The sequence below is a fragment of the Cupressus sempervirens genome, chromosome 8, assembly GCF_028749045.1.
Source record: "Cupressus sempervirens isolate cs-2001-9-10 chromosome 8, ASM2874904v1, whole genome shotgun sequence".
Classification (NCBI taxonomy): domain Eukaryota; kingdom Viridiplantae; phylum Streptophyta; class Pinopsida; order Cupressales; family Cupressaceae; genus Cupressus; species Cupressus sempervirens.
Window position 1 is genome coordinate 127,265,627 of NC_143125.1, and position 144,179 is coordinate 127,409,805.

A 144,179-nucleotide genomic window follows, 5' to 3' on the forward strand; every position below is an offset into this window, starting at 1 on the left:
CTCATTGGGAGCAATCCATCAGGTACATTATCTGATACAACATCAAAAAACTCTCCCAACATATCTGCAACTTTTGTAGGCACCTCCTCTACTTCTTCTTTACTATCTTTAGGCATTATAGAAAAATGCATATGTTCATGCTTCATACCTTTCAAAAACTCTTTTCCATCAACAAGACATATTCTAGTTGCACTACATACCTTTTCTTCTTTATCCTTCAATGGCTTCAACTTATGTTTCACTCCATCCTTAGTTAGAGTGTAGGTATTTACTCATCTATCATGTACAACATGCCTATCATACTGCCATAGCCTACCCAACAACATATGACATATTTCCATAGGTATAATATCACCTAGTACCTCATCTAGGTAGCTTCCTATCTTGAACTTCACTAAGTGCTTCTCATTGATCATGACCTTGTGATCATCTTGCACCCAAGCAATACGGTATGGATGCAAGTGTTCCTGCATCTTCATCTTCAACTTGGTGACCATCATTTCTAACACTAGATTGTTAGTACTTCCACCACCAATGATCATATCACAACACTTATCTCCACATCTATAACTTGTGCAAAACAAGCTCCTTCTTTGCTTAGGTTCATTCTCACCACTCAGCAGGACTCTTCAGTTAACTAGGACTTCTCCTCTTTCACCATCTTCAAAATGTGAGGATTTGGCATCTTAATCAACATGTGCAACTCTTTCTTGGCCTTCTATTTTCTAATCTATCCTTCCTTGGCATTGGGTACATTCAAATCCTCTATGACCTTCTTCTCCGTAGTAAAAACATTTCCCACGAAAGCCTCCTCTTCCAGATCCTTGTCCTCTACCTCATCCTCTTTGATCTCTATTGTTTTTGATAATGTAAAAAATTGGAATTATTTCCCCTCTAGTTTTGACTACTACTTCTAGCCTTATCCTTGTTCTTTTGATCATCATTATGACCACCATATGATCATCCACCAGATCTTCCACCATGACCTCTTCACTATTCTTATTGTCAAATTTCTTACTTAGTTTCTCCTCAACTCTTAGGGAAAATTGGTATGCCTCCTCAATACTACTCATTCAAACCAAACTCAACTCATATTGAATGCTTGGCCTTAACCCATTAAGATAATGGGTGACTTTCTCCTTATCAACTTCTGCATGGCTAGTTCTAATGAGAACTCGATAGAACCCTTTGGTATACTCTTGAATAGATTTTCTTGCTTGCTTCAACCCTTGCATTTTCTTCAATAGATCGAACTCATAATCCATAGGAATGAATTATTTCTTTAGTTTAGTTACCATCTATTCCCATATGGTGATTTTGTCCTTTCCCTTTCTATTTCACTCCAACCGAATCTCCTACCACTAGATCTTTGCATGTCCCTTCAGTTTTGCCTTCATAAACTTGACCCTATCAGGATCTTCAATATCTTCATATTTAAAGTACTCTTCTAGTTGATTAATCTAATTGATCAGCTCCTTTGGGATAATATTTCTCAAAAAATAGTTGGAAAACTCAAAAAACAACAATTAAGGCATGAAAACTGTCAAAATTCTAGAATCTACCTTAAAAAGTGGCATGACCTATGCACATGGTAGTAAAATGTCATTGAATCTTCAAAAAAGAAGGGTGAGTGCATTGGTTGTGCAAAGTCAAGGCCCTTAAATACGTGCAGCCTACCCAAGGTTTCACTAGCGTTGTTTGTTGCAAAAAACCAAAAAATTGGCTTTCAAAGTTCAAAACTACTACTGGTGGTATCAAACAAGAAGTCATTATTTGTTGCAGAAAACCACCATCCCAACTACTGACACTACTATTAGAGATGAGAAAACTGCCAATAAATAGGAAAATTGGTTTTTATCTCAAAAAATAGTTGAAAAACTCAAAAAACACCAAGGCATGAAAACTATCAAAATTCTTCAATCTGACTTTAAAAGTGGCATGACTCTATGTTATATGGTAGTAAGAGTGTCATTGAATCTTCCAAAAAGAAGGGTGTAGGTTCCAAAGGGTGAGTGCATTAGTTGTGCACAACTAAGGCCCTTAAAGTACGGGCAGCCTACCTAAGGTTTGACTAGTGCCAAAGGGGGGTTTGTTACATATGGGCCTACATGTCCCAAAAACCATATGGGCTCTCCTAAAAAAGTGTGTGGTTCCAAAAAAATGCACATGGTGGGGAGAGGACCTGTCACAAGTGCACAACAAAGAGGACAACATGTGATCCAGGGTTGAGAATCAGACAAGGGTCTGATAGAAATAAATGACCATAAATAATGGCATGAGTGAGAAATAAGTGTCAAAAAAGGTAGTGTGAGTGCTAGAAAATTTGGTTGTATAGCAAATCACAGGCTTATGTGAACCTGACCTTCTCAAAAGGACCGCTCAAAATGGCAAGAGTGGGCCCATTCAATGTCAAAAGGTACTGTGAGATGGACCAAATGTGTGTATTCTTTGATAAAGGATAGGTGGCCCGAATTTAATTTCCTTCCAAAAAAGTTACTCACACAAAACCATGAACAAAAAATTATATGTGCATGCACTTGTAAAGCACTCTTCCAAAATTGTCATGCGGTTTTTGTAAAAAAAAAAACCTTTTTGTGATAAATAATTTTGATAAAAAGAATCAAAAACCTCACCACCTCGAAGTATGTACCCATGGTCATATGTCCTCGGGATAAAAAAATATTGTCTCAACTTGCAACTTTGTCCAAATGATATAAATTTTATATGGAAATGAGGATTTTTGGATTCTTTGAGCTCAATGGTGATGTTCATTTGGGATCATAATGACCTAAAACAAAGGTTCCCCCTAAATCCAATATAAAATCTTCTAAAAAATATAGATCTGAAATCTATTACCAAATCTCTCACAAAGAGAATAGGGGCATGGAATTGTGGAGCTCTGATACCATGTTGAAGTTGAGAAAATCTAAACCCACAGCTCCCAAGAATCACTACATGAAAACACATGTAATAGAAAGAGAGGAGAAAATTTATGGAGGATGGAATTCACATATGTTGAGAAGAGAAGACATTCTTAATGATCAAAAAGAGAAATTAATATTGAATCAAAAAAATATATTTACAAAGAGAGATCAATCCTTATAAAGGAGATCAAAACCCTAATATAAAACTAACCTAGGTTGCATGATTATAGTTAATAAAAAAAATTATTATTATATGCCTTAAGTTTAGCATAAGTAAAATAGAGTTAATGATAAAACACTTTATTACTCTAACAAAATCCTTATTAGATGGGGAGGGTGTTAGACCCATATCAGCTTCCATATTAGAATCCTCATCATCTTCAGCCTCTTCCTCAAACCAATAACTCTAAGTATCCTCAACAAAAACAAATTATTCCTCCCTCCCCCATACTCAGAGTCTTCTTACTCTTCTTAAAAATAGAGGAGGAAATGGTCTTATTGCAATTCCTTAATTTCCTCTTACCAGGACTTCCCTTCTTTTTAGTGGTTTTAATTTCCCCTTTGGCCTCCATCTCAAAGCTCTTGTCATCCTCTTCCCTAGGATTATCATCAAAGTCCACCTCTTCAATAATAGGATGCTCAATAGTATGAACTTTGAAATAGTAATATATTAACACCATGAGACCCTCATGGAAAGGCATATTACTAATAGGATTGTCCCTAGCATCAACTACTACCACATTAAGAGTTGTACAAGTGAAAAGGAAAGGATACCTCTTCCATGTGGTGGAAATGGTTGAGAAAAAGATAAAAGTGGTAGTTGTAGACACAAGTAAATTGAACATCCAAAGCAACATATTGCATGATAGTATAAAGAACCCTTCTCAATATTATCTTGATGACCCCTAGAGAGGAATAATTCTTATTAACTTTAACTAAATTTTCTCTCTCATCCTCCTCAGAGGAATGACTTATAGAAGCCTTAGTAGCCTTGCAGTCCTAGAAAAAATTCATGCCCTCAAGAGGAAACCACATTACATTAGCAATGACTCATTCATAAATAATGACATTTCTTCCATAGATTTCATACACCTGTCATATCATTCCTTCTTGAAAACTCTAGTGACTAAGGGATTGCAACCATAGAGTCTCTCCATAGAAATAGTAACATTGTCATTCTTTAAAAAAATTCCAAACCCTCAGCTTCTTCTAATCATCACAAGTCATGGGCTCAACTCTTTACCTGTGACCACCCATATTGCACATAACTAGACTCAAACTCATAGCACCAAAGGAAAAAAAGATGAATCTTTTTAAGTTGAAGGTATTCTTATGACTATCAAGATTAGTAATAAAAATGCCTACAAAGCCTTATACAACTAAAAAGCATATGAAGGCCTCAGATAATGATTATCCAATATGTTATAATCATTGTGATAGACCCCCATTATCATCAAGAATTTATTTCTTCTCAATACCATTAAATCAATAGAATGTAAATCCACCTTTTTGTCATTTTTATTGAGACATAAAATAGCCTTCATGTCATTACTTAATCTCATCTCTCCATGGTTCCCTGGGGGTGACTCATCTTTCATTACTTCATTTGTAAGCCAATCAGCCATCTAATTCATTTTTCAAAAGCCATGGGAAATATGAACTTTATCAAAGGAGTTTATAATTTCCAACGATGAAGAAATTATGTTACTAATGGTCCATGAAGGTTTGCTCAAGCCTTTAAGAAATTTAATGATATTATTAGAATCCATTTCAAACCACACCTTCAAACATTTCAAATCCTTGACAAGGGTTAGAGCTTAGTAAGTCTATTGCCTCAACAAGGTTATTAGGTTGAATTATCAAGAATAGGTTTTTATTATCTCTTAACACTTCCCCACACCTAGTCAGTCTACATTACCCTTAGTCATGACATCAAAATTGATTTTAACCTATATAGTCAAAGGGAATTTCCAACCACACCCATTTCTGGCATTAGTGGAGGTCCCCTTCATCTTATCTAAAAGAAAATCCCACTATTGATTCAAGTTTAGAATTGATCCATCTAGAGAGAATTTATAAGAATCTTAACATTCTCCCTAATGGCTCTATGAATCTTCTCAAAAATAAGAGTACAAAAAAGGGTTATGTTTCTAAAAAGGCAAGTTTTCCTCTTTATAGATATTCCCCAAGGAATATAGGGCAAGATGAGAGAATAAGGAGAATATGTTATCTTATTGGATCCTAGGAAGACCCACTACACAGAGAGATCATGGATAAAATTTGGCAAAACCCAACAAATATTAATTTCCTAGAGGAATTTTCTCTAGATAGAAGTAGTGAAGGAGCAATGAATAGATAAATGGTCCAAAAAATTTCCCTCATTCAAAAAAAGATAACATTTTTTATGGAGAGGGAGACCCATGTGGTACAAGTTGTCAATGGTTAAGATCTTGTTTTGCAAGAGAATCTAGAAAAATAGATTCACCTTGGGTATGAGGCCCACTATCCCGACCTTAGACCAACATGGAGGAGACACCAACATGGAGGAGACACCTAGAGATTGGCTAGAAAAAATAAAATAGAGGCCACATAATAAGAGCTAGGAGTTTCAAATGAAATAATTTTGTCTTCCAAGTTAGAGTGAAGGGCCACCAAAAAGAGAGCTAGGTGAAATGGAAGAAGGGAATGTCTCATCTCCCTGAGATTTACCCAGTGACCATATCTCTAATAATTAGCAACATAGGAAGAAAATATAGTTTTACACTCCTGAATAAAAGGAGCAAAGGAATTTGCATCATCCATGGTGGATCCTCCTAGCCAAATATCTTCCCAAAACTCAATTCCATTTCCATTGCCAACTTGCAAAAATAATCTTGAGGCTAGCAGTGTTCTTAGTATTTAGTACCTGCTTCCATACATTAGATCCCATGGGAATATTTTGGGATTGAAAGAAACTTATTTTTTCTAGGCAAGAAAAAGATACTTACTCCTCCATATAGCATTCCATTTTGAATGTTAACCATAGGCTCTCCAGCTTTGTTTAGTTGGAAGAGCATTTTTCATAGCTCTAATAATTCTTAACCCAAGACTTCTCTACCTCTTTGGTTTACAAACTTTTATCTATGCAATTAATAAAGATAATCTTTCTTCTCCTTAACTCTAGACCAAAGGAATATATTTTCAATCTTTTCAATGGTGTATGTAAACATAGCATGGATTCAAAATAGACTCAAGGAATAGACAGTGAGATTCTATAGGGAGAATTTCAAGAGCTAGACCTTTCTAGCTTGACTCAACAAAGTATCTTTCCAACCCACCAACTTCTTGTTGAATCTGTCCACCAAAGAATGCCAAAAAGAGTCTAGGGGCTTCAAATCTAGAGGAAGACCAAGATAAGAGTTAGGAGGAGACTTAATCTAACATCAAATAATATATGTAATCCTATATTGTCTATTTAGAGGAGAATTAATAATAAATAAATATCTTTTAGACCAATTGATCATCTAACCTAAGGCCAAATTGTGTTGTTTTGTATTTTTTAGAAGTTTAGCCTTCTTGATGGTAGAAGAAACCATAAAAATGGTATCATCTGCAAACTACTAATAAGAATAAACCATATTGGAGGAAGAAAAAATGATGTCTTTAAGTAGTATTTCCCTAACCAATTTATCAATAAATCTCCCAATACAATCTACTACAAAAAAAAAAAGGAAATAGGAGATGGGATCGCCTTACTTGAGGCCTTTGGATTATCTAAAGAAGGGAGAAGCAAAACCATTAGCAGGCATTGAAAAATAAGGGGTTAAGAGAAATTTGTCAATGAGTTGGATAACTCTTCTATTGAAGGCAAAGGTCTTGAGAATTCTAAATAATAAACTCCATTCCAGCCTTTCATAAGCCTTTGAGAGATTTGACTTCATTATGAAACCCTACTTACAATGTCTTCCAAAGAATAATTGTTTTCATGAAAAACAATAATTGAATCCTAGATCTATCTCCCTGGCACAAATCCATTATGATGAGGGGAAATGAGTGAAGGGAGGGTATTAAGAATCCTTAAAGTAAGAACTTTAGGGATGATTTTATAAAAGCAGTTGCATAAGTTGATGGGGGTGAAAATTGTTGAAAGAATCAACATTAATCAATTTGGAAATGAGAACTAATAAATCGTCATTTAATTCCTTCAATAGATTTATACCACTCAAGAATTCCTTCACATCATTAGCAACATCTTTGTCAATAATAACTAAAAAATTTGAAAGAAGAACATCAGATTGCCATAGGTCCAACAACCTTGTTACCCTCAAAAGAAATCACCACCTTCTTAACCTCTTCCTCCAATAGGATAGCAATGTTCAAGTGGGAAAATGGAAGAATTCCATGCTACACACTATGAAGGGGAAGGCGAAGATCCACCCCTTAAATTAGGTTTGATCAATACAAAAAGAGGTATCAATACACAACCTAATGTGAAAGGAGTGAATAACCCAAATTGATTTCCCTCTCACCTCCACCTTAAGAGGGTTTAAGAAAGAAGATAGACAGTATAATGTTGAAATATGAGATGAATAAATATATTGAAATGAAAAGGGGAAAGATGGTCTACCTTATAAATTACCAACCTGAAAAAGGGTTGTCAAATAAGCTTAAAACTACTAAATTTTTAAATCAAGGCTAAAAATTGTGAGACAGACAAAACCCAGAAATTGTTATGTGATTTGATAAGGGTGACTTCAGTCGATAAGGGTGACCTCCATTGATGTTGAATTTAAGGGTGACCTCCTTTGTCCCTTTAAAATTGTACGACATTGATTCTCATTTTGCAGTTTCGAATAAAGCTAAAAAGGTATCCAAATTTGCAACTTGTTCACCAATCCAAGATCCAAAACCTATAAAATAAAGGGTTTTATTTGTTTGTTGTTTGGAGAGGTTTTCCTTAGTCAAACCTTGGTTTAATAATTAACCTTGAATTGAAATAAAGATAGAATGCTAGCAAGTGGTAGTGATAGATATAACATGAAGCAATATAAATCTACAAATATGCTCTTAAATTTGGAATGTAACCAAATAGGTAGACGCAATAATCTTGACTCGCCTTGAAAAACCCTAGGAAAAGTGAAACCAAAACCTTCATGAATGTATGTGCTTGAAATCTACCTTTGGAATGAATGTAGATGAATGTAGATCTTGAGAGGATGAATGTAGAAGATGCAACAAAGGATATTTAATTGTATGAAGGGAAATCTTGAATGTTGAAAATGCAATAAAAGATCTAGCATAAAATCCTTCAAAGAATTGAATAAATCCTTGAACTTCAATGGAGATATTCCTTGAATGCTTGAAGAATTCTTGAGGGCTTTAGTATGTGAATTCTAGAACACTTGATGATGAGATGCAAAATGGAGCAAATCGGATGGTTTATAAAGGGCTTAGAATTGACTAATTCCCACAGACCAACACACATAAGAGTTAACACCCCAAAACTACTTGGACACAAGATTGGGGAAATGGACCCAAAATAGGGCCCATCAAGAGCACATTGTGTCTTTGTAAACCAGGTCCCAAAACCTATGGGATCCATCTGGGATCCCAAAATAGGTCTCAGATCCTAAAAATCAGGCAAAGAATCCAATATATAGTTGTTTCGATGTGGATAAGAGTTTTCAAGTGATTGAATGAAGGAAAGGGAGGACCTAGGTGGTTAGATCCTACCTCAATCTTTATGCTATGAAAATAGGAGATTTAAAGAGGATCAATTAGGTCTTGCACCAATTCCACCTGGGAGAAAGGAGAAGAAAAGGGAAGAAAGGAGGACAGATGTAAATGAAAGATGACCTTGAATTAAATGGATACTAAATCATCATTAAATTGAAGTGTTTGAAATTTAAGATAGTACATTTAGCCCTTACTTTAGGGAGAGTGTGGACTAACCACACTCATAGTAAAGTAGAGAGAAGAAGAAGAAGAGAAGAATCCAATGAATGGCAATGAGATAGGGCATCGCTTAGTAAAAGGGAATAAGGCCCCAAGACCAAGGGTCCCAATCCCACATCCATACACTAGCATGAAAAAGAAAAGAAACAAAAAACAAAAACCAAAAGACAAAGACATAACAAGGGGTTAGTACAAACCCAAATCAATGAGTGAAAGAGACCTCAGTTGAAGAAACATCTCATCCACTAATATCATATTTGAAAATCTATCACAAGAGCGTAAATGATGACAAAATAAATGTAAGAGAAACATCATTAATAACATAGCTTCAAGACCTATCTCTACTAGCATGAAAGAAAAAGTCAAATAAATGAGAGAAATGTTATAACCTCACCCTATATAGTGCCCACCCTACTATGAATCACCAAAAGAGATGTTTGTAAAAGATGACATTGAACTGTCTAACATGGTGATAATCCATTAGTCAACCCATTGAAGTTCCACCCATGGATCAATGTCATTTGTATCACCATGGCATGAACCTATAAAAATGCGTTGCCCATGTATGAGACTTATCATGTCTCATGCTTGAATGTGTTACCTATATATGATATTTAGTGATCTTGTATCCATTACCCATATAGTATATTTAGCATATGTTCCTAGAATGTGTTACCCTTGTATGGGAGACAATTAATGATCTTGTCAGAAGATAATGATAAAAAGAACATTTCTATTTCCAAAAAAAAAAGTCATCATTATTGAGAAAGTGGGAAATCCTCAACCAATAAAGTTATTGAATGTTGCATTAAGTTAATCATTTTGAATACATCCAAAAAAGAAATCATTAAATAGAAATTCATGCAACATGGCTTTTGAACATGTGAAGGTTAACAAGAGGTGATGTGCCATAAATGCCTAATAATCATCCAAAACTTTTTCACGTAAGCACTTTCATTTAAGAAAAACTCGTTCAGTTTCCTTTTTAATTATCATGCAAAAGAATTGAAAGTGTGGAGAAGGAGTTGTTAAGGAAGATAGATAAAATTGTTAATTTCTTAGTGGAATACAGGTGAGAATTTAGCAATCCTTTTTTTTTTCTGCAAATCTCTATATTTTCCAAAGCTTTAGTTGTTTGAGGCCTTGGTTTTTGGTTGAGAATGAGGTCAGTTTTGCATTTCTTCGATAATGTTTCAAAACTAGAATGTAGAAAAATATTCATCTATCATACCAATTTGCATGGGGTGAAGTTGGAAAATTTATAGGCAAATTTTCTTGAATATGATAATTAAGTGAATGGATGTATGGAAGTCTTAACTACTAGTTTGATTGAGGCTATCGCTTTCCCCTCAACTTTTGCGAGTCCTAAACTCCTACAAATCTGTATTGATCACTATGATGCTAAAAGGAAGGGTATTATAAGTAAAAATGATAATGCGATACTCACAATCTCAAGAGACACAATCACCTCTGTGTTGCATTTTCCAGAGAATGCCTTTCCTACATTCTCCCCTATTCAAGCTTAGGCCAAATACCAAGAGACCCCAAATAAATTCTACAATACCATGGCTAGGAAATGGATCAAAACCATGTGCGGTAGAGGTTCTAGGCTACCTAAGGTCATCACCAAAGATCATCTAAAGCCCCATATCCATGACCTAGCGATGTTATTGCATAAGGTAAAGGGTTCATCTGATGTACTTCTTTTTGAAGAATGGATGTATAGGTATGTAGAAATCATTTTAAAAGGTGAACAATGGATGGATTGGGAAGAGATAATTGCCAATTCAATGAGGTCTCAACTCAAACGTGCTAAGGAATTCTGCGAGGATTTTTATATGGCCTCTTATCTAACTTATTGTATTGTCTATACCTGTGATCTTACCCCTCTTCCCCATGGAGTATGGAGTGTGGAAATGATAATTTTTTAGTATTGTCCCTTGCTACAAAAGGATAAGGTCTTAGAGGATTTCAGAAAGGTTCATGACTTGCTAATGGAAAAGGTTTATATGTCTCTAAAGGAAGTGCCCATGCCTAGACTATCCCCTGAAGCTCAAAGGTCAATTCAGCAATTTGGAAGCTACTTTATTCAGTTCTCTAGGTTCACGTATTTGAGAATTGGTGGGTTTGAAGATGAACCTATGAAGTTTCCTTGTTATGCCTTAGATTATTTTGTTTTGGCCAAAATATGTAGACAACTCTTCTCTATTGTAAAAGATAATCTACCACAAGAAGATTGGGAAACCGCCTTCCCTATTAATTTGGGTTCATTGGTTTGCAATAACATGGATAGCGCTTCCATTATCGAAAGTAATTTACTTGGGTTCAACCTTGGCTCCTATCATAGCAGGAGGAACTTTGACAGTAAAGGGTATGCAGCCCAAATCCTTGGCCTTGAAGTCAACCCATCAGCCACTCCACACTTGGAAGACCTTTGGCTGGATTGTAGGGATGAAGGAGAAGTTCTAAGAAGGGATCATTCAAGACTAACCTTGCAACAAAATGACTCTTTCAATTTGAAGTTCAAAATAGAGGGAGTAGTTGATGATGGCTTGGATATAGTTGAACCTGGTTGGGAGGAATCTAGTGAATTGAGGTACCTAGTAGTTGATTGGAGTAAGGATGAAGAGGATGATATCAATTTAAGGGCTAGGCTCATACTAACACTCACAAATGACTGGTTATAAAGAAAGAACACAAAAATCATCAATGACCCTTCTACAAAGGTGATTTCTTTCCTTGAATCACTTTCATCTGACATCCCACTTTCTCCTGTTGCAGGTACTATATTGGGTCAAGATAAACAGAAGAAGTCATCTACTCACTTGCAAAGCATGGCTCCAAAAATAAGTTCTCAATCCAAGTCAGAAGACTTGAAGCAGTATAAAGTTTAGAAAGAGAGAATGTCTACTCAGGGGCAAGATTCGGGTGATGGCCTCAATTTCTCTAATAGTGCAAATGGTAATGTTCAATTCATTAAAGTTCCCAAGGTAGATCAACCTAGGTTTCTTACTCCTACCAAGGATGCCTAGGTGATGTCTATGAGCCCTATTTTTCCTTCTTAGCTAACATACACAATAAGCAAGAAGATAAATTTGCAACGGGTGTCTACACCAATGAAGGACATAGTCACAAAATATGCAGCTAGAGGTTTGAAGGTGAAGAAGCTGAAAACAGATGCCCACCTCACTAAGGATCTAGCAAAAGGAAAAATCACTGCTGAGATAGTTACCTACAAGAAAAAGGAGTCCAAGGATATTGATGACAAAGGGTTTCAGGTAACCTCGATTGAACTGGGAATTATCAATAGAAGCATCAGCAACCATTTCTTCAAATTCTCTATTGATCATATGCTCAAGCAATTTGAAAAAGATAGTAAAGAGAAGAAAGAATTTAAGGGTATGGTAACAAAAATGGTTGCATACATTGATTCATTAATGAACCTTGGAGCTTTTCCAATTTTTTAGGTTCCACAGCCATTTGATCCTGACTCGGTAGGTAGTTAGCAATTGATGAAGCAAATGCAAAAGGGAAATTTGTTAGCCAATATCATGAGGAACTAGGTAGACATCATAATAAAGGAAGGTAGTAAGTTCATCTTTGACTTTACTAGTATTTACGCTGAGGGAGAGACATTGTTGGGAGAAATTCAGACCTTGATCCTAGTTTGGGAAACATAACTAAGTCATTGTCAAGCAATCATTTTTGAGGTGATGGATGTTGAATGGTTTGGGGTCCTCAAGTTCTTAAATGAGAACCCCATGAAAAATGTGGATCCTTGTATGTTGTTTATTCTGAAGAACAATATGGGCTAGAAAGAAGCAGTCTACAAGGAGACCATCAAAGAAGTGCAAGGTATTGAAAGTAAGATCACAAAGATGCACGAGTGGCTCTTAAAGGACATGAAGATTGTGAACCCCACAGAGATCCTACTATTCAAAAAAGGGAACACAGATACCAAAACACTAATCAAAAGCTTCGATAAAGCCATGGAACAAATCATGGATAGTGAATCACCAAGTGCCGACAACTTCTCTTCTTTGGCAAGTGTTGAATCAATGTTGTGTCTCAATAAGAACTTAATGCCATGTCAAAGTTTGAAAGTAAAGGAATACAGGTGGCAGAAAGATGCATGTAGGGCCTGGTTGTTGAGCATAAAGAACCCTCACTCCTAGGCAACGCAAGAGTTTATGAGCACGTTCCAGAGCTAGAAGCTAGTATGTCAAACTGTTGGTGAGGAGGAGAAAAATGGTGAAGATGCTTGAAACTAAACCATTACTTAGTTACTTTTTGGCACTTCTTTTAGATAACTATTTTTTCATTTTGTAATTGTTTCTTGTATCATCCAAAATGGCTGGTTTTTGATGGAGGCCTTTCGGATTTGGAAAAACTATAAATGTTGGGGCATTGAACTAGTTTAAGGTTAGCATAGATAGTTAGAAGATAAGATAGTAGTAGTAAGACTCTGTTAAAGTAGATAGTTTAAAGCAGTGATCAAGGATAATATATGGATTTTTGGCTTTCAAATGACTATGTGCATGGGAAGTTTTAAATTACATATATAAATCATTTCGGATTTTACTTTGAAACTTGGTGTTCAGAGTGTTCAATCATCGTTACTTTGTGAATGCTGATTTGATAATTTGAGATCTTGGTTGTTTCTCACTTTGTAAGTTTATTTTAGTTATAATGTTTAAATGATTTATATCAGTTTGTGGTATAATTCATCCTTTGAAGTAGGTTTTCTGTATGAGTAAGTTTGAATGGATGTTTATTTGGGAAAGTTGTGTTGATATCAACCTCACTGCCTAAGAGTAGACGAGAGATCCTTATGCACTTTTAGATAAAAGTGTAAAGATAACCTTAAATTCATTGCAAATCTGATAAGGGAGCTATACCTTTAGAAATTCAAAGAGAGAGTTAAATAACATGGGACTTTCTCAACTATTGTGAACATTTTTGGTAGTTTCATAATTTTGGGCATAGAGGAAACTTGGTAAGTTAATTGAAAGGACAATCTATTCACCAACAGATTTTTGGTGACTCTACTAGGGAGAGTCCCTTTGAAAAAGAACCTAGCTTTTGGAAAAGCAATGTATAAAAATGGTTCTTCCACATAATGAGGTATTCCTTGTATTACAACCTAACCTTCAATTTGAAGATACTCAAGAAGACATAATCTCAGACCTGGTATCAACTACTTGGGCATTGCATAGAAGTAATCAGCATTATCAAAAAGTGTTAATTGTTTTAGAAAGAAAAGAAGAAAGGGCAGAATTGTTAAGAGGGGTACCAGAAGTTCAAGAAGAAGCAGTTGTAAATAGACTTGCTTAGGCTCCCGCAAGACCTTGAACTTGTAATCAAATTAGAACTGGTTACCCGTAGATACACAAGAGGGGAAAGAGAAAAGGGGATTCTTGATGAAAACTTTGAGCTGTTGAAAATTTTTAAGTTCTTGGCAGATTTTAATGATCTTAAGAAGAGGAGTATTAAATCCCAAAGTAGACCTAGTTCACCACCAAAATAATCTCCTTTTTTCACCTTTAGTGCAATCTTTGCTCCCTTTGAATACTCTTATCCCTACTATTATAAACATCCAACCTCTGCAAGTTAAACCACTAAACATGGTCATAAATCAACCAGGGGGACAAAACATAGGGCCATTGAACTTAGGTGTAAACCTTGTGCCTTTACCTAAAGGAGCTATTGAAATTCTACCCAAATTTAGTAGGGATGGCAAAGTTTCAATAGAGGAACACTTAAATGCCTTTCATTCAGCCTATGTTGTAATAAGTGTTCCCATACAGTAAGTTGTTGTAAGATTGTTTGTGCAAACATTAACTGATGTTGCTGCAAACTAGTTTAATCATTTGCCTCATCATTCTATCACCAGTTGGAATGATATGAAAAATGCTTTTGAAGATAGATTCAAGACTCCCAAAAATGAAAGTTCTTTATTTTTCCAACTTAGTTAGATGAAGAAAGAGATGCATGAACCCATGAGGGAATTTTTAGCTAAATTTAATAGGCTTATTCAAAGAATCCCTACTGTATCTAGGCCTAATGCAGAGAACCAAAAATCATTCTTCATTAATGTCGTTCACCCAGACATAAGTTTTCATCTTATAAAAGATGCATGCGCTAATTTGGTTGCTGCCCAGAGACTGGCTATTCAGTTAGAGGATGCATTTATAAATGCGAGAAAATGGAAGCGAGAGATTCAAACTTTGGGAACACCTTCATCTTCAAACTATACTGATCCTATTTTACAAAAATTAATGAATGATGTAGCAATGATAAAGAGGCAACAAAAAAAAATCCATGGCTCTTACCAAACTCCTTACCAAGATATTCATAGATGGAAACAACCTCAAAACTTTGGTAAGAACCTCACATTGACCCCTCCTCCAATGAGATTGAAATTGAAGAAGCTCCCAAGGAGGCCATGTGTTCATTCCATTTGAATTTTGATCATCACAAATGGGATTATCCTAAATGGCTCAATTGTATTCAATTAGTAAAGAATGCCCTTACGGTAGAGCAAACACCTAAAAGTCAAAATGTGGAAAATGAAAATTTGGGTGCTTATTTTCTTGAATATGAATAAGATTCAGAAAGAGGAGGTACTATGTTCACAACTCTTCAAGACCCTTCTTGTATGGTAATGACTAGAGGATAGAGAAATCAAAAACCTTCTCCAAGAACAAGTTGAAATGTGCCCACTTCTAAAGGTAAAGAACATATACACACTAGTTCAACAAAAGCCAATGAACCAAGGATCTTGTCCAAAATAGAAAGAATGGCCAGTACTTTAGCTTTTGATATTGTTGAATTTTGAAAATCCTCTTCCATATCTATTTCTCTAGCTAAGTACCTAAGGCTAAATCCTAAAGAATTGGATAAACTAGTTCAATATGTAAAAGGAAGTTCTACTAATAATGCGCAATTTGCGAGTGACACATCTGAAAGTTCTAAAGCTCGGGTTGAACCTATTTTTGTTTTTGAAAGAAGTAGATTAGATGTTCCTTATGGTGAAGCAGTTGCTAATTCTATTGAAAAGGAGGTAGAAGAGAAGAAGTCTAATCCATTCTATATTTCACTATTGCTAAATGATCAAAAGCTCAGTAATTGCATTATTGATTTTGGGGCATCAGACAACATCATGCCTTGGGTCGTTGCACAAGCCCTTGGCCTAAAGCTTACCAAAACTTTCTGGTGTTGCTATTCTATGGATGGAAAACAAGTACCTTTAGTTGGTCAAGTAAAGGATGTACAGGCTATCCTCTATGCTTTCCTTGAGAAGAGAGTGATACTCACAATTCTTGTGGCTAATATACCAACTAGTTATGGAATGTTGCTCAGTAGGACTTTTTGTAAAGATATGGGTGGAGAGATCAAGTTGGACTAGTCTAAAGCATACATCCTAGTAGGAAAGAAGTGAGTAAATTTGGAACCTAAACCAAAGAAAAAGTATACAGTGGTGCCTTTAGTAACCCCAAAGTGAAAATACTGTTTGAAGAATGTCAATTTGGGAATTATGTAATATTACTTGAAGAGCAATGTAAAAAGGATGAAGTAATAAGCTATGAAGAAGCTCTCTGGACTCTTGAATTCAATGGAAGTTGTTCAAATTCAAGTTCAGGTGTTGATGTCGTTCTTATCTCACCCTCAGGAGAAGTTTTCCCTTTCTCCTTCAAATTGGATTTCCATAATACAAATAATACTACTGAGTATGATGCATTGCTTCTGGGACTGTAAGAAGCTAAGGCAAAGGAAGTGAAAGAGTTGCAAGTAAGAGGTGATGCTGAGCTTATCATAAAATAGGTAAGAAAACAATTTTCAGTTAAAAATGATAGACAGAAGCATTACAGAAATTTGGTTTGGGATGAAATTGAGTCATTTGAAGCATTTTCTATTGAATTCATTCCTCGCTCTCAAAATACCTAGACTGATTCTTTAGCTATTTTAGCATCATTATTGTTGCCTAATCTAGAGTTCAAAAATAATACTTATAGGATTGAGATGATCTACAAACCTAGGGTTCCAGACAATGTTAATCATTTATAGGTTTTTAATGATGATGCACAATTGAAAGAATTCATAGAATGTGCTAGAAACTTTGCTGAAACCTTCTTTGAAGGGTCTGGATATGATGGTAAATTGATTGGAGAGGATTCAACTAAATCTAGAGAGATTATTCAACTCAAAGGAAATTAGATTCCAAAAGAATTGGTTTCTTTAGAGCATTTATTCGGTAGAAAAGATGATAGTGCCTTGAAGAGAGATGTTGATTCTAAAGAAAAGATAGAAGGACATGACAAAATCAATATTGGAACTAAGGAAAATCCTAAATTGATTTCTATACGAAATACCTATTCTGTAAGAGAAAAGGAAAAAATTTCTAAACATTTCATTCAATATCAAGACGTCTTTGCCTGGGGTTACGAGGATTTGAAGAATTTCAGGAATGGAAAATTTGTACATCATATACCACTAAAGCCCTTAGGCAACTCCTTTCAGACAAAATCTCAGGAATTACAATCCTAAGGTTTTTGAGGCCATTTTCAAAGAGGTGGAAAAGATGTTGAAAACTCGTATAATATATCCCATACACCATTCAACGTGGGTAGCCAACATTGTTTCTGTGAGGAAGAAGAACGGGGAAATAAGGATTTGCATTGATTTCAGGAACCTAAACCAAGAAATTCTTAAAGATAACTATGTGCTCCCCACTATGGATCACATCTTGTAGTTAGTAGCTAGATCTAAAGCAATGTCTATGCTCGATGGTTATTTAGGATACAACCAAATCAGTTTTGTGCTAGAAGATCAGCACAAAACTACCTTTATCACTCCTTGGGGCACCTTTGCTTATAGCCAAATGTCATTTGGTTTGATTAATGCTGGAGCAACCTTTCAGTGGGCTATGAACTCATCTTTCAAGGATCTACGAGATAGGATAATTGTGATATACCTTGATGATTTGACTATCTATTCTAAAAGAAGAAAACATCACTTGAGGGACTTGAAAAAGGTACTAAGTAGATGCAAACAACATGGAATATCCTTGAACCCTAAAAAGTTTGTAGTCTTTGTGGAAAAGGGAAGATTGCTTGGGCACATCATCTCTAAATATGGTATAAAAATTGATCCAGAGAGGGTGAAGGTGATACAAAAACTGACTCTACCTACCAATAGAAGTGATTTGAAATCCTTCTTTCATGAGATCAATTTTCTGAGAAGTTTTGTCACTGAATTCTCTAAAAGGGTGAGATACATGTTGGATATGATGAGCAAAAATCATCCTTTTAGGTGGCAAGAGGAAGGTAAAAAATATTTTGAAGATATTAAAATGGCCATTTCAAATGCCCCAATGCTAGTAAGCCCAAATTTTGAAAAGGATTTCATTATCTATTGCTATGATTCTAAACATTCTCTATCAAGTATTTTAACTCAATAGGACGATGAAGGTAATGAGGCTCCAATTTCTTTTATGAGCATTCCATTAAAGAAACATGAGTTAAATTATACTCCAACAGGAAAGCATGCATTTGTTGTGGTAAAGGCATTAAAACAATTCAAATATTATATATTGTATTCCCATTCTATTGTGTATGTGCTACAAATAGCAGTCAAGAGTATTTTAACTCAACAAGAAGTAGGAATGAATAAAAGAGTAGTATGGGTGGCTAAAGTTCAAGAGTATGAATTGACTATCAAACCTACTTCTTTGGTGAGAAGATGTGGTTTGTGCAAGATGATGGCTAAGAAAAAAGATGTGTCCCTTGATGAATCTGATGAAACCACTATTGTCTTACTGGTTAGCCTTACAAATCCTTGGTTCTTAGATATTACATATTTTTTGACATATGATGAGTGTCCACCAAACATGTGCCCTAAGGAAAGGTGAAACCTCAAATTAAAAGCTGCAAAGTATGTAATTCAAATGGGGTTCTATATAAGAGAGGAATTGATGGAACCTTTTTAAGATGTGTAGACACAAAAGAGCAAGAAAATTTGTTAAAAGCATATCATTTGAAGGCTTTTGGTGGGCATTTCTCATCCACCATTACTACCTTTAAAATTCTTACGAATTTCTTCTATTGGCCCGGCATGTTTAAAGATGCTTATAAATATGTGAAGAACTATGAGAAATGCCAACTTTTTATTGGATGTCCTCAATTAGCGGCACTACCTCTAAGGCCTTTTGTCATTGATGAGCCATTTCAACAATGGGGTATTGATTTCATTAGACCCTTAATTTCTCCATCTAGTGTTGGGCATACATACATATTAACAGCAATAGATTATTTTATTAAATGGGTGGAGGAAGTTCCAACCAAAAAGGCTAACTCTCGGGTGGCATGTGATTTCCTGATGGAGCATATTTTTGTCAGATTTGGGGTGCCTCTGAAGATAGTTTTAGACAATGCCACTTACTTTTCATCTGAAGAAATTTCTCTATTTTGTTATGAGCATGGCATATCACTGGCCCATTCATCATATTACTTTCCATAAGGGAATTGGCAGGCAAAGTCCAGCAATAAAAACTTGGTGGCCATACATAAGAAACTGATGTTTGATAATTCTCAAGATTGGCATAAAAGACATTACAAAGCATTGTGGGCAGATCGAATTACACCTAAAAGAGCTATTGGTTTGGCTCCATTTGGACTGGTATATGGAATGGGAACTCAAGTATCATTGCCTCTAGAGTTATTTCCTACGAAGCTACAATCAGTTATTGAGGATCAATTCTTTAAGGATTCATTGGAGAAGAGAATAATGTACCTTCATATGCTAGAATATGAAAGGAACAAGCTGGTTGATCATATTACTGAGTATCAAATGAGGGTGATACAAATTTTTGATAAGAGATCCAAGCCATGCAGTTTAACTCTTGCAATGTGGTTTGGATAGTTGGGTGAGCCTTTGGCCCTAGTTATTCATCCTCTTGCCTGTGTCAATTGGTATCAAAACTTGAGGTTCATCCTTATGGAGATTGGATTGTATAGAACCCTGATTTGGATTTGGTTGTAGGGTGGAAAATTTGTGGATTTGATCTATAACTTGTAGATGGTTACGATCTTGCAAGAACCTAATTTGTGAAGATGGTTTGTGGTAGAGGAAATAATGTTGATAATGCTATATTGGATCAGTTGAGACAAATTGCAGCCAGATTAGATGTTGTGGAGATAGCCTAGAGGAGAGGAGCGCATCTTGAAGATGTGAGTGATGATGAAGTAGTAGCACCAAACCATAATCCAGAACTTGAAGAAGATCAAGATGAGGAAAGATTATTGCGAGTATTGTCTAGAGAAAATTCAAAACCTGTTGTAGAAGTTGTTCCTTATGATGGAAAATTGGATACCAATGTTGTGCTAGATTGGATCTCTGATATGGAGAAGTTCTTTGAGTATAAAAACACTCCTAATAATAAAAAGGTGAAGATTGTAGTCACTAGGCTGAAAAGTCATGCATCACTATGATGGGAGCACTTGCAAACTGATAGAAAAAGGAGAGGAAAGGCAAAGATCAAAACTTGGCCAAAGATGGTGAACAAGGTAAAAAACAAATTCCTTCCTACTGATTACCAAGTTAGCTTGTTGAGAAAGATGCAAAATTTGAAGCAAAAAGACATGACTGTGAAAGAGTATACTAAGGAATTCTATAGACTGGACATCAGATCTGGACATGTGGATGATGATGTTGAGAAAATTGCAAGGTACATTAATGGATTGAGCTCTGGAATACAAGATGAAATAAGTTTTTTGAAGCTAGAAAGCGTAGAAGAAGCATATCAATATGCCTTGAAAGCTGAGGAGATCTTCACAAAGAAGCAAGAACAAAGACAAAGAGGTAGAGGTGGTAGATTCCAAAGAGGCAGAGGTAGATCTTATGGAGAAAGGGGTAGATCTGATAGTTCTATGCAGGATAAAGGAAAATTTGAATCAAAGAATGATGACAAAGGCAAGACTAAATGGAAAAGTGGTAATTCTTATCGAGGAGGCACTAATTCTGATCGAGGAAGAGGTAATTCTTATTCTAGAGGTGGATTTCATGGTAATTTTTTTAGATGTGGCAAAGAAGGGCATAGATCCTTTGAATGTAGATCTTCTGAAGGTGGGCAGAATAATAGAAATGATGTGATTCAAGAAGACATTGAGAGTTCACCAAGTGGATCTGAGGCTAGAGAAAATTTGATGGTGAGAAGAACTTGTGTAATAAGGGAGGTGATGAGGAACCATTTTTAAGGATAAGTCTTTTCAAGACAAGATGTAAGATGGCTAGAAAATGTTGTAAAGTGATCATTGATAGTGGAAGTTCTACAAATTTGGCATCAGAAGAGCTACTTACAAAGTTGCAGTTGTAGAGGCTAAAACATCCCAAACCTTATCATGTTTCATGGATCCAAGATGAGCATAAGATTTGGTAAGTGAGCAATGCCTTGTGAAGTTCAAAATTGGACATTACTTTGATGAAGTTTTGTGTTATATTATGCCCATGGATTGTTGTCATATTTTGTTGGGTAGACCTTGGCAATATGATAGATATGATGTACATGATGGTAGATTGAATCAATATACTCTTTTGGTAAATGGGAAGAAACAAACATTGTTCCCTTTGATCAAAAGTCTAGATGAGGTTAATTGTACTGCTATAAAAATTTGCATGCTTAATGGGAAACAATTTGAAAAGGAACTCAAGAAGAATCAGGTTTTTTTTGCTATAATTCCAAGAAAATTGAGTTTTATCAATGGAGATTGAGTGCAATAAAATAGTGGTAACCGAGTGCCAATCAATGGTGACTGAGTGACAGATGGTAGTATTCATCAAGTGCTAGAAGAAATTGCAGAGTTGTTGAATGAGTATAAAGAAATTATTGCTGATGATATTCCTGATGGTTTACCTCTAGTAAGAAGTATAAGTCATTGTATGGATCTGATTCCTGGAGCTAGTTTTCCAAACAAAGTACCATCTAGATTGACACCTACAGAGAATGAAGAACTTAATAGACAAGTGCATGAGTTGTTGCAGAAAGGCTTGATCAGAGAAAGCTTGAGTCCATGTGTTGTACCTGCTATATTAGCACCTAAAAAGAATGGAGAATGGAGAATGTGTACTGATTCCAAAGCCATTAACAAGATAACACTGAAATATAGTTTTCCTATGCCAAGGATGGATGACATAATGGATTGTTTGAGTGGAGCAAAGTACTTTACCAAGATTTATTTGAAGAGTGGCTATCATTAGATCAGAATCAGAGAAGGTGATGAATGGAAGACTGCTTTGAAGACAAAAGATGGTTTCTATGAATGGTTGGTTATGCATTTTGGTTTGATTAATGCACCTAGTACTTTCATGAGATTGATGAATGAAGTTCTGAAAATATTCTTGGGTAAATTTGTGATTGTTTATTTGGATGATATTCTAATATTCAACAAGATTAAGGAAGAAAATCTCAAGCATATTAGACAAGTATTGCAGAGGTTGAAAGAGGAAAAGTTGTTGATTAATCTGAAAAAGTGTTCTTTTATGCAAGAGGAGATTGTGTATTTGGGATTTGTGATTTCAGTTGATGGATTGAGGATGGATCCTAAGAAGGTTAAAGAAATTTTGGAATGGCCTACACCTGAGAATGTGGTTGAGGTAAGATCATTTCATGGTTTGGCTAGTTTTTATAGAAAGTTTATAAAGAATTTTAGTGTTGTTTGTAATGCTATGACTGAAACAATGAGGGGAGATAAAAAGGAATTCAAGTGGACACATGGAGCTGATAAGAGTTTTGAGACTTTGAAACAAAAGGTTGTTGAATTACTTGTATTAGCTTTACCTGATTTCAACAAAGTATTTCAAGTTGAATGTGATGCAAGTGGTAATGCAATAGGAGCTATATTAAGTCAAGAAGGTAAGCATGTTGCTTTCTTTAGTCAAAATTTGAATGATGCTAAAAGGAAATATTCTATGTATGATCAAGAATTGTATGCCATTGTTCAAGCATTGAAGAAATGGAGACATTATTTGATGCCTAAGGAGTTTGTGTTGTATACTGATCATAAAGATTTACAATAATTGGTAAGTCAACATAAATTGAATCAAAGAAATATGAAGTGGGTTGAGTATTTGCAGAGTTTTACATTTGTGATCAAGCACAAGAGTGGAGTTACTAACAATGTTGCTGATGTATTGAGTAGAAAACGTTCTTCGTTGACTAAAATGAAGGTTGAAGTTCTTGGTTTTGATGAGATGAAAGAGTTATATGATGTAGATCCTGATTTTTTTGAGGCATGGAGAGAGTGTGGAGCACCAAATCTGATAGATCATATAAGTAAGTATGATGAGTATTTCATTCAAGAAGGTATGTTGTTCAAAGGTATTCAGTTGTGTATTCCTAGAAGTCCTATGAGGTTGAATTTGATTAAGGAAAAGCATAGTGGTGGATTAGCTGGACATTTTGGAATTGATAAGACATTGAGTTTGTTGAAAGAGAAGTATTATTGCCCACAAATGTATAAGGATGTTCAAAAATTTGTAAAGAGTTGTGAATTTTTTCAAGTTGCAAAGGGAGTGAGTCAAAATATTGGTTTGTATACACCTATTACTGTTCCTGAGAAACCTTGGACTAACATTAGTATGGATTTTGTTCTTGGATTGCCTAAAACAATGAAAGGGTATGATTCCATATTAGTTGTAGTGGATAGATTTTCTAAGATGGCTTATTTCATACCATGTAAGAAGACATCAGATGCTGAGCATGTTCCTGAACTTTTTTTTAAAGAGATTGTGAGATTGCATGGATTACCAAGAAGCATTATTTTAGATAGAGATAGTAAGTTTGTTCGTTATTTTTGGAAGACTTTGTAGAGAAGATGGGTACTGAATTGAAGTTTAGTTCTACATTCCATCCACAAAAAGATGGACAAACAGAGGTTGTGAATAGAAGCTTGGGTAATTTACTGAGATGTTTAGTGGGAATAAGCTAAGTAATTGGGAGATGGTATTGGCACAAGTTGAATTTGCATATAACAATTCTATGACTAGGAGTATAGGGAAGACACCTTTTGAGATTGTTACCGCAATGCATCCTAGAGGTATATCAAATTTGAGAGATGTTGTTGGTGAAGAAAAGAAAAATGTTGCAGGAGAAGAATTTTTTGATTTCATGGATTCTTTGCATAATGAAGTGAAGTTGAGGTTCGAACAAAGCAATCAGAAGTATAAGGAGAATGCTGATCAGTCTAGAAGACACCATGATTTTCAAGTTGGTGATGAGGTGATGGTTCATCTAAAGAAATGAAGATTCCCAGTTGGAACATATAGCAAGCTAAAGATTAAAAAATTTGGACCTTATAAGATCTTCAAGAAGTTCGACAGTGGTAATGCTTATGAAGTTGAGTTGCTCGATGACATGGATATATCTCCTATATTTAATATTGTTGATTTGTATAAGTATCAGGAGCTAGAGGATAAAGTTGTTATACCAGATGATTATCCTAAAAAATAGATTGAGGAAGTTGAACAGATATTGGATCAGAGAGTTGGCAAGAGTACAAGAGGAAAAGATTACTATGAATATTTGGTGAAGTGGAAGAACAGACCTATTGAAGATGCTTCATGGATTTCTCAATTTGAGTTGGATTCAGCTCAAGTTGGGACATCTCAATGATTCAGGAGAATCATTTCTTTCAACCCCAATTGTCTGATTCAGGAGCATCCTGGGTTGCCTTGTTATCCTACTCATTTTTGTTCATTCTACAGTTGGTATTGAGTTACTTAGTTGATGCCAAGTGTTTCTTCATGTCCCAAGTGTTTCTTCAGGTGCCAAGTTACTTAGTTGGTGCTGAGTCACTATAGCACTCTTCATGTGCTGAGTATTTATTCTGGTGCCGAGTTACTCAATGCATGCTGAGAGTTTCTTCATGTGTCAAGTTCCTTCAGGTGCCGAGTTACCCAGTTGATGCTGAGTAATGTCAAGTTGCTAGTTTTTAGTTGATACTGAGTGCCAGTTTCCAGTGGATGTCGAGTGATGCTAAGTACCAGTTTCTAGTGGATGCCAAGTGATGTTGAGTCATCCAATCGGTGTCGAGTTTTCTATGTCTGGTTCCTATTTGGGCCAACTTTTCTTGCATTTAATTTTGGTATAGGTAGTTATATTATTTGAGAGCCGAGTTATGGCTTCTCTATGTTCTAGAATGTTTTGTAAGCCATTTTGGAAAGTATAAATAGAGTGCTTAGGCTTAGATTAAAGGCATATTTGGAGAAGCAAGTTTTTGGAAAGAAGATTAGAGAGCAGAACTAAAAGTGTGAATTTGCAATTTGATCTTTGAAGGCAAATGTATTTGTAATTGGTCGTAACCCAAAAGGCCTTACAGCTAGGCATGTATGAAGATATTCTTGATGAATCAATAAAAGTATTTCTCTCTTCTTCCTCCTTTGGTTGTTATTCCTTTTGTTTGCTTCCATTGTGTTAACTCTTGCAGGGTGGTTTGGATAGTTGGGTGAGCCTTTGGCCCTAGTTATTCATCCTCTTGCTTGTGTTATGCCCTTTACTTATAATGGGCAGGACTTGAAATTGATCAAGTTCTGAGTTTAGAAGTCCCCTGTTTATAAATATCCTTTTTGTTGTGTTGTGTTTTCTTTTCCTATCATTTCCCTTGTCCTATTTTAGGCCTTTTGTGTTTCTTGTTTTCTGAGTTCTCTGTGTATTCCACATACATAGTCCCTAGTCAGAGCCCCTGTTAGTTGCATATAGAGTCACCATTTTCCAAAGGTTTTTCCCTTCAAATATTTACCCATTCAATTATTGAAGTCCTTCACTCGTCGCCCATGCATTCATCATCTCCTAAAGTGAATGTTTGAAGTAACTAATACCCACAATCACAGTCCCTTCCCTTAAACCACTTTAACCCACTTCAAACCTCGATTTGAAGTAGTTCAAACTAGTTCGACCAAAGGTTTATACTAACAATCCTTTTGGCAGGTGATGTACATCTTCCCGATGGAGCTTTCTTTTGAATCACTTTGAACCACTTCGAACCTCAGTTTGAAGTAGTTCAAAGTGGTTCAATGACAGAGGTATTTGGCCATTTCAATTCCTAAAGTACAGTGCCCTGTCATCATGCGAGACAATTAATGATCTTGTCAGAAGATAATGATAAAAAGGAAATTTCTATTTCCGAAAAGGAAAGTCATCATTATTGAGAAAGTGGGAAATCTTCAGCTGATAATGTGATTGGATGTCGCATTAAGTTAATCATTTTGAATACATCTGAAAAGGAAATCATTAAATAGAAATTCATGCAACATGGTTTTCGAACATGTGAAGGTTAACAAGAGGTGATGTGTCATAAATGCCTAATAATCATCTTGTACTTTCGCATGTAAGCACTTTCTTTTAAGAAAAACACGTTTAGTTTCCTTTTTAATTATCATGCAAAAGAATTGAAAGTGTGGAGAAGGAGTTGTTAAGGGAGATAGAGAAAATTGTTGATTTCTCAGTGGAATAGAAGTGAGAATTTAGCAATCCTTGTTTTGTTCTGCAAATCTTTGTATTTTCCAAAGCTTTATCTGTTTGAGGCCTTGTTGTTTGGTTCAGAATGAGGTTAGTTTTTCATTTTTTCGGTAATGTTTCAACCCTAGAATGTAGAAAACTAGTCATCTGTGATACCAATTTACATGGGGTGAAGTTGAAAAATTTACAGGAAAATTTTCTTGAATATGCTAATGAAGTGAATGGATGTATGGAAGTCTTAACTAGTGGGTTGATTGAGGCTGCCACTTTCCCCTTAGCTTTTGTGACTCCTGAACTCCTACAAATCTGTATTGATCACTATGATGTTAAAAGGAAGGGTATTATAAGTAAAAATGGTAATGTGATACTCACAATCTCAAGTGTTGTGTTTACTGGAGAATTCCTTCGATGCATTCTCCCCTATTCTATTGGAATATTCAAATATGGAGAGAGTACTTATGAGAGGGGGGGTGAATCATAAGTATCAAACTTTAGCCAATAAAACTTTTAACTGAAAGTAAGTTGCATGCATGTGAATACATCAAATAAACATGTAACAAAACTCATGCATCAATAACTCATAACACTGGAATTTTGGTAACCCAGAAACCCTCCAGGAATAAGAAGGTAAAACTGGGGTGGGGATGATACCCACAAAAATTTACTACAGCAATATTGTTCAACCACTTCTGATGGTTTGCCCTGTTAAAGGCATGCCATGTTAAAGGCTTTACACTATGTTAATAGTGACCTGGTTAGAGGATTTACAAACACTTAACATGAAGTGTCACCCGGTTAAAGGATTTTAATCACCTAATCAAAAGGATCTTACAAAATAGTTGTAAAGCTAACCTATCACCATATGATTCTCATTCTAATACAATTGCTAGAGAGTATTAGATACAATAAACCTAATAGATTACAATCCTTGATTGCTGAATACAAGCTCCTTTTTTGCCTTCTCCTGATCTTGATCCTTTGCGATCTGATAACTCTTACTTCTGAAAATAGATTTTCTCATGCACCCTTGTATGTTCTTCCATATGTATGTTTACAATGAAATTTTGTCTTCCTTATAAAGACTTCAAAGACTTAGGGTTTGATTTAGATCTACGATCCATATTGATTCTCAATTTCCCGCTCAATACTTATCTTTTTCTGATTGGTTGCATGCCTTTATCATTTTTCTTATTGGCTGCATGCGAATTGCACGGGAAAAATAAAAGATTTGATTTTATCATTAAATCCCTCGAAATTTACCTTCTGTCAGCCACAAAAACTGTTTGCATCATAGTTTGTGCAATTTCAAACTTTTATGTTGATCTACTGAGTTGCTTGGCTCCTGAAGTATTTATGATACTCGGCACATGTTGTTTCCTGGATAGCTCGGCACATGAACAAAATTGTATCACTCGGCATATGTTGTACTCGGCACTTGTTAACACTCAGCACCTATTTTTACTCGGCACTTTTTATCACTCGGCACCTGTTACACTCAGCACTTGTTATCACTCGGCACCTGTTACACTCGGCACTTGTTATTACTCGGCACTTGTTATCACTCGGCACCTGTTGCACTCGGCACTTACTCTCGATCTTGGTTAAGTGTATTGACACTCAGTTGTCAAATTTATTCTTTAAGCTAACAATCTCCCCCTTTGACATGAGTGGCAAAAACACTTAATTAAGATCCATGTGACTCAGTAATTTATCCTTCATTCAAAATTTGCTCCCGAAATTCGCTATCTCCCCCTTTTATCATACTTATCATTTCATTTCTATACTTAACTCCCCCTTACTTAATCACTTCTTATTACTCTTACTACTTATTCTCCCCCTTTTTGACACTTATGTCAAAGGTCTTTACAATGAAATGCCATACTTAGCCAAAATGTGCTATTTACTTCAAGGAGTACCTTCAGAGCTGCATCCCAATTTGCTAATGCGACATCCAATGTCTTATGTTGGATGGAAATCTTTGCTACTAGGTGTACAAGTCCATCAGATGAAGAAAGATTGGGGTCTTTCTTGAGGAGTGTCTCTGCATTTATCTGCTCCTTGTGAAGTAATTTCAAATGAGGAGTAATTGACGATTGAATTTGTATCAATTTGGCTTTTGTGGTTGCCTCCTCTGCAGCTAAAATAGCTAACTCTCTTTGTGTGTGAAGCAATTGGACAAAATGCATCTCACTCTGAGTTGGATCTGTGGGGAGTTGCATGCTAGAAATTTTCAAATTGTTTTCCAAGCTCAGTATTTTCTGGCTAGTGTCCTGTGTGAATGTGGAAAAATCACACAACTTGTTGTACAGGGAAAAGATGTTTCCTAGTACAGTTTTAACTGTTATAACTTTCTTTGCCAGTTCTTCTTGTAACAGTGCTATATCACCAGATATTTTACTATTTACTTTTCCTTGGAACTTCTTTTCTGACCATTCAAGCAATCTAGCATTTGTTTCCTGGTCTTCATTAGTCACCTGGTCAACTATATCAGATAGTTGTTCCATAATTGGTCTTGACTCATCTGGAGTTTGTAAGCAAAAAGCTTCTGTAAATATGTCTTTAATTTCATTCAATGTAAGCTTATGCTTGTATTCCTTTCTTAGTGCTTCTTGTTTTCTTCTTTTGTCCAATGCACTCTGAATTTCATTAATCTTTTCTTCAGTAAGAGTGCTAGATTCATAATATGGAATCTTTATTTCTTCATCAAGCTCAAGAACTCCATAGTGAAGTTTCCTGGCTGCCTTTGATGAGCTCGAGCCTGGTGTTCTAATTTTCAACTGTAATCCATCTGTGCTCGGCTGCTGAAGAGTTTGTGTTGCAGTACCAGATTTTGGTAATGCAACCAATGTTTGTATTGCAGTCTCCTCCTTTTTCTTTGTCTTTTTTTCTTTAGCTTGAATATCCCTTTTATGAATGCTAGGTGGGGTTGAACTTGTTGGTTGTTCAAATGTTTCTTTTATTTCTCCTGCTACTGTACTAGGCATTTGGAGTGTATAAGTGACTATACTTGGTGAAGGTGGTGGTGGAAGAAATAGAATGCCAGTACTTTGTATGGTCGAGGATTGCACTAGTGCTTTTACCTTGACTTCTGGATTTTGTAATTCATCAACACTGACCAGTACAGTATTTGAACTTAATTTTTCTACTAGTGATGATTGGTCAAGGATTTTCAAATCCTCTGTAGTTAATGGATTGATGTTTAGATTTCAAGTATCTGTAACATCCTTTATCTTTATGATATCTGCAGGTGTGATGGTGGCATGAGGAGGACTAGGAGGAGATACCTGTATGTCTTGCATACCTTGATCTTGTAGCTCAGCTGTATCTTTCTCTTCCTCTTTCTCCTCATTATGTGCCTCTTCTTCCTTTTCTTCTTTACTATCCTCCACTAGTTCCTTCTCTTTTTCTTTGGTTTCTGATACTTTCTTTTCCTTTGTCTTGGCAATTGCCTCTGCCTTATATTCTTCATTATATACATCTTCAATTTTCTTGTAAACTATTTTCCACAATCTTGTGGATTTAGTAACTACCTCTTCAATTTTATTCTGCAATATGTTGAATGCTCTATACTTGGGAGTGAATCTGTTATTATGCCTTTTTACGGCATTTATTATTTGATCTTTAGTCAAATTAGGCAACAATCTTGCCAATGTTGACTCCCTTGTTTCTTTTTCCATTTGTAAACAAAAAATTTATTTATCCTCTACAATTTTATACAATTCTCTTAGCATAGATTCATCTAATTCTAGAGGTGTGTGCTTATACTCAGCCATCATAGCATACACAGATTCCTCTAATTTATTTTGCTCTTCTTTGGTGAGCTTAGAAAAAATTAGGTTCTTTAGACCTTTTAAATCATTATTTTTAATTTTTGAACATAATTTATCAACAGCAATCTAGGGTTTGTGTTTTACCACTTGAAATTGACTATTTTCCTCTGACTCTATTTTCTCCTCATTTGTTTTAGGCTGGAGAATAAATTTCCTTTTCTTTGACTCAACAGCAGTCTTCTTTTAGTCTTTCTTCTTTCCTTTTGCCTCCTCTTGGGCTCTTTGTGCTGTAGACCTTGTGGTCGGTCTCTTAGGTGCAGGGGCAGCTTCTTTCCTCCCCTTGGATTTAGGAGCAGAAGGAGTTGTGGTCTTTCTCTTAACTGGTGCTTCCTTGGCTTCTTCTACCTCAGCACTTTCCTCTTTGTCTTCTCGTGACCCTTGAGTCTGACCTTGAAGTTTATCTCCTTCTTCTTCAATGTCTTCTCCCTCTTCTTCTGTTGTTCCTTCTTCTTCTTCCACGCCAAATTTTCTTTTGATTTGTCTCACCATTTTCTCTTTCTTCTTTACTGTTGAAGCAATCTTCAAATCTGTTATTACCTTTGATTTGACAACATCATAGGTTCCAAAAAAATTTGCATTTTTATCAGCTTCTTCTGCAAGTAAGGTTGTTATTGCTGCAGAGGCTTGATCAACATCAAGTTCATAACCTAGTGGCCTAAGCCATCTTACTCTAGGTATAACTGCTTGTATGTAGGTATAATCTATATCTACAAGAAAACAGATATCTTTTTCATATTTCTCAGTCAATGAGACTGGAATTCTCATTCTTTGTTTCATGGACTTTTTGAAATCCTCAAAATAACCAATCATTTGGGCATCAAAATTTTCACCCATCTGTTCAATGTATCCATTAATTTATTCAACAATTGTTTTATCTGGATTCCATCTTACCTTACCCTTAGAAGGAAATTCTTTCATCAGATAGAAAAACATACACATTAAAACTGATCCAAATTTGCATTGAGCTCCCTTGCTCTTCCTTATAGCTCCCAAATTTTCATTAATCTGTTGAAACATGAGCTTTGCCAAATCATAAGTATGATCCCTTTTGATTATCTTGTATGCAACATCAACTGCTATACAAGGTACCCTGTTCAGCCTGCTTGATTGATAGAATTTGTGTGAAATGATTCTCACAGCAAAATCTAGTAGGGGATCTGTGACTGTGTCGATAGTCATTCCTCTATTGTTCCATTTGGCACTTGTATTTTTCTCTATAACTTCCCTTTTGTCACTTCACAGGGTCTTTGGCCGATCTAGGGTTGGAATGCCAGTAACCCTATGAACAATTTTCTTGGTGAATTTTACTGTTCCTAACTCTAACCAAAAAGCTTCGTCATGTATTCGGCTCAAAAATATCCGTACCCATTCAGTTTGAAAACAGTCAGAAATGCTAGGGTTTTGGTTAACCCTTTTCTTTCAATTATTGAAAACTCATTTTTTAGTACTTTGTTTTCACATAGTTTATCATATGCATTATGAATTTCTAAGTCTCCTATGGCACCAATTTTGCAATTATAGCATCTACGAACATCTTGGACCATAACAACTTTATCTGGAATAACTGATAATGCACCTGCAGGGTCATTCTTGTATGCTACTTCTAGAATGGGCTTAAATTCAGGTTGTTTAACTTCGTTGCTAACCAACTGAACTTCATGACTCTCTATACCCTTAGTGGTTCCTGACCCAGATGCCATTGTTTGCCAAACTAGGGTTTATGATTTAAACAAGTTTATGAGTCCTACGTAGCTCGGCACTTAAGTAAAATACCTTAGATCGATGAAATTTGTCTTGAATGGCTGTTGAAATCTTCACGAATGGCTTCTGAGCTGATCTTGATCTTCTCCGTCCTTTTTTTTTCTTTTTCTTTTTTCGGCTTTGCTTCTTGTTCGAATGGTGGGAAAATGATCAAAAATTGGATTTATGTACCCTTCAAAACAGAGTAATAAATGCTTAGTACACTGCCAACTATCTACTCGACTTCTAAAGAAATTTTGACCTAACTCGGCTTCCATTATGTTTTACTTTACTCGGCTCCTATTGATATTTCATAGCTCAGCATCAACTATCAACTCAGGCGTTGTTAGCAACTCGGCTCCTAAAGGCAACTTTGACATATCTTCAAAAAGTTCTCAATTTTGACTCAGCATCTTTGTTTATGCTGATTTCATTTTTGCAGTTCTTATATGTCTTGGGAGTGATTTATGATGTGACTAGGTTTATCAATCCCACACACTCATTCTTTGCTTAATTTGATGAAGTGTGATCACTTGACCTATTAGGTGAAGTGATCTCTGTATTTGATGTGCTAGACTCATCTTTCTTCCTCCATGTCTTATTCATTTCACTTCTGATATGTCCAACATCTATCTTTGCCTTTTCATTGCTGAACTCAGAACTTGATGCCTTTGACCTTGTTGGGCAATTCCTACTGACATGACTAGTTTTTAAGCAACTGAAGCATGTGGTTTGACTCAACCATCTTTTGTAGTTCCCTTTAAAATGTGTTCTTATGCAGTTCTATGGGATATGTCCATATTCTTGACAATACTGACAGCTGTACCTGGTGTTGTAATCCCAAAATTCATGGTTTGATGTCTTTGCTAGTTGATTTACTATCCACATAGACTTTGATCTACATTCAAAAGCTCTATGTCCATACTTTTTGCAATTATAACAGTGTCCATCAAATCTTGATGTCTTGATAGTTTGGGTTCTGCATTCATATGCTTGATGACCTTGCTTCTTGCATTTATGACAATGATTTATGTTTTTGGGTTTGTCATGCTGATGGGCATTCTTGCTTCTACAGACATTAGATGTGTGTCCTTTCTTTCCACAGAAATGACATGTAGGTTTAACATCTTTACCTTTTTCACTTCTTTGTTCTGCACTCTTTGATGATTCTCCAACTTCAGTTTTGTTATATCCAAGCCCTATTGTATCATGGGTTGATCTTGGAGATTTCAGTATTTTCTCAAAATATTTGATGGCTTCACTTGATTTGTTGAGATTTTCTGCCACCTCTCTTTCTTTGTTTAATTCATTCTGCATTTGTTCCTTCTGCATCTTCAAAGTAGAGATCTCAATATCTTTCATATTGAGTTCATGATGAAGATTCATCATTTGAGCAAGTGTATCCATCTGCATGTTTGAGATCCTTGTCAATTCAGTACATTTTTCTTCAAGTTTGTTTTCAAGATTCTTTTTGTCATTTTCCATCATGACCTTATCATCAACTGCTCTTTTCTTTTGTTTAGTAATTTCACATATCATTATAGCATGTGATTCATGTTCCATCTTGAGAGATTTTATCTCATCTGCTTGAATTTTATTTTTCTCCATCAGTTCCGTTATTGCTGCATCAAACTCTTTAGTGTCTCCACTGGAAAATATGTTGGTGGTATCAATCTCCTTGTAGTGTATATCATTTTCAGCTATGGCTAGATCCTTCCTCTTTTTTAATGAGCTTCTCAATTTGTTTCTGAATTCTTCCAAGCTATGCAGAGCAAGTTGCACATCTATCACCTGATTTTCAATGATCTTTCCAAGTTTGAAAGCTTCCATCTTTAGATCTTTTCCTCCAAGCTGTTAGGCTTTTCCTTGTGAGAACCTGACCAGCTCTAATACCAATTGTTGGAATATTCAAATATGGAAAGAGTACTTATGAGAGGGGGGGGTGAATCATAAGTATCAAACTTTAGCCAATAAAACTTTTAACTGAAAGTAAGTTGCATGCATGTGAATACATCAAATAAACATGTAACAAAACTCGTGCATCAATAACTCATAACACCGGAATTTTGGTAACCCAAAAACCCTCCAGGAATAAGAAGGTAAAACTGGGGTGGGGATGATACCCACAAAAATTTACTGCAGCAATATTGTTCAACCACTTCTGATGGTTTGCCCTGTTAAAGGCTTTACACTGTGTTAATAGTGACCTGGTTAGAGGATTTACAAACACTTAACATGAAGTGTCACCCAGTTAAATGATTGTAATCACCTAATCAAAAGGATCTTACAAAATAGTTGTAAAGCTAACCTATCACCATAGGATTTTCATTCTAATACAATTGCTAGAGAGTATTAGATACAATAAACCTGATAGATTACAATCCTTGATTGTTGAATACAGGCTCCTTTTTCACCTTCTCCTGATCTTGATCCTTTGCGATCTGATAACTCTTGCTTCTGAAAATAGATTTTCTTATGCACCCTTGTATGTCCTTCCATATGTATGTTTACAATAAAATTTTGTCTTCCTTATAAAGACTTCAAAGACTTAGGGTTTGATTTAGATCTACGATCCATATTGATTCTCAATTTCCCGCTCAATACTTATCTTTTTCTGATTGGTTGCATGCCTTTATCATTTTTCTTATTGGCTGCATGCGAATTGCATGGGAAAAATATAAGATTTGATTTTATCATTAAATCCCTCAAAATTTACTTTCTGTCGGCTGCAAAAACTGTTTGCATCATAGTTTGTGCAATTTCAAACTTTTATGTTGATCTACTGAGTTGCTCGGCTTCTGAAGTATTTTTGATACTCGGTACATGTTGTTTCCTGGATAGCTCGGCACATGAACAAAACTGTATCACTCGGCACATATTGTACTCGGCACTTGTTAACACTCGGCACCTGTTATTACTCGGCACTTGTTATCACTCGGCACCTGTTACACTCGGCACTTGTTATCACTCGGTACCTGTTGCACTCGGCACTTGTTATTACTCGGCACTTGTTATCACTCGGCACCTGTTGCACTCGACACTTACTCTTGATCTTGGTTAAGTGTATTGACACTCAGTTGTCAAATTTATTCTTTAAGCTAACACTGTTCAAGCTCAGGCCGAATACCAAGAGACCCCAAATTAATTCTGCAATACCATGGCCAGGAAATGGACTGAAACCATGTATGGCAGAGGTTCTAGGCTACCTAAGGTCATCACCAAAGATCATCTAAAGCACCATATCCATGACCTAGTGGTGTTATTGCATAGGGTAAAGGGTTCATCTGATGTACTTCTTTTTGAAGAATGGATGTATAAGTATGTAGAAATCATTTTAAAAGGTGAACAATGGATGGATTGGGCAAAGATAATTGCTAGTTCAATGAGGTCTCAACTCATATGCGATAAGGAATTATGTGAGGATTTTTATATGGCCTCTTATCTAACTTACTGTATTGCCTATACTTGTGATCTTACCCCTCTTTCCCATGGAGTATGTAGTGTGAAAATGATATTTTTTTAGTATTGTCCCCTGCTATAAAAGGATAAGGTTTTAGAGGATTTCAAAAAGGTTCATGACTTGCTAATGGAAAAGGTTTATATGTCTCTAAAGGAAGTGCCCATGCCTAGACTATCCCCTAAAACTCAAAGGTTGATTCAAAAATTTGGAAGCTACTTTATTCAGTTCTCCAAGTTCACGTATTTGAGAATTGGTGGGTTTGAAGATGAACCTACGAAGTTTCCTCATTATGCCTTAGATTGTTTTATTTTGGCCAAAATATGCAGACAACTCTTCTCTATTGTAAAAGATAATCTACCACAAGAAGATTGGGAAACAGCCTTCCCTATTAAGTTGGGTTCATTGATTTGCAATAACATGGATAGCGCTTCCATTATCAGAAGTAATTTACTTGGGTTCAACCTTTGCCTCTATCATAGCAGAAGGAACTTTGACAGTAAAGGGTATGCAGCCCAAATCCTTGGCCTTGAAGTCAACCCATTAGCCACTCCACACTTGGAAGACCTTTGGTTGGATTACAGGGATGAAGGAGAATTCTAAGAACAAATCATTCAAGACAAACCTTGCAAAAAATTGACTCTTTCAAATTGAAGTTCAAAATAGAGGGAGTAGTTGATGATGGCTCAGATATAGTTGAACCTGGTTGGGAGGAATCTAGTGAACTGAGGTCCCTAGCAGTCGACTAGAGTAAGGATGAAGAAGATGATATCAATTTAAGGGCTAGGCTCATACTGACACTTACAGATGATTGGTTACAAAGAAAGAACACAAAAACCATCAATGAACCTTCTGCAGAGGTGATTTCTTTCCCTAAATCACTTCCATCTGACATCCTACTTTCTCCTGTTGCAGGTAATATATTGGGTCAAGATAAATAGAAGAAGTCGTCTCCTCACTTGAAAACTATAGCTCCAAAAACAAGGTCTCAATCCAAGTTAGAAGCCTTGAAACAGTGTAGATGGTAATGTTCAATTAATTGAAGTTCCCAAGGTAGATCAACCTAGGTTCCTTACTCCTACCAGGGATGCCCAGGTGATGTCCATGAGCCCTGATGTTCCTTCTTGGCTAACAAACACAATCAGCAAGAAGAGAAATTTACAACAAGTGTCTACATCAGTGAAGGACATAGTCACCAAATATGCAGTTAGAGGTTTGAAGGCGAAGAAGCTAAAAACAGATGCCCACCTCACTAAGGATCGGTCAATAGGAAAAATCACTGCTGAGATAGCTACCTACAAGTAGAAGAAGGAGTCCAGGTATATTGATGACGAAGGGTTTAAGGTAACCTCGGTTGAACTGGGAACTATCAATAGAAGAACTAGCAACCATTTCTTCAAATTCTCTGCTGAACATATGCTCACGCAATCTGAAAAAGATAGTAAAGAGAAGAAAGAATTGAAGGGTATGGTAAAAACAATGGTTGCATACATTGATTCCTTAATGAACCTTGGAGCTTTGCCAATTTTTTAGGTTCCACAGCCATTTGATCTCAATTCGGCAGGTAGTCAGCAATTGATGAAGCAAATGCAGAAGGGAAAGTTGTTAGCTGATGCTGTGAGGAACTGGGTAGACATCATAATAAAGGAAGATAGTAAGTTCATCTCTGACTTTACTAGTGTTTACACTAAGGGAGAGACATTTCTGGGAGAAATTCAGACCTTGATCCTAGTTTGGGAAATAGAACTAAGTTGTTGTCAAGCAATCATTTTTCTTGTGACGGAGGTTGAATGGTTCGGGGTCCTCGAGTTCTTAAACGAGAACCCCATGAAAAATGTGGACCCTTGTATGTTGTTTATTCTAAAGAACAATATGGGTTGGAAATAAGTAGTCTACAAAGAGACCATCAAAGAAGTGCAAGGTATTGAAAGTAAGATCACAAAGATGCACGAGGGGCTCTTAAAGGATATGAAGATTGTGAACCCCACATGGATCCTATTGTTTGATGAAGGGAACATGGATGCCAAGATGCTAATCAAAATTTTCAATGAAGCCATGAAACGAATCAAGGATAGTGAATCACCAAGTGCCAACGAATTCTTTGCATTGGCAAGTGTTGAATCAATGTTGTGTCTCAATAAGAACTTTATGCCACGTCAAAGTTTGAAATTAAAGGAATACAGGTGATAGAAAGATGCATGTAGGGCCCAATTGTTGAGCCTAAAGAACCCTCACTCCCAGGCAACACAAGATTTTATGAGCACGTTCCGGAGCTGGAAGCTGATATGTCAAACTGTTAGTGAGGAGGAGAAAACTGGCGAAGATGCTTGAAACTAAACCGTTACTTAGTTACTTTTTTGTGCTTCTTTTAGATAAGTACTTTTTCATTTTGTAATTATTTCTTGTATCATCCGAAATGGCTAGTTTTTGATGGAGGCCTTTCGGATTTGGAAAAACTATAAATGTTGGGGCATTGAACTAGTTTAAGGTTAGCATAGATAGTTAGAAGATAAGATAGTAGTAGTAAGACTTTGTTAAAGTAGATAGTTTAAAGCAGTGATCAAGGATAATATATGGATTTTTGCTTTTCAAATGACTGTGTGCATGGGAAGTTTTAAATTACATATATAAATTGCTTTGTGTTTTACTTTGAAACTTGGTGTTCAAAGTGTTCAATCATCGTTACTTTGTGAATGCTGATTTGATAATTTGAGATCTTGGTTGCTATTCACTTTGTAAGTTCATTTCAGTTCTAACGTTTAAATGATTTATATCAATTTGTGGTATAATTCATCCTTTGAAGTAGGTTTTCTATATGAGTAAGTTTGAATGGATGTTTATTTGGGAAAGTTGTGTTGATATCAACCTCACTGCCTGAGAGTATATGAGAGATCCTTATGCACTTTCAGGTAAAAGTGTAAAGATAACCTTAAATTCATTGCAAATCTAATCAGGGAGCTATACCTTTAGAAATTCAGAGAGAGAGTTAAATAACATGGGACATTCTCAACTGTTGTGAGCATTTCTGCTACTTTCACAATTTTGGGCATAGAGGAAACTTGGTAAGTTAATTGAAAGGACAATTTGTTCACCAACAGATATCTACATCTTGAAGATGTATGTGATGGAGTTACCTGGTGATGGTATTGGAGTTTCTTTGGCATTGTTTCCAAAGAGGGAGATATATTATGCAGTTACCATATGGGGAAGAAAATAGAAAGAGATGTTGTGTTGTAAAGAGGGAGAGTGCATAAAGAGGAGATAAATCAGTAAAAGGTGTTACCATCAATCAAGAAACTAAGAAGTTCAAGAGTTGTATATCAAAGAGGGATCTGATTGATTTCATGTTATAATATAACAGAGGGAGTCTATGTGTTGTTATACCTAGAGGTGTTGCATATCAAAGTTGCATGAATGAGAATCAAATTGAAACTAAAAAGGGAGATTATTAGACACTAAGATGAGAATCGAAATGAAACAAAGGATATTAATGAAGATTTTATACTAAACACAGAGGGAGCTTCTTGAAGAAAGTAAATGTTTTAGATTGCATGGTAACTAGAGATGTTTCCATCAATTCCAAAGAGGGAGATTGTTGAAACTACAATTGGAACAATTGTTATGTTGTCATTGATGTCAAATCTTATTGGTAAGACAGTTGCTAAGAGTGTCATGTAAAGATGATTGATGAAGAGGATTTGAGAAGAAGAGATAACAAGAAGACCTAGTGGAGAAGAGAGTTGTGTTAAAGCCTAGAAGAGATGATCAATAAAGAACAAATACTTAGCCTTAATCGAGCTTCAATGTAGAAGATTAAGGAGCTTAAATTTAAAGTTGAGAAATGCTAGTGTTGATTGAGCAAATAGTAGAAGCCAAGAATATTCAATGTCAATTGAACACCAATAAAAGGTAGAGTACCAAAGGAGTTAGACTGGTTGAAAATAGTGTAATCCAAGTAAGTCATTAAAGTGATGATCGAGTTATGTAGTGAAGACTAAGGCTGAGGAACACTATGTTGGCCAAGTGTCAGTATTTGATAGTTTGTGAAGGAATCTCATTTCCTAGCCAACATATTTGAATTCTTAGAATATGGAAAGAGTGTTGAATATAAGAATTGATGAGCTAGACATTCAATTCAAAGGAAATTGTGTTTGAGTCTTTCTATGCATGGATTCAAAGAGAAGTTTGGAGAAGTTTCTAGAAGAGGAAGGAGGAAATGAAAATATGGAAGGATTCAATGAATCTAACCTAACCCTAAGATCTACAGTGGTGTTTAAGTGGCAAAAGATCAAGCTATCTATTGAAGGAGGCATAAGGACTAATTTAAAAAAGGTTGGCAAAGTTTTTGGAGACCTTAACAAGGTTGGAGTAGTTGTTGATGCTATTGATTGTTGAATCTGAGTAGAAGGCTAAGAAGAGTTTTGAAGAGGTGAAGTGTGATTTCTTGAAGGGTTGCTAAGAAAATTAGATACAGAGATGATAATTGAGGTCAATTAATGGATCAGTATATGAGCTACATTGTTATCTATATTTTCAAAGTGAATTGTATTTATGAGATCAACCTGTTGTTAATTTCTAACCATTATATGACTTTGAGATCCTTTAATTAAGGTTGACCTAACAGTCATTTTTAAATCCTTTAATCAATGTGACATTCTAATGGAATGTTATTAAGTCCTTTAACAAGGCCACTCCTGACAAGGTGATTAAATCCTTTAACAAGGTCACACCTAATAGTGTGTATTGTAACCTTTGACAGGGTTGGTTGCTCACAAAGCTCACTTCAGAAGAGTGAAATATTGGTAGCATGTTACTGGAGGTTTTTCCCAAATTGGGTTTCCATGTTAAATCCTGGTGTCATACTTGTGTGAATATTATTTGAGATGTTTTACTATTAATCTTTTACATATTGCAAGTTTTCTATTATTGGGACAATAGACTACAAGTTTTATGTTATCAATATATTGCTATAGAGACCGGTTTACTTGTTGATTAGATCTAAGTTGGTTGAAGTGTCTAAAATTTTATTTGGTACATCTAGACCTGAGGATAACAGATTCATCCCACCTCTCAATTATTCTAAATCATTCTAACAATGAGAAGGAAGAGAAAGAGGATACCTACTTTACGCAACAAGGATATGTCCTTAAAGAAACAATGCGGACTACATTCGTAGCAAAGAGCCTTAACCCTTACAACCTAAGAACATACTCAAATGTGAGAAAGATACATCGCTTATGGAAAGAGGATCCTCAAAGGGGAGAAATATTAATGACAAGGTCTACCTAAGAGGAGTGCTTGATCAAGATAACTGTTGTCACAAAATTTTGCACCCTTGTCCAAATTTTTTACCTAAGGACAACCTTGTGCAACATGGAAACAACCTCTAAGCTGTGCGACTTAAACTGTGAGGTTGAGTCTTTGGAGAAGATCGGCTTCCTTTGCTATCAAGATGCACCTAACTACTCTTAGAGAGGAAAAGGGAGAAGGAATACATGAAAGAAAATCTACCTGCTCTAACCTAAGGGGCGATGCACCAAAATAGAATGTTTGACCTTATCTCTGCCCGTAAATGTACAGTTAACCAATTATGACCTCAAGGAATTCAGATTCAAACTTTGCTTAATTCAACAACCACATGTAGATTAGACAACCAAAGAATGTTATAGGAAGAAACTTCACTTAATATCATTCAAATATCAAAAGGTAGATACAATCATGCGAATTGCAGAACATAGACAAAAACATTAACCAGAGGCAAAGAAACCTTGCACAGTGTGTTACTAACTAAAAGAGACTTGGAAGAGGATTACAAAGACTTAGAGGCATGAGAAATTACACTAATATTCATAGAGAAATATTAGAGAATCAATGAAAGATCAACCCTTACAAAGATTACAAAATATGCCTCTATAGCTCAAGCATAACTGAGATTTTCCTAACTGAGTTACTCCACAACTACTATTATAAAAAGATCAAAGAATAATCATACAATTCTAGAGAAAATCTAATCTTGGCACAAATTCAAATACAATGATATCCAATATTTTTGCCAAAATAGAGTCTTGAGAAGACAAAACTGTGCTATTAAGTCACTTTGACTAGGTAGATGGATAAAACTAGAGGTGGAGTGTTTTCTTTCATTTACTAGGCATGGCATTCATTGGAGAGTGGTTGGAATTGATCATGAAGGTCGGATTGTGCAAGAAAGCATCTCTTTCCCATAGTTGGCTCGACAAACCAACAAATTCAATAGGTTAATTGAGTCCTACAACCAAGATGGGCCACGTGGGCCAATAGTTTTATTTCTTTTCACCACCCCACAAAGTCTCCACACATTTGACCATATCATTTAAACTAACCACACCACCATCAAACTTAACTGCGGAAATTAAAAAAAGATGTCCACCCAACTGCCAATGCTAACTGCAGTGTTATCCCCTTAGACTTGCAAAGACACATGTCCTTCAGGCGCTTCCCCACAATGTCTAAAATCCTCACAATTCTATAATGCAAGAAAGCATTGATTGTCGATTTATGGAAGATCGTCGATTAATGAAAATATTTGTCATTACTACGCCTGCCCCATTAATATTTTTGGGCCCACAGGCTACTTAGCATCCACCTCAGCGTGACCTAGCATCCAACTGGCACCACTTTTAAACCTGAAGGCCCACATAGAAGGACGGACCCACCAGTCCATATGTCACAACGTCGCTTCCCAGGATTGTCAAAAAGTTTGACAAAAAATAGAATGCGGGAAAGCAACTGCCAATAGAAACCTAGCCGTATTTCAACTCATACTGGCATGTCAACATAATACCTTCATCTTTGGCTCACGAAAACGAGGCCTATACGCCACATGGCAGCAAGGCGCTTGCCCATTGTATTTAAAGGTCATTCACTTTAAAGAAGTGGGAAAGCGCCCATCATAGATCTTTGCGAGATCCGATGGCGTGGAAAATTGTGGGAGCCCAAAAGTGAACTTAAAAGGATATGGAAATATTATAAGGCTCCTTATTTAATTATTTCATATTTTCATGGTATTTGAATATTTAAAAAGAATGGGAAGTGGTCATTTATCATTTAAATTCGAATGTGGAGATTTTGGTGGGAAGGAAAATTCGGCTAACAATAACATCTCCAAGAAAAGTGAAAGAAGAACAAGAATGTGCCTATTCATCTACTTGTATAGGTGGAATAGGGATTCTTTGATAAAGGATGACAATCTCCAAGCAAGAGAAAATATATATAATGGACATAGTGTTCTTGATAAAGAAGAGGTGATGACTTAGGACATACACCTCTTTGCAAAAGAGAGAATCCATAGTCAAGACACATTTCTTCATAAAGAAAGAACAATGGCATATGATAAACAAGTTCCACTTAAGCCGAAGGAAAGTAGACCCTTAGAGAAAAAAAGATAAAGAATCTACAAATTTTCTTGCCCCCCAAGCGTGAGACAAGAAAAGGAAATCTATGGAGGATTATATAACAAAATCTCAAAAGATATAAGGATGAGTTGTAATCAAAAGCCCATAGCCATGCACAAAATGCAAACACCCCATATCCAACAAGAAGTATTAAAAATAATGTAACACCATAGAGAAAATAAAAGAAAGAAAACTTCACAGGATAAGCAATTCTAAACAACATAAGATGCTAGAGAAGATATCACATGTGAAGTAGATTGTAGATTATTATTAAATGAGAAGCATTAAAATCTAAGATATGAAAAGATATTTGCTAGGCAAAAACACATGATCATGCATGTAGAAAAGCAATAAATACCCATAGATAAGAATGTTGCATAGGACAGTACAAATCTATAGAGAAATGAGATAGAAAGATGAAAGGATACCACAATACGCTTACTTAGTAATCACAATGGGAAACAACAAAGGGATAGCATATCCTAGAAAAGAGAAAGAAAAATCCAATGGAAACCCTAAATGATATATTCCTTATAATAAAGATGCACTTACAAGCATAAGATTACACTCAAGATGTTAATCCTTACATATCACACTAAATGCATGCAAGGGAGAACATCAAATTACAAAAGAATAAAAATTCATAAAGGATATTGGATGCATTGAAGCAAGGAAGGAAACATTATGTCCCCCTAAGTGGTTTCAATTTATATTAGACATGTAATTTCAAGAAAACATAAGATTTCACTTGTGATATTACTCTACAAGTAATTACAATGAATGAATGCAAGAAAAAATGTCATCATATTAAAAGGAAAATAAGTCAACAAAGGGAGATAATGGATCCTATGATATAGATAGAAAGAGAAATTAGGGTCCTTGCCCCTCAAGTGAAGAGACAAGGGAAATAACTATTATGTTACTCACAAAGTAGGATGGTGAGCCCCTGAAAGATAAGCTAACAATGTCACAAACCAAGGAGCAACATAATAGCGATGTAGATGTATCAAGTAAAATGATCACGAAAAAGATAACATTTACCATTACAAGAAATATGAAACATAACATAAGCAATGAATAAAAAATAAGGATAAAGCATAGAAGATCTCTTAGATGTAATAAGATGAAAATCTAAAGAGAAGCAATCAATATGCTATACTCATCAAATGAAGGTGTTTGATTCACAAAGTCAAGAATGTAGGACATTGGTGTGAAATCTAAGGGTATTGAATCTTGAAGAGTGCAGAAGCCAATTATAGGGTCAATATGAATAGGATCCTGAAGATCTAAGATGGAATAATGATTATCTTGTTCAACTAGACCTAAATTGATTTCAAAGGAACAAGAAGAAAAATCAAGGGTATGGTCCTCTATCACTAAAGCCCTCTTAGGACACACAAAACTCATCAAGTCTTCAACTATAAAAGGAATATCAATGAAATGCATAGAAAGAGGTTGATCAATAGGAGCAATAACCATGTTATCATCCAAAGGTTTCTCATGAGGCAGAGAGTAATTCATATCCTTATCTAAGGGTTCAACCCAAATAGTACGATTGTCCAAGGAAGAAAACACACATTAGAGGGGAAACAATCATGACTCAAAGAAGTTTGATGAGGAAGGGAATAGTCAACATTCCTATTCAAGGGCTCATCCAAAATAGTTGCACTATCAAGGTTAGGAAGAATCACTAAAGGTTGATCAACATCATTTTTGAAAAGATTACCCTTTGAAGGGGAATGAGAATCGATGCAAGGAAAAATTAAGTGCTCATCATATCCATGAAAAGGAACATCTTGAATATCATGAATGAAACTTGAAAACAAAGATAGCAACCCCATTGAAAGGAAATGCAATTATTATGAAATGAACTAGATGCAAAAAAAAAATTGTATTTTCAAAATGTAAATATATGAAACACAAGCTATATGAAAAAATGCAAAAGGAGATCTAAATAGGACTAATGCAAATCATAGCATACAAAGTAGATCTAGATACACCAAAATGAAATCTAACTTCAAAATCAAATAAGAGATGCAAGTGTGTCGGGTTCATTAAAATGGAAGCAATCCACCCTGCACACAATGAAGGGAGAAGACCAACATCCACCCCTTAAATTAGGTTTGATCGATACAAAAAGAAGTATCAATATGCAACCTAATGTCAAAGGAGTGAATAACCCAGATTTATTTCCTTCACACCTCCACATTAAGAGGGTTTAGGCAAGAAGACAAACAATATAGTGCTAAAAATATGAGATGTTGAAATGTATTGAAATGAAAAAGAGAAAGATGATATACCTTATAAAACACAAACCTAAAAAAAGGTTGTCAAATAAGATTAAAAAATAATCATTGAATTCTAAAATCAAAGATGAGAAATGTGAAATGGACAAAACTCAGAAATTGTTCGGCAATCTGACTGGTGCGACTTCCATCAATAGGGGTGGCATCCATTGATGTTGAACTCAAGGGTGGTCTTCTTTAGCCCTCTGAAATTGTATGTGACGTTGATTCTAATTTTGCAATTCTAAATAAAGTCGAAAACAGTAACCAAATCTGCAACCTACTTGCCAATTCAAGATCCAAAACCTACAAAATAAAGAGTTTTTTTTGTTTTTTTTGGGAGGGGGTGGGGGGGCGCGGTTGCCTTAGTCAAACCCTAGTTTAAGAATTAACCTTGAATTGAAATAAAGATAGAATGGTACCAAGTAGTAGTGATAGATCTAACGTGACGCAATAGAAGTCTATGAATATGCTCTTGAATTGGGAATGTAATCAAGTATATAGATGCAATAGCCTTGACTCTCCTTCAAAAACCCTAGGAAAAGTGAAACCAAAACCTTCATGAATATATGTGCTTGAAATCTGCCTTAGGAATGAATATAGATGAATGTAGATCTTGAGAGGATGAATGTAGAAGATGCAACAAAGGATCTTGAATTGTATAAAGGGAGATCTTGAATGTTGAAAATGCAATAAAAGATCTAGCATAAATTCCTTTAATGATTTGAATGAATCCTTGATCTTCAATGGAGAGATTGCTTGAATGTCTTGAATGTTTGAAGAACACTTGAGGGTCTAAATGTGTGAATGCTTGAACAACTGATGATAAGATGCAAAATGGAGGAATGGGAGGATTTATAAAGTGCTTATAATTAGTTAACTCTCGTAGGCTAACCCACCTAAGAGTTAACAGCCTGAAACTACCTAAACACAAGATATGAGTAATAGACCCAAAATAGGGCCCAAATAGGGACACATTGCATCCTTGATTGGCCCGTCAGTCGCACACACTGTCCATGATTGGATAGGGGTGCACTGTGTCCCTGTCAACCAAGGTCCAAAACCTCTAGGATCCCAAAACAGGTCCTGAATCTTGAAAATTGGGCACATAATTTGAGATATAGTCATTTCAATGCAAATAAGAGATCTCAAGTGATTAGATGAAGGAAAGGGAGGACCTAGGTGGTTTGATCCTACCTCGAGCTTTACGCCATGAAAATAGGATCTTTAAAGAGGATCAATTGCGTCTTACCACAATTTCACCTAGGAGAAAGTAGAGGAAAAGGGAAGTAGGGAGGAGAGATGCAAATGAATGATGACCTTGCATTCATGATACAAGCAGCAAGACCCTGAGTTTGTTATTCATCCACCACCTCAAAAATGTCTTCAAGGAGCATATCTTGCGCTGAGAGATTCAAAATGACATTAGCCAAGACAAGGGATGACAAATTATTGCACAGTTGTGCATCCATGAACTTGCAAGATTAGCATTCGCTTCAATAGTATTATTCACATAGTTGAAGTCCTCATTTTTAGTAGTACACTTCTCCTGGATCTCCCCTTCCTCAATTAGATCTTACTGAATAGGAAGGGACCATTGCTCTTCAACCTCTCAAATGTTTTCCTTCTCACTCTTGTGAGATGAGTGAAGAGAGGTGTCATAACCACACTCCTCCCTATCATCTTGAGGCAAGGGATTAAGGGAATCAGGGATAACTGCATCAAGATTCACTTAGTGTTCACCAACTCCCTCATCTTTTTGGGTAACCTCTTCCAACTTCAAATTATCCTCTTATCTGCTTCCTACCTTTCCATTTCTTTTTCATCACCTAGGATTTTTTAACCTTCTCCTTAGAGGACAGTTGTTAGCATAACTTCACCCAGTGACCCACTTTTTTAAAATGGAAGCAAGGAAAAGGAAGGCTTTCAAAGTCCACTTACCTAGTTTTGAGACAATCTCAATGGGTGTCAACATATCAGTATCTTGCCTGACCCCATCACTAATTCTCGCATAAGCTAACCTCGTTTTAGATGCAATCATAGGATCAATAGAAAAAATCTCACCAAACGAATTGGTGATACCACTAAAAACATCCTCAAACCAAAACTCCATAGGCAATACTAGCAACCTGACCCACACCAGGCCTTGGACAAAAAATGATAATTGAAGTCCATGTTAGGAGCCCATTTCTAAAGAGAAAGTGACAACTTTCTAATCAACCAAGGCCGCCCAAAGATTACTTTTGAAAGATCTTCACAAAAGAAAATGAAGGAGAAAAGGCATTTTGGCATCACCAAGATCTCCACTTACCCTTTGAGGTTTCATTTTTGCTTAGCATAAGCTTTGACCACATCAATGTTTGGTCTAAGGCTCACAAACTGTCCAACCAACAATAAAGCCATTAGGGCAATGTTGTGGTCTATGACCGTATATGGAACAAAAATAGCAAAGTTCCCTTTGGTTGGATCTAAAATATTACTAACTTGTGGAAAAGAAGGCTTTCCACAAGGTTTAATGGCCAAAAGCGAAAATCTCAAACGTGACTTTGAAAGTTTCTTATTTGTTACTCACATTTGCCAATCTAAGCCCCACACATGAATCTTGCCCTCCACTTGGGTCCTTTGGCTTTCAATTCCCACAATGGGTCCCTAGTATCCAAAGCATAAGCACCAAACTGCTCATTGGGTGGTCAACTTTTGCCAGCAACATCCTGTCAAACCCCCTTCATGCTTAAAACCAACCTCATAGGGCCAGCTCTCGAGTCCCACCTAAAGATGAATTCAAACTCTTCCCTCCCCCACTGATCATGCATCCTCTATTGCTAGATCTTGCATTGTACAATTATTAATGGGTCAAAATTTAAATTTTATTTGTATCATCATACTAGTGTTATATGATGTTCATAAGCTTACAAGTTGAATTTTCATTTTTGTTTATGAAACTCATTCAAATTTTGTCAAATAGCTTCTTCTTCTTTTCAAACTTTTTAGGTGGTGTTAGGTTTTTGTGATTTTGTCTTTCTTCTTCTTTTTTTGCTTCACTATATTTTTTAGTAAGTTTTCACAAGGCCTATTCATAGGATAATTATAAGGAGACATCTTCAATGACTATTAAACACATTAGTGAAACTGCTATATTGATTTATTTAAGGAAGTCTTTGCGAGTCTCGAAGGATGTGTTTTATCAAGAATTTGTTGATATTTTGTGTTTGTGTTAATTGAAATGTTTTCATGCTATTTTCTAGGAAATTTGGCTTCTCTATGCGATTGAAATGTTTGCAAACTCTTTGGGATTGAAATGTTTGAAAAAACAATGAAGTTGTAAATTAGAAATCTTATTTGAACAAGAAGGTGGTGTTTTCAAATGCTTGTAAGCCATTGAGTATTGTTGTGAACATTTGAATTGTGTAGTCTCTTTCCAGTTTCCTTGGTTACATGTAGCATGCAAAAGTATATTTCTATGAAAAGATTAGATGGATTCAGAAGGAAAATCTTTTGACATTAATAAGTACATTTCAAACTTGTAAAATTTTGGACTTCAAGTGCAATCACAATGTTGCAATGCATATTAGTACCTTAGAAGAATTTGATTACATCCATTCAGCAAAATTACTGCTCATATTGGATGCTTCCAACACAAGAAAACATGTGGAGAGAATTAGTACTTGAATTTTTAGATTTTATTACAATCAGCACACTATTTCCTCATTGGCAGTTGCAAGCTTTTCAAGTGGTTGTTGGCATCCCCACTATTTGTAAGTTTGTGCAGTCTGCATTTGCGGATTGTATCCACTTCTATGGAGTCTACAAGTAATGTTGTGGTGTAATTTCATAACCCCAAAGACCTAGTTATTCCACTATTGTATATCTTCTATTGTGTTATATTAGTTCTTAAACTTAAAAAACATCTATATTGCATAGAAAGGGAGCAATCATATACAAGACTTTCTTCTAAAATAACACTTTTTTACAGAATAATACTTAAATACAGTATCTTTTACTATGTAAACCTCCATTTATGCACCTATCAGCTTATCCCTAGCAACTACTTTTAGTGCAAGTGCCAGCAATATTTCTTTCCTCATCAATCAATAACAGGTTAAGAATACTATGCATCAGTTCCCCTCAAATAGTAGATTCAGAAGTTTTACCGGGCAGAGGTAAACGAACAACCAAAAATATAAAAAATCATGCATCCTTCAACACTCATATTATTCTCAAATCCAAAAGGTAGCACAAACCAGGTAGATGCCTATCATAAAGTTCCTGAAAAAATAGTGTTTAGAACGGCCTTTATGGGTCCAACTCCTAGCCCTCCAAGTTAGAGATAGCCTTTACAAATTGAGACTTTCTAGAAGCTCTAGGAGGAACTTAAATACGCTTTGCATAGGAATTACTACATTGTTTTGTCAGAAAATAGAATAGAACAAGCACAAGTTTTAAAAATAATTAATTTTGTAATTACAATCAATCTTGGGAAGAGAATAGAGGTACGATAAAACTATTAATTCAACTCAAGGTGGAGCAAAGAGTATCATAGAAGCGATTCTTGCTTTCTTAGCTTCAATGAAATGTAAAAGCACTCACAATACTTTGTTGCAGAGATGAGCTAAGGTCCTTATAAAGCAGATGCATTCAGTTTTTTTTTTTGTCCAATAAAAGGTTCATAAGATATACAGATTTAGAGTATCTCAAGCAGAGACGAGCTAAGGTCCTTATAAAGAAGATGCATTCTGTTATTATTTTTAGTCCAATAAAAGGTTCATAAGATATACAGATTTAGAGTATCTCAAGCATCCTGTACTTGTGTACGAACACTGTACGACTCAATATATCTGATTGTCATATTAATTGTGTCTGCAATTAATAGATCCACAACCAGCACCAAATTAAAAGATAAAGCACCTATGGTGAAAGAAGCATTAAAAATAAGACTACTCTGTTTCTCTATCTTCTTACATACTCTTCTCGGAAAGAAAACAATCAGATTTAAAATTATTGCAAGTTCATAAGAAAGGAACTGCCAGGCAAGTCAAAAGACTCAAAGCAACGGCAAGTGGGAATCAACATAATGCTGGTGCTTCAGTTAAAATTGTCATTCTGAGCGACTAATATCCAAATCTTAGTACCCACTCATACAAATCATACATCTCATTTTAAAGGTGTCCATGACAATTGCCAGATATTTATGTTTCAGCATATAAATTTTCTTACTTCACATAACTACCTATAGTTTAGATATAATCTACAGGTTGTCCATCACGAATATTACGCTTTGGTAACTTGACTCCTTTCTCTGCTTTCAATTTGTCAGAAATACCATCAATGGCAGAGTTTAACTGTGCTATCTTTTCACTCAAACTCTTCCGAGCAACCTGTTCACAGTCACATGTCAACACAGATATCATTCGTCAGCATAAAAGATAAAAGGAACCATGCCCTTTTTCCGGAAAGAGATTGATCCCAGAGTGTTCAGTCACAAAATTCTAGATAAGCTTCAACATCACTAATCAAAACTATCGCTTTACATGAAATCTAAAGGGAAAAGGAAATTAAGACAATGAAAGCATGAAAAAGTGATGCATTTCTATGTTTATCAAACAGAGTAAAATATATCTGACAACAACACTATACTGGAAAAGTGGAAAATAAGAAAAATGATTATGTTCAAATTTTCCACTTCTTCTGACATATTAATCATGGTAATGTTGAGTTATGAGAACCACCATGGATCCAGCCAGATCTGAGCCTCATGGTAGAAGTGTATCAATTTTAAAACCTTAGTTACCAATTCTCTGCTGAAATAGCCGGATGCTGGTTCTGATGCGTCTGGATGCTTGGGTGCATTAGGATGCTGCACGGATTCTCCCTGAAAGCGCATCCTGGGACTGTGGGTTCTTGGTGGATGCACTGCAGCGCATCTGGCAAGAATCCACAGGTCCAGGATGTGCTTCCTAGGAGAATCCGGAAAGCATCCGGGCCCATCTAGAAAGCATCCGCAGCCAAAACGCCTTTTAGATGTCAATTTTAGCATGTATTTAATTGATGATGATGAGAATGTGGATTTTTTTGAGAATGCTTATGATTCTGAATGACTGAATTTGATTAGTGAATTTGAAGTTGAACTATCAATGGTGAAGCATCATGCTATCGAATGGTTTATTGATATTCTTGTATATTTTTTACATTTCTCACACACAACGCATCCAAAATCAAAAAAAAAAAAAAAAAAATTCCACGCATCAGCACCCGCATCGGCATCAGAATCAGCATCAGTAGCTTAGGTTTAAATAGTTAAAGCAGATGCATATCAATGTTAAGAGAGAGGTGAATTGTAGACTAGACACGCATCTGGTCTGAATGTGCTCTAGGCATCAAAGTATTGCATGTAGTCCAATCCACCAGATATATTCTAAATAATGTCCAGATCAATAAATTGCATTCATAGAAAAAGCTGGGCAATAAGTAACTTAAATAGCTCCGAAAAATTTGTGGAATGAAAGCCTTCAACATTTACCTCCAAGCCTTCTTCACCATCATCTATGAGTTTTAGCACCTTCTTCTTTACCCTCTCTTCGGCCCACATGTTTTTGCTTATCTGTCAAAAAAACAAATCTTAGTTTATAATTGCAATCTAGATATGTAATCAACTAAACCATATATTGTTCAAAGGATAAACTTGAAAAAACATTTTTTGGTAAAAAACTTCTTACATGTGAAAATATATAGCCCAAAGCTCAAACTAATTTACAACCCCAAAGATCACAAATTATGAACAATAAATGTGAGGAGGCAAAATTACACAGTTTTTCCCATAAAATCTTCAGATATAAATTATTGACTATGAAACTAGATGCTAATTAGAATCTAACCTTACCAAATTCTGTCTTGTGCTTGTGCTTTTTTTACTCTCTTCTTAACATTGTGAACTGAACCATTAGTTTGTGATGTAATGTCCCCGTTTTGGTTGGCATCATTTTGCGTGCCAGATCAGTCTATCACGGACTCTCATAGACAGGTGGTTGTGATGAGAGAGTCATTCTGGCATTTATTTGGGGATTGGATGGTTTATTATGCTCTTGGAGATATTATTTATATTTTCATTACTACTTATATTGGGCCTACATGTTATAATTCTAAGTTGAGTTGCACTTTTTATTTTATAAAATTATTTTATTATAAAAGTGCATTATAATGGGATTTTATAATGGATGTTTCTAGAAGTTCTTAGTAACTTCTTAGAAAAGGATGCTTCTAGAAGTCCTTAGTAACTTCTTAAAAAGTAAATAAATAGAGGGCTTGGCCTCTCATTTGGACGGATGGGAATTGATGATTCTACTACCATTCTCTTTGAGCATTTGTGGCACCATCCAAGTCTGCAAATATTCAGCATAATCCTTGAGAACAATACCTCTCAAGAGATTGCATAACTGAGGAAGTGAAAGACCTTCTGAAGGGTTGTACTTTGGAAGTGGTATTCAGCCATTTCAAGTTGAGCTTTATTTGTATACTCAGACTACCTGAGGGTTTGAGTTTTAAAAAGCAAATCTGAAAAAGCAGTCTGAAAAAGCAGAACCGAAAAAGCAGCCCGAAAAAGCAGATCCAAAAGAGCAGTCTAAAAAAGCAGATCCGAAAAAGCAAAGCAGATCTGAAAAAAAGCAAGTGAAAAAGCAGAACAAAAAAAAGCAAGGTAGAAAGACAACATTAGAGATAATTATTACAGCCATCTACAACCAGGTTCCTTTGTTAGCATTGCATTTTAGGTGTTACAAGTTTCAGCTGTAGGTGTGCATTATACCAACACTATCATTTTTGTAATCCATGTAAATGCCAAGAGTCTTGGCCATATTTCATGAGCATTGTATTAGAAATTTCATTGCAATTAAGGAGATAATAGTCGTTGGTGTCATTTGAGCAATTCAATATCATTATTTATCAGCTAGTTAGTTTGCATACCAATTGTTTGTAAAAATGCCAGTTGGCTGTAGGTGTTCATTTCTCAAGCTTATATCATATATATGCATTGAATATTGCCAAAATTAGTTGCACATTCATGTTAGGTCATTGTTTAGTCAATTCAGAGTCTACTTGCAAGCATTCTTATTGATGCTAAGTGAAGGAAAGCGCCATAAAAGAAAACTGAAATTTTATATCAGTCATATGACCCTTGTATGCAAAGTTTTTTCTTGAACCTTTATCAGCATTTTGGGATCAGATTTGAGCAGGGTCATTACAGTGGTATCAGAGCGGTTTCCTGCCAGCCTGATTTGGGTTATTTCAAATTGAATTCAATTATCAGTATGGCTTTAACAGGAGACAAGGATTTGGAAGAAAGAATGCACAATGTAAAGAAGAAATTAGATTGTCCATTTCAACGAACAGAGGATCTTCTAAGAACTTTGGAGGAGTTGGAAACTTATTTAGGCAAGTTTGATCAGTCAAGACCCAATGCTATGCAAACAACTTTATCTCCAGCATTTGGTTCATTGGTTAAGCCCTGATTATTGAGACATCACGATGAGGTAATAAGACTTACAGCTCTCTCTTGCATTAGTGAAATCATGAGGATAATAGCTGGCCTTAATTCTTATGAGGACCAGATTATGAGAGAGGTGCTTCATGCCATGGTAAAAAACTTCAAAAAGTTGGACAACATCCGGGACCCTTATTTCACAAAGAGGGCAAGATTACTTGAAGTATTTGCAATGTGTAGATTTGAAAATATTATGCTGGCAATAGGTTGTATTGGTGACATTCGCAGGATGTTTAATACATTTTGGGATATTATGGACAAGTTTCATCCTAGCAGGGTATTGGCATCGATGCATTCCATCATGTTCACAATCTTGTTTGAGGGGGAGGCTGACATTTCTAAACTTTGGCAGAAGACTTATGGTATGTTTGGACAAAAGAGAGGAATTTGTCACCTATGGCATGTACGTGGTTAAAGATCCTGATTGATAGGCCTAAGGATCGTACCTTCCCTATGACAGGCAGAAACTTGTATGAGAAGTTTAACAGACATGCAGATTCAAAACAAGGAGACATTAGCAAATCTTCAGGTAATGGTTTATCTGCATCATCTTCACAGGCAGAAGGGGTTACAGATGTTGTGCAGGTAGAGACAGTTGCATTAGAAGGTGATATCACAGGCAAACCGGATTGAGTGATTGACACAGATAGTGATTCCAGTACAGTTGGGTTGGATGAAGTTACAACAATTGAGGATACTATCATGTTTGAGGATAGTACAGTTGATCAAAAAGTGAGCATTCAAGACTTTGCAGAAAATGAGTATCAGGCATAGTTGGATGCTTCTTCACATGAGATAGAGGCTAGTAGCTCTTCACTTGGTTTGGCAAGCCAGCTGAAGACAAAGGACAAGGATATTGTCGCGGCTTTATCTCATCATGACAGGATGCATGGATTGATCAAGAATCACATTTGGATGATTCAATTGCAAGAGAGACAGAAAGGAGTCACAACAGGGTCTTCTTGTGACGACTTACAACAGATCAAGGAAGGCATGGAGGCAATGAAGGTAACTTACATACACCTACTTTCAGATTGCGATCATCTCCTTAATCTTTCAGGGATGTATTTAGATGAATTGAAGGAGGAGGAGGTTAATCGGCTTTCTCATGAGCTGGAGGAACTCAAAATTCCTTGGTGTGTACTCAATTGGCTCTCCAGGATTCTGAGAGACATGTGGAGGAGCTTTGTCTTGAGGTGAGTTCAGTTCGGGAGTTAGCGCATATAGCAAGGACTCAGTTTTCTTTTATAGTCGAGTCACATGTTGATGATGATATGAGTATGTCTAGCATTCACACTCCGGATTCAGAGATTGTAGACAGGTGCATGAAGTCAGATGGTATTGTTCACATTACTCAGGTGAGAAGTTTACTTGAATTGCCTGTTGGTTTCCATTCATGGATTAGATGTTGGGATCCTTATCTTAGTACTTGGGATCATTTTGACCGGAGATATCTATCATTCTTTGGTAGTAGTATCTGTTGCACCATCATGAACTTGATTAGTAGTTTGCCAGGTGTAGTTCTCATCCATGCCAGCAGCTTGTTTGATGCTGGAATTAGTTTTTACACACCTGTGTTGGGCATTGTTCATGTATCTAATCGACCATTCTTGTCGGAATGGGTTGATGATCTCTCAAATATGACAGAGTTTATAGAAGAGTCCCAGGATCTGATTATTACAGATGACACCCAAGGGAATGTTGTGGAGAATTTTGAGGACTTAGTTTCCTCAGCAGTTTCTTTTGATATGGAGGTTTTTGATGTTGATGCTTCAGTCGCTCCATTTGATGATACGAGTTCAACAGTTGGTCTGCAAAATTTGGATGGCAGTATTACAGATGATAGCTATTCTGAGGTTACTTCTTTGGACAGTGTACCAGGGATAGAGTATAGGAGTTCGACCAGTCAGCACAATAATGTGTCTAGTCAACTGAGAGTTGGCGAGCGAGACATTTCTATCGCTTGCGAGCATTTCGATGCTGCTCGTCAATTGTTAGCAGTTTATGGATGGGGTTCTCCTACTAGTGATGAGCAAGGAGGCAGTTATCTTTCCTTGACAAAGATCCACTCTTAATGGGAGGCTATCTGGATTCTGAGACAGAATTATATGCAGTTGGTAGCCGACAAAGATTATCGTATGGAGTGGGGCAGTACAGCATATGACGCATTATTGGTCAAGGAAGATGAGGTGAGTGAGCTTACTCAGCAGCTCGAGGTGACTTTTGAGTTTCTTGAGAGTACACAGTTGGCTTTCAAGGAGTCACAATTTCGTTTAGCTGAGGTGACCATAGAGTTAGAACGACTTTAGTCTTTACCAGATTCTATACAGTCACAGATCGTGGTGTCTGGTGATCCGAGGATGTCCATGGTCGAGGTTGATAGAGGCAGTGGAGATGAGGATATATCTGTCCACGACACTAGTATTGGCATATTTGGTCCGTTTCCACTAGAGGCAGGTTCAACTGAGTTGAGCGCTACAGCTGAGCATTGTGGTATGTTTGACTTGGAGGGCACAGAGACTAGTGATGTTGTTGATTCTGCACCCTTGGCCATATCATCCTCTGACTTAGCTAATGATCAGTCACAGTTGGTCGTATCACGTCTGCAGGATGAGTCTTTGACTAAGATTGGTTCTTTTTACCGACATTATACTGCAGGATATGTTCATCGGTTTGCTTTTGATCCATGTGTTGAGGAGTTGATGACAGACAGGTTTGGTCTGGGCTCTCGTTTTTGCTATCTACCATGTAATGACTATTCACCATCAACAGTGCATGGGTGTTATGGTTATGAGACAGTGGTCGGTGATCTACAGAGTTGTGTTAACTGTAGTAGATGTATAGTGTGTGGATTCTCTGTATTTGGTGCAGTTTCATGTGGGAGTGGTCACCATTGTAGCAGAGTTGGAGTATGCATTCCGCATAACACGATGGGTTGTGTGGATGGTGTTTATTATGTTGACAGTTTGGGTGATCTACTCTACTTGGGGTTTGATGTTTTGAGAGTTTGTGTCTCGTGGGTTTTTGACTTTGGCAGTAGTGGATTTGGAGTTCAATTGCGCAGTGGTTCACGATCCATTCATGGTTTCCTCTTGGTTATATTTCAAAGGTTGTCGCAGGAGCATACGTTGACTAACAATAGTATGGTTCATGACTACATTTGGGATCCAGGTGGATTGACTGGTTTGTTGTTTGGCCATAGCTTGGGGACAAGCAATTTCAGGAAGGGCGGACTATAATGTCCCCGTTTTGGTTGGCATCGTTTTGCGTGCCAGATCAGTCTATCACGGACTCTCGTAGATAGATGGTTGTGATGAGAGAGTCATTCTGGCATTTATTTGGGGATTGGATGGTTTATTATGCTCTTGGAGATATTATTTATATTTTCATTACTTCTTATATTGAACCTACATGTTATAATTCTACGTTGAGTTGCACTTTTTATTTTATAAAATTATTTTATTATAAAAGTGCATTATAATAGGATTTTATAATTGATGTTTCTAGAAGTTTTTAGTAACTTCTTAGAAAAGGATGCTTCTAGAAGTCCTTAGTAACTTCTTAGAAAAGTAAATAAATAGAAGGCTTGGCCTCTCATTTGGATGGACGGGAATTGATGATTCTACTACCATTCTCTTTGAGCATTTGTGGCACCATTCAAGTCTGCAAATATTCAGCATAATCCTTGAGAACGATACCTCTCAAGAGATTGCATAACTGAGGAAGTGAAAGACCTTCTAAAGGGTTGCACTTTGGAAGTGGTATTTAGCCATTTCAAGTTGAGCTTTATTTGTATACTCAGACTACCTAAGGGTTTGAGTTTTAAAAAGCAGATCCGAAAAAGCAGTCCGAAAAAGCAGGTCCGAAAAAGCAGCCCGAAAAAGCAGTCCGAAAAAGTAGTTCGAAAAAGCAAAGTAGATCTGAAAAAAGCAAGTGAAAAAGCAGAACAGAAAAAAGCGAAGCAGAAAGACAACATTGGAGAAAATTATTACAGCCATCTACAACCAGGTTCCTTTGTTAGCATTGCATTTTAGGTGTTACAAGTTTCAGCTGTAGGTGTGCATTATACCAACACTATCATTTTTGTAATCCATGTAAATGCCAAGAGTCTTGGCCATATTTCATGAGCATTGTATTAGAAATTTCATTGCAATTAAGGAGATAATAGTTGCTGGTGTCATTTGAGCAATTCAATATCATTATTTATCAGCTAATTAGTTTGCATACCAATTGTTTGTAAAAATGTCAGTTGGCTGTAGGTGTTCATTTCTCATGCTTAGATCATATATATGCATTGAATATTGCCAAAATTAGTTGCACATTCATGTTAGGTCATTATTTAGTCAATTTAGAGTCTACTTGCAAGCATTCTTATTGATGCTAAGTGAAAGAAAGAACCATAAAAGCAAACTGAAATTTTATATCAGTCATATGACCCTTGTATGCAAAGTGTTTTCTTGAACCTTTATCAGCATTTTGGGATCAGATTTGAGCAGGGTCATTACATGTGAACACATATTCTTTTCTGCTTTAAACGAAAAGTTCGCTGTTCTTGTACGTATTCTAATTTCTTGATTGTCATGATTGTAATGTCTAAGTGAGATAAAACTAAAGATTATTCATGCTTCCAAAAGCAGGCTTTCGATGCAATCCTATCCAAAGTTCTAATCTATAATATGACAGTTCCTTACCATTTAAGTAATAGAATACAAGTTTAATAAAACTAATCCAAAACCCACAAGGTATTCAAACTTCTAAATTTATAAGTACATTTCTCAAAGTGTAATTTAGCACCTTGATCAACTGGTCAGAAGATCTGTGACACTTCATCAAGTTACGAAGTGTGTATCCTATTAAAGAAAAAGATGCAATCTCTTTTGTTAAAAGAAAATTACAATCAAAAGGGTGCCAATGTTAACAAATAATAATCAGCAACCACAATTAACAGCAACACCTTGTGGTAAGCAACCTGAAAAGTTCATAACAAAAGGCATATAAGTTTATAACAAAAGGCACTGGTTGATATTGTTCCTAAGAAGCCCTACAAAAAGAAAAGGTGTGATCTTATTATGTTTGGTGATGATTTTCAAAGGGTGTGATTTAGTTTGTAAGTGAAGAGATTCAATTAACAAATAAGAAGATATGACTCTTCAATGAAGAATCTATTCAGAAGGTACATATAGAGATTAGAAATGGAATTTTCATGTGTGATGTGTGATGTGTGTGATGTATGAATAAGAGGAGGGCAAATAGACAAGTGCACTAGATTGGAGAAAAAGGAATAGTATGATTATCATTTTCAGACTTGAGGAGAAGAAGATAATCAGCCGATTGTGGAAGTGACTGTAATCTTTTTTGTGAAAGATTCATAATCAGATAATAGGAAATAGCAAGTTTATAATTTTGCAGACTTTTCATCAGCTTCATTGTCGACTCGAGAAGGAGTTGATGTGCAGATATTGAAGGAGATTGTGATCTCCTTAGGACAACTTGGTGGGCAGATTTATGGCAGATTTAAGTAGAAATTATTACAGATTAAGGAAAGAGTTGTAGACTCTTGTGACTATAATTTTGAACGAGGGGTTGGTGCCTCTAAAATTGTAAAGAAAATATTATAACATATTATCATGGTTTTCTCCCTTTTGCGGTTTCCATATAAAAATTGTGCTCTTTAGTTGCTTATAAATAGGGGTTATAACTCAAGTAACAAAGTTTAAAATTTAAAAAAGAAAATGTTATAATGAACACCCTGCCTCCTCCCACCCCCACTCTCATTATAACTGTGTCCTCAACAAGCTTTAAGCAGAAGAGCCTTCTCTTTATGGACCACCCATCACTTTCATTAGAAACCAAGATCCTCTTCGCTGACTGATGTACAAACTCTAAGCACTCTCCCTATTTCACAGTTATCTCATTTACTCTCCCGTAATTATTGCTCATGTACTTAGCAGTTTCAGTAATCCTTTTGGGATTGCTAGATAGAAAATTTATTCCTTCAGGATATAACCAAGAAGAGTGCCCTGCTAGATTTTTTATTTTTTTAACTCTCACACAACTCCTAAGTAAATGTGACACTAAGCAATGAAAGTCTCTCTCTAAATAGCAAAGAACAGTAGTGAAAGATTGTAAATGTGAAAAGGATCAAGTATTAAATGTTAATTACTGAAAAGTCAAAGAACTGGGACACACTGCAACGTTCCCCTGAAAGTTTGTTCTTACAAATACCAAAATTCAATTGTTCTTTCATCTCTGTTTACCTAACGTCATTAAAATTTCAATGAAGAAATTATCAAAGCCTCCAGAAAGATCACCTGCGGTGCAAGCAAGTAACCAAGTGCTCCAAATACTAGGCCTCCAACAAAAAACCCACCAAGAAAATCTCCTACACCGCCTCTGTTATCGCTGCATTGTATATTAAGCAAGACATACCAACAATAAATTACAAGAAGATAAAAATGAACTATCCTGATAAACAAATGACATAAAAACAAGATGGTGTCCAAAGTACACAAAGACGCTAATACTTAACTCAGTGCAATCAAATTATTCTTATGTTTTTGTATGATTAGCCTTCTATATTTTAGGGAAATAAAAGAAAATATACAGAAGCATCTTATGGAAATGGCATGATGCTGAGGCTTTGTTCAAAGAAACTAATGGCAGCTTGAAAAGGTAACTAAGATATTACAAACAGACAATACTTGAAGTGAGAACAGGGTGCTAAATTTTGTTACACTGAGAGTTCTCCTACATGGGGCTTTGTTAAGGTAGGTTTTGGACTTGAGTACTAGTAAAAATTTTGACAGGTAATAAGCTAAATTTTAAATATAAAAAATCAAGCATAATGATAGTGGCTTGTTCCATATTTGTTTAATAGATTTGACATATGAAACTGTTTTGAGTTTTTTATTGCCAGCTGTTCCTTTCCAGTTGCTGCCGCAGCAATAATGAGTTCTAAAGCTGAGCACAGAAATATGATAAATACTATGTTTAGTAAATTAAACTGTTCTAGATAGACACTTGAATTTCGTGTTAGCTTTCCTAAATTTAAGCACAGGTGTCTGGTCAACTCTTCGACATTTTTAGCTTTTTTAATTTCTGCAGCAGCTTTAATTAGCACTTTGTTTCTACTTTGGGTGCCCAGGTCAGCAAGCCTATGTAGTAACAATGGGTGCTCTCTTTCTAAAATAGAGGAAATTTCAGAATAGAAAATATTCAAACAAAAATACAAATGTTCAGTTGTATTTCTAGGCTGAGATTGTGTGCAAATTTTTTAATCATCAACGTTTCAGACAATACTCCATGATCCATCATCAAGATGAGAGTATAAGAATGCAAAATAGAATAGATTGCAGACCAAAAACCTATAAAAAGAAGAGAGATGATAGGCAATAAAGGGGGGACATGGAAACCGATAGGAAGTCAAAAAAGGAAGGCCAAGCACAAAGATTCAAAAAAGAAATAATCAAAGAACAGAAGAAAAGACAAGGAAAAGAAAATGAGATGAAAGTAAAATTAAAAATGCAAAATATAATAAATAAATAGATAAGGACCACTAAACAACCAAGGAAAGAAAGAATTATGATGAAAAGGCAAAAAGGCCCAAATTAATACAGACTAAAAGTAAATAAATTAAATAATCAAAATAAATAATAATAAAATAAAAAGAGGTTAAAAATGAAATTAGAGCTAAAAGAAAATAAATGAATCAACAAAGAAAGAGGGAAAAGGGAAGAGAGCGAATAAAGAGAAAACCAAAAGCAATACAAGGAAAATAAATAGAAAGCAAAAAGATCATAAAGAGGCAGCAAAACGGGGACGAAGAGGCAAACAAGACAAACAAAAGAGCAAGGAGGCAACGAAAGGGAAAGAAGAGGCAAACAAGAGGGGGGGAAGAATCAAAGGGAAGGATGATGGCGATCCTTGAGAGAGGATAAAAGCAGATGCCAAGAAACGGTTGAGATTAGAGGGGTGACTGAAGATCACAACCGCCTCTTTCATCTTCCTCTTGAAGAAATTATCCTCTTCGACAAGGATGAGTGTTTTCCAAATAGAAGTGATGTTTGGTGGAAGATGAATGTTCAGCTAAGGCGGATTTGAGTACACGCTCATGTTTGATGTTGGCACTATGCTCCTTAATTCTTGTAAAAAAAAGATCTGACAGTTTTACCAATGTAGGGTGAACCACAAGAACAAAGAACCTTGTAGACGTTGGATTCAAAAAAGGCATCTTTCAAGTCCTTGAGAGGGGGTAAACGAGTTCCAAGTGTGGAAAAGGGTTTGAAGGCAACACCCAGGGCGAGGGACGAGGGGGAGGGGAGGGGGCGGGGTGGAAGGAAGAAAGAGGTAGCAAAAGGGGGATGAAGAAGCAAACAAGAGGGAGAAGGACAAGGACTCCAAAGATGCCTTTTTTGAATCTAGCGTCTACAAGACTCCTACTTGTGATTCACCCTACGTTGGTGAAACTAGCTGATCTTTTGTTACAAGATTTAAGGAGCACAGTGCCAACATCAAACATGAGTGTGTGCTCAAGTCCACCTTAGCTAAACATTCATCTTCCACCAAACATCACATCTGTTTGGAAAACACTCAAATCCTTGTCAAAGAGGATAATTTCTTCAAGAGGAAGATGAAAGAGGCAGTCACTATCTTTAATCACCCCTCCAATCTCAACCACGATGAGGAGTGGGCTCCTAGCCTTTCTTGGCATCCGCTTTTATCCTCTCTCAAGGATCGCCATCATCCTTCCCTCTAACCCTTTCCCCCCTCTCTCGTTTGCCTATCGTTTCCCTTTTGTTGCCTCCTTGCTCTTTTGTCTCTCTTCCCCCCTCTTGTTTGCCTCTTCGTCCCCCTTTTGCTGCCTCTTTTCTCCCGTGTCTTTCTCCCTTCCACCGCACCCCCTCCCCTCCCCCTTGCCCCTCACTTTGGGTGTTTTCCTCCCTCCCCCCGTATTCCCTTCCCTCTTTCCTTGTTTCTTTGGTTGTTCATCCCTCTCCGCCCTTAATTGTCTTGCCTTCTTCCTCATTGGGGGGCAGGGGCGGGGGGGGATGGTTGTCCCTTAGGCTTCCTCGTGCTTGCCCTTTGTTGCCCCCTCCTTGGCCTTGTTGGTTTTAATTTACCATTTTAGGTTCCTATACGCTCCTTTTGGCTCTTGATTTTAGTTTTTAGTTTTTATTTTGGGCCTTAGTTGCGTATGTATATGTATATATATATACTAGTTCCATTTTGCTTTGATTGCTTTATTGTCTTTACTCACATGCACATACATACAATTATTTATATAGATTTGTTTAATTTTGATTTTGCGATCTTTGTAGATGGCATTTCTTTGTTAATTTTATTGTTGCTAGCTCCCCACATTTTTACCTCCCTATATATCTATATATATGTGTGTATCTTTTTAGCATGTTGTTTTAGTTTTTTGGGGCATGTATTGTTATGGTAAATCAATTTTGTTGTAGTTGTATTAAATAAAGAAGATGAAAGCTCCTTATATAGATTTAGATAGACGGTATTTCTAAAAGAAAAAATTGTGAACTATAAATAGAAATAGAAACTACCTAATAAACTAAAGACTAACTAAGATGACCATTGAAGAAACATTATAATATTTAAATATTCTAATACCCTCGCTTAATAGTCATTGTCTAACTGTTGTCTTTTGGTCACAAATTCTACAAAACATTTTGCTGCTGCTAAGACCCTACCTAGATCTACAAAATGCTAATGATCAAGAAGCTAAAATTCGTCCATAAAAGAACAGAGTAGGGTGCCCAATTCTTCAGAATGTTTTGCAACAAGAGATAAGAGTCTGCCACTAACTCTACCATTAAGATGAGTGTGTCATTGACCCTCCCAAAATCAACAAAACATCTGACTAGAAATCATCATAAAAAATCAAACTTGATGTTGGATAACGAAGTTGCTCTTCCCTAGAGACAGAAACAAATATTGAGAACAGCTAGCACAATGTTTCAGACAAATCGGCAAACCCTCCAAACTTTGCAAATGAACACGATGCTTTAAAACAAATGACAAAAAGCCACGATATTTTAAGAGAAAAATCGATGAAAACCCAACACAATTTTTGAGGTGAAAATTTGATCAAAACCTAGCATGATTTTTGAGGTGGAAAATCAATCAAAACCAAACAATACAAAGCTTCGTTTTTTAGGAAAACGGTAAACCCAACAAACAATTTTTGAAGAAAAAATTATAAACCCATATGGGAATCCCATGCAACTTTGTGAATTATAGAATCAAAAAAATTTAAGGGAAAAATTATAGAAACCCATAAGAATTCTTTTTAAGAAAATAATTATAAAAACCCATTAGAAATTTTTTTAAGGGAAAATTTTATAAAAACCCATCAGAATTTTTTAAGGGAAAAATTTATGAAAACCCATCAGAACTTTTTAAAAGAGGCAAAACACGAGACTTCACATGGTAAACCAGCACATGCAACAAACATGTGAGTACATGTAACCCTAAAAAATCAAACACTTTTGCTACAACCAAGGAATCGCAGGATCAAAACCCTTAACCAAACTTGCGATTTCCAACCACAATCCTCGAAAACAAACCACAAAAGTTTCATAAAATGCCTCTAGCGATTTTTATTTCTAAAAATCGAAAAGCTGATTTCTGGAAAAAAAATTCCAAATCAAAAGAAACTCGAATTTTTCTTAAAAAATTTGCCATTTTTTTTTGAAATCTCATCAACCTACTCTAATACCATGTTATGGTGAATTGATGTTGTTGTAGTTATATTAAACAAAGAAAATGAAGCTCCTTATATAGATTTACAAACACAATGTTTCTAAAAGAAACAATCGTAAACTAAAGACAAACATAGAAAGTACCTAATAAACTAAAGACTAAGATGACCATTAAAGAAACATTATAATATTCTAATATGTTTTGTTATTCCTTAAAGTTTGACTCCTCTTTTTAGGGGGTCTTTATGATCTTTTTGCTTTCTATTTATTTTCCTCGTATTGCTTTTGGTATTCTTTTTATTCACTCTCTTCCCTCTTTCCTTGTTGATTAATTTATTTTCTTTTAGCTCTAATTTTGTTTTTAACCTCTTTTTATTTTATTATTTATCTTCTTTTGATTATTTAGTTTAGTTACTTTTAGTTTGATTTAATTTGGGCCATTTTTCCTTTTCATCATAATTCTTTCTTTCCTTGGTTGTCTAGTGGTCTTTATTTATTTATTTATTATTTTTTGCTTATTTCATTTTATTTTCATCTCTTTTTCTTTTCCTTGTCTTTTCTTCTCTTCTGTGATTTTCTTTTTCTGTATTTTTGTGCTTGGCCATCCTTTTTTTACTTCCTCTCGGTTTCCCTGCACCTCACCCCCCTCCCTTTATGCCTGTCTTCTCTCCTGTTTATAGGTTTGTTGTCTGCAATATCTTCTATTTTGCATTCCTACACTCTTACATTCTGATGATGGATCATGGAGTATGATCTGAAACATTGATGATTAAAAATTTGCAAACAATCTTAGCCCAGAAATACAACTGAACAATTCAAGGATTGTGGAAATCTTTTATCTTCAAAAATAAAAATATTATTCTGATTTCATTAATCCACTTGTTTTTTGTACTTGTTTATATGTTTTGGAGGTAAATGTACTCAAAAGAAAGCAGATGTAATTTGAAGTTTCAGTTTTGTGATTAGATTATTTAATGAGCACAGAATCCAGTTGCAATGGTCTGAATTTATCAGAAACTTTTTATATCCAACCATTTCTGTTACCAGTCATGCATAAGCAAACACAAATTAAAAATATCAACTTAATCTAGCATTACAGATTCAGTGACTGCTATCAAGAAGAAATTGTAAACTCAAGAACCGAGATCTGTTTCAACTCACATTAGGTGATAAGACTAAAGATAAGGAATATTTTAATCATATTTGAAATCAGAGAGCATTTCCACGTGACCTTCCTTCCCTTGTTAGATCACTGCTGATAAGCTGCTATTATTTCATTGATTTTAGGTATGTAATGTACATATGTTTTTCATATACAGACTGCTGCCAATGGATATTGGTTGTCTTGGCACAAAATAAAATGATTGTCATTTTGGAGAACGTTTAGACAATGCAAAAATGTAATCTCTTTGCTATTTAGTTGAGTAGATAGCACTGAAGGTCCACAGAATTGGGTTCCATGGCTGTAAAGGCACCTATAATAACCGATGTGATCTCAGCATCTTTGTCCATTATGCCAAAGTTCTACACCCAAGGCCAAATTTTTTCATCAATCTATGTTTAAGATAGCAAAAGACAAACACTTATTGATTGATTTTCTTAGTAAGAGATGACCATTTGCTCGAGAAGGTAAGGTACTCATCCTATTCCTCGACCTATTGAATGCAATCGTCTGTTAGTAGAACTACACTATAGAGGTAGGGTAGTTCAGCAGCCATAATTACTATCAGCCAATGGCCTGTTTGATCTTCTAATTTTTTGATCACTTATAAAAGCTTACCATTTAAAATATTATTAATTATTTTATCAATAATGGACTTACTGAATTATTAAGAGTTTATTTTTCTAACTATTATTAAAATTGGTGATAAGGATTTATTTAGTTGTAATGATGAAAAAGGCTTTTGTGATTTACTGGACACAGTGATATTATTATTAATAAATTGAATAATGAAATAAATACCCATCATAACATTCAAGTTGGCTAATTGACATTGTAGTATTTAAAATTTTATGGACCGGTTTTGTTTGTTATATGATGTAATACCTAATTCCTGTTTATCTATCTATCTAGATAGATAGATAGATAGATATATGCATAGATATAGATATGTGTGTGTACACACACACACACACACACAATTTTACCAGTGTTTAAAGTTGTGGTAAATCAATGTTGTTCTAGTTGTATTAAACAGAGGAGATGGAAACTCCTTATATAGATTTACAAAGATGATGTTTCTAAAAGAAACAATCGAGAACTAAAGACAAAAATAGAAACTACTTAATAACCTAAAGAATAACTAAGATGACCATTAAAGAAACATTATAATATTCTAATACCCTCCCTTAATGGTCATTGTCTAAATGATGTCTTTTGGTCATAGATTATTCAAAACATTTCATTGCTACTGAGACTCTCCCTGGATCTGCAAAATGTTAATGACCAAGAAGCCAAAATTCACCCATAAAAGACCACAGAAGGGTGCCCCCTTCTTGAATCTTTTGCAAAAGAGACAAGAGCCTGCCACAGACTTTGCCATTGAGATGAGTTTAGCACTAACCCTCCCAAAATAAGCAAAACATATGACCAGAAATCATCACAAAATAATAAATATCCAACCTGATGTTGGATAATGAAGCTGGTCTTCCCTGGAGACAGAAACAGACACTGAGAACAGTTAGCACGATGTTGAGGAAAAATTGACAAACCCTTCAAACTTTGCAGATAAGCATGATGCCCCAAAACAGAGTGCAAAAACCCATGATTTTTTAGGAGAAAAAACAGAAAAACCAAACACAACTTTTAAGGTGAAAAATCGATCAAAACCAACATTATTTTTTAGGTTAAAAATCAATCAAACCCAACAAAATCCAAGAGAGATAACACAGAACTTTGTTTTTGAGGAAAAGTGATAAAACCAAACAGATAATTTTTGATGAAAAATTTTAAACCCACTAGATTATTTTTGAGGCAAAAAAATTCAACCTACAAGCCACTCAACTTTGCGAATAACAGAATCAGAAATTTTTTGACGGAAACAATTATGAAAACCCATCAAAAAAAATTTCAGGGGAAAAATCTATGAAAATTTATCAAAAAAATTTTGAAGGCGGCAAAAGACGAGACTTCACATGCAAATATAACCAATATCATAAACTAATAAATCGCATTAAAGAGAACACAAGACACAAGGATTGAATGTGGTTCACCCAATCCCTAGTCTACGTCCACCAATAGCAAGTCCAATATTATTATTTTCCAATGATTACAATCCGAAATCCTTTACAACTCAATACCGCAGCAAGAAGCTACAATATCATCATCCATTATGAAATCCCTAACCTTAAGCCTTTTTATAGAAGTTTTTGCCACTTACAGAAGTAGGGCTAGAATAAATCGTCGAGTAGAAAAATAACAGCTAACGCCTTTTACAATAGTAATCATTTTTGGCTTCGGAGGTGCTGCCCATGAAAACCCCCGCTGGGGAGTTGCCCCTTGACCCCACCCTGTACTGCAACAGGGAGCGCTGCCCCCAAAGCCCTATAAAATAATCTACGAGGAAACCGCGCTAAATAAACCTCCCAATCTAATTAAGCTCTACATCACAACAATTTCCTACTTGGTGACTGATCAAACTCCACAACAATAACCTCCCACTTAAAGATTGATCAAACTCCTCAACAATAATTGGAGACCTATAGCTCTCACTAGAATATCAAACCACCCTGGACTTTGTTGTTCTTTTATTCTATTCAATCTAGAAGACCAACCAAAGCTAAAAAGGAGTTCAGCTTCTCCCTTGTTACTTCCTTGGTAAACATATCTGTTGAATTATCATATGTATGTATCTTCTCTAGCTTTAATTGTCCATCATCCAAAATAAACCGAATGAAATGGTACCACAACTGTATGTGTTTTGTTTTTTAATGTAGAGCAGATTTCTTTGCAAGATGAATGGCACTCTAACTATCTATGAACAAATAATTATCCCGCTGTGGCTGTCCCAATTCATCCATAAAGAATTGAAGCCATATCATCTTTTTGGCTGCCTCTGTGGCAGCAGCATACTCTGCCTCTTTAGTGGATAAAGCACTCACCTTCTGTAACCAAAAAACCCAGCTCATTGTTGCCCCACCAACAGTAAATACATAACCTGTAGTACTCCACCTAGTATTGATATCCTCTGCCAAATTTGAGTCAACATAACCCTGTAGATCAGTTGTAGAGCCCCCAAAATGTAAACACTTACTAGATGTTCCTCTCAAATATCTGAGAATCTATTTAATTGCATTCCAATGCTCAATCTCTGGATGACTCATATACATGTTAACAACTCCCACTACATTTGCAATATCTGGCCTAGTACATACCATGGCATACATTAAGCTCCTTACAGCTGAAGCATAGGGTACCTTGGACATTTTGTCCTCTTTGTGTGTCTTGGGACACATCTCCTTAGTCAATTTTAAATAACCATATAAAGGTGTGCTAATAGCTTTAGCATTCTCCATAGAGAAACACTGCAACACCTCCGCAATATAATTAGCCTGAGATAAAGTCAATTTTCTATTTTTCCTATCTCTACAAATCTTCATGCCAAGGATTTGTTTTGCTGCCCCCAAATCCTTCATAGCAAATGAATGTGCTAATTGTCATTTTAGCCCCTTAATGTGATCCATGTTAGACCTAGCTACAAGCATATCATCAACATATAAACATAAAATAATGTAGTTGTCATCAACTAACCTCTTAAAATAAACAAAATGGTTAGAATGACATCGATTGTAATCATGCTCATGCATAAAACTGTCAAATTTAAGATACCATTGCCAAAGTGCTTGCTTTAAGTCATATAAACTTTTATTCAATCTGCACACTAGATTCTCCTTACCTTTGACCTCAAATCCCTATGGTTGTGCCATATATATCTCTTCATCCAAATCGCTATGAAGAAAGGTTGTTTAACATCAAGCTACTCCAAATGCAAATTTTCAATTGCCACAATACTTAAAACAGTACGAATAGAAGTTCATTTTAACAAAAGAAAATATCTCATCAAAATCAATGCCCTTTTTTCTGTGCAAATCCTTTTACAACTAACCTACCTTTAAATCTTTTCTTAACTTCATCCTCTTCTTTCAGCCTATAAACCCGTTTATTCTGTAAAGCCTTTTTACCTGCAAGCAACTTGCATAAATCCCAAGTCTAATTTGTCAGCAAGGAGTCCACTTCTTCTTTCATTGCAGACTGTAAATGAATTAAACTTATATTAGACTGTATGTTCTTTTATCAGTTTTGATCAATCTTTAATGTGTGCAATAGATGTTATTCGCATTGTATGTAGAAGCACGATCTGTTGGTAATATAGACTTCAAGTCTTAGTCTCGATCTGTAGTGATGAATTTGATCTGTGATAATGTCAATCTCTAATTCTGAATCTCGACCTATAAGAACACAAAATTGTGACCTGCAAATGCAAATATAAATTGGATAACTTGTTGAGAATAAGTGACGATAATGGTTATTGATCCACTGTAGGTATTGATCATATATTGATTTCGATGTCAATACCATAATAGATGATGCACATATATATTGTCTTCAATAGATGCCTCTTAAGATTGGTCATGATCTTTCGATACAAGAGTCACGATTTGTTTACTAATTTAGTTAGTATTAACTAGCTAATCTGATCTCATACAAGATTTGATTAGTTAGTTAATACTAACTAATTGTGACCGTTTTATATATTCAAATCGATCAATCTGCAATAAATAAATGCATCGTATTTCATCTCAATTGTGCTTGGTCGGTATCTGATTAGAATATGTAAATATATATATATAGAATTTGTAGTCTCAAGAGATCCGACTGACACTATCCACTAACACAAACTTCCACTGAATCTTTGTATCCGCCAACATAACTTGATCATAACATTCAGGTTCACAAGCATCAGTTGGTAAAAGTGAGTACAAAGAGGGAAAAAATCTTTCTGAAGGTCTACTTATCCTTGTTGACTATCTAACATTCACTGGGGTATGTGGCATTTTGTTGTTGCGGTTGTTGCGGAGCATGAGGAATTGCTGGAATATCATCTTTTGGAGTATCATTCAGCACTAAATAATCATTTTCTTTCTTCTCATGCTACTACAACAAATCTTTGTAAAACACTTTCTCATTGAATATGACATCCCTGCTTCTTACAATTTTACAATTTTCAAAATCCCAAAGCCTACAACCAAATTCATCAATTCCATATCCAACAAATACACATTTCTTTGACTTCGCTTCCAACTTGGTTCTATTTTCAAAATCTATATGTGCAAATACTTCACACCCGAAGGTTTCGAGAAAAGAATAACTCCCCTTCTTACAAATCCATGTTTCCTCTGGAATACCACAACCCAAAAGAGTAGAGGGACTTCTATTGATCAAATATAAAGCGGTATTGACAGCCTCAGGCCAGATGTTTAAGGGCAGCCCAGCATGCAACCTCATGCTTCTTGCACACTCCATTATTGTCCTGTTCATGTGTTCAGCCACTTCATTTTTCCTACGGAGTCCTTGGAACAGTTTTCTATCTGTGAATACCATTAGTGGAGCAATAATCTTCAAATTCTTTGCTGCAATACTCACCACCATTATCAAATCTAAGCCATTTTAGGTTTTTACCAGTCTCCTTCTCAACCAAGCATTTTCATTTCTTAAAAGTTACAAATACATCAGATTTATATGTAAGGAAATAAACCCATACTTTTCTAGTTGCATCATCAATAAATGTAACATAATAATGGAAGCCACCTGAGCTGGTCCCCATACATCTGTATGCACAAGCTCTAATTTCTCATTTTTATTTTCCTTCCCATTCTTCACAAAACTCACTATTTTGTTTTCCACACACAACTTTCACAAAAATCCATAGACACATTTCAGACCTGGTAAAACTTTCTTTGAATGAAATAATTTCATACCTTTCTCACTCATGTGCCCAAGTTTGTTGTGCCATAGTGCTGTATCAAAATCTACTACAACTGTTTGTTCTCCCTGCTCAACTGCAGCAACTGTTCTTGAACATTCATTTTTCTCTTAAACAATTAAAGTAGAAGGAACAATATGACCTGTACAAAGATATAAGGTGCCTATTTTCACACCTTGTGCTACTACAAGGGAACCTTTTGAAACCTTCATATTTTTATCACTAAAAATAACTACGCAACCCTCATCACCTAGTTGCCCTGCTGAAATTAAATTCCTACTCAGCCTTGGAACATGTCTTACCTCATGTACTAGCCAATGATTCCTATTTAAGTTTTCCTATTATGCAACTTAATCTTAACTTTTCCCTTTCCAACAATCTAACAAGGTTCATTATCCCTTGAATAAACAAGCCCAAAATCCCCTTGGACATAATCAATAAAATAACCTCTATGAGGTGTAGCATGAAATGAAGCTCCAGAATCCAAAACCCAAGAATCATCAACAATTTCTAAAGAAAGAAGCAAAGCGTCCTCTTCGAATTTGTTACTTACCGCATTTGTCTCCTTGTTTCCATCTTGTTTGTCTCCTTCATTGTTCTTTCGAGTCCAGCAATCTTTCTTCTTATGCCATGGCTTCCCATAATACCAACAATCTCTTGGTCCTCTAGATTGAGATCTATTCCCCTTTGATTTTCCTCTTGATTTCCCATTATTTCTTGAGTTACTTCCTCTCTTAGTCGTTCTGCCTCTGCTTTGTGCGTTCAAAGCACTTTTTGATGTAGATCCAACTGAGGTTTTCCTACAAGTTTTCTCACTCAAAATAACAACAATCACATCATCAAATTTTAGGCTATTAGATCCAAAAACATAGTTACTCACAGCCATTACCAAGCCATTCCAGCTTTCAAGCAAAGAACACAATCAAGAAAGTCTCAATTTCTTCATCAAAATTAACATTTTACAGAAGATAACTCGCTAGTAACTGTATTAAACTCATTTAAAGCATCTTCAACAGATCCACCTTCTGTCATCTTCATATTAAATAAACGCTTTATAAGAAATACCTTGTTTGAAGCGGAGGGTTTTTCATATAGCTTTGCTAGAGTTTCCATCAACTCTTTCGTCGTCTTCACTTTTGTAATGTTAAATGTCACTGATGGTGCCAAGCATAATTGAATATTTCCAAGTGTCTTTGTATCTAAAATCTCCAAGTCCTCATCTGCCAAAGTTCTATGTTTCTTAGCTTTTCCTTCCAATGGCCACCATAAATCCTTCTGATAAAGATAGTCTTCCATTTGTGTTTCCGATAACTGAAAGTTCTGCCCATCAAACTTCTCAACCTTCAACTTACTCTTGTCTGCCATCACTCCCACTCAACAGTGAAACCTTCCTACAGAGGATAGCTGAAAAAAAACAAAGATAGTCTGGGCCAAAAAAAATGACAACACTCTGGCTCTGATACCACTTGTTAGGATTAACCATGGACAAAATTAACAATTACATGCATATATAACCAATATCAAAAAATAATAAATCGCACAGAAGTGAACACGACACAGGTATTTAACGTGGTTCACCCAATCCATGAGCTTCATCCACCAACAGCAGGTCCACTATTATTATTATCTAGTGATTACAATCTGCAATCCCTTATAGCTCAATACCACCGCAAGAAGCTACAATATCATCATCCATTATGAAATCCCTAACCCTAAGCCTTTTTATACAAGCTTTTGCCGCTTGCAAAATTAGAGCTAGAATAAGTCGTCCAATAGAAAAATAACAGTCAACGCCTTTTACAATAGTAGTCATTATTGACTTCAAGGGCGCTACCCCCGAAAACCCCCGCAGGGGCATTGCCATTCGACCCCACCTTGTATTGCGATAGGGAGTACAACTAGGGCGCTGCCCCTAAACCCCTGCAGAAATAATCTAGGGGGAAACCAAACCGAATAAACCTCAGAGTCTGATTAGGCTCCACATCACAACAAAACTAGTACATGCAACCTTAGATCAGAGACTTTTGTTGCAACCAAAAAATCGCAAGATCGAAACCCTTAACCAGGCTTGAAATTTCTAGCAAAAATCCTCGAAGGCGAACCACAGAAGTTTCATAAAATACCTCTGGCAATTTTTAATTCTAAAAATCAAAAAGCAAATTTCTGGAAAGAATTCCAAATAAAAAGAGGCTCGAATTTTTCTTAAAAAATCTCCCAAATTTTATGACATTTCATCGACTTGCTCTAATACCATGTTGTGGAAAATCAATGTTGTAGTTGTATTAAACAGAGGAGACGGAAACTCCTTATATAGATTTACAAAGATAATATTTCTTAGAGAAGCAATCGTGAACTAAAGACAAAAATAGAAACTAATTAATAAACTAAAGACTAACTAAGATGACCATCAAAGAAACATTATAATATTCTAATATTTAAAAATTAATACAGATGACCTCAAAACAAAACAAACCCCTGAAAAGAATATTTAAACCTATGTTTCACCTTGGAAAAAGATGAGAGGAATTGGCTCCACTATCTGTACTTATGTCATTTATAATTTTATTTTACATTGTAAATAAACAAATCATCTACTCGCTACTTGATTGAGATACCTGCAGCAGTAAAGAGTATTTTCCACAAACTTAAAAGATTTGATATGCTTGCATGTCTTTGGGCAAGATTCTACATGAAGAGCAATTGTAATTGACCCTATTATTTTTTAGCATTTTTTTGAAAATAATGGATTGAAATTCAGTGATTTTATCGATTCTAAAAAATGGTCCTAATAATGTTTGGTTATGCTAAAACTAGTAGTTGCAACCTTTGAATGTGGGAGGAAAAAGGCATAAACTTATCATATTATTTCAAACCCACGAAAACGATCATTTCTACATGCATTTAACAATTTTTATGAGCTTCCTGAATCAAAAAAATCCCCTAAATCATCTTAAGTATAGTGCACCTATTTGTAATGGCTAGCTGTCAACTTACAAAACTGTGCATGCAGAATGCTTTGAAAGCATGACTCACTCATTACTAGGAGATTTTTTTTAGAAAATTCTTTACTGTGTATGTCGAAGAGCATGATTGTTTACTAGTTGTGAGTGTAAAAATTTTATAACCACTTAAGTTTGTAAAGAAATTATGACTTAATAACTTCCTATGAATGAAAACCTCAATTCTTTGAAAAAACTAACGGAGATGAAAAGCAGAGGACTACAATGAAATTGCAGTATAATGCTCTAATTAAAAACAAGACATGGGATCTTCTTGATCCACCTCCAAAAAACAATGTTGATTATCATTGGCTGGATAAAAGTCATATTCAAGTCCAACAGTGAAATATACAAATATAAGAAAAGGTGAATTACTAAAAAAATTATTTAGCGGCATGGTATATATTATGATATAACCTTTGCCTCAATTACAAAAATTAGCAGCATTAGGATGCTTCTTACTCTTGCAACTCAGAATGCTCCAGTAGTATACTTGATCATTGTTCAGAAAACATTCCGAACTGGTGACCTTCAAGACGGGGAAAAAAGTTTTGACAGTTCCATATTAAAAAATTATATAAACTCTTAAAATATCTTTATAAGCTTACTTTCAAACAAATTTCTAGAGCTTGGTATGCAAAGATAGTGTTTTTCGTTCTTGAATCTTACGTGTTATAATATTAAAAAATTATATAAACTCTTAAAATATCTTTATAAACTTACTTTCAAACAAATTTCTAGAGCTTGGTATGCAAAGATAGATAGTGTTTTTCGTTCTTGAATCTTGTGTTATTCTAACAAAGATTTATTCATTAAAATAGAAAACAGTCTGATTGTTATAATGCTCAGGCAATACACCTGATGGTTGTCAAAAATAGATTCCTATATGGTGATCTCAAGAGGAGTTCTAATTTCTCAATCAAAAGTTATTAATTAGTCCAATAGTAAAAAAGTAAAAATTGTATAAACACAGAAAAAGTAAAAACTATATAAACACAGAACTTAGTTTTAAACGAGTCCCTAGAACTTGGTATGCAAAGATAAGCAGTTTTTTTTCAGTCCTCTTGAATTCTCTATGTATTAAAATAGATGGTGGTTGGATTGTTAATGATTGCGTTGAATTTGGATGACCTACCCCTTACGTAGTCTTAACTCTCCAATCCACAAGTAGAAGAGGAAACTGAGCTGATCTTTCAAATTGCTACTTGGACATTCTCCATCATTTCTTGGTAACAACTAACATCTCTACTCTAGGATCATTACCGTATTTATGAACAATAAACCTGTTGTTACGCCTATTTAAGTATCCAATTGGATCCTATGTCCACCAAGTGAAAAGAGCAATCCTACTTTGTATAAACAATTTTCAGCAAGCTTGATTCACCACACCATATCTAAACTGCCATGTCCTACTTTATATAAACAACCAGTAAAAATGTTTTGATTATCTTGCCATAACTAGACCTAGTATTACCAATGTGTTAAATACACGTCCAGGATCATCAGAAAATGGCTAAATTAACATTAAATTGGATCAAAGGAACATTAAAATATGGCTTTTATTATGTCTTCATAAAAAATGCTAATTTGTTTAGTTATGATGAAGCTTTCTATGCTAGTGATTCAACGATAGGAAATCCATCTCTAGCTATGTCTTTAAATAGATGTTGTATGGCCCAACCTTCCATGTGACTATTTGTAATATCCCTTATGCAATCTCTCAGGGTTTTAACTAATTTCTTATAATTTCAATTGCAAAAGACCTCTTTCCATCTATAACTTGTAAACAATTTTTTTAATTACCATAAAAAAAATTATATTATCAATATCCTTATTTAATGAATTAGACAAGGTGAGTGCAATTGTCTGCTATCTTGATGTTATATAGAAATTATATTGCCACAATGATTGTGATACAATTCTCCGATTGATGATGGTATGATTGTTATATCATGGAAGTTGTCCTAGATTAAAAAGATATTGATTATTGTAATCCTTACATCCAAATGTGTTTTGCAAGATAATCACTAATATAGTAGTTATCAATCTACAATTACATAAGGAATTGATATCAATCTGAAGAATAAGATATAAACACACACACACATTGTATCTGCTACATGACAAAGCCAACAAGATTCTTGGTAAGACAATCAGATTGATATAGAAACTCTCATCTATCTCAGAAACGTTTCTTGGGTCCGATCACTGTTTCTAATCTTTGTCAAACTCATATACGTTGTCACCTGATTCTCATTCCAAATGGTAACTTGAATGCTATTTCAGATGTATGTCTTTAAGATCATGCAATTATTTTGTATAAATCAATACCTACTAGAGGCTTTGCAACTTGTCTGCTTTGCCTGATTAATATCTTTATAAGAATGCAGTTCCAATATAAAGCTTTCCCTGATTTATAAGTTTGAAATACTAATAATTGCTTCCATATATGTTTGAAATGCTAATACATGCCTCCATAGTGTACTCCTCTGCCGCTCAAGTTAAGCACTTAAGATTAGGATAAGAGTAATATATTAAAATCATCACATATCCTACCAAAATGATTTGCAAGGACTTCATATCTTTCGTGCATATTTTCGTAAAGATTGTGACTCTTAAATGGTCGTGACTCTTCGTTAATAAATATGATTTTTATTTATTGCACCATTGCTCCCTAAGCATGACAGCACCTTTAGCAAGTGATTATTGTCCTCACTAATTACTGTTCTCTTACATATTTATGACTGTCATTTGTTAGGTGTCTTTTATTTCAGATAATTGCTTGTATTGAATCAATGTCTTCTCACATTATTTGATAAACAAATCTTTAAAATATATAATAATAATAGCTGATGTTAGAGAATGGTGCTGTAGATATGGGCTTATGACCAATCATTATTTGATACACCACATTAGACGTTTAGGTGTAGCCTTTTAACCCTTCTGATATAGTATATTAGACAATGAAGTTTGGATTAAAGTACCGATTGATTGCATATGGTTATGAGGACCTTCTAAGAATTGACTGTGTTATTTTCCATTAAACTCGTTAATTATAAGGGCATACTTTAAATTTTACTAATTGAATGTCATTCAATTAGGATTGGAAAATATTCAATTATCTAATGGTATTGTAAAGAAAAGGTATGTCCATGTTATTTTTCATTTCATTCTTATGTCATGAAAGCACTTAAATATTGGACTAGAAAAATTAGATTTACCTTGTTGTATTGTTATGAAAAGAAAGACCTATGATAGGTGGATTAGAATGATGGACGTGCAATGTCCTAAAAGATGTATGAAAATAAAATTTTGTTAATTAAATGCATTATGACTAGTAAATTGAAATTGACTTAATCCCTGAGCTATTAATGTCTAACTTTAAATACCACGTTAATTGTATTTCAAGTTGCTTCGGCTATATGTTGAACATATTAATTGGTTCAATCGAGCATGCAGGTAATTTTGATGGCCAATAGAAATTCAAAGTTCTAAGAACCCAAATGTAATTTACCTTGGGATACTTGATGTTAGTCCATATAGAGGTGCTAACGACTATTTGTTTCTATTGTTATAATTATAATATTGGGTTATGTTTATCATGTATGAATTGTATTAAAGTTGATTAACCAAATGTTAACCCAATAGTGTAATTGTTTCAAATTAACAAGTACTTCACTTTGATTCTCACATATATAAAGCAATGCCACTTTCTTATGTTTGTCATTTTGCATTATCAACCCTACCTGAATTCATTATTCTCAAGAAGACTGTTGCAGCTAATATCCTTTGAACCACCATGATATATGATACTATGAAGATAAATTTGGGTGCAAAAACAAGATGAAAAATCCAACATAAAGAAACCAAAAATATCTTACTTGTATTGAGCACACACAGACACTCGACTTCTGCAGCCTGTCTGTCCAAAAGATTTATCTGTTCTCTGTCGCACTGAAGTTGAAGGTGAGCATCTGGGAGCAATTCTCAATGAGGGCTTCATAGAAGCACCTGGAGATACAATAGAAGAGTCTTAGCTTTTGGATGTCTCTAAACTGATTAAACTGTTCCATAAAACTGTTGAATCTAAGCCTTACAATTGTGAAGATGAGGAAAATAATCCATCATATACTGAATGCTTAAATCATAAATGCAGTAGAGAATAGGGTACATAAGGCTTACACATTTCATTAAATTATAAGATAAAGCTCATGCAAAAAAAATGCTTGAGTTTTTAACTTTTTATTACATCAACATTTCATATCACACTCTCGATTGATCATTGGGAATCTGGGATCATAATAAATGAGAACAGGATTGTAGAAATAGCCCTTGAAAAGAGATGCCAAAGAAGACACGGAAGCTAAAGAAAGAAGTGTTACAATTAGGTGTCGCAAACCTTGCAAATCCATGTAAGATTGTATACACTTATCATTTGTAGAATGTTGTCATATTTGGGCTTGAGATGCCTACCATTTATGACACACTAACCCACTTTGAATTTATATTATAACATGTAGAAATGCATCTGTGTCATGTACGATGTGTACAAGTATATATGACATTGTAGGATGTGTAACAGAATCTGTGACACATGCAAGAACATTAAAGAACATGTAAGCGTTATCATATGGTAGACTCGGTGGAGCATCTTTGACTGGCTTAATACTAGCATGTGTGAAAGCATCCTGTAAGAGAATGACTTAGAATAGACCAGACTGAAGCGCCAAGTTTGATGAGCAGAATATCTGAGCTTAGAAGTCACATTTATTCAAAAACGCTGAAGATCAATTATGTTTCCTATTGAAAATATGAAAAGTTTCAGTGTATCATTGTATAATGTATACTTATAGTAATCCTGTTATTGGTTGTCGTTAATTAATATATGGAGAATGTTTTGGAGGCTGGGTTTTTCTATAAGGATTTTCTTATAGTATAACTTGTAAGTTTTCTCTATTAAATATTGTGTTGTAATGCTTTGTCATATGGAGATCTGAGTTCATTAGCATTGATTGGCGTAGATAGAACTTATATAGAATAGAGAAAATGTAAACCTCGCAGACAGAAAAGGATAGAATTCATTATAAAAATAAAAATTATTAATAGTTAAACATAGTGCAGCAGTTTAATGTCCCCTTTTCCAACGCCCTAATTTTTGCCCTAGAATTGTGAATCCAAAAGAAGAAACGGAATAGAGTTAGCAATATCATTTACCGAGTGTGGAACAAGATATAACCTAGTTAAAACTCTGCAATTATGTTATGTAATCATTGAAGAATAATCCATAAAATAGATCTTTCCTACTAGAAACATTATCTCAAAGAAAAGCATAGATCTTTCCTATAAGGGTTAGGAATGTTAACTCAATAATATGATATAAATATTAAATAATTACATTAAGGGAATTCCTTGGAAAACTATATTTCCCTTTCTTGAAATCTGCATATCTATATTTCCTATTGAACTGCATGAGGACAAGTATTGGCACAAGTTACATATATGCACTTATCCAAGAATGTATATATTCTATAGATCTGAAAGATTCTTGGGACTTTTCACTCTTAAATCTGTGATGAAATCTCAGAGATATTCCCCTTTTGCAGGATTTTTTTCAGGAATGAGACATTCTGCACTCTTCAAGTGTTTCTTGTCTTTTGGATATTCCCTTCCATCTTAAGCTATATTTATCCTCTAACCTTTTCTCAGTTTATAGTTGAGCATTACAGGCCTCGCATGTTCTGAGGGACTTTAACTCATTAATCTCTTTTTCAAGTTGACTTACAACAGTATCTACTGCTTATGTGCTGTTTTTCTGAGCTTTAAATCTGATTTGGGGGGGAAGTAATTGTTGTAACTTGTGTCCATGTTATCCTTCAAATTGGATTTTGGATACACCAAATTAACCAAACCAGAATACATGTGATATTTGTAAGGCATTTCTGCTTCACATCTCCATTCTTGGTTCTGCATCTGTTGTCTCACAGTACAAACTTTTTGATTAGGAATATTGCTTTGCAGCTGTTTTTTATTAACTCCTCTTCTTACTCTCTTCATCTGGAGTTGTAAAGGTCATGCTTTTCTGAAGATTCTTCTGATATCTCAACTGAAAGAGCTCTCTTTTGTCTTCGGCAATGATTATTTAGCAACTGAAGAGGGCAAACTTGTCGATGAATCCATTACGGCTGCTGATAACAGGTATTTATTTCTGGGGTAACAACCAAATATAATGGGCTAAATAGTCTAGCCTTTGTTATGGATCATCTAAGTTGAATATCAATAAATAATAGTAAAATACAACAAACTGAAAATATTTATTTTGCCTTCTGCATTGCGCATTTAGCAACAGAAGAAGAAAAACCCCCAAAAGAATTACATGTGATTGCTGGTAATATGCGTTTTCTCATTCATGGGTTAATAGCTAAAGAAAATTGCCTTCATGGTCTCTATGCTAGAGAGCGTTTATTACGAATCATTTCACCTGAATACCAACCAATACAGTGATACACAATGGGAAAACATAAGACAACTGCAAACGACCCATTTTAATGGACCTTTCACCTATATGCCTGGTACACACTGAACCCTATGTAATTAAACAAAGTCAATAGGTCTATTGCAGGAAGCAATAATCAAATCACATGCAATGACATTTTCTTTAATGATCATCAAAGGTCTTGAAGATTTTAGATTCCACCCAACTTCTCTCCATGGTCTGACCGAGAACCTACAATAACAATAAATATGATAACAATCATAATGCCTTAATAGACCCAAAGACTTCAATGGATCAATGCCTCAAGATCAGAAGACTTCACCAGCTCAATAGCTCCAATGTCTGAGGATTTAAGTTATTGATGACTCGGGCTTTGAAAAGTTCACATATATAAACAATTTGTGGGATTCAAGTGCTTTGCAATAATCATTGCCTTGAGAGATTCAGGGACTTCACTTGACCAAGGTACTTGGAATAAGGACTTACAAAATTAGGCCACGTACATTGGAATGTCACCACTAGAACACTTTAAGGACTTAAGTATGAAGTCTTGATGGAACACTTCATGATACCCCAAACCAATATAGCTCACCTTAGAGACAGTACAAACCCAAACCCCAAATACAATATCTCATCCCCGATTAATTACAGCAAAAATCTTCACAAGCATATTCTTGTGGGATTTATGGCACTCAATACAGCTAGAGCTTATACCGAGGCAACATCATGTTGCTCTGCTCTATGGCATTTACTGGTTTCCTTTACAAAACAGCTTCAACCAGTTACGTATATGTCTCTTTGATGTCAAACTGTTCTTGCTTACGACAGTAGGTAACTTGATCAATGCAGTCAGAAATTGAAAAACAGTCTCAAAAATTCATACCCAACATCATGTACATTGATGCCAGTAGCACAGCTCAGATGTCCTCTCTCTTCACACAGTCTCCTTTATTGACCTCCATATGCATTCAGAACTTGAAATAGTATCATTAATACGATCATCGGAGGGCATTTATAGCTGTTACATGACAACTGATCTGCTAAGTCAAATTAATAGCTAATTTAAACCCTTTCTATTAATCAATCCGTCAGAGTGTTAGTTATAATTAGCCCAATCTATGACAACTTATCAATCAAATGGATTCTCAATATTTTAGTCACTGTCTCCTGTAAACCTAGTTCCTGTGAAAACACTGCTCATACAGTAGGGTTAACATAACAGAAAATATTAATTTGGGTTCATTGATCTTGAAGCAGACAGGGTTCATTTTTAAAAACCTTACTTTTGCCCGTAAGTCATAGAATGGGCCCAGGAAAAGATCAAAAGCTTTTCTTTTGAAGATAATAAATCCTATAACAGAATAGAATAAGATTTCATCCTAGATATGCTACACTACTAGTAATTTGAGCAGTCTTCAACCAAGATTGTGGCAATTTTAATCTTGAGATTCAACAGAATCGGGATTAGCAGCAGCATCTAATAGACTATTTAACCATAGAGATTCATACACGAGGATTCTATTTTGTTCTTTTTATGCCTTCGCAGTTAGCAGTCAATGCACCTTTGAATTGAGTAACTATTGAAAATTGAAAGACATAAAGACTTAAAAATAAATGAAAGGGCTCTCTTCTAAAGGAAGGTTAACTTCTTGATATGATGATTATTCAGCAAGAACAAGGTATGGAAATTTGCATGGAGATATTCAGTGGTTGGTTTTGAGGTGATGGAGGCACCTTGGAATCAATCAAAGATGAAATAGTTTCCTGATGTACCAAACAACAATATAGATGTAATGTCTGCAAATTATGAGTACCCAAATTTTTCCCTGGGTTACATTTTCAATCAAAATAATTTGGAGATATCTTTCACTTGATGGACATCCTGCAAGCAAGTTAGGAATCATTTATAATCATAATTCATACACAGATTTCTTTGTTTAAAAAAAAGCTATATTGAAAAATGAAGATCAAATCACTGGATTGCTTAAATCAATTTTAAGATGAATCAACAATAGAAGAGATGAGATAGGGTGACTTTATAAGGTGCCCTAGAGAGCCTCTACCATAGGCCCAAGAGTGGATATGTCATCCCTCTTAGCCTCATCTGTATGTGGTGAGGTCTCCTATCACCATTCCCCTCAGTCCTGCCAATTCTACAATATATCTTACTTTCACTGATTGAATATCCTTATGCATTTGTTTACCATGATGGAGGTCATGAGGAGCATTCACAAGGGTGCCCAGAAACCTCATCCTTCCTAAGCCAAAAGGCAATCCCCCTTAGACTACATGGAACTTCCTGGTCATATACCATGGAGTAGCATGCTTAGAAGGTGGCCTCATCACCATTTCCCCACCTGTAATCCCTCATTTCCCCTACCATGGCTGGTTACAACAGTTAGAAAACAACAGCATTTCATGCGTATCTCCTATATTAAAATGTTCCTGAGTCAGCAATGAAATGCATATTAAATCAGAGATATCCAGCTATATGTATGTGTGTGTGTGTGCGTGTGCAAGCAATCACATGAATATTATGTTCCTGAACAGTATACATAAATCAATAGAGGGCAGTCAGAAATGGATTCATTATGCAATATCTATGTCACACGATACTCATGCCAAGGACCACATATTTGAATTTACTATTATTATTATTATCTGTTCTCTCTCCTTGATGCTTTTTCTTCTCCAAAATCCTTTTTCAGATTCCATGCCTTCTACTAATTGTATTTCTACATTATACAGTCATTGGATGAGGATGATCAGTTGCAACCCTTACCTCTTCCCAAAAGTGGTGTCTTCTCCAAATTTACCATTGCCTCCTGAAGACTAATTGTGTGCCAGTTCGTTAGTGTTGTGGCCATTGCTTAATGATTGGTTAAAGACTAGAGGTTGCCCATTCTGGAGCCTTCTGGTTCACAGCAGAGGAAAGAATATTGTGGAAGATGAATTCCTTAATCGGCCTTCATGATTATAGAAAATTGTGAAGACTTATTAATAAGACAATTCTCATACAATGCATTTTTTGTTCATCAGATATCAGATTGGGGCATGACAGATATAATTGGTTTAATGAATAATATAGACTGATTGAATTGATAAAACAGTTGCTTTTTGGTCTGTTTACCTATTTCCAATTGATGTTTGATAGACAATTGAATGATTGCGGAATCATAGAGCAATGAGTGGTGATTGAGTGCTGATTTGATGCATTGGTGAGTGATGATAGATAAGCCATCCTTGAGTGCGTTGAATGATTTCTCCTTTATACATTATTGATAAAGGGTAACCACCTCCATAGGAATTGAGTCACCACTTTCGAATGTTGCCTTTGAGAATAATTTATTAATTCTCAACTAGATATCCCTTGGATACCCTTCTCAAATGAAACTTTTTCCCTTTATATCTTTTGTGTGGAAGGGTCATGCCTCTTCACCATGTCTGCCCACCGCGATGGTCACGCCCTTTCACAATTACCAACCGTTCACTTTTTGAAAATCGCTTCCTTATTTTCTTCCTTTCCCTTTCTTCTTCCCTTAACCCTTCTTTGATTCTTATCCTCCAATCTTTCTTCTTCCCTCAATCCTTCTTTGATTCTTATCCTCCATATGATGAAGTTCTCCTCTCCCATTAATACCTCATGTTTGAGAGAGACACGAGATTAATATCCATGCCTTTTCACCATTTGTTTAAATAACTAAATTTTTATTATTTTTAATTTCATTCTTTTATATTTTTAAATTAATTATTATTGTTGATTCTCATTTTAGAAACCCTAACGGACACTCTTTTGGAAAAATAGAGAGCGCTTTGAGGTTACCTTAGCCTTCCGCCATTGTCAAACTTTGTGTTCTGCTTTCATACCTACCCTTGGTTTGGTTTCCTTTGGTCCTCTTTGATCCTCTTCGTTCCTCTTTGGTCTAGCTTTTGTTGTTTTTTTATTGTTTTGTTTGTTCCTTGTTTCTTTTTGTGGCACATCATTTTTCTACTGTGTTTTATCTAGCATAAAGCTACCCTGGTATCCACTGTAATTAAGGCAAGTAGTTGGTGATTCTACCTAGGTCATTTTGACTCATGGGAGATATTAATGCAAGGGAAGATGGTGTTAAAAAGATAGGCAATGAAAATAATGAAGAAAGCAATAAATCGACAAAGTTTTAAGGAAAATAAAGCTTCTTATCGTGAAGCTCTCGCATCTGATTCTAGCAACTTCTAGTGCCCATCCTAGGCAACATTTGTGGAAAGAGTTTCAATGGCCAGAGACCCCATAATGAGAATAGATAAACTATTGGGGACTGAGCAACTGCACTGTGGCGATGGAGGATTCATCCAAAATGAAGATTCTGAAGTATGAGGAATTGGTAAGGAGTCTTTCTGTAGCCCTAAAGTACTCACCATGTCTCCTAATAAGGTATGGTTCAAGCTATTAAAAATGAACAATCAACATCAAAAGGTATCACAATATTTTGTATATGTTTGGATCCCAACCTTTCTTCACCAAAAGAAAATGATGAGTGGCTTCCAGTGGTCTGGGGGAGAGAATGGGAGTATATGTATTTTTTAATTGCATATTATAGAAAGGTTTATCGGTTATCATGTTCAAAGCTCACTCTATGCAAGAAAGAGTGACTAAAAAGGAGTCCTAGAATATCGAACAATCCTTGTTTAAAGCACTCCCTTGGTCTCTGAGAGGTAACCTTAAAGAAGTTTTTGAAAAGTCTTCCCCAAATTGGGTGGAAGAGAAAATTTACAACTGGAATACTGGAGATTTTTGCCTTAAATTTTGAAACCTAATGCAGGTTGGGTAATCCAGGATTACCTTACCCCATATGAATGCTAGGATTTTAATTACCCTGGACCCTAACACAAATATTCCTAATAGAATTGCTTTAACTATGGATGGTACGAGTTTTTCTTGGGATATTTACATTTTGGTAAACCTTAACAATTGTTTTTCTTTGCAAAAGGAATGGGCATCTCAAAAGAGATTCCCTAAGCATTAAACCTGAAACAGTTGGCTCATTTTATGCCGATAAAATAGAATCTCAAGGCTTTAGGCTTTGAGCCTAATCCCAAGCAGACACGGACCAAAAAATTAAATCTTTACTAATGAGGGCAATCATGGTGTTCAAATAGATACGACTAACACAAAAATGAACAACATGTCAACTCCTCTTGGAAATAATAATAGTCATGAGCTCCCCACCTGGGATCAAAATGTCCTCGATAAATCCCCTCTTTGATGAGTTATTTGTTATTTCGGCAAGTAATACAACTACTTCCACTGCCCAACCTGGTCACCGAATAGTACAAGGCTCTAATCTCAGAAGTGATATAAAGAATCCCCAACAATTGGCTTTGGATTCTATTCAGAAGAACTTTGCCCAAATTAGATAGATCATGAAGGCTAAGAGCCCTATGGGATTTGATGACCTCTCTAGTGTGGAGACTAAAGAAGTCCCCTCAGAGGAGCTCATGGGCAACGAAATTGTTTTAATCACGCCCACCCCGATTTACGAGACAATGGATATAAAGCAATAACCAGTGATTGGCTTATTAAAGAGGATTAAAAAAGGAAATAGGGGACCGAAGTACCAATCCTAAATCCAGTTCCAATAAGAAGCCTTCAAAGAAGAAAGAGATGGCAAACAGGAAATGTGTTCAAATCGTTTTGCAAGTCTAAAAAGAATCTTGCTTTCATGCTCAATTTGTAATGAACTTTATCTAGCAGAAGGCACAATCTGCTATAACACAACATGAGAGAGGGAAGGGAGGATGTGCAACTGAGCTGTATGGATTACTCTGAAAATAGATAACCAAGCCTTTGGACTCTCTTCTCTATATGCCATGTTGGAAGCACTTGTCGTTGCACCAAAAGCTCGAACTATTAATGCCTAATACAAATGCCAAATTTACCCCGATCCACGGTACAATTGTCGAAGGAGGTGTTGACCACCAAGTCAACAATCTCCCCCTCAAGACTAACTAAGCCATCAGCACCCATTGAAGGGAGACTTGAACCTATAACCCAAGGCTTTGATACCATTTGTTGAAAGCACTTGTTGCACCAAAAGCTCAAACTATTAATGCCCACTACAAATGCTAGATTTACCTCGTCATGGTACAAATCTCAATGGAGGTGTTGACCACTAAGTCAACAATCTCAACATGCCCCCAATAACTATAAGAAAAGGGCAGCTCTTTGGAACTGGCTTGCCCCCAATCTTCCTAAGATCCCTTAGATATGCATTGGGAATTTCAACATGATTAAATTCAGTGAGGATAAAAAAGGTGGTAATGATTTCATGTGGAAAGGAGATGAGTCGTTCTTTTGGTCAACATTCAAAAACCTCATTGACCCAATCACAAAGAGGAAAAGTAATTCTTCAGACATTTCGTTTCCCGAGCAACAACCAGAATATATCTAAACGGAGGTATCTTTTCCTTTTTGCATGCGGATATGGGTAATGTGGTTTTTGTTGTCTCTGCTGCAATGCTAGATCATTCCCAGAGTCTCTTTGGTTATTTGGGGTGATGCATTGCTACCTAATGATTCTCAGAGAGCTAGACTATATAAGTTGAATACTTCCCTGCTGCAAGATGAAGATTTATTGAGGGCCACTCTGATGGTCTGTTGTGGCACTAGGGCCTTTAATAGAAATCCTCCTCATCCTGCTCCAGGATTTTATGGGGAGGCCTCAAAGAAAATGTTTCAAGTGATTGGCAAAAAGAAAGCTAAAGATAGAAACAAAATTAAATTAATATTGCTAAACTGATCAATACTAAGTCTCTCATTAGGAAAGTCCAGAACTATAAATTCCAAGGGCCGGCAAACAGAGGCAGGATGAATTGGCTTTAAGGAGACAATGGGTCTAAATCATTCTTCAAGTTGATAAATTTTAAGCAGGATGGACAACTTATTTTAGTTATTGAGTATAAAGGTCTAACAATAAAACTTTTCTCAGGAATGCTTTGCATGACATTTATTATAATTTATTTTCCTCTAATTATGATCCCCCAATGCAGAAGGTTCTAAACTCCACCCTGAAGTTTATTCCAAAAAAGGTTTCTAATGAGGGTTCCCTATGACTTGATAAAGATATTTCTACTCAAGAAATACAAAATACCATTCTCTCTTTGGAAAATGATAAATCCCCAAGACTTGCTAGCCTATTGGCTGAATTCTATAATGGCTAACCCTGATTAAATTAGAGTGGAATTATTACAACTTTATCAAGCAGCCTTTAGCAAAGGAACCTTTGAAGAGAATATCGACCGAGCTGTTATCAAACTCATCCCAAAAGATGGAGATGGATCTCAAAGAAGTATTTGGAGACCTATTATACTTTTGCTTCTTGAATCTGTCCTACAAGATGTTGCAGTGTAACATGGGGACTCGTACCCCCTCCCAAACTTCAAAGTACCCATCCTTGAGACGTCCCCACACCAAGTACTTGAGTACCCAAGTATCCCACCCCCCTCATTCTGCAACCATGTTGCTGCTAGGATGGGTACTTGAATTTTTATTTGAATTTTTATTTTTGAATGTTACTATCGGGCATGTACTATGTTGAATGTTCAATGGTTCTAGTTCATGTTGCAATTTTGCTATGTTCAAGTATTTTAATTTGGTATGTTCTACTGAAACATCATTGAATAACTAGCATTTCATGTTCTATATGTATACTATACAACACCCCTCACTACATTGTCCTCCCCTTGCCGTCATCCCTTGGTCATCCCCCTATCGTTCCAAAAATGAGGCCCGTTTTCCCCCGTCTTGACGTAACCCAGTACTAGTGTTACACTCAAATTTTGGCAAACACTTTGGCTAGAAGATTGACTAATGTACTAGATAGAGTTGTTGAAGTGACTCAAACCGGATTCATCAAGGGAAGATACATATTAGAAAATTTAATCACTAGATGAGAAGATATGCATTGGGCACAGTATGGAAAATAGAATGTTCCAATAATTCTTCTAGACTTTGAAAAAGCTTGTGACAGGATTGAGTGGCATTTTGTCCTATGTGTGCTTCAAGCTTTTGGATTTGCCCGCAAGTTCTGCAAGTGGGTCAGTATTTTATTTTAAAACTCTTCTATTGTCATAGACGTTAATGGGGAATTATCAAAGCCTATTATTTTTCATAGATCTATTAAACAAGGGTGCCCTATTGCTCTTGCCCTCTTTGTCATTGTCATTGATACTCTCTTTTACATACTCAAGGACAATTCCTTTCCCCTTTGAAAGGCATCTTACTACCGAACCATGATCAGTTGCTTAATGCCTAGTTTACTGATGATACAGCACTCTTTATTGAACTCAAAGAGGTCAATTTTCACAACATGGTCAATAGACTTTAGGTATACTTTCAAGACTCTAGCTCCAAGGTGGCTCCTCATAAATCTTCAATGATTGGCTGGTCAGAGATGCCTCCTAATCGCAGCTAGAGGTTGGGGGTGATCTGGACCCAACAAGACTGTCAGGTATCTTGGAATCCCCTTTGCAGTTTTGCCCTCACTAAAGGACATGTGGGAATGGTTGTTCAAGAAATTTGTGAAAAAGCATGAAAATTGGCAGGCTAACACTTTCTTTAGCAGGTAGACTTCAAGTTGTGCAAAAGTTCTTGTCCTCCATGCCATGCATCACTCCTCAGCTTGGCTCTTTACAAATGTCTTAGGAATTTTCTATGGTCTGATGGTAAGGGGGATAGGAAAAGGCACTTTGTGTGTTGGAAGTGGTGCTACCTCCCTCAAAACTAGGGAGGTTTAGGATTGATGGATTTAAAACCCAAGGGGCTGCTCTCGCTTGCAAATGGAATGTTAAGGCACTTCAAGGGGATCAACCCTAGAAGGTGCTTGTTAGAAACAATGTGGCTCTTTCACACCCCTAAAAGGGGAAAATAGGGGACCTGAAATCATTGTTGGACATGTTGCTTGGATAGTTTGATGTTAAAATCTTTGGATCCAGAGTCTTCTCCTCTCTTTGGAAAGCTTGGTCTTTGGTCAAACCCTTGATCTCTCCTAGATCTGCAGGGAGCAGTGAGCAGATCTCCTTCATATTATGTGAAGTGCCTCTCGTGTTTGCAATCTATACCTTGTCTATTTTGTTTCAAGAGAGACTTGATACTCTTATTTTGTACCTTATGATGACCTGAGGGTCGCATGTTATACTTTGTTTCAATACCATAGATGCTATATTGCTATGTTGTTCAGTTTATCATATGTGCATGTTGATTCTTTTTTGAGATGACAGTAGATCTACGAGGATATCTGGTTGTATGATTTATTTGGACATATTTGTTGGTTATGTTATGAGATGAATTTTATGCTAAGGTTATTTACTTCATTCTTGTATCTTTACGCTTTCTACGAATGTGAGTGATGTAAATGGATTAAATAGGTATTTTGATACATTTTGCTTCGGCTATGATATTGTATGCAATTGCACTTGATCGTGTATTTTAGTGTGCAGGAATTATATCCCTGGTAATGGCACATGGAGTTAGTGATTCAACTGTTCATATTTTGCCAATGTCATCCCTGTATGGTTGACGTATCCTTATTTAGTTGTTTTAAATTAAAACATTTCGGTGATTAGTAAATCTGAACTTATCTGCATTATGTGACTAGACCGGTGAGCGTGTTTGTGCATTTAGAAGTTCGCATTGTCGCGAAAGTGTTAAGTGTTTTTCTATAATTTTGGGTTTTTGGGTTTTAAATCTTTTCGGATTTAATTTCTAGCAGCTTTGCCTTAGGTGAAATTCCATTACAGATAATAACCTATTTTCGTTTGGATTGATTCGAAGTTTAACTACTCTAGCTAGCTATTTTCCATAATCGATTGTTCACTCAAAAATGAATAAGTGTTGGAAAAGTGGATTCATTATTCACTTCTCACTTTTTAGAATTGGAAATTTGAGAGCCATTTTGGAGATCCACTTCTAAAGGATTCTTGTTTTGTTCGTTCTGGGAGCTGTGAGCGTGGGATCTTCGCAAGGTTGGTCTCGTTGGATTCGGCTCGAGGAGTTTATGCTTCGCCATTATTTTCAGCAAATTTGGCAAGTGGATTATTTTACTGCGCGGGTTTCAGTTTCTGCCCTTTTTGCTGTCAAGTAGGGCTTTCTCATTTTATTGTTTTCACTCCGTTTCAACTTCTGTTTCTTGTAGCAGTATGTTAGAAGATTGAGAACTAGTGTTCCCCTCCAATTCTATATGCTGGTTTTGCCTGGTTGGCCAGGCATGAACGTTTTCCCTATTTTTGAAATGGGGGTTTGGGTTTTTGAGCCGTTATGCTGGCCATTTTTGCATACAGTGTCCAATTTCAATTATTTTCAGATTTTCAAGGTTTTTACACCCAAAGGCCAAATGGGTTTTGATTTCAGAATTTTTCCAAAATTTAGGGTTTTTGCCTCGTTTTGTGTGCCGCTATGTTTTCTCGGGTTTCCTTGGCACAATGTGGGTCATGGACTTGGATGATCCGTTTGGATATCTGTCAAACCACTTTTGCACTTTATGTTGCATTGGGATTCGTGTAGCATCTGTCATCCTGATTATGTTTTCAATTGATTGACTTTCTATTTGTGTTCTCATCCAGTCCTTGTGTTGATCTTCGTGATGGTGGTGCGCCACACACATGTACATCTGTCGGGTGACCTGCGGGGGCTGATCTTCCATGGTACTTCCAGAAGTTGTGATCATTGGGGTTGAGTTGGGAGTTTGCATGCTTAAGGCACTCATCGTTGGATGAGCATGGGTAGGGTAGGGTAGCATATGGAGGGGGCTTCTATCTTGCAACTCGATGTTCATGGCGCCAGAGGTTGCTAGAGGAAGCTTTATATAAGTGATAACTAAATAAAACATCGAGTGTTAATAACATTAAAGATAATAAAATAGTACTTCATTGTATGAGCCTTCCATTGAGGGAGTTGAGTCTACACAGTGTATGAGCCTTCCGTTGAGGGAGTTGAGTTTGCACAAATCTGAGCTTTGGGCTTTTCGATGCCAAGCGACTCTCCATGATGTCAGTCCCTACATAGTAGCCCATTGAGATGTCTGACCAAGACCTGTAGTTTATGCATTGTCTATATCTTGGATTCAGTCATCATACAGCTTGGCATGTGTGTTAGCCATGGATGTTATTTTGCGTGTTTGTGGTTGGATCATTATCTCCATCAACACGATGGGTGTGGACCTACAGATGCCATGTGGTTGGGAGGCGTAGCTACCTTCACCACTACTAGGGACCGATGTACAGAGACTATCTTGTATCCTAGTGCGACTGTTGTTGGATGTGTTCACTTGGTACTTCGGTTTACAGAGTATGCTTCTTGTGATTTATGCTTTCATTGGGATGTTGTTTATCATGTTTAGATGATCTTAGTTTTGACGCATTCCTTATTATGATAATTAGCATGTGATAGGTGATGTTATCTACTAGCATGTTAGAGTTCCTTATGCTTTTGTTATTAGCATGTTTTAGTAATGACGTCCCTATCACGACAATACTAACGATTTAATCGGTGGCTTGGGACGTTACACGTGGGGGGATGGCTAAGGCCCATGATGGCCTTATGACGCCATTGACGGTTGGGAGGAACCGCATACTTAGTTTGGTTGTTTTGTACATTGCAATGTTATTTTAGTTATTGTGATGTTGCTTTAGTTCACTGTGATGTTCCTTCTGTACTTTTACTTATGTGTATTAGATGGTTAGATGTTGTTCTTTCCGTATTTCCTTATTCGGTTCGAGTGTTCTTGCCTCGAAATGTGGATCTAGTACTCCCCAGTGTGGAGGTTCTGAACTCAGTTTTTGTCTGTTGTTTGTCCTTAAGTGTTTTTTCTTGTGTTCCTTGGGCAACCATTTATCAGCATAGTGTGACACAAATATGTATCGCACGCCCATAGAAACTGTACCATGCATCCCCTAATTCTATCACATGCCTCTTGGAGAAATATTACGCAATACTTTCCAATATCGCACCTCGTAAGAAATGTCGTACGATACCCTTAAAGTATCGCACGCCTTCGAGAGAAGTATCGCCCAGTCCCTGAAAATGTTGCCCTCCTCCTTTAGAAATGTGGCACGATACTTTCCTACACTGTATTAAAGTATTGCCTGGGTTTTGTAAAAACTTGTGCGGCAAGCAGCGGGCCCTTTTCGGTTTGTTTCAAACTTTTTGGGAGTTGATTCGGATACCCTCTTCAGTGTTCTTCAATCCTATGGTGTCGCATTTTGATTCCAATTGTGTGTGTTTCTATAGTCAGTCCCTTGGGGTATAAAATATATCGTTTAAGTTGACGTATAAAATATATCGTTTAAGTATTCAACTTATACTTAAGATATATTTTAATATATGTGACGATTCATTTGAGATAGGTTTTAGACCTCTACGAGCTAAGATTCTAGGAAATTTCAAGGTTTCAAAAATCCAGACTTAGCCAAATTTCAAGGCTTCAGGATTTCAGACTTAGCCAATTTTCAGGAGTCAGCATTTGTCTATCAGCTTGGTTGATCTCGTATGTTTTCTTATTTATGTTTTGGTTAGTAGTGGCGTTTGGAGATCCGTTGGTGTTTGGTTGATTGTTAGTCTTCCGTTGCGATCTTTATGATCTGTGTAGGTTGTTATCACGTGCACTTACACTTGGTAAAAAAAAAAATTATCTTGCTTGTATTTCATCCTTGTTCCAAGGATCTCCAAGCGGGGCATTACATTATGCAGAAAATAGATCATTATGGTGGGGCTTGTATAAGAGAGATAAACCCCTGGCCTTAGCCCAAGGATATTCTACAAAGAGCTGGTTCTCTGCTGGGATTAAAAATTTAAAACCTTAAGAGGTATTCTGTTGATGATAGGGTTGGGGTCATGGGAGCAGTTGGTGCCAAAGTTTGGATTGCCCCCCTCTCACAGAAATACTTACTCCATGATTGTCAATGCTGTGGGTTCTGACTTCCTATGGGTGAAATGGTCAGATATTGATATTAATATGAGCCTTAGGTGGAAAGATGGTACTAAATTCTTGGATGTGTCTGAAGAACATTTACAATATGCCGATTGAGTCCAATGAAGTTTACGACAGACTGAAAAAGTGCTGGAACTTGGATTGGCTGGACAGCAAATGGCTTAACTATCTTAACCTCGTGTGACACAGTATTGCTGAACCTAAAAAGGTTTGTTTTTTATGGCTTTTATTTCTAAAGTTAAAAACCTTGTTTTTGATGCCGTGCTCAATACCTATGGCCTCCATACCCAATTATGTGATGCATGTCAAGTCTCTGAAACTTTTGAGCATTTGCTTTTGGAGTATCACTTTGATTTTGCTCTTTGGTCCCTAGCATTTGGTTTGCCTATTTCTTGGAACCCAGATAAAGGCTTTTCTTGGGTTCAAATCCTGGCTGGTTATGTTGAATCTTTTAATGCTTCTCTTAATAGATTTTGGTTTAAGTGCATTGATTTTTGTGGGAAACGAGGAATGATGAGATCTTTGAGGCTAAAGGAAGGATCCCTACTGAGTTTAAGTGAAAACTCATATATCTTTTGATTATAACACAGGTATCTGCTACAATGGAGATCCCAAAGTACAGATTCATGACATTGCTGAAGGAAGGCGTAATGCTAGTGTACAAGAAAGACATCTTGTCTATTCACTTCTTCCCTGCTGGGAAGAACAAGTTAAACAATGATGATCTCAACCTTCTACAAGATTTCCTGAAGTAGAAGAAGACTGCTGAACAAGACATCAAACAGGAGAACCAAAACAAAGAGAAACCCCAGCTCTGCCAGTGGAATACTGTGATGAATTCTGAGATTGAGCCTCCACTTGGTGCTTTTGAAGCAGAATGCACAATAATATCATTGGGCCTTGGCATTAGTTATAGTATATATTTGTCATAGGTCTCTTTGTTGATATCTGATACTCTGCGGTGGCTATCTTTTTGTACTCTCTTATCTGACATTTTAGTGAGTTAAGGGTTGTGTGTTTGTAATATGTATCTTGAGTAGTCTGCTGGGCTACCATTTTATATGATGTAAAGCTCTTTTGTACACTCTTTAATATTAAAAAAGAAATTATTAATGTTTATTATTTAATCCTCCATCAAGGGGACATGACAATAGAACTATTTTCTCAGTGACAGAACATCCAAAAATACCAAGTTGATAGTCAAGCTTGTCATCATAGCCAACTTTTATCAATGACAAAATATTCAAGAATGGCAAGATGATAGATAGTCTTGTCTTCACAGTGCTTCTTCCCTGATGTATGTGTCAAATTGTCAAACATCAATCAACAAAACAAAGTGACAGCTGATTTATGTTCTTTGGCATTTGGACTTGTTGACAAACAGATTTGTCACTGCATATTTCAAAGTGACTCACCCAACAGGCAATGACAAATGTCCTAACAGTTGGATAAGCTGTTACTGGGGTAGCAACTTCCCTTTGCGTTTGAGAAGAGAAGCACCCATGTAGGGTGAAGTTTTTTAATTTTTTTTATATTTTTGAACTCAAAGTACAAAAAGGAGAATGAACACAACTAAATGAAGATGAATAACAGAAAACCTATTGGCAGACGTACAAATATGGAATAAGCCTTCACAACTACTGATAGAATGCAAGGGAGCTTTATACCAATGAATGTTTTGATACACAAATGATGAAAGAAGGATAACAAACCTCAACATATGAAAAGATGGGTTACTTTGACACATTACAATCTAGAAACCAAGAAATGGTCATGTTTCATTACATTGATTGCACAATCTACCAATGGTTTGCTTGCAGAAATACAAAAATAGATTACTAATTTAACATGCAAGAAATCAGTAATAATAACATAGGAATATATTTAGAATTTTAGAGCATACAAACCAAAATGCATTCTTTATTAACACAAATCCAAAAACCCATCTGTAAAAGCCTAAAGCCAAGAGTCATTAAAAGTTTCTCTAAGAATCACTCCATAGTCCCCCCCCTCCCCATAAAAGTCCTCACATTTTAAATACAATTGTATTTATAGGCTTTACATAGCCTAAGCCAAGAGTTGTTAAAAGTTTCTATAAGAATTGCTCCATAGTTTCACCTTCATTAAAGTCCTTTTACATTTGAAATACCCTTGTACTTGTAGGCTTTACAAATCCTTAAGCCAAGAGTAATTAAAAGTTTCTCTAGGAATTGCTCCATACTTTCCCCTTCATAACAGCCCTCTTACATTTGTAATACCCTTGTATTTATGGGCTTTACCTTTGCAATTTTAAGGGAAATAAGTAACTCAATTTAAGTTAGAAATCTCTCTACTTTTGCACAAAAAGGCTTGTTTCCTAACCTATCACAAATATGTGACAAAAGTCACTTTAACAAAATAGGTAAGCACAAACCTATAACTTTTTAAGAAAACCAAGTTACAAGTCTTCTTGAGGCAAGCATTGTATATTATTCCAATTCACGAATCATCAATTAGATACCAACTTGGTCTTCAAAAATATCCAATCCAATTCTATTTTTTAAACATCCTTTTATGAACTAGATTCTTCCTCGGCAATGTAATTAGTTTACAAACTTATACAACCATATGGCTAAAATAATCGAAAGATTATTTTATGTATTGAATAAAAACAATGAATGAATTTACAACAAGCTTACAAGCTCATATATACAAAATGGATATACAGAAAATAGAAACTATCTATATACAATAGATAGAGCATTATTAGAAATATTCTAATAACATCCCATAATGCTTAATCTATCAATAACGCCAATAGCCTCCCTGAATTTTACAAATTTATCAAAACTGAGAGTCTTGGTGAAGATATCAGCAGACTGCTCAAAAGTGGGAACATACAGCAACTGAATAGATTTGTCTTCAACCAGCTAACGAATGTAATGACAATGTGTTTTGACATGCTTGGTTCGTTCATGGAAGACCGGATTCTTTGCCAGTTTGAGTACTCCCTAATTATCACAGAATATAGAAGTCAGTCCTAATTGAGGAACATGCATATCTGCAAGCATCCACCAAAGCCAAACTACCTCACAAGCTGCCTTAAACTGCTCCCCGATACTCTGCTTCAGTCAAAGACAAGGCAACTGCCTATTGCTTCTTACTAGTCCATGTCACAGCAGCAGATCCTAAATTAAACACATACCCGGCGGTAGATTTACAGTCATCAACAAAGTCAGCCCAATTTGAATCTGTGTAGCCACATAGTGTAGAATCAGACTTCTGAGCGTATAGAAGACCATAATCAAGAGTACCACTCACATAGCGCAGGACACACTTTGCAACTGTCCAATGATTAGTCTTGGGTGCTGTCATAAAGTGGAAGACATAGCTTACGGAAAAACTAATGTCAAGTCTGGTGGCAGTAAGAAAAATGAGACTACCCACTAGTTGTCTAAACAAGATTTCATCTACAACAGGTGAATTAGACTAAGCAAATAATTTGAGCTCGGGTTCCATAGGAGTAAGAGCAAGTTTGCAATCCTACATTCTAAACCTGTCCAGAAGACTTCTAGCATACTTGGACTGAGAAAGAAAGATACTGTGTTCAGTCTGCCAAACCTCAATTCCAAGACAATAGTGCAAGAGTCCCAAATCTGTCATCTCAAAAGTGCTACACAAATCCTGTTTGATTTCTGCGATCAAATGTGTTGAACTTCCAGTGACGATCAAATCATCCACATAAACAACGATAAACAAGACATCATCACCTGCATGTTTGATATATAGGTTCGAATCCAATGGACTCATTTGAAAACCATGATCGGTTAAATATTTGTCAATTTTCATGTACCAAGCATGAGGAGCTTGTTTCAGACCATAGAGAGCTTTGACAAGTTTACAGACTTTGTGTTCCTGACCAGCAACCTTAAATCCAGAAGGTTGCATCATGTAGACCTCATCCTGTAAGTCACCATTCAAAAAAGCACTCTTGACATCCATCTGATGAACTTTACAACCGAACTGAGCTGCTAAAGCAAGAACAAGCCGTATGGTACTCATTTTAGATATAGGAGCAAAAGTATCCTCATAGTCAATACCTTCCCTTTGTGAGAACCCTCGAACAACAAGATGAGCCTTATACTTGTCTAAGGTGCCATCAGCTTTATATTTAACCTTGTATACCCATTTGCAGCTAATGGGCTTATTCCTGTTTGATTTTTCTGAATGCTTTGAAGTTCAACGTCCATAGCCTGTTCCCATTCAGGAATATCTTTAGCCTTGGAGTAAGTCTATGGCTCATAAACAATATGAATGTTAGACATAAGAGCAAAATTAACTATTTGTTGGCGCTTATTTCGAGAAGCTCTACCTTTAATGAGCTCATCATCCTTTAGATCACTAATAGTTTTAACCCACCATTTGGGTCAAAGAGTAAAAGAGTTGACCTCTGAAGGAGCTAGAAGAGGTTCAAGAGCAACAATGGGAGGAGGATCATTCTCAGAAGCCTCAACAGGATCAACATCAGGTGCCCCAGGATAGGAATTATCTGTATCATTCTGCCCATCAGATGGTGCTAAAGGAAGGGGAACACTGTGAGGCTGGTCCTCAGAACATTGCTCAGACAAGGACAAAAACGATCCTCGAGTTTCATCAAAAACAATATCACGACTAAAGATAAGATGATCAGTGTCGATATCTATCAATTTGTAGGCCTTATGGTTGTCACTATACCCTGTTAACATGAGTCTCTGAGTCTTGGAATCTAATTTGGAATGTTTAGCATCAAAAATCAAAACATGGGCAAGAGAGCCAAAAATTTCAAGTGGCTGATCATGGGCTTACAACTAGACCACAATTCTTCGGGAGTTTTGTTCTTGACAGCTTGATTAGGAGAACGATTCAGAAGGTAAACAGTAGTAAACACTGTTTTTGCCCAATACTTATTAGGAACACTCCTGTGTTGTAACATAGAACGAGCCATCTCAACAATCATACGATTGCGACGCTCAACAACACTGTTTTGCTAAGGAGTGTAAGGTGTGGTGAATTGGCGCTTGATGCCATGTTCAACACAAAAAAGGGAGAATGCATGAGAACAAAATTCCCCCCATTATCTGTTCTAAGAGAAACGATACTACAGCCAAACTCATTTTCAAGCAACAACTTAAAATTCTGACACGTACTAAGTGCATCTGATTTTTGTTTAAGAAAGAACACCGACATTTTTCTACTAAAATCATCAACAATAAGCAAAAAATATTTGCAACCAATAAAACTGAGGATGTATTCATAGGACCACAAATATCAGCATTAAGTAATTGAAGTACCTGAGATGCATGCCAAGAATCTCCACCTTTGAAGGGAGTTCGATGTTGTTTGCCAACTTGACAAGCGTCACATACTCCGAGATGTTACGGCTGAATCGGAGGTAGTCTAAAACAAGTTCCTCCCGGGATAGCTAAGAGAGATACTGGATGAGAGATGTCCATATCTTGATGCCACAAAGTGCTGAGAGATAAATCACAAGCTGCCATAGCTATTTCAAGAGAATCACTAGTGTCGGTAAGCCGATATAGGCTAGTAGCAACAGTAAGACGAGTCTCTCGATCAATAACAGAGCATTTGTGGGCACTGAACACCACATCCAATTGAGGAAAATTTCTCATGATCTGACTCACAGAGAGAAGATTGAGTGCCATACCAGGAACGTAGCAAACATTGAGAAAGATGAGTTGACACCCATCAGACTGGATTTGAACATTTCCTCTGCCAACAATTTTGAACTCCTCTCCTCCACCAAACACAACTGAATCGCTATATGGATAGAAATCCATACACCAGTCACGCAAATGAGAGAAATGACGTGAAGCACCAAAGTCAATATACCAAGCAAAGGATCGGGCTGAATTGGAAGGGCTTTTAGCCATAAAAGCGTAGAACACAAACTCCTTTGTCTCAGAATGTTCAACAACATTGGCCTGCTGAGTGGACCCTCCCAGCTTCTTTTGTTCGGAAGCAAATTACTAACAACAATCTTTCTTCATGTGGCCGTATTTACAACAGTAATGCTGAACACTCTTTTGCTGAAAACCGCTTGAGGATTGATGGGAACTACCCTGTGGAGATGACTAAGATGGCTAAAACTTAGCTACAAAGGCTTGTTCTGACAAGGGTGAGGAAGCACGACTACCAAACTACTGCTTCCAAGAATCCTGCTGTAGGAGTTTGGTGCACAACTCTGGAAATTTTAGCTCAAAATTAGTTGAGGTAATGTTGAGAGTCTCTATGAAATGCTCATAAGATGTTGGCAAGCTTTTCAGAGTAATAACTACCATGTCTTCTTCCTCCATTGTTCGACCAATGGCTTCAAGCTGATCACGAATATCCTTAATCTTCATGAGATGTTCCTGTAAGGGCATAAGTTCATCCACTGTAATGGAAAACAACTGATTCTTCAGAAAGAATGCTTAACTCTTGTCAAATGTTTCATGCAGCTCCTTTAAATATTTCTAGATGTCTGCAACTGACTTGCCAGAGGGAATTTGAGGTAGTTGATCATCTATGACAAAGAGCTTGAGAAGCATAACAACTCACGATTCCGATCATCAAACTTATCCTGATCTATTGTAATGGAGGTCCCACCAGGTGTGCTAGTGGGGACAGGATGACTTTCTATGCCTAGAACAAGTGCATCCAAATGACAATACTCGAAGATGGTTAACATGCACTGCTTCCAGTGGTTGTAATTGCTGCCATTAAACCATTGACTGTTTTCCAGCATCAGGTTGGTCAAGGATGCCATTTGCATGAATTTCAAGGCAATGTTTAGGCTGACCCAGAAAAAAATGACAAGTACCCAGAAGAGTAGATGGAAAACTCAAAAGAAATCTGCACTCACAATGGAAATCCACCGGCCCAAAAATCGAGGCATGAAAAACGAAGTACCCAAAAAATTCTGACAAAGACCCAGATGAGGTCTCGAAAAACCCACCAGAAATATGAAATCAAAAAAAAATTGGACCCTAAAAATAGGATTTCAAGCAGAATATCAGTCGGCGGCTTGGAAGGTCAAAGTTGCAGAAATAAATGGTGGATTAACATCTCTGCAACTAGAAGATATTTGTCTTAACGTCTTTGCAACCCGTAGGTAAGTTGTGATTGGTGTCTAAACACGCGACTAGACCAAGAAAGGAAGATTATAATAAACGTTGAGCCATAGAAACTGAGTTGTGGATCTCAAAAAAAACTTTGCCAAACACAGAAACCCGTTGTAGAAGGAAATACCAATCGCAAGTATAGACCAAAGATCCATCGTTTGTAACTGAGCCGCAAATCGCCAAGGGAAAAAAATGCGATTTTAAAAAATCAGCGATTTCAATTTTTCCAATGCCACGATTTTGCCAGAAAAAAATGTGATTTACAGTCATCCAAAACCTAGCCTAAAACTAGGTATAATGAAGCAAAATTATTTAGGAAGAAATAATTTCGAAAACCAGGTTCAGATAATTTCAATAAGAAATTATTATTTTCAAAGAAAATTTAACCTCGCTCTAATACCATAAAATAATCTTTTGATTATTTTATGTATTGAATAAAAACAATGAATAAATTTACAACGAGCTTACAAGCTCATATATACAAAATGGATATATAGAAAATAGCAACTAACAGAAAATAGAAACTATCTATATACAATGGATAGAGCATTATTAGAAATATTCTAATAATGGCAACCTCTGATGCATTACAACTAACACCTTCGAGAATATTCAATGCATCCACCAATATAATTGTCCACTATGCAAGGGATTAAAGTATGTCATCTTCATTGATATGAACACATGTTGTTGCTTGGGATACTCATGCAAGCATGTTCTCTACTCCTTCTATGACCACAACACATGGTTTATGTATTTCCAATCCTAAAGAAACTAATTGACGATTCCACAGGTTATCCTATCCTGTACTTTGTTTATTGGCTCAACCTCTACAAATTTCTTTCATGCCTTGTCCATGATTATCTACAACTCTTTATACAAACTATGCCTTTAACATTTGTTCCTCCAAGCATGCTACAATAACACTAACAATGGTGACACTCAATCTTTTCACTAGTGGAAAAAAAATTGATGGAAGATTTTTAGAGTATCTTCTTCATATTTTCTTGGATATACCTTTATATGTATAAGATAATGATGGCGTTCCACGATGTCATATTTGGATTCAAAAATGCAGTTTGCACATTGTGAAATAATTTGAGTGTCTCAACACCATTCCCAAGTTGGAATTAACATTGCCAAATCTCAAATCATGTTAATCAATACTCACCATTTTATTTAGAAACTTTACCAACCACTAGATGTAAGTCACCCATTATAATGCATCTTGAATGCCTAAGTTACCGTACTGGCTCACCTACAGGCAAAATTGGAAGTCGAAATGCTGTAAATTTGATATCGGTTCAAAGTCGTGTCAAATTTGCTTTTTAACTAGTAAAGTCACTGCACATTCACTAAAAGGGACCCTAGTTGAAATTTGGATTATTTTAAACGAATTTGGCTTTGTGCAATCAAACCCGGGGAGAATTTTGGTGACAGACGACTTTTGGTGACAGACGACTTTGGGCAGAATTGATTAATTTTATTGTCTTTCTGCTTGCACGCCAAATATTTTTAATTGTTTTTTTTTTTCTAAGGAAACCTAAAAGGCAAACACATTTTTACCATTTCTGTTTTCTTGACTCGGTTTCTGGCATTCTACTTTGCGTTTTCTCAACTCAGTTTTTATTTGCATTCTTGCTGCTTGGGGTTACTCTTCAGCATCAGTCCTGAATCAGACAGCATTGTTACTCTCCAGCATTGTTCCTCCACTCTTGCTTGTTTCTCCAGCATCCCTCATTTTTAGTTTTGACTTTTTTTGCATGTTCATTTTTTAGTATTTATTATAAATTTACATGTTCATTGTTCTTGACTCTTAGACTCTACTGTCATGTTCTCCCCATCCTATACTTCAACAGTTCAACATATGATCCCAGTTTTAACGCTGCTGTCATGTTCTCTTGAATCTTAGTTTTAACGCCTAAAGTTGCAGGATAATCATAGATTCATAACTGTGTGATTTTAATAATCTCTATCTAAGAATAGCCATAGGATACATGCAAAATGCATTACAACTACCAGATATTTTTATTTAAGACTGTTTATGAACTGAAACATTGATATGGTGGTGTAGTTTGACTTTTGTCATGCCATTTGACCTAAATCATAAATACATATGGTGGTGTATTTTTGCTAAATTGCTTTAATATTAGCATAGTGGTGCATGAACTTATTTATTACAGCATATATTACATATATTTAAATTTTTTAAATAAAATAAATAAACTTGAATGGACAAACCCAAAACAAACTTGAACCCAACCCAAAAAAAAATTGAGCAAATTTCGAACCCAAATGTTGAACCCGCATACGAATCAGAATCCGAACCGGCAACTTAGTTGAATGCCAACACCTTAATTTGAATGTGATCATTCTAAACATCTATCTCACTATGAAGTTGTTCAAACTTCCCTCGCAGTCATTACAAAATCCAAACTCGATACAATGCATATCACCATTCATGGCTTTAAGTGACTTATTTGAGCAAATTCCTATTTCTACCTTTAGGGTACACTTGGCTGTGGGAATAGAAATATGGGAATTGGAATTCATTATTCTGGAATAGTTATTCTAGAATAGAAAATGAGGATACATATTCCTTATCTTGTTTGGTTCAGTCAGAATTTGATGGGGAATTCATGGACCCAAAAATTTATGTTTTCTAAAATAAATAAAACTGGATTAGGAATATCCAATTTCACCTATTTAGGTGGAATTGCAAATGCTCATTTTTTGGCCAAAATTGGAATATGTATTCCTATTTGCAATTCTGATTTGGTGCACCCAAACAGAGAATTCAAAATTTTAAGAATTTACATATGCCTGTTCCACTCATATTTCCACTGCCAAAAGGGCCCTTGTAGATTTGTGACAATGTCCCCATCTAATTCCACTTCTTTCATTCGCTTTTCACAGGTATTAGTTTATTAGATTCTACGTTGCATGGGTACATGTACCCACGCCCCTGGGACATGTACCCACATACCCAGTACTGGGTACTCAGTGGAGAGCATCATTGCTAAGGGCCTTGATTAAGATTTCTGATTTTTATTTCGGTTTTTTTTTGTACCAACTTGTTGTTTATCAAGCTTAATTCAATCCGTAATCAGTTTGAAACTTTAAATCAATACTGATTAACAATTTAACAGTAAACTATATCACTGTTCAAGTCAGAAGTTTATCATTTGCAATATGTCATTGTTATAGCTTATATGATTTATGATCTTCGTGTTCATGTTTAAAGTTTGCCTTCTCTGTTAAGCATCTAAACATATATCATATATTATTTCTGCTGTTTACAAACAAATTGCAAATCTGGAACTGAATACGATACATTACATCTGCAAACTTTATCACTGCTCTTGTTTTGAAAAACTATTGTCATGACTCATATTTTCAGATTTTCTATTAAATATTTTTTTTTTAGATTAAAGTTTGACATACCCAAGTACCCCCGTCCCCATGCAACCTTGATTAGATTACTTTTACTATCATAGGTTCTTGCTAAATTTAGCTCGTTCTTCTAGAACCTTGGTTTAAATTTTAATGGTCATTTAGACTTTCTTTTTAGTTTTTCTTAATATAGTATATTTTCAAACTAGTTTATTTTTAAGTGTGCATTGTTAATAACTTAATACTATTGTTTGCAAACTCTTTGAGCACTCCTCAAGTTGCTGAGTACTCTATTTTTTTACCGCTCGGCAAGTGCTCACAAGTTTAACTCACGTTTTTTTAGACAAAAAACCATGGGTAAAAATGTTGAAGCAAGTAAAATGCTAGTATGAAATTATTTTTTACATGTTGTCTTACTATAAAACCATGCATTTTGTCTTTCAAGATGTCGATTTTCAATTGAATACATTTTGTAATTGAATTTTACAAAAAAAATAGTTCTTTATAAGTTGTTGAGCTTTTGTCAAGTTTTCTTTGAGTTGAAAATTTTGGGATTGTCGAGTACTCTCCAAGTCCAGGACTACAAACTATGGTTAATACAATTAATCATTTTGTTTTTCTTAAAGTTTCATGTTATCATAGCAGGAGCAAGTCTAGGTATGACTCCCTTATGGGGAGGGTTTTAATAATTTTTCTTCAAAATTATTTGTTGGGTTTGAATATTATTTTTTCTCAAACATTATCTACTTTGTAATGTGCATCTCAGATTCTATTTTGATTTTGATCAATTTTTCACCTAAAAAATTGTGTTTGATTTTGGCTGATTTTTTGCCTCAATAATCATTTTTGGCTTCTGTAATACATGAAGTTCGTGTGGGATGTTATTTCGGGGATTTTTGATTTAGGATGTTTACCTTATTTTTGTTAATGGTTTGGATCTCTGCAAATGTAATAATATTGTCGTTATAATTGATATTTTCCAAATGCAAATCCCAAACTCTTACAAATATAATTGTAGGAGACATGTCTCTATGATGAATCATTATTAGTTAATATATTAACATAAATCACAATATAACATATATATATATATATATATATATATATATATATATATATATATATATATCAACATTACATCTTAAGATTTAATCAATCCGACTAAAGTTAGCTAGGGAGGATTTGTTATGGAACACAATATGCTCTCAAGAGTATGGAGATATATCATCTCAATGTGATATTTACGGATATCAACAAAAATTCATCAACTCACACAAATATTACATATGGAATTTGCCTCAATTCACTATGAGGCTAAATTTCTCAACACTCCCTCTTCAAGAAAGAGAGAATTAAAGCAATTTGATTACATGATTTGAACACCACCTAAAGTGTGGTCTATGATAGATTTAAGTTAGTGTCTGGCAAGATATGGCCCAAAAAATCATAACAACTTTCATGGTGTCCGGCAAAATCCGGCTTGAAGAACCATGATAACACTTGCTCCTAGACATCCAACACATTTTGGTGCTACAGGTTAATGTAGTGTATCTAGGAGATAGGTCAAACTATTGATAAGATCATCACCTTACAATAGTTAACTTATGTTTCTTATCATAACTTCCAACACTCTGAGAAAGCAACTTAATGTAGTATGTTATGATAACAAGTCCAGCTATTGATAAGATCATCACCTTTCAATAGCTCCCCTCTAAATATATACATCAATGAAAGATCGTAACCTTTCATGACATAATCACAACATGATGTAGTAACTCACATGATATCCACCATGAACCAAGTCAGAGGGTGGACCCACCATAGCTGCTACTAGATGGTGGAATATGGGTTTTCACCTCAGACTTCTTATACAAAAGAATACATTACAATTTTGCTTAGAACTTCTCATAGAGAAGATATCATTTACAAAGGATTGCACCTCAAGATTTTCCCTCTGAACATCGATCCTGGGAAGTCAAGTCCTCTAGTTACTTCCTCAGAAACTCTCTTCACCCAAGGACGCCTATCGAACTCGCTCTAAATCTGATATCAATCTTTTGATTTTCTAGTGATAAGTCAATACTTCCTCATGATGCACTTAAGAGTAGGCCCATCAAAATTATGCAATCACACACATGTATTTCAAGACTCCCTCTAAGTATCAATCTTCTAAGTTCCCGCGTTGCCTTCACAGATTCGTCATACTCCCTCTTAATGTAGAAGAATCTCATAATCTTAATCATTAAAGATGTTTGCTTCAAAAACCTTATTTTATCCATCTTGATCATTAGGGTCTTTGGAGCTACTATCATTCTGCACAAAATCTAGTAGCATGTGTAAAATACCAACTTTCTTTTCCCGGAAGAACATGCTCAAACATAAAGGAAAAGATCAAGGCAAGTAGCTAGTATGTATAGAAACACAAATAGATAAATGTAATACTCAAATATATGAAATACTTATTTGCACATAAACATTATTGATACAAGTTGCTCCAGTGAGGGTCCATATGCAACAAATCAGAAAATTGTCTCCATATAAGCATTTGTCAAACAATGGGAATGAAAATTTGGTTATAACTCCCCCCACACAATGTAAAATTCTCACTTACTCCATTTTACAGGGTTTCACTCTTTAGTCTCATGACTACACACGTGAACTTATTTCTTCCTTAAATGCAATCTCTTATACTTCTTGGTTTGTCATATTATAATCTGCACAAAGGGCTTGTGATTGATATATTATTTTCATCAGCCAATAGGAAATTGAGTCTTCAGTTGGTCAACACCTGTATTAGCATTTGAGCATGAACAGTGACTTTGCAAGTCACAAAATCTATATCATTTCGTTACGATATATGCAAAGTATAAGCTTGCTCAATGTGTCCATTCACCAATTTCACTCCTCCGTTTCCAACAGATGACACAATACAATCTCTCTCTCAAAACATCTCTTTCTCTCAATTGTTCGTTGGACAGGATATTAATTCCTTCTTAATGGGTTGTAAGTTTCCTCTACTTTTTTTTCTTGTTTATTCTCTTTATTAATTCCACTTGGAACGAATTTCCTTTACAATGTGGGTGGTGGCATTAATTTTGTTTCATATCTTTACTATTTCTTTGCATGCATTATCATTGCCATTAACCTTTTAATTGCTCAAACGTTTATATGCTTTGGCATTTATTCAATCCTTTCCCTTTTTAATATTTCTTCATCCCTTTATATTATAAATTGGAATGTTTGGTGATACACAAGTGTTCATCCATGCAACGAATTCTATGTATTCCTAGGGTTTACATTACTTGATAAGGTTTCAGTCATATAAATGTTTGTCTAATATCTTGAAGCATAATACTTGTATCAATTCATCCCAAAATTAATGGTGTGTTGTACCTATCGAGCAATACTCCAAGAGTAGGATGTAGGCATGTCAGTATCCATTTCATATATATTAGTATATATTTCCTCCTCTTTTATGTTGATTGTTCTTATCTTCATTACAGGTCTGGAATGGTTTAAAAGTATTCCCTAATTTGGAACCTTATTTCATCATTCTAGTTGGATTGTAGCTTTGTTTCAAGTCTGATATTATTATTTAGACTCAGTTATTTCAAAATAGATATATCTGATTGCCAATTCAAAAATGGAGATTTCATTTGTCCTCTGCTGAAAGGTTGCATTACTCTTCTTTGCTGATGATATATTGAGTGTCATGATTGGAACTACCTATATTCCAGTGACGTGCAAGAACACATTTTTTACTGTTAACTTATATGTGCCTGCGAATGAAATTCTAGGTATTTGACACCTTGCAGATATCCCTATATTTATCTTCCTAGTCCATGATGGAATAAGCTAATGATTTATCTGTGGATTAAATAATTTTCGTAAGAGTTTCCTTAAGTGATGAATGTGAAGGAAACTCCTCTATTCACTAGTGTAAGTGTACGTAAAGTGTGAACAGGTCGTTCTGAATAATAGTATGTCTAAGTTGTGAAAATTGATATATACTTTGATATTCGTTGAGTATAAAGATATGTAGCTGCAGATGCCTAATCGTCACCTTAATTCCTTATTCATGCTTGCTGATAAATTCCAATACAAATGATTCACCTCCTTTCCATTGATGTAGGCCAACTTCAATATTTGTCATGTAGAATTAATCAAACTCCAAGGTTTTTCTCATTCTCTATTCCATATGTGCTTCAATTGGGATTTCAAACTGAAAATATCCTTTTCTAATATGTGTGTTGGACTGAAATTGGGTTTCACTGTGCTGCTAGGGTGCTCATGCAATGATTGGATCTGTATATGCAGCAAGTTCTTTTCAAGGTACTGTCTCATTCCTTGTCATTGATATATTCTGCCTATGTCTTTGTATCTTCTGTCATATCCTTCGATGATTGCTACATTTGAATTTCCTTTAGAACTCTATTTGCTTGTCTGATCGACATCTGATAGTAGAATTTCCAGGGGGTCACTTCTAATCTTTAACATTCATTATATGTGCCTTAGCCTTGTTTAGCTACCTCGCCTTTGACCATCAACGTGGCTTCTACATATATGACGCGATATAGGATTTGAGTCCATGTTCCCATCCATGTAAGTTGCTATGTATTGTAATTTATTTGTCTTGACTGTATAATACTTTAAAGTTTAATGTCATCCAAAACTCTCCTAAATATGCCAAGTTCAGATCTGTTCACTGAAGGATGTCATCCCCTGGGTTGCCAATAGATATATTTTTCAGTGTATGTATTCTCTTTGATTCCTGATATCAAACAGTTGTATTCTTTTTATACATTCTCCATTTGTGGCTCTGAGTATATATAAAAGGGATGTCGCAATGCACATTCTCTGTTCTGTATTCCAATCTCTTTTCTTTTAATTGTTCTACAACTTTTCTATTTGCAGCCTGCTGCTCTGATACCATTGTATTCTTTTTATACATTCTCCATTTGTGGCTCTGAGTATATATAAAAGGGATGTCGCGATGCACATTCTCTGTTCTGTATTCCAATCTCTTTTCTTTTAATTGTTCTACAACTTTTCTATTTGCAGCCTGCTGCTCTGATACCATGTTAATGGTTTGGATCTCTGCAAATGTAATAATATTGCCGTTATAATTTATATTTTCCAAATGCAAATCTCAAACTCTTATAAATATAAGAGTAGGCGACATGTCTCATGAAGAGACATGTCTTTATGATTAATCATTATTAGTTAATGTATATTAACAACATAAATCACAATATAACATATGATATATATATGTCTGTGTGTGTGTGTATGTATGTATAACATATTATGCGTGTGTGTGTGTGTATAATATAATATATATTTATAATATTATATATTGAATATGTAGTATAATTATAATATTGTGTGTGTGTGTGTGTGTGTGTGTGTGTGTGTGTGTGTATCAAAATTGCATCTTAAGATTAAATCAATCCGACTGAAGCTATAATCTTAACAATTTTCAGAAAAATGATACTTTGTACTCTTCAAATCATAGTATTTTGCAATTGGTTTTGAGGTATCCTACTCATCTGCAATAGTTGGGAGTTCTTGGCAGTTGTTTTTAATATTGTCTCTGTCTATAGACAACTCAGTTATCCAACATCAGACTACATGTTTTTTGTGATAATTTTTGGTCAACAGTTTTGCAAATTGTGGAAGGATCAGTGGAAGAGTCAACGGCAGGCTCTCCTCTCTTGTTTCAGACCATTCTGAAGAAGGGGACCACCTTCTCTTTTTTTCTTTGGCTACTCTTGGTCATTGACATTCGGCAAATCCAGAGAGTGCCACAGCAACAACAGAATATTTTGAAGGATTTGTAACTACAAGACATGTATTGTCTCCTTCAACCTAGTTCATAGAATGTCCATTAAGGGAGGGTATTAAATTATTTCTAATATCCTAGGTTCTTGCTAGCTTTAGCTCATTCCTCTAGAACCTTAGTTTAATGGACATTTAGTTTTTCTTTTTAGTTTTTCTTACTTTTAGACAATGCTATTATTAGCATTTGTAAACTCTATTTAAGAGTGCAATGTTATTACAATTAATCATTCCATTTTTTTAAAGTTTCATAGTTTTCCTAAATGATTACCCCAACTTTTCAATAAATAGTCTAAAATGCATCTTTCCAAAATTGCATTTCATGAGATCACATTTCTATGTAGCATTTCATGGAATAACCTCAATGCCATGTAAATGCTTCCACATTTTGAACATATATTTCTGCCAAAGCAATGCAGCTCCAACATCTAACAAAGTTCTTTTTTTATGATTGGATGGATGTCTTTCAATTAATACGAGATGTCTGACACAATGTGCATTATTATATAGCCAGCCTACTTTCAAACTATTCCATTTAACATCATTGGCCATCTCCATAAGAACATCGTTTGTGTTTAATAAAGTTTACATCTCTAAGAGAATTTTCTCAAACTTCCCGAATGAATTGGTGTAGCCAGTGGAATATACTTTATGGTTCTTAACAACTCTAATAATTGTTCCAACATTCATGTTTATAGTTACAACACTCGGACTCAGCAAACTGGTTTCAGGCTCAAAGTTGGACATGGCATCTGGACTTGGTAAATTGAAAAAACACAAGAAACTCAAATATTTTTAAGGTTTTAAAACTTTTTATCATGCATCAATTAGTTAAATAACATCAAAGACACAATAAGTTGAGACAAATAGAAGCTACTTTGCACACATGCAAAAATTTACATTGATCGCATAAGTATCAATACGAATTTATGAAGGAAATAAGTTGAACTGGAATTATAGAAGGTATAGGTTATTTATTATCATCATGTTGAGTATTGTATTCATGCTGAAGACAATTGGCGGTATCTCCCTCGAAGAGGAGTATGAGGTTGCTCCCTCAAAGTGGCATATTATTATCAAGTGTTTGCAGAATTTTTTTCATATTATATTCTTCTACCATACAAGTTCTTTCATAATTACTTCCCCTAAAAAAATTGTTCTTAGAAGATTAGAAAGATCATTATGAATTTTTAGAATGATATCAAGTATATAATTGCTCAAATGTCATCATCTTTTAACTTTGTCAAATGACTGGTTTAACAGACATTTGTTTTTCAAATTTTTCACAAACCTTAAAACTGTTCTTTTATTGTTTTGGGGATGTCCAATTCTTCAATAGGAAAGCATTTTATTTGTTGCAATGCTTTCAGATTTGATTGTGCTGATTTAAATTTTTAATACCTGGCTCCAGGACTTTGTGATTACAGTCCATGATATGACACTACTTTTTTGGCCAAACTTCTAGTGAAATCCTATTTCTAATATACTTCATAGACAAATTGTTATATTTTATGCATGCTACATGCAAGACATTTTTTACTACTCCATATTGACTACCTTATTGGGAATCACCATTACAATTTTTTGGAACTTGATATTGCAATACAATCATATAAACTGAAAAATCATTAAAAAAAATCTGAGATACAGATGTGGACCTAGATGCTGGATGGTCTGGATTGCTGAAGTGGAGAAGACAGGAACCAGGATGCTCCCAGAAGCCCTGTGGAAGCCATTCACAAGCTCTCAAATGCAGACAGAAGCCTAATGTTGGCTTCCAGACGCATCTGGGGCCTGTGGATGCTTCCAAATGACTTTCAAAGGGCTTCTGAAAGCATCTGAGAACTTCCATGGGCGTCAAGCCCAAAGAACATTAAAAAAAGCATTTTCACTATAAAAAATTAAAAGACATGTGCTCTATTATGATTTTTTAACTTTTTTTTTTGCTCGCAAACCCTTAAAGAGGCCATTCAAGCATTCACAACTCATTTTGTTTACAGCTACACTCTCTCTTCTCATTTGGTCTCCATTTAGGCATTTTGAAGGCAAGTTGAAAATATATATATGCCCTCCGATTGATCCTCTTCAAAAATAATTAACTTGCCTTCAAAATGCCAAAATGGAGAACACATGAGAAGAGAGAGTGTAGCTGCAAACAAAATGAGTTGTGAATGCTTGAATGGCCTCTTCTAGTGTCCTTTTAGGGTTTGGGAGCAAAAAATAGGTTTAAAAATTCATAATAGAGCACATGTCTTCTAAAAATATTTAAGTGAAAGTGCTTTTTTAATGTTTTCTGGGTTTGACACGTGTGGAAGCTCCCGGATAGGCTTCTGTCCACATCTGGGGCCTATGGATGGTTTCCACAGGACTTACGGAAGCATCCCGCCTCTGCTTCAGCATCCAAACCATCCAGGCCTGCATCGGTATCTCAGTTTTTAGTTAATGCAGGCCTCTTTTATCTCTAACACAGTTTGGAGATCTTAGGTCACCGAAGGATTATAAATTGGAGTGTGGAGGAAGAGCTACAGATATTGAGAAGAAGAGAATTTCCAAGAGAAGTTGAGGAAGAAGGAGAACGAGAATTCCACCAAGGGAAGCAGAGGCAATTCTTCTAGCAGATACAAATTACTATAAATTCTGCTGTAATTTTTCAGACTCTTCTGTGGGTATTGATTAGCATGAGTCGGAGATTCAATGAGAGCGAGTATCTGGGCAGAGAAAGAGTCTTGTGAGGCTAAAATTATCTCTATGTAATTGTTGTGGCAATCTTAATCATAATGTATGAATTCTCGCTCTTGAAGCTGAATAAACATGCATCTGCAGGTTTCCCACACAGGGTTTTCTTGGGTGTATCCTTGTCATCTTGTTATCAGTTTCATGTGAATTTGCTTCCGCTATCCATTACTATTAGTTAACCCAGAGCATTGGCTATTACAAATCAGATAGGTAAATATTATTCTTGTTTCTATTCTACGAAATTTGTTGAGCAGTTAACCTGTAATGGGGTTATAGAAATTAACAAAAACAATGTGTAACAGCTTCTGGATCCAATCAAGCAAACCTCTTATACGTTCAGACCTAGTAAAACTAAGAAAAAATATAAACATTCAGTACGCCTGTGAAATTCACGGGGTTTTCTTGGGTATATCTCTGTCATTTTGTTATTGATTTCATGTGAATTTGCTTCCCCTGTCCATTACTAATAAGTAACCGAGAGTATTGGCTGTTATAAATCAGATAGAAATATATAATTCTTGTTTCTAGTCCGGGAAATTTGTTGAGCAGTTAACCTGTAACTGGGTTATAGAAATAAACATAAACAATGTGTAGCAGCTTCTGGATCAAATTAAGCAAACCGCTTATGAGTTCGAACTCGAAAAAAACTAAGAAAATTTATAAACATAGACTCGTCCAGAATCACCCCAAGTTGCAAGCGAAGCCAAAATGATCCTGGCGCATAGCGTGTTTTTCAGAGCATCTTTGTGTCGCAATATTATGATCAAATTGAGTAGAAGAATCACAAATGTAGGTAGCGTAATACTGATTTTGATCTTGTCCACCTTAAGGATCAAATGCGAATGTCGCTTATTAGAATGCCTGAGTTTAAATAAGGGAAATATTCCTCAAGTGACCCCACAACCCAACAATCATGGAGGAATTATCTGAAACCTATGATTGATATGAAAAAAAGGTAATAGACTCATCACTTTCCGTACGTTGGAGATTTGAGATTGAATCTTCTCCGGTAAAATGTGTTGTCTCTCAGATGTATTCTATAAAGCAATGCAACTCCTCTTCGGGTACTATTTCCACCCCGATTGAATCTTTGACTCCAAACGATGTAAAAAACACCAAAAAGATCATTTCTTACATTAAAGGAGCACGAAAAGAACCAGTTTGAAAGATGTCAGATACCATCGTAATTCTCCAGGAAGGTATAATAGCCACTATTCTTTAAACAAAACCAACGTGAACTGTAGAAACTCTCACGAAATCCCTTAAACTACGAGAAGGGGATCCAAATCCGTATCACTAAATTATTAAAAAAACAAAACCTATGATCTTCAGATTATCGCATTTGAACTTGCTTACACTATAGATAAATCCTACAACCTTTTGAGAACGGATAAACTACATAAGTGACGAAACAAAAACTAATTCGAAAACTTAGACAGAAATGTTACGAGGAAATAATTACCATTAGTTTTGCTCAAAGCGGGCAGAGAAGAAGAAGCCATCAATGCCATCTTCGCTGCAACTGGCAATGTTTGGTATTTCTTTTTACTTTATTTTCCCCAACTAAATGAGAGAGCCCCAATCTCGTCGGAAAAACCAAAGTGAAGAAGCGGCATTGAAAATGATCCACCTACTTCGATGATTCCCATGTGGTATTTCATTTTTATTTATTTGTAAGTTTTGAGGAGACACTAATTATGGTCGTTGATCGTTATTTTTGTCCCTTTAAGTTTTTGAGTGGTAGACCTTTTTCAATTAATTAAATAAATAAATGAGGAACTGATTTGGATAATCATCCTAGAGAAGATAGAGGAGAGGATTTATAAGTTAAAAAAAAAATTCTAAAATTTTAATAGAAATTTCAAATTATTTCTAATTTTCATAATATTTTATTTGACAAGCTCTTAGATTTAATTTCAATCTTGTTGAACACCTTCTATTTATTTTTGTGAGTTAATATATTATTCATTTATGTTGATTATATACTTGCTTGTGTTTAAAGACATTTGTTCCTTTAATTGAAATCATGGTGGAGCTTAAGCACGGTATTTATATCAAAAATCTTATTTGGTATTGTCTACTTATGATACCATCATAGGTCAATTGTGTGACTAATAATTATCTTGGATCATTTATTGAAATTGATAATGTCCATGAAATAAAAAATCTAACTAATGATAGCATGGCCCTCATAATTTTGATTATCGATCCTAGATGTCATTGATACTTAAAACAATTCAAATATCAAATATCATGATACTTTTTAACAATTCAATGAAATAACCCTGACAGGTTATTGCTTTTTCCAGCACCAAAAAAACTCTTAATACTTCGGCTCTGATACCACTGAGATAACCCCGTCAGGATGCTATCTTCAATGATTTCTCCTGAAATGGCATTCTGCAAACTGGAAAGGTCAAATTCCTTTAGCTCTAGGACATTTTCTGATTGTTTGGCTTCCAAGCCATGATCATGATTAGAACTGACAGAACTATTATGAGACTCGTTGATCACACTGAACTTTTCGTTCTCGGTAGACACACTGGCAGATTCAATATCCGGCTCATTTAAGATATCATTCTCTGCAATTTGAGGTCGTGTCTTGGAATTTATCTTTATATTCTTCTCAGAAGGCAATTTGGTCACTGATTTGCGAATGGACTTCTGTCCATGCACTCTGCCTTTGTCAGAAGACTTATCTAAATTTGCAGAATCCTGAACTTTCTGTACACTCTTATGTATGTTGCTCTGCTCTAAAGCAAAGGAGCTGTGGATAACTTAACAAGATTTCCATCAGATTCAACAATATTTAGTGTTGATATATATCTTCTTGTATTTGATAATAGGAATGGATAACAAGCCTGGTCCTGAAGTTCAAGCCTCCACATGAAGTGCCAATGACGGTTTTAGATTTGCTATGGTCTGACCCGTGCCCCTTGTAATAAATAGGAGTGCCTGCGATTTCTTTACTGACAGCAGTAACATTTGCGGAAGAAGCCGCCGGAGTTTATGTGGAAAACGCCTCTCTGCCCGATGACCTCCTTCTGCCCGCTGACCCGGCTTCTCGCAGGAGAATGTGACTAAACCGAAAATTGTTCTCTAAACTGATTTTTCCTCTGCAGTCGGCTTGATGCGAAATTCAATTCCCTCCGCTGTTCTATCCACTTGGATGTAGATTGAGTCATCTGACCTTAATGACGACCCTGCAACTATTCTGCATGTGACTTCCAATTAATCGGCTTGCTGCGATTACAGCCTTCAATCCGGGTTTGATGCGAATGGGTTCCTCCTGTGGTGAAAGTGATTAACCCGTATGTAGATTAATATGTCTTCTGCCACTACTAGTGAAATGGCAAATTTCATGTGCAAACTTGGGTTTACCAGAACGCAGTCTGCCGATGAACACTCGAGCTAATCAGTCCACTGGATATCGGATTCAAGCCAACCCTTCTACAGCGACGCATGTCACAATATATGCCTGTCTAGACTGGAGTGGGCGGACTATTTCGATCCTGGCTCAAGCCCCGTTTTTAATCTCAGCACGAGGACAATAAAGTCACCTGCAAAATCCTCCCGTCCTGCGATGCCATGCTGATCTCCAAAAGAAAACGGAATTATTATGGATAACAAAACTCTTACCTACTTGGAAAAATAGATCGTTGTTTATAATTTCCTTAAACCCTCAGACTGATCAATGAGTTACGAGTCTTCAATTCTGCAATGCTTGTGTAGGTGTCAATTAATTTCGCACTAGCTGATCCTTTCATGACTAGTGATACAAAACCACAAAATTGGCCTTAAGCCACAGATTATCGCCCTGATGAAATGACTGAATGTCACCTCCAATCTGCAATAATTCAGATGATATTTCACACCCTCAAAATTGCGTACCAATTGAGAGTTATCGTTCTCAATGGCCAATTGTGACAATTGCAGAAACCCTAGGTTCCACAATGCACCCGTGATTGAATCACAATCTGAAAAATCAAAGAGAGATAATCAACTGCTTGATTCGAATGGAGCCCTGGGGTGCCTATTTATTCTTTTCTCTCCACCTTCTCCAGAGACTTCTAGAACAATTTTGATCTTATCTCATAAGTGACTTTATTAAATATTTTCCAAGTCATTTTATTAAATACAAGGTTATCTTTTAATATTTATTTATTTAATTAAAATAATTAATTAGTCGTCCTTGGACAACCAATATTAATTAAATTAATTAAATCGAACTGTCACCAAAAATTGGGGACATGACATTCAAGTCCCACTAATTTAGGTATTTGAGATACAATTTAAGTCAACATATCAAGTATATCTACACTTGCAAAGATCGCGTCTACACTGGTGCTCGGTGTTGGCCATTTCCATACCCTAGTAAAAAAAGTCAAACTTTTCTCCATCCCACCAAGTTTTGCCACAAAATTAACCCTCAATGACATTATAGCTCTTCAAGTAGTCTGGTCTATTTTCCTCTACTTTTTGATCTCCTAATCGCCAAAACCCACCTAAGCTCCAAGAGTCTATAATACTAGAATTTATCAATTCAAGAAGTTATAAATCTAGGAAATGGTTTTTGGAATTAGATGGAACTATTTGGTCCACCTAGAAGATGAGTGAGAAGATGTGTTTTTTGTGTTTGGTTCATGGAATTAGAGCTGGAATAAATTTTCAATTTGAGATCGTGAAGGAGAGATGTGTGGACATGGGAAGACAATTTCATATTTGAAAAGGTAGATTCATTGCAGAAAGAAAGGAAGAACCTATTTTTCTCACTACCTAAGTAGTTAATATTACAAAATGAATGCAGATTATCTAGTAATCTTAGATTTTTTCAATAGGTATTTAAGTTTCAGTCTGAATGATAATGTACTTCAAAAAATGATAAATCTTCAATTGTGGCATAGTGTACAATGGGTATTCCATTTCTTCCTTGTTGCTTATTTTGGAATTTATTTAATGCAATTGAAAGAGCTATGTCTGACTGCAACTATAGTAGTCATCGCACATGACTCTAAATGCAAATATTAATTCAAACAAAAGTAAATAAACTCTTATAGAAAATTTAGTAGAGAGCATTACAACACCAAGCTACTTGCTAATTAAATTTCTCGTCAAAAATGTGTGAAAAGAATAAATGCCCAAATCAAGTAATGTTGAAAAAATACTCAAATTGTAGTGCTAGAGAAATGCCCAAATCATAATATCCTAGAAGAGTTGTGAACTTGAAAAACAATAAAATGTTGCTTATTCTAAATCGCAAAAAAAAGTAGAATTGGAATTCATATTCCAATTCTAGGTTTTTAGATGGAAGATTAATATCCTGAATCTGAGGTAAAAATAGAATTTGGAAATTCCAATTCTATTTTGCCTTTTTATAACAAACGTAGAATAGGGCAATTTTGGTTTACAAAAAAGCCAATTCCATCCCAATTCCAAGAATCAGACGAGCCCTAAGATTCATTAGCATTTTGGAGGGTTGGAAAAAACCCACCATCTCACCCCATTTTGGATTTCCATTACTTGTCATTTTGTTGCCTATGTTCTTTGTTAGCAAAACTATTAGTTGATTCCCCATACAACCAATATAGGAACTCATGTCAAATTCCATTTACATATATGAGGTCGCTCTATCGAAATCATTTGATACACTCTGGAAGACTGCATCAGTGAGTTAGTTATGTCAAGTTGTCAAAGCATTAAAACCTCATTTCCCTCACCCAAGGTGATGTTGCATTGTTGATTACTATGTGTATATGTACCACATAAACATGATATTTGTTAAGACCTTAAAGTACATTTTCTTAGTGATCGATCAAATGGCAAAGGCAAATTGTGGGTAAAATAACACAAGTTAAGGGGGTAGTGATCATTTTCTAGAGACAACATTTTAATGTCTGAAAATAAATATAAGCTAGAGGCATGCTTAAAAATTCCATGTGTGACATTTAAACAATTGAAGTAATGCACTTGCATTTATTAGTTCTTGTCATGGTATGATACTATTGCATCTATTAGATGCAATTTTCCATTTTAATTTGACAAATCATGTTCATGTATTTTTTAGAACTTTTCAATTTTTCTAAAGTCTCATAATTATGATATATTTATCAATTTTGATAAATGTTTTTTTTTAAGTGTTTTGATTGCTTGTGGAAAATAAAGGTAAGGTAAAAAAAAAAAATTTGAAAATGTTAATTTGTAAAATTAAACCTCCTAAAATGAAATCAATTAAGATAAAGTAAAAATGGCATGTGAAATTGAAAAAATCTCACAAGCGCTTCATGTGTCAATTAATATAAATGAACGCATTAATTAGTAATAATAATTTTGGCAAGATATTAAATTTAACAAGGGCTCTGTTGGAGCTAGAGTCCCTGCCTCTTGGTTTGATAATGAAATAGTAAGCCATTGATTTGAATTTATTGTTTGAGAAGTAAATGTTTTTTTTGAAGGTGCAATTACTTGTTGTAAAAGTATGAACTTGATTTCATATTGGTTTGATAATGAAATAGTAAGCCGTGCATAGTGCTTTCTTTGCGATTCTCATATATTCAATGGAGATTTAACCTATTGGGGTTTTTAAGGAATGAAGAGAATTCAAGATTTAAAAGGTTTATTTTTTATACTCCTTATTTTTATGATTCAAAATAAATTACCATAATTATGATGCATAAGATTGTTGCACATTCCATCATATTAATTATATATTACACTTTGGAAAAAAAAAAATCACCATATGAAGAGAGAAAGAAATTAAAATATGAAAATGTTTATCTACAATTTTTAAAAAAATTGATAACTAGTTAAAATGTAAGGATAATATCTAATGAAACTATTTTGTTAAAATATAAATATATGATGACAAATATAACTTTAAAAAATTAATATACTATTAATTAGTTAATTTAATTTAAAATATATAAATCTAAATATCAAATAAAATATAACATAACTTTATAATTATGATATTCTTATTTACATACATACATACATACATACACACATACATACATACATAAATATATATAATTAATAAATATTAATTAAATAGAATGTATAATATAAAGTAAATAAATATTTAATCCAAATGTATAAGAGAATCAGTTTATTATATTAATATAATCAAAATAAATAAATAAATATTAGTAATAATTTAATCAAAAAATATTAATCCTCACAAACTTTAAAATTTCTGATGGAGGATGTGCTCTTTCAAAATAGTCATTAGTGATGGAGGAAACCACTTATCATGTAATGATGGCATTCAAAAACATTAACATTGCACAAATATTTTGTTCTATTTGTTTTTTATTGGTTCTACAAAAAATATTAATTTTTGAAATGAAAAAATAAATTAAAACCCAAATAAAATTATGAAAGACCAATTAGAAAAAAGATAATATTCTAAAATCTGAAAAAATAAATAAATACACCATACACTTCAGAAACTTTGGTTAATATTTCTTAGACACACATTTCGATCTTGCTAATTTTTGGAACAACACATTAAATTCTAATATTTATTTACAACTAGGCATTTAACAATGAATTCGACTTATCCTTCCATTGCATTCACAATAATATGAAGGCCAATGTTTTGGTAAAATTTTTGCTGTGACTTTTTCTTACAGAGGACGTTTACCAAGATAAATTCTACTTACTTAAGTGGCAAAGGAAAAAAGATTTCACTGTTTCAGTAACCTTAACATGGACTATTTAGCTATCATCATAGGATCAAATATTCTACCTACATAGTAACTTTTTATCTTTTAAGCCCTCAATGTTGCATCAATAACATCATACAATGCTTGTAATTCCAAATTAGCTTCCACACAACTTCTCCATTTCAGATTTTTGCATTCTTCTGCTATTATTAAATAGAACTAGTCTCTAACACCGTTAGTTTAATTCCACAGTTCTTCACACAAGTTGGCTTGATCTATACGTGATAAGAATGATTTTGATTATTTATAATGTGGGCTTATCTAAACATTTAATCCAAGGATAATGCAAGATTCACATACCGAGCAAAAATTCTGTAATAACAACTATGCCTAGTAGGAAATATTGCAGGTGTATTTTAAGGAGCACTTCTTGTTTACTAGAAAAAGGAGCACTTATTGTTTACTAGAAAAAATAAGAGCATAAATTTACAAATGGCATTTTCACTGTGTATAATAAAAAATATGCTCTAAACAATCAGCTACACTACCAGGAGAGTAATTAAAACCCATCTAGCCTCTACTGAATTGTAGCACTAAATGCACTGTAACCAAAGTAGATCATTTTTTCTCCAATAGAATTGTGAAGAAATATGGTTTTAGTAGGACAACAAGGCCCAACTACAACAAAAAAATTCTAGCCACTATAAGAAACCATCTTTCACTGGCAGTTTTGATGTGACTTGTAAGATTAAGGGTAAGAAATGTTGCTAACATCAACCTTGCATAGCCAACTATTACCCATCTGAATATTTCAAATGGAATGACTGACAAGCATTGCAATCAATATCACAATATTCATATTAGGACTTCAAAGTTAAATTTGATGGTAAAAAGACATCAAATCAAGCTAGTAAAAACTATACATAAAGACATCAAATCAAGCTAGTAAAAGCTAGACATCTTTGACTTTACTAGAAGAAACATGGAATAATCACTGAAGCAGGGATAAATACAAAGAGAGAATAGCCATACAAGCATCAAAGTTGTACAATGCCCGATGGTATGAAAAGATACTTCAGCACAAAGCAAACAGCTAGAGGCACAATCCCAACATAGCCATAAAAAAGACAAGCTGACCATGTAACCTGATTTATGTCATAGTTCCAGTGTTTGTGGTGGGTCTTGTAACCTTATTAGAGGAGAAGATAACAATAAAAAAATAGCTTTTTACCCAAAAACAAAGAAATCAGTAGATGGAGAGCAAGTTCAGGACATATTTGTGGAAGATGAGTAGGTGTAGTTATGGGGAGAGAGAGAGAGAGAGAGAGAGAGAGAGAGAGAGAGAGAGAGAGAGAGAGCAATAAATATGGAACAGGGATAGAAGGACAGAGGAGGAAAATATCTAAGAAGGTGGGGAAAGTGGAGTGTATGTCTATGGATGCTTCTTGCATTACGAGAATGCTACATTTTTCACTCAGGCTTAAGAGACAAGCTACTCCTCCGCTGAGAAATTGAGAGGAAATACTGAAATAGATTGCTCAGACCCTTGGCAGAGCTTATGTAAACAACAATTTTTTGATTAAATTTACAAAGAGAAAAACCCAAGTTTCAAATTCAAAAATTCATTTGCAGAATTGGTCTTTCTAAGGTAAAGACCTTTAGAGTGTAAGACCAAAAAATAGAATAGGTAAGCAATTATTCAAAGGAAAAATAGACGCTTATCCCAAAATAAAAATGTAGAGTTTAGGGCTTCAGCTGGAAATGGACAGAAGTGCAGAAACATTAATCTCTCATAGCTGGTATCGTTGCACAGATCCAAGAAAGCACTATTTCTAAATGCACCAACCAAGAATCGAGAATTAAAAAAGGCAATGTTTCTAAATATAGTAGCCGACAGCCTGAGAATTCAAATACGCACAATAGAAAATGAAATGTTACATAGCAACAATGAAAGAACAAAGGTATTTAAAGATTTTTTAAAGGTAAACACTGAGATATTGCAAAATATTAATGACAAATGATAAAATTTTGAGAATGGCCAATTTTTCGGATGCATGATGCACCAGTAAACATATGCTACAACCAAAACAAAATGCATTTAAGATTAGAGCTTAATCAGGAGAACTGTGAAGTACTCCTCAACAAAGTGTGGAGTCAGATAACAAAATGCATTTAAGAATAGAGTTTAATAAGGAGATCGCCTAAGTATTGGTGAAGAAAGTCTGCATTGGCAGGTGTGAATGTAGAAACATGATGTACAGTTCAACAAAATACATTTGGGACTACATTTTATTTAATGAACGTGGCCTCTCCATTTAAATCACTTCACAGGTAAACATTATTAACAATCAATTTTCAATGCAAATTTTTAGCAATGGCTAAACAATAATATTAATCAAATTTTCTTTTTTATTAAATTGTTTAAAATCACTGGCAAAATTTGGTATGACCAATTTTTAAAAAGTATTAAAATATAAAAATTTCTATTTTCAGGCTAAACATTAACACTCATTAATGTTCTTACATCTTTCAAAAAAAATACTAATGTAATAAGGTGGGCGAAAACTACAGTCTCTTGCCTATAAGGTAGGGACTAATAAATACCATGTGATATTGGAGCTTTTCATTCTTTAGCATATTCCTTCACTAGATGTTTCTTTTGGTCATCTAAAATGGGTCTATAAACCCTTTGAACCATTTTAGCTCTTCTAGCAAAAACGAGTTCACAAATGACTAATATGCAAAAAAAAAATATTATGGGTTGTTAAGGTATCCCTATACATGGTGAATGAAAACAAACAAGTACTTTTGAAGTTTTGTTTTCTGGTAACCAGTTACAGTTTTCGAATTAGGCTTAATGATGCAACAACATCAAGTGGTGTAAGGGCAATCTTGTATCACCCAAACATATGCTTAGTGTAAGTTTTTTGTTTAATGTGTTTGTGTTTTGTGATACCCATTTGGGCTAAATAGAGATTCCAACTCTTGTAGTTCCACTATTAGTTTTTTGGGTTAGTATTTTTTAGCACCTCGGGATGTGTGCTAGTGTAAAAAATGGGTTATTTTGTAATTGAGCCATAATTGTTATGATTTAAAGGGTTTAAGTTCAAGGGGTGATTTTAATTGTAATTTGAAGCACTTGATAAAAAGAATCAGGTCAAAAGGCCTTATGATTTGAAAGTTATTGCAGTTTTGAGTTGCTTGGAGACCTCTTAAGAATGCTTCAAATTCATATTTGAGGCACTAAATGACCTCGTACGGGCCTACAAGATGTGGGAAAAGAAGAGTTGAACTATTGGCATATAGAGCACTCAAAGATATTTCTAAAAATGTAAATAGTTCATCAATCAAAGTCCTGAATCAAAAGTTATCCCTCCCAGAAGTTGGACTACCGTTTTTTTATTCTTCTAATTTTTCACTAACTTCTTAGGTGTCTTCTAGAACCTTTTGCTTTGGTGGTGGATGCCAAATATCATATTCTAAAATTACTCCTAACCCTAAACCTAATTTGGGTTACTTAAGGTCATTTCTTGTATTATAAAGGCAATTTTTGTGGAGTTTGGGAGAAGCTATTGTGAGAAGGGTTTTTCTCCAAAATTTGATCATATAGCTGAGTCTAATTTTGTTGTAATGAATGTACTAGAATATCATTTTTTTATAATAAAAATCTCATTTCCTTTTGTGTTCATTTTGTCTTGGGTTGTAAATTTATCAAGTGGTATCAGAGTGGGGGTTCCTAAGTGTGTAGACAAAGTGTTGATTGTGAGGTAGTTTGCACTAGGATTGTGTGGTTGTGGGTTTTGAGATAGTGAGAAGATGCCTCCATGAAAAGATTATGGTAGAAGGGTTAGATGTGTTCCCCCTGAGGTTAGAGCCCTCTAGAGACAAGTTTAGGCATTGCAAGAGGAAATCCATAGAGGGGTGAATCTTGTTGTAAGGGATGAAAGTGAGGAGGAAAATGGAAAAGAAGGAAATGTTGTTTAGGAAGGAGAAGTCCTAAACCAAGTGGAGGAGAATATTTTTAGGGTCATTGGCAAGCTAGGCAAAATACCTAAACTTGAGGTTGACATTTTTTTGAGAAACATAAACCTGTATGAGTTGATCAATTGGATCAATGAGCTAGAGAAATATTTTGAGTTTGAGGTTATTGATGACCTTGATAGGGTTAAGTTTATGAAGGCTAGACTGAAGGGCCATGCCAAAATCTGGTCACAAGAGATTTAGTTAGAGAGGAATAGAAAAGGGAAGGAGAAAATCACAAGATGGGATCGCATGGTGGACAAACTAAAGAAGTAGTTCATTCTTGTTGACTTCAAGCTTGATTTGTTCAAGAAGATGCAAGGGTTAAAAAAAGTGAGAAAATATGTCCACAAATATCCAAAGCAGTTTTACTGGGCCCTTATTAGGATGGAGTATATGGAAGCAAACAAGAAGAAGGTCGTTCATTACTATATATGAGCAATGTTAGTATGCTAATAGAAACCAAATTTAAATAAAGCTTCTACAAACTAAACAAAATTCATAAACTTCAAGATAGACTAAGATGAACTCTCAATTGAGAATATGAGCCATTAATGGGCTCTCTCAATGAGAATCTCTCTTGTTGAGTGGCTTTGTCTAAATAGATAGGATGTATGATCAAGCTTATGCTTCAAAAAGGGCTTCAAATGGAGTTGGAATTTGGGTGTGAGTGTATAGTTTTGATGTAAAATGGCTTCTTAAAATGGCATTATGACTTTACTTCATAGATTGTGTTAAAATGGGTTGGGAGAGGATTCCTTAAATAGGCAAAGGGCTTGAGGGATCAAGGGCTAGGATGCAAGGATGGGAAAAAGCTTATGGAAGGCTCATATTGCATGAGAGGAGAGCACATGGATTGTGCTTACTTACAGCCAATCAGGGAGTGACACATGTCACAGGGTGAGAGGATGAAGGAAAGGGGAAGGATGAGTCAACAAAGGAGGCTCAAGGGATAAAATCTTCATAAAGACCCTCATAATGGCTTGTAAGAGCAATGAAAGGGCTTTGGAAGAGTCATTTATGGCCTAGTGGGCTTCATAAAATTTTATGGTTGGGATATTTTGAGGGAGATGAGAGGAATTTCAACTTGGGCTTGATTAGGAAGGTTTTAAGCTTGCTTAGGATTGTGCAAATGATTAGAGGATGGATTAGGATGGTTTAGGATTAGCTTAGGGATAGGCAAGTAGATGGCATTTAATAAGGGTGGGTGAAGGAGGAGATATTTGTTAACTTTGGCTTGGGTTAGTAAGTCTTAACCCATGTTTAGGGAATGTGACAAGGTTAGGAGGGGATTAGGATTAGGGTCAAAGATAAGGATTGTCATCTTCTAGAAGAGTCTAGACTTTGGATGAGGATAAAGACATTCTAGAATAGTCTAGAACTTCCTAAGATGAGGATGAAGACTTTTTAGAAGAGTCTAGAACTTCTTAGGATGAGGTTAAATTAGATTTTAGGAAATAAATAAAGTTTTATTTATTTCAAGGGTTTGGGTTGAGGAGATATTTATTAAAACTTTTTTAATAAACATGAGGATTAATATTTAATCTTAATTAAATATTTTGAGTTGGGCTTAGGGGTAGGAAATGATGGGATTAGCCTTTAATCAAAATTAAATAAGGATTAGAAGATTTTGGAAGAGGTTAGTGGTCTTAAGGAAATTGGCCAAGTTTTGAGCAAAAAAAAAAAAAAAAATTATTTATTTTGGATTTTTTGGTCAATTTATTAATTAAATAATTAATAAATAAAGAAATAATGTTTAAATAAGATTTAAACATTTTTGGAAGGGATTCCTTAATTAAATATTTTTAATAAAGATAAAGGGATTTAATGGCATAAAAATTAATTAATTAATTAATAAATGATGATGTCATCAGGAATTTTTCAAAAAATAAAAATACGTTATTTTCTAAAGGATTTTAGGTGTCTACATTTTTCCCCTCTTTGATGTGATGCCGCAAGTGGCATGGCATCAAAGATAAGAAAATAAGATGCCCAAGGCTAGAGCAAAAGAGGAGAGAATGGACTGCGAGATGCCCCCTCAAGAAGGCTGCGAGGAGAGAAAGCGAGGCTTGACGACTTCTTGAAAAGTACAACAATTCGAGATGAGCAAGGAGACTCATATTGGCTTAAGAGCAGAGGTTTAGTTAGCTCAAACTCTCACTACGAGAGAATGATAAAGGGAGAATCAGAGGCACAAGAGGAAGCAAGCTTAAGATCTCAGGGATTACAGAGGATAAAGGAGTAGAGCGCTATAAAAAGGAATCCAGGACAGGGAGATGGATGATGGGATGATAAAGCTGATGCAACAAGATTTCAAAGAGTCAGATTGGCAGAAGATGGGTTTCGGAGATCCCTAGGACTAGGATTGTGGAGCTCAAAAGATGAGGCTTGGCGGATTGATTGGATTGGTGGATCCCTAAGACTAGGATTGTGGATCCCTAAAGCTAAAAGTGCAGATTGATTCAAAGAGAAACGGATGCATAAGCTGGGGTAGGAGAGACAGATGCTGGATATGGATGGGGGATAATGGAGATGAAGGGAAACCATTGAAGCTTTTTTTGAGCAGGGGGATACTTCAAAGAGAAGTACCACCATGTAGTTGAGCACTAGATTTTCTATAGGACTGTTGGTTAATTGCCAATGTTACCAAGAACATCAAGGCCTTTTCACCAACTGTCTAGAGGACTGACGGACTGACTCAAAATAAACACGCAAAGATTGCCCCAGCATCACACATGAATCCCAGAGGAAGCAGTGTGGAACCAACACTGGGTAACCCACAAGCAGAAAAGAAAAAAAAATGAAAGACCTGATTAGGACATTATGCTCAGATTGCCCCATTCATAGTATACCATGATATGGAAGATCGTGGCAACCTTGAGGAGGGAACAAAAGGATTGCTTGAAAAAGATATTTCAAGACCCAAAAGGAAAGATTCCAAATCAAAAGAAAGCAAAAATCCAAAAGAGAACCGTTTGCCAATGAGATGGGTAGGACAAGGTACTAACAGACCAAGATCAGACATGAGAAAAGCTATATCCTACAAGGATCTATTGGAGAGTACCTAAACTGATGGATCTAGATGAGTGATGTGTCTGGTAAGCTGAACTAAGAAGGATAACACTTTGGTGATAGGAGATCTAGCTAAAGGATTCATTGGAATAGCTAACCAAGGGTTGTGCGATGTGTGCAAGATGTTGATCAAGGAGGAACTGGCAAGAAAGTTGGATAGATACAATGGTACTAAGCTAAAGAGGATGTACAAGCTGACAGACCAAGATATGTAACAAATGTACAAGGTTTTTCATGTTTTGGTTTTGTGAGATGGAAATGTCTGTGAAGGGTGGGATGTCTATAATAGTTGATAGGTGAATAGGTAGATGGTTTGTGAAAAGCTTAAGTGAAAATGGGGTTTTTTGTGTGCATGTGATAGGATACAAACTAGAATATAAGCTTTGGATGAGATTCAGATATACAAGCTATGATACAAGGGATGATACAAGATTTACAAGCTTTGGTACAAAATTTACAAGCTGAGGTACAAGATTTACAAGCTGAGGTACAAGATTTACAAGCTGAGGTACAGGATTTACAAGCTGTACAGGAGGTATTTACAAGCTTCATCAGATTTTGGATATTTGGTTGGAACACCAAGGGAACAAGCAGGTGTTTTATGGGATGGTGGGTGAATGGATGAGGAATGGGATAGTGATAGATAATGGATTAGTCTTAGTACACAAGGCGCCTGAATTACCAGGTTTTCACCAAGGTACCTATCCAAGGCGCTTGAATTGCCAAGTTTTCACCATTGGATGCTTATTTCTCTTTACTATTTTTTTTTGTATTTTTCAAAAGCTGGGTATACCAAGGATCTTCAAGCATAGAACTTCTTGAGATGAATGATGTTAGTAGGATCATTCAAGAGTTCTCCTTCTGGTGTAGATAGTTGATAGGCTCTGGAGCCAAAGGATGCAGTGACAACATAAGGACCAAGCCAGGTAGGTTCAAACTTGTCTTTCTTTTCTCGATCTGCTTGGACTTTCATGTTTTCTTTGAGGACCATTTCACCCAACTAAAAGTGTCATGGAAGCACCTTCTTGTTGAAATTCCTTTTGAGATGAGTTTGATAGACTGTGAGATGATCATAGGCTTGTTGTCGCTTCTTGTCTAAGAGATCTAGCTGGGTGAGCCGAGCTACTCTGTATTCTTCATTTGATATTTGCCCTTGCAAAGATATGCACAAGGAGGGAAGTTCAACCTCGATGGGTAGTACCGCTTCGGCACCATAGACTAGGGAGTATGGAGTTGTGCTTGTGGATGTATGGAAGGAGGTTCGATAGGCCCATAGAGCTAGATTTATTTGTAGGTGCCAATCGCGGTCGGAATCATTGCAAATTTCTTTAGGATTTTGAGGAGAGTTTTGTTAGTTGCCTCTGACTGGCCATTACCTTGTGGGAAATATGGGCTAGAAAAGTGGTGATGGGTGCGAGGGAAGTGCATAATTCTTCCATGTTGATATTTTCAAAGTTACCTCCGTGGTTGGTGAAGATGGTGGATGGGATGCCGAAGCGACAAACAATGTGGTACAAGATGAACTTGGAGACCTGAACTCTTGTAGCTGAGACTAGGGGGATTGCTTCCACCCACTTAGTGAAATAGTCTGTAGCTGTTATTATCCATTTATGTCCATCAGATGAGAGAGGTGTGATAGTTCCAACTAGATCAAGGCCCCAAAAAGCGAAAGGCCAAGGTTGTGCAATAGGCTGTAGATCCTGTGCTAGAGCGTGCACAAGATTTGCATGCTACTGACATGGGAGACATTTTTTGACAAAGTCACAGGATTCTTCTTCAATGGTAGGCCAATAGTAGATTGCTCTAAGGATTTTTCGTGCTAGGACAATACCACTCGTGTGGGCACCGCAAAGTTCAGAGTGTACTTCTTTTAACGCCATCGTGGCCTCATTTTCATCTAAACATCGAGAGAGAGTATCATGATAACCCTGACGATATAGGGTATGGGCTATGATAACATAGTGGGATGATTTTCGGATAAGGTTTTGGTGTTGGGTACGTGTAAGGTGAGGGGAGATGATACCATCTTTAAGGTAAGCATGAATCTCATGGTACCAAGGGGATTGGGACCAACCAAGATACAAACACAGTTTGAGTCATCATTCGCATAGACAGGTGTGAGGAGCTGCTCGACTAAAACCTCATACTGTGTAACCGCTTGGGGAATTTCCAAGAGTGAGCTGATAGTAGCCATAGCATCTGCTGCTTTGTTCTGCATTCAAGGTACTCGTGTAAACTAAAGCTTTGTAAAATGTTGAGTTAGCTGATCAACTAGCTCTTTGTAGGGTAATAGCTTTTCATCTTTGGTTTGATATTCATTTAGGGCTTGCTTGATGATGAGCTGAGAATTGCCAAAGATTTGTAACTCAGTGATGTTCCATTTTGCAGCTATCTTTAATCCTGCTATGAGAGCCTCATATTCAACTATATTTTTGGTGCTAGGGAATTGTAGCTTGAAGGCTTTTGGAATGTAATCTCCTTGAGGTGTGACCAAAAATATTCCTGCCCCTAATCCATGAGATGTGTATGAGCCATCAAAATAAAGTTTCCATGGGGGTTGTTCTTCAATTAGACAGATATGCTCATCTGGAAATTCTGTGATTAAAGGATATGCATCTATTAGAGGTGCATCAGCGAGGTGATCTACTATAGCTTGCCCTTTGATTGCCTTTCTATCCACATATTGGATGTTGAATTCGCTAAGGAGCGTAACCCATTTGGCCAAATGGCCTGTAAGTGCTGTTTTGGAGAGCATATACTTGAGAGGGTCAATCTTGGAGACTAGTTGGATGGTATGACTTAACATGTAGTGGCGAAGCTTTTGAGTTGAGAAAACAACTGCCAAACAAGATTTTTCCACAAGAGTATAATTCAGTTCGTAACCAACTAGGGTTCTACTGATGTAGTAGATGGCTCTTTCTCTACCATAGTCATCGAGCTATGCTAGAAGTGCCCCTAGAGCAGTAGGCATTGCTGATATGTACAAGATCAAGGGACGACCAGGAATTGGTGGAACCAAGATAGGGGGAATGGTGAGATACTGCTTGAGTTGATCAAAGCCGCATTGACATAAAGGATCCCACTTGAAGTTTTCATCCTTCTTCAGTAAATGTGTAAATGGCGTACACTTATCTGCAAGCTGGGAGATGAAGCATCGAACAGATTAGAGCTTTCCCTAAAGAGAGTGAAGCTGTCGCAGTGTCTGTGGAGGAGGCATGTCTAAGATAGCCTTGACCTTCTTGGGGTCAATCTCTATACCTCATTTGGAAACTATAAAGCCTAGAAGCTTGCCAGATGTGACCCTAAAGACACACTTCTTGGGATTCAGCATGAGATGACATTTGGCTAACCTATCAAAGACTTTCTCCAGGTTAGCAAGATGATCCATGAAGGTGTGATATTTAATCAAGATATCATCCACATAATCCTCCAAAATGCTATGGATAAGATCATGGAAAATGGCTATCATAGCTCTTTGATAGGTAGCCCCTACATTCTTTAGGCCAAAAGGCATCATGTTGTAACAAAAGGTTCCCCAAGGGGTAGTGAATGTTGTCTTATGATGATCCTCTTCTACAATCTTGATTTGATTATACCCAAAAAATCCATCCATGAGGGACAAAATTTCATGTCCAGCTATAAGATCTACAATCATATCTATGTTGGGCAAGGGAAAATCATCTTTTGGACAAGCTTTGTTAAGATCTCTGAAATCAGTGCAGATTCTGATGTCACCGGAAGGTTTAGTGACGAGGACCATGTTGGAGATCCACTCTAAGTAGTCGATAGGTTAGATAACCTTAGCAGCTAACATTCTTTCTAATTCAGCTTTGACCAGTAAAGCCACCTTGGGGTGCATTTTTCTAAGCTTTTGTCTGACAGGCTTGATCTTTGGATCGACTACAAGATGATGAACTACAAGCTTTGCATCCAGCCTTGGTATGTCTTGATATGACCATGCAAATAGGCCAATGTTCTCTCTTAAGACCTCAAAGAGGAGATTAGCTTGGTCTTGTGATAGGGATGCAGCAATGTGAACAAGTCTGGGGATCTCTGAAGAACCAATGTTGACTTCTCTAGTATCCTCAATTAGAATAGAAGACACCTTTGGTCTATTATCTTGAGGAGGCAATGTTAAATCCTCATGTTCTGCTTGTGACTCTGGATTTTCTTGCTGAGGGGCTCTCTTCACTGCCTTAGCTGGTCTCGAATTCACCTTTGTTCCAGTTTTGGGTGTATCGGAACTAGGTTGGGGATTTTCTCCAAAATACCCCTTGGGATCTAGCTTATAGATATAGGTAGAATCTGGCTATGTTTGCTTATGAGGAGTTTCAGCTCCCATGAATCTCAGAAGCACTTCCTCTGATGTGAACTCATCAATGTGTATGACGCTTGGTTGGTCCCAATCTATGAGTTGTGGATGGGCGAGTGGTAGGTCGATGAAATGGATGGATAGTTCTTGGAGAACAGAGTCTCCCAGGGAGATTTGGTTTGGGATATCGTTGTAGGCTCTTTTTTCAACTTCCTTAGGAATGTCTTCGATTTCGACAAGGTTGCAGTGGATGTTCGAAAAAGCGTGACCGTTCTCATTGGTGCCCCCAGTTGTGGGTATGCCAAAGCCAAGACCTGACTTTGTTTCCCACTGGTGTGCTTCGATGGGGCACTGCATGCCTCTTTCTTTTGGTCCTAGACCACCACCTTGATAGTTCCATTTGTTAGTGATGAGCTTATGTTCTTGAGGATACTTCTGGCTGAAGTGATCAAGGCGTGCTTGATTTCTTGGAGGTGCATCCTTATGTAACCAATTGTTGATATCTGGAGTGAGCTCCTCATGAAAAGGGATTTTTGAAGATGCAAAGGTTGTTGGGCCAAGCTATTTGTATTGAGGAGGTGGAGTCTCCTTAGCTTTGTGATATGTCTGTCATCCATGGGTTTGTGGATCAAGTGAGAGTGCCCCGATAGCAAATGCATCTGACAGACTATACTCTCCACAGTCTTTGTTATTGATCTTCACGGTAGATAGGGTGGAGGCAAGGATGGTTTCTGAGTCATTACAATTATGGGATGAACTAGCAATGGCTGTGCTGATATCAATTCTAGGGCAATGATTTGCATATGAAGCTTCAACCGCATTACAGTAAGCAAAGGGTTCTGGATCGGCATGGATGGTTACCTCAATGCTCTGATGCAAAAATTTGACGCACTGATGGTAAGTGGATGGAATGGCTCTCATGGCATGAATCCATGGGTGACTGAGGAGGATGTTAAATGGTAGGTTTAGATCAATAACATGGCAGAGTGTTTCTTGGATGACTGGCCCAACCTTGATTGGCAGCAAAATAGTTCCTTATGTGGTTCTTTCTAAGTTGTCATAAGCTTTGATGGTGATAACCTCACTGATGATATCTGCCTTAGTATACCCAGCTTGTTTTATGAATTTTAGGGTGCAAATATTCAAGGCTGATCCATTATCTATCATTACTCTTTTTACGGCGAAGTTGGATACCATGATGGCTATGCGAAGCGAGAGGGTATGATCTGGCTCGACCACAGGTATGTTGGTGGGTTTGAATGATAGGGCACATGAGGAGGATAGGTGTCCAACGAGATTATGAAAATCAGTAGCATTGATATCTGAAGGGACATGGGATTCTATGAGAGCATTGTCAAGGATGCTTTTGTACATAGGACTAGTGCGGAGAAGGTCTAAAATGGAGATTTGGGTTGGCATGTTCCTAAGGTGTTCCAAGATATTGTATTGGCTTTTTGATGGAGCTAATGGTGCTGGTGGAACTGGTGGGCCTGCGATGTTAAATTGCACTCTTCAAGTGGTGACTGCACACTCATTGTTTGGTCCTTGGATATTGATAACATTGACAGAAGGCTCTTTTTCAAATATACAACCGATGAGGCTACCATAGTCTATGTAGGATGAAGTGTGGTCATTGTTCTTCCCATGCTGTTGGTTTGGCTGGCAGTTGTTGGTGTTGTTGTTGTTGGTTTGGATAGGTGCTTTTCCAGGATTTTGGTTGTTGTGAGGAGGAAAAGTATTTTGATAGATCTGTAAACCTACATTGGGAGAGGTTTGGGCACCAACGGTGATTTCTTTCCTATCAATGACGTCCTGCACGTAATTTTTCAGTTTCATACATCTGAGGGTAGTGTGACCTTTTACCCTATGAAATTTTTAGTACTCATTGTCTTTGTACCATGCAGCTTTGGATTGGCTTGGGTCAATTTGCTGGGTGGGAGGAAATTTGATGAGGTTTTCCTTGACTAATTTTTCAAAAATGACATCCAATGGCTCACCAAGGGGTGTATAGTTTCTAGGTGCAAGTTGGAATCTGGGCTTTTGCCCTGTAGCTACATTGATGGCATTAGCTTGATTGCTAGATCCTTGGAAGTTGGGTCTTGGATTGTGGTTTTGACAGCTTTGGTTATTCTGTTGTTGGTAGTTGATAGCTTGCTGATTATTTGGTTGATATGGTGGGTTGGACTGATTTTGGGAAGGACCAACAATATTTACATGTCTGGTGTCAGTGACACCATCTGTTGCAATGTGCTTGTTTTTGTTCCAATACCTAGACTTGTCATTTGAATGTGTTTGATTTTGGTTGGCTTCCTTGTAAATCTTGACCACACTATCTTTAATGAGTCCTCGCTCAAGGATCATTCCTTTCTCTTTGATATCTTTATAGGTCTGCAAACAGTTCATGGTCATGTGGTGAGCCAAGTTGGGATGGGCATTATCAATAAACATTTTCACTAAATGGCGCTCTGGCAAGGTGCAAGATATGCGGGTGGTAAGGGTTTCCCATCTTTGCAGATATTTGGGAAGGCTTTCTCCACCTTTTTGCTTAGTGTGGACAAGATCAACTACTGATAGCTCTGTTTCAACAAGATGGGCATATTGGGCTACAAATGCCTCAGACAATTCAACAAAGTTTCTAATTGTGCCATATGGGATTCTATAAAACCATTCAAGAGCTGGTCCGGCCAAGCTTTTGGGAAAAAGGCGCAAGAGGAGGACATCATTGTATGCCACTTCTTGGCAGTGCATGTAAAATTCTTTGATATGTGTGACAGGGTCTCCTTTTCCTCTGAATTTGTCAAACTTGGGTACCTCAAAGTGTTTGGGAAATGGTGTCATGGTAATGGCTCTGTCAAATGGGTAAGGACACACATTCTCAAACTTGAAGTTTTTGGATCATTTCCCTCTTGGATGTTCTTCAAAGCTATCTTCATGGCTTCCCATTCTGAACTAATGGGTGATGGATGAGGTGCCCCCAATGTAGGAGTGCCCTGAGGTAGGTATGTGCTAGATGGGGCAATGGAATATGGATGGCTTTGGGGTATGGGCTGGTAAGGATTGTACATGGCTTGGGCAGCTGAATGGTGGATGATGGGTTGCTGAGGTGGAGGTGGCACATATTGTTGCATGTGTTGTGAGGCTTGCTACTGATATTGTATTTGAGGTTGGGATTGAGGAACATAAGCTGGCTGTGGGATAAATGGATTATTTTGTGGAGGTAAGGTATAAGATGGGTGTGAAGCTTGGGGAAATGATCGAGGAGCTTGTGGAACTTGACTTTGGATTTGAGGAGTTTGACCAATATATGTGGGTTGTGCCCCCATTTGGGAAGGTATCTGCATGGCAAAAGAGGCTAAGTAATTGGTGGTTTGTGGTGGTGGATTTCCTCCTAGAAGTGGCATAGAAAAATAGTTAGTAATAGGAGGTAATGGATTAGTTGGTGGTGGAGGTGGTGAGAATTGCAAGCTTGGGAATGGAACTGATGGGGTTTGATAGCTTGATGGTTGGATTTGAAAGCTTGGTAGAGTGGTGGCAGGAGCTTGGGTCACTTGAGAGCTTGGCAGAACATTGGTAGTAGCTTGTGGGGTTTGATAGCTTTGTTGAATGAGGGTAGTAGCTTGTGGATTTGTGGCTGATGGCACTGAGCTCCAAGGACCTAGTGGAAATGATGGAATTATGTTCTGAGTTGAGGTAAACAGGTTGAGGGTGATAAAAGGTCTATTACTTGGCCCCATGGGTGGCATCCCAATTGTATATTGCTGCAGTTGGCCAAAGATGCTAGCATTGATTTAGGAGATGGGTTGATTTGGAAGGCTAGGTTGGGGAGCAGCAACAACAATAGTGAAGGGAGTTAATGGTGAGGTGTTTTGGGCAAAGGGGGTTTGGGATGGAGTGGTATGGACCAATGGTGGAGTGGTGGTGGCTGGATTGGCTTGCGGAAGGGAGATTTCAACTTGAGTGGAGGCTGGTATGTTTGGGTCAGTTGGATCATAAGGATTGGTTTGAGGCTCTTCTTTTGGCTCATATTGAGGATAATTTGAATCATAAGAGCCTATTGGGAGTGGTAGTTGCCCAAACAATGGGTGAGATGGTTCTGATAAGGGAGGAGGTCTTCCAAAGTTGAAGACTCCTATGTTGTCCCTTCGAAAGTTAGCCATGATTGTTTCTTTGTTTTCATCTATAATGGCGTTCACTAATACTGCATTTCCTGGTTGGTTCATGAAAGCTTCGATGTTAGTAGGTGATGGTATAGTGTTCTCTGGGCTGAAGGATGGTTGACTGCTCAAGGGGAGCGAAGCTGTTCGATCCAAATGATAGGCTCCATTGTTTCCTTCTTCTTCTTGCCTAAGCAAATGATGGGTGGCATGAAAATGCAGAATGTTTCCTAGGGATGAGATGCAACAATGTTGATGGATGCAAAAGAGGAAGGCTTTTCTATGCAAATGATTTCCTAGGTTGAGGCAAAGCTATATGACAAAACCTAAGGAGGATTGGGTTGGGAATTCTAACTTCAAAGATATGTTGCCAAAGCATGAAAGGTCTACTTTCCTATGTGCAAGCTTGGTGGTGATTGTGTCAACTTAAGGATAGACTGATGATCCTTTAGGAAGAACACGAGATTGACCACTTGTGGATCCCAACCTTTAGCTCAAGGTGATGAGGGATAACAAGTGACAAAGCTAGATTGCCCTAGACAAAGCTCTGTCAAAGGGATAACCTTGGTGAGATTGGTGGATTTGGAAGATGTTAGGAATGGCAAACTTTTGGCAAGGTGACGACAATTTTGAAGGCTTGGATGTGAAGTTTTTGGATTGCTGGCTAGATGGTTTGGTTCTAAATGAGATGGATGAGCTAAAATTCTTAAGGGGAGGACTAAAGATGGCTAACTTTCCTACAAAGATGACTCTAAAGTGAAGCTTATGAAAGAAGATGTGGAGAAAAAAGGGGGTCTAATCATAGAAATCATGTCTAGTTGGTAATGCATAAGCAGGGTTAACTCTTGGATGTTGGTTAAGTTGGATAGTGCGATCTAACCAGGCGTCTTGAAGGGCTTCATCAAAAACTGTGTCCTCTGCTTTGTGGAGTTTGGCAATTCAAGGGCTTGGTGTTATTTCCTTTCTCTTGGCTGAAAGTTCTTGGTATGCCTGAGATGACTTGAGTTTGGCTTTTTGAAACTTCTGTTTGGGTTTGGGTTGTTCTGACATAAATTCTTGAATCTGCTTGGCTTTGAGAGATCTTAGTTATTTTGCTTCAACTTGTTAAACTTCTAGAACAGGCAGTGACTACGCTAAGTATGCCCTAAGCTAGGTTTGACCAAGTTTGGCAACCTTTCATTTAACAAATAAAAAATCGAGCAATAGATAGGAACAACCAGATAGAAGTTTTTGATTCTCAAAATGTGATACTTGCGCCAAGGAGTGTGTATGTTTTACAAATGTTTCGATCAGTCACTTCAAACACATTAACACCCTAGATGGTTTTCTACAAGGCTCACAATTGGTTTAGCTAGGGAGTCCTCGATATATCCAAGGTACGAGAGGCCCAAGTCCATAGATGAAACCAAAAAGATGTCACACAGCCGAGAGGAGCGATAACCCACTTCTCCTCTTTCACTTCTCAAGGGTATAAAGTTCCTTGAGGCTTAGCCCGAGTGACAAAATTTTGATTTCAAGAGAGGTGTCTTTGGATTCACCTCCCGATTTTTATACTCCGTCGAAACGTTGGAGTTAAGGTCATCCAAGGGGTGATGAAATCCCCAAGCAGGCCTCCTAAAAAGGGAAACAAGATTTTGGATCCTAATCTTATGCACCCAAGATGGCCTCAAAAGAGACAAGGGGAGAGAAGACTTGGATGACCTTGGGCTAAAAACACGTTTGTTCTCTTTCCAACTAACGCTTAAGTTTGCTGATCTAGACTTTGAAAACACACATGTTTAGGATGCAATGTTTATTCCAACTTTGAAGCATTTGACAAAAGTAAAATCGATCGAAGAATGAATACAAGAAGAAGAGTTAGGGTCAACAAAAAAGTAAACCCGCATGCCTGAAGGCCCTCCACATCAAGTATCAATTAATTTCTTTTAAGACATTGAAGAGTTGGTGTGATTTTGTTTTAAGCCCAAAACAAAGATGTGTGAAATTTGATTTCAAGCGTGTGCCCGAAGGCCCTCCACGTCAAGATTTGTTCAAATTTTAATGCCCAAATGAAGTGTTAGCAAGCCTAATGTGCATTCAAGGAATTTTCTAATTTAGAAAAAACTAATAAAAACACAAGTGAAGTTTGATCTTTGTGGAGCACTTAACACCCTCTTAGGTCGACCCATCCCCATAGATGGTGCTGAGATTGCAACCAATGGTTAAATTGATGGGTGATTAAAGAGGGTGAGTCCAACTACAAACTCACTTAAAGCGTCTTTATTTGGTTTTTATAATTTAGGAAGTTTCTAGAATGTAGATTCTTTTTATGCCCCAAAACATGATTATTTGATCTATGACATTCAAGATTGGATTTGTTGTTTTAATCATGCATTCATAAAAAGAATAAACTTGATTTTAATCCATGGCACTCAGGAGTGATTTTAGCAACATGCATTCAAAGACAAGTGATTAAACATTCAAGTTTTTTCCTTTGAGCATTCAAGATTGAAATTTTGTGTGTTGTTTTAAGAACTTTGAAGTGCTTTGTTTTAACCTTAGATCATTCAAGATTTTTTTGGACTCAAAAGTGAAAATAACTCTTTGAACTTTGGTTTTCATTCAAGATTTTGTGTTCTAGTTTGCATATTTTAAGCCCAAAAATGATATTCCTAGGTTGTTTTGATGCATGACAAACCTAAGAAACATTCAAGATTTTACAACAAGACATTTGTTTGGAACAAATAACAAAGCTTTTAGGACAATTTTTGGCAACCATTTAGGACTCTTAGTTTTCATGAGATTTTTAAAAGAACTTGAAAATATTTGCAAATGAGGTTCATTTTATCCTTGATTGATGCTTTGAGTTTGATTTAGATTTTAGTGTGCACTTAGCATTGATTTTGAACCTTTTGAAATGGAAACTTGAAGTTCTTTTTAAATTTCCAAAAAAGAAGTGTTCCTAACTTTGCATGAATGCATCTAAAACCTTGATGTTGCAAGAATGCAAATGATTGAATTGGTTTAGTTTCACTTGTTAAAAGATTTTTTTTTTTGCAAATTTTTAGTTTTTTAATGGATTTAAGTATGATTTGGGGGTTCATTTTAAGCACTAAAAACAAGTGTGTATGATTTTGCTTCCTTAAAAAAAATTGGCTAAGATCTCCCACAAGAAGAAGAAGAAGAAGTAGATGGAATAAGAAGAATATAGACAAGAAGAGGAAGAAGAATTCCAAGTGCTTTGTCCACCTACAAGCTTGAAAAATCTGCAAACACTATGAGATAGACTATGAGTTCCTTTGTCTTTTTCATGCTCATGTGGACCTACAAAACCAATTTCTACAATCCTACCAATCACAAAAAACAAGCAAAATTAGCCAAAATTAGCAAATGACATACAAAACTTGACTAAAAAAGCTAATGAAGATGACCCATGCGGGGTCCCATCGGGCGTGCCAAAATGTATATGAGCAATGTTAGTATGCTAATAGAAACCAAATTTAAATAAAGCTTCTACAAACTAAACAAAATTCATAAACTTCAAGATAGACTAAGATGAACTCTCAATTGAGAATATGAGCCATTAATGGGCTCTCTCAATGAGAAGCTTTCTTGTTGAGTGGCTTTGTCTAAATAGATAGGATGTATGCTCAAGCTTATGCTTCAAAAAGGGCTTCAAATAGAGTTGGAATTTGGGTGTGAGTGTATGGTTTTGATGTAAAATGGCATTATGACTTTACTTTATGGATTGTGTTAAAATGGGTTGGGAGAGGATTCCTTAAATAGACAAAGGGCTTGAGGGATCAAGGGCTAGGATGCAAGGATGGGAAAAAGCTTATGGAAGGCTCAGATTGCATGAGAGGAGAGCACATGGATTGTGCTTCCTTACAGCCAATCAGGGAGTGACATATGTCACAAGGTGAGAGGATGGAGGAAAGGGGAAGGATGAGTCAACAAAGGAGGCTCAAGGGATAAAATCTTCATAAAGATCCTCATAATGGCTTGTAAGAGCAATGAAAGGGCTTTGGAAGAGTCATTTATGGCCTAGTGGGCTTCATAAAGTTTTATGGTTGGGATATTTTGAGGGAAATGAGAGGAATTTCAACTTGGGCTTGATTAGGAAGGTTTTAAGCTTGCTTAGGATTGTGCAAATGATTAGAGGATGGATTAGGATGGTTTAGTATTAGCTTAGGGATAGGCAAGTGGATGGCATTTAATGAGGGTGGGTGAAGGAGGAGATATTTGTTAACTTTGGCTTGGGTTAGTAAGTCTTAACCCATGTTTAGAGAATGTGACAAGGTTAGGAGGGGATTAGGATTAGGGTCAAAGATAAGGATTGGCATCTTCTAGAAGAGTCTAGACTTTGGATGAGGATAAAGACATTCTAGAATAGTCTAGAACTTCCTAGGATGAGGATGAAGACTTTCTAGAAGAGTCTAGAACTTCTTAGGATGAGGATAAATTAGATTTTAGGAAATAAATAAAGTTTTATTTATTTCAAGGGTTTGGGTTGAGGAGATATTTATTAAAACTTTTTTAATAAACATGAGGATTAATATTTAATCTTAATTAAATATTTTGAGTTGGGATTAGGGGTAGGAAATGATGGGATTAGCCTTTAATCAAAATTAAATAAGGATTAGAAGATTTTGGAAGAGGTTAGTGGTCTTAAGGAAATTGGCCAAGTTTTGGACAAAAAAATTAATTTTTTTATTTATTTTGGATTTTTTGGTCAATTTATTAATTAAATAATTAATAAATAAGGAAATAATGTTTAAATAAGATTTAAACATTTTTGGGAGAGATTCTTTAATTAAATATTTTTAATTAAGATAAAGGGATTTAATGGCATAAAAATAAATAAATAAATTAAATAATTAATTAATTAATAAATGATGATGTGATCAGGGATTTTTCAGAAAATAAAAATACTTTATTTTCTAAAGGATTTTAGGTGTCTACAATTACCTTAATGGGTTGAGACCTAGCATTGAAGAGGAGCTAAGTCTAGTCAGAATGACTAGCATTGAAGTGGCAAACTAGTTTTCCTTGTGAGTTGAGGATAATCTAAACAAAAAGTTTGATGCAAAGAAAAGAGTGCATGTTCAAGGAGGAAGGGCTGGTGGTAGGTCTTTTGGAGGTTGAAATGAGGATTAGAAGAAAAATGAAGAGATGGCTACCAACCGAAACCAGAGGAATGAGGGTTTCAACTACTCCCATGATCAAAACTTTAGAGACCAAAGAGGAAGAGGTAGAGGACATGGAAAAGGTTTTGGAAGAGAAGGCTTTCGTGGTACATGTTTTCACTATAATGAAGAAGGTCATCAAGACTATGAGTGTCCTCAACACCAAGGAAGGATAAATAGGAGAGTTGATGGTCGAGCAAGGGTTGCTCATGTGGATGATGATGCTAAGTCATTGCATTGAAAGGATGTAGATAGAGGAGAGGTTATGGTTAATAAAAGGGTCTTGATGAGTGGTGAGATTGAACCTGAACAAAGGAGGAGTTTGTTTCGTACCAAGTGTAAGTGTGAGGATAAATGTTGTGATGTGATTATTTATGGTGGGAGCACTAACAACTTTGTGTCAAAGGATATGGTCTCAAAGCTAAAGCTCAAGAGGGAGATGTTGGAAATTTGTTCACTAATAAAAGGGTCTAGCTTTATTCCTCACAACTTCATGTTGCTCATTCATCTTATTTCTGAATACCCATTTTGTTCTTATTATTCACTCTTATCATCACAATCATTCAAGAATCTTTCTATACTTGCTTTAAATTCTTCATCCTCATCAAACAGTGAACTCTTTGTAGACTTTCTTACTCTCTTAGGACATCTAGATGAAAAATGACCAAACTCTTTACATGTCCAACAAACAAAAAATTCCATACCTTCTTATTCTCTTTTCATAAGCAGATCAATACCTTCCTTGATCTTTATATCTTCTTCATATCTGGATCCGTCTCTACTTGTGATTCTATCCAAAAACTCAATGTTCAATTTTGCACACAACTTTGATCTCTCACCAAGAAGCTCCATCTTCTAGGTGTCAAAATTTCCTCCATCTGATTCAGGACTATCCTTTCTGAAATAACTCACCACTAATCTCCCAAAGTTGTTAAGCTTATCCTTCAAGGACCTAATGCTCTAATACCAATTGTTAAAATATATAGTCCATTGATATAACTAAGAGGGGGGTGGGGTGAATATGTTATCCAACTAATATCACAATTATCAACCTTAAACAATCTTAAACATATGAGTAATATAAACTGAAACCACAACATGATACTCATACACAATAACACCAGATGTGTTAACTAGAGGAACCTGTAATCAAAGGGAAAACCCCGGTGGGGATGGTACCCACAAGATGATGTACTAATATAAATATTCCTTGTTAGAGGATAGATCCTTTTAGGAGTCTCTTACAACATTCAGTACATATGAGTCCCTGTTAGGAAACTTTCAATCCCTATCAAGAGATTCCAACCCTGTTAGGAGTTGTGGAAGACAGTTGGACAAACTGCCCAAACAACTGTAAGGGCAAGACTAATGAACTCACTATCCAAATAATCTCGGTATTATTCCTTGTGTAATAATAGAATTAAAATGTATGTTATTCCTCTATTTTTTTCCTCTCAACTGGACATTTGCTCCTTTAGATCTTGTAACCAAATCTCGAAACTCACATCCAATAATCCCTTGGATCACTTACATGCATTCAGTAAGCACTTTGCTTCTTTTCACACTATGCACTTCAAAAAATATCTCAATGCACATCATACATTTTACAATCAAGGAAAAGATCTTACCTTTACACCATATCTTCATAATAATTCCTTGAGTCGACCTTGAGGCTTTCCCAATTAATTATAATAAGAAAATTAATTAATTACAATTACAATAGCATTGTTGGCTCACAGTCTATACAAAACTTCACACATGCGATACTAAGGCTTGTGCACTTGCTAACATTATCAATTGACTATCCTCTATCACTACCTAACTGGGCATCTCTTCATTACATCTCAGATGTAAGATAGCCAACAACCATCAAGAACTGCTTTCCCAATACTCTATCTCTGAACTACTCTCTGTAAATCAGCTGCATCTTTTGTACATCTTTGAATTAGACTCTATGCACTTGACCACATCATCAAGACACTATTCCAAACATGTCCATATCTGCACATCACCAAACAATCAAACCATTGTCCATACCATCAAGATCTTTGTCTACTACTTAAGCTAGTCTTTACAAAAACCATGCTATGTTGACATCAATGACAAACACAATCATGAATGCAACATATCAATGCTCTCCAATGCTTAGGATACTCCCCAAAGTAATGTCATCAACATTCATGCTAACAAGAGAAATACCCTCATCCATAGTGGATCATTTGGGTGCATGATGATCACAAGGTCCTAGTTAGTGAACAATGTTTGGTGAAGTTCAAGATTGGGAGTTAACATGATGAGGTTCTTTGTGACATCATACCGATGGATATATGCCATTTGTTGTTGGGAAGACCATGGTAGTATGATTGATGCTCCATACATGATGGTCGTACAACACCTATTCTTTGATGAAGGATGGAGTTCATCACAAGTTGAAGCCCTTGATAAAGGAAGATGAAAAGTTAAGCAATAGTGTGAGGATATGTCTTGTTGATGGTAGAAAATTTCTATGTGGCATGAAACATCAACATATGTATTATGTTTGAATTCTTATAAAGGACAAGGAAGGTAGTAGTGAACTTCTAGTTGAAGTCTCATATCTATTAAGTGAGTATGGAGATATCATATCTAATAATGTCCCAAAAGGGTTGCTACTAATAAGGTAAATCAGTCACCAAATAGATTTAGTCCCTAGAGTTAGTTTTCCTAACAAGGTTGCTCATAGGATGACTCCTACTGAGACTGGGGAGTTGAAAAGACAAGTTCAGAAGCTATTGAGGAAAAGTATGATTCAAGAGAGCTTGAGTACATGCGCAATACCTACAAAACTAACACCAAAGAAGGATGGAGAGTGGAGGATGTGTACAGACTCTCGGGCTATAA

The 144,179-nt window shown here is 35.9% G+C and overlaps 1 protein-coding gene across 1 annotated transcript; it reads right to left on the reverse strand.

Moving 5' to 3' along the window:
* Window positions 1-50,080: 50,080 nt before the first annotated feature.
* Window positions 50,081-114,566, reverse strand: LOC149541909 (uncharacterized). Its single transcript, XM_089796964.1, has 5 exons — window positions 114,375-114,566; window positions 78,230-78,359; window positions 59,960-60,050; window positions 51,633-51,713; window positions 50,081-50,490 (listed from the first exon to the last, which is right to left on the reverse strand). Exons 1-5 carry the CDS (start codon window positions 114,421-114,423, stop codon window positions 50,350-50,352), a joined length of 492 nt encoding a protein of 163 aa, XP_089653090.1. The 5' UTR covers window positions 114,424-114,566; the 3' UTR covers window positions 50,081-50,349.
* Window positions 114,567-144,179: the final 29,613 nt, after the last annotated feature.

Coding starts and splice junctions, on each gene's coding strand:
- LOC149541909 (XM_089796964.1), bottom strand. CDS start 114,423: ATGGCATTGATGGCTTCTTCTTCTCTGCCCGCTTTGAGCAAAACTAAT. Junction 78,360..114,374: donor CGCTTTGAGCAAAACTAATG/GTAATTATTTCC, acceptor TTGTATCTCCAG/GTGCTTCTATGAAGCCCTCA. Junction 50,491..51,632: donor ATGGTGAAGAAGGCTTGGAG/GTAAATGTTGAA, acceptor GACTGTGAACAG/GTTGCTCGGAAGAGTTTGAG.